The 112,427-nt window shown below is 40.4% G+C and overlaps 4 protein-coding genes across 16 annotated transcripts; 3 read left to right on the forward strand and 1 right to left on the reverse strand.

Annotated features, from left to right (window-relative positions):
* The first annotated feature begins 13,341 nt into the window (after positions 1–13,341).
* Positions 13,342–47,526, forward strand: SUPT20H (SPT20 homolog, SAGA complex component). 13 transcript variants are annotated; one of them, XR_012833351.1, is made up of 24 exons: positions 13,342–13,440; positions 15,006–15,103; positions 17,187–17,222; positions 18,367–18,425; positions 18,510–18,576; positions 22,903–23,032; positions 23,701–23,804; positions 24,344–24,460; positions 24,592–24,645; positions 25,325–25,464; positions 26,846–27,002; positions 27,087–27,143; positions 28,177–28,248; positions 29,205–29,362; positions 30,754–30,786; positions 33,863–33,980; positions 35,631–35,739; positions 35,970–36,131; positions 37,881–38,193; positions 39,251–39,405; positions 40,302–40,450; positions 41,786–41,841; positions 45,420–45,507; positions 46,005–46,968. XR_012833351.1 is itself a non-coding variant. In XM_075741993.1 (24 exons), exons 2-24 carry the CDS (start codon positions 15,101–15,103, stop codon positions 47,077–47,079), a joined length of 2,403 nt encoding a protein of 800 aa, XP_075598108.1. In that variant the 5' UTR covers positions 13,391–13,440; positions 15,006–15,100; the 3' UTR covers positions 47,080–47,526. The 13 variants fall into 13 exon arrangements, 12 of the variants coding, with proteins under 12 accessions (XP_075598097.1, XP_075598102.1, XP_075598103.1 ...); XM_075741993.1 differs by lacking the exons at positions 40,302–40,450; positions 46,005–46,968 and adding exons at positions 43,128–43,244; positions 46,979–47,526 and having other exon boundaries at positions 13,391–13,440; positions 22,906–23,032; XM_075741982.1 differs by lacking the exon at positions 40,302–40,450 and having other exon boundaries at positions 13,347–13,440; positions 46,005–47,526.
* LOC142599902 (small ribosomal subunit protein uS8-like) lies at positions 30,809–32,985 on the forward strand. The gene is given in 2 exon segments (XM_075741997.1): positions 30,809–32,761; positions 32,763–32,985. Coding segments are annotated over 2 exon segments (390 nt in total). The 5' UTR covers positions 30,809–32,549; the 3' UTR covers positions 32,941–32,985.
* EXOSC8 (exosome component 8) lies at positions 47,444–59,326 on the reverse strand. The gene is made up of 11 exons (XM_075741995.1): positions 59,174–59,326; positions 57,134–57,170; positions 56,010–56,073; positions 54,320–54,393; positions 53,719–53,764; positions 52,567–52,672; positions 52,433–52,478; positions 52,083–52,179; positions 50,907–51,027; positions 48,143–48,249; positions 47,444–47,657 (listed from the first exon to the last, which is right to left on the reverse strand). The coding sequence occupies exons 1-11, from the start codon at positions 59,188–59,190 to the stop codon at positions 47,542–47,544; spliced, it is 831 nt and encodes a 276-aa protein (XP_075598110.1). The 5' UTR covers positions 59,191–59,326; the 3' UTR covers positions 47,444–47,541.
* An 89-nt stretch (positions 59,327–59,415) lies between these two features.
* Positions 59,416–84,173, forward strand: ALG5 (ALG5 dolichyl-phosphate beta-glucosyltransferase). Its single transcript, XM_075741994.1, has 10 exons — positions 59,416–59,537; positions 60,492–60,663; positions 61,601–61,647; positions 62,320–62,388; positions 63,704–63,796; positions 65,312–65,425; positions 66,747–66,806; positions 70,003–70,154; positions 81,613–81,698; positions 82,902–84,173. The coding sequence occupies exons 1-10, from the start codon at positions 59,466–59,468 to the stop codon at positions 83,012–83,014; spliced, it is 978 nt and encodes a 325-aa protein (XP_075598109.1). The 5' UTR covers positions 59,416–59,465; the 3' UTR covers positions 83,015–84,173.
* The last annotated feature ends 28,254 nt before the right edge of the window (positions 84,174–112,427 follow it).

Below are 112,427 nucleotides of genomic sequence, written 5' to 3' on the forward strand. Positions count from 1 at the left end.
GAGATTTCTAAAGGAATAATTATGCCAAATATCATGGAAATAATCTTAGTTCTTTTGGATAAATACACAATTGCATATGTGAAATTTTAAATTATTGACTTTTTCAAAAACTTAGGGAACGAGGGAGGTTTCACCCTATGAAAAATGTTAAATACTAGCAGACCTGTCAAACCTCTTACACTCAGTTTAACACTCTGGCTCTGCCGTGATCCCTTCAGTTTGTGTTTTTGCAGCTTCACTACTCCAGAGCCCCACATGTCAGATGTCATATGTCACCCTGATCTGGGATTTGTTGACAACTGATCAGGCAAAATGGCTACTGGGCTGGTAGAACGTCAGCAAAGCCAAGAGCATGATCCCACTGCATGGCCCAGCAAAACCAGGAGCATGATCCTACTCCATGGCCCTCTAGAGCAGCCAGTCTGCACTGTCAGCCCTTCTCTGCAGTACCCCCAGCACACATACCATAGAGTGCCCCTACTCGAAATGCAGGTGTGCATCCCTCCTGTGATGCTACACACACAGCAAGGAGCTGGTGCTGCGGTCGCTTACCCCCACTTGCAGGCACACATCCATCATACAAGCAGACATCAATCTGACAAATGAATCCTGTGTGTCTGAAGTCTGGTCACTTGAGAGACATGTTTTAGATATTTTAGACATTGATTTCATGGCAAACAATGCCAAAGGAATGAGTGTCACTACTAGTCCCAGGATGAATACAAATTTCTCGTCTGTTCAGGTTTCATTTTCTTGTCACAAGGTGGAGCTATCTTAGGCTTGTAGTCAATATAGCAGGAAAAAGAATGACTCCTTTCTTACACCAGAAGCAGTACCAAGCTCTCCTGTGTGCCTTCCTTGGTCTTGATGTGTACTGATGCTCCCTCACAGTTATGTAGTCAGAGTAATTAACCGTTTGTATAGATTTGCCATGAGCCTTATGGCTCCCTTTTACTTTAGCATGTATGAATTTTACAGAAAGGACACTATTAAATAGCAGAATAAAATAATGTTCACAAAATACTGATCTTGTGGTATGATTTATTTATTCATAACAAGATGAAATAAGTTCTTATAATCATCAAGTAAAGAGCAAAAGTCCTTGGACTGGGTGTCAAGCTATGAAATGTTATGTCAAAGACTTTGCCCATCCTTTGGATTACAAACCATTACTATCATAACCCATTCCTTCAAAACAAAATTGAGAAGGTTTACATGACTGGAATTAACCCTTGTTCTACAGATGTCAGAAATGTCCCTTACACCTGTCCCTGATCTTCTTTAAGTAGACACTTAAATAACCACTGTATAAAATGCAATCACAAAGCTGGAAACAAAGCTTCAACAGCAATTAAATACTATTTTAGAGATACATTGATTAAAAAAAAAAAATATTTTTTTTTGTCATTGCTAAATCAGGCTATATAGTTCTATAACAACCATGGATCTGCCAAATGGGCCTACTTCACCAGTATTAAATAGAATAGATTATTTAATATTAACTGAATTATATCTATAACATCCTTTAAATCTCTAAAATTTAGAAGCCTCTGACAAATTTTCTCTTCTGGCAACATCTGAAGAGATTTCTTCCTAGCTGATTTTTAACCATCTACCTCACCAGTACAGCCCTGACCTCTAGTGGGTTGAGTGAAACAGTCGTTGCAAGCAGGATAACATGCTAATTTGGTTTCAAATATAATTTCATTTAAAGCTGGAAAATGCAGAAGTTCCAGCAAAGCCATACCATCAGCCAAGGACTAGCTATTTTATTAAACAAATGAAAAATAATTACAGGCCAACAGCAGTACTGCGTTCATCTTTTGCCAACATCTATCTGATTGATGAGGTGTTTATGATACTCAGCAGATGAATGGCCAGTCCCATTGGAAGCTCTGTATTAAGTAAACCCCATTATTAGTATCTTAGCTATCTGCATAGTTTGGTTGACTTATCTTTTTTTGTTCAGGAGATATCTACCATTGGATTCAGAAAAACAAATAAGTCAGGTTAGGGATAAGTACATTGCAATTTTTTTACAATCTAAGAATACCTGATTGTTGCGGAGACTTATGAACCTCTATTACATTCCGTGAAAACACTTCCATGATACACTCCAGATTGCAAAGATTAAGGACCTTGGGTTTCTTGTTATTTTTGTCCCACAGTGAAAATTAAACCCAGAACTCTGAAAAGATTGCTGCAAAGATTTTCCAATGAAATATGGGAGGCTTCCATATGAAAACTGCAGAAAATATGCAAGACACAACATTAAATTTAGCTGTCTTCATTCAGAAGGCCAAAGAAAGACGCAAAATGATGGGAATGAGGGCTGCCTCTTTCAATTCCTGACACAGGGTAAATGGTGCATGGACAGTCTTAACAGGATAGCCATAGTTACTCAGCTATGCTTCTCCCTATACATCCTACAGTCTCCAGCACAGAAGTGCTAATGAAAGCACACATACAGTTGATAGTCTTAGACACATTATTTACCTACATTAATGTAAATAATGTTGTTCTGATTTACCATGAATTAAGCAAAAGGGAATAAGACTAAACTAGATGGATAGACAGAACATAACAAGGGCTTCATTATCAGAATAAAAAATAATTAAAAAATTAAACAAAGATACCTCTTCCAGAGAGTCACAGGAGTGCCGCACTTTCACATCATCTGTATATGTTCAAAATGCAAACATGCAGATATATTTTCCAGAGTCCGAGTACTGGAAGAGAAGACCAACAAATCTGTTGCTGGAAAATTCAGTCAAAGCAGCTCATCCAAAAAATTAGTTATGTAGAAATGGTACATTTCTTTGCTTATTTATTACAGAAGCAGCTCAATAAAAGATGCAAGTTTTAATCTTTGAAGGAGAAGAAAACATCCTTTTTATCACTATTATAGATTAATTAACTAACTCAATATCCACATTACCTTGTTCATAATATATGTACTTATGTATATTTTTCCAAATGAAGAACAATTTGACAAAAAGTTCTAGGGAGTCCTGAGGCTATCCTTAATTTTGTTATATTCAGATTCTTGCATGCAGACATCATTGCCTTAATTAGAGGGCCCCATTTTATTGTTTCAGTATGGTTAACCGTGGCAACCTCACTGTTTAGTAAAGCCAAGTTGACTGCTGTAATCTGTCATGTTGTACCAACTGGTACTGAACAAATTCTCTCCCCTGAAATACTCAAAATGCAAGAGATGGTTTAAAGACAATCTTCCCTTTATATGCTAGCATGCTACACTCCATTACATAAATTTGGCATCATGGACTCATACTTACATTTTTTTCCTGTATCTGTATTGCCCTAAATTCTCCTCCAAGTGCCCTCAGTGCCAAGCTCCTCCAACCACAGGTTCCCTGGATTTTGGAAAGAGAATGACAGCTATCCCAACTCCAAACACAAGCAAGGGATTGACCTAGCATTGTGCCAGAATCCTGTGATAATTATTAAAAGCATGCTTTGGCATTCTTGTAGTGATTTCTATGTAAGCACAGGGCAGGAAAAAGACCAGCCAGAGTGGCCTTTCTATATAAAAATATAACCTGGACTGCATAGCCTCCTCTGGCCCTAGCTAACCCTGACTGCCTGCCTTCAGATCATCAGGGAGCTGATCTACTCTCACCATTGTCCATCTCCCCAGTTCTCACTTCCTTCTCCTTCCCTTTCTCAAGGAAACAGAAAAACTGCATCAAAAAATCACTCCTAGTAACCTCAGCCTCTGGTTTACTCGCTGTGGCCCATGACACTACAGATTTACCATTGGTCTGCTATTAAATCTTCTTGCTTTATTTGCTGTCGTGAGGAGGATGTCAGCTCTTAAATTCAGCCTCAAACCTCCACATTTCTGTGTACAGAAATCCCAGCAAATCTTTATCCACTTCATCTCCTATTGACCAGTTTGTTCTGTGCCCAGTATGAGCTGTCAAATTCAAGCAAGGAGGAAGCAATGAAGAAGGGATGGTAATTAAACATTCTGGGCCAGGCTGCCCATCCTGCTCCTCTTTTGTGTCTGTGAGATGCTTGTAGGAGTGAGACAGTCTTTTATGTAGGACTGGGAAGTAAAGTGTTAGAGGTGCAAATAAATTCAGGGTAAAGCAACATGGAGATGTTGAAAAAGTTGAAAAGGTCTGTGGAATAGAGGTTGTCTTCAGGTGTCCCATACATCTGTGGTGGGAATGCCCTGTTCATCTTCCTAAGGCTTCATAATGTCCTGCAATGTAGACAAGATAGTCCAGCTTTAGATAGCCTCATTAATACAACTGCCATCAGAAGAAAAAATTCAAAATAACACATGTGGTTGGAACTAAGTAGCTTCAACTGTTATATTTTTCTGATAGAAATCATAAATGATTTGCAATGATAAACCAATTTCTTTAGCCGTCAAACCAGAAACCCAGCAAAGATGCCTAAATCACTGACTGCAAGTCAGAACATTCTGAAAATAAAGGCTGTTTTAAGGTATCTCTGGCTGAGCATCCCAAAACTGAGGCACAAGAGCTCTTGCAGAAAGACTCAGTTTGAGATGGACACCTAATTCTAGGTGTTTACCATGCTCCCATGGTTAGAGCTAATCACTACAGCCAAGAAGTCCAAAAGAGTTACTCTGTTGACCAGCCACAGGCTGACTAAACACAGAGGTGTAGTACCATTTTAGACTCCGTTAGGTAACTTCTCCAGCTGAAGAATATAGATTTCCCTCAAGTTCTGTGTCATATTTGCCAGTCCTGAAAAAGTGTCTAAGATACCCTATGGGCATCACAAAAGGAACTAGATACTTATCTTCAAGCAACTGAAGCTTACCTGAGATACCTGCTTTAGAGTGGTCTGAATTGATTTCTAGGCTTTACTGAGCATAACGAAGACCTGTACTACTAGCTCACTTACAGTTACTTTATGTGTCTTAATTATGTACTGAATCCTACTCCAAGTCACTTCAAAACACTTACTCCACAGTATTTCATATTTTCTTGGCCTCTACTGCCTGAAAATAAATGAAGGGGCTTCTCCGTAACTTTGTGTGCTTTCACAAAGGAAAAACAAATGTTCAGAAAACGAATTGAACATAAATTGAAGAAAGTTGTTCATCTCTATTCGCCAACTGTAAAATTCTATTTAAACAGTCAAATTAGAAATATTTGTCAACAAAAGAATGGATGATTGTACTTAACAAGGTGTATCCGACCTTAAAAATAAATAGAAGCTGCGAGTCTTCAGCATGTCTGCAAATCATTTAAGTCCTAAATATGGATATACATACCCAGGGTGGGAAATGTTAGCCACAGGGATTTATAGCTACCCACACAGAAAGTCAATTACATAACTGAGTTAGAATTCAGGAGTTCTTGGCTCTTTGCCCTAAGTTTCATTCACATGCCCACAATCTGTCTGACTTGAACAAAGAGGTTTCCTCTCATAGCATGCTGTCATTTCTTTTTTCATCTGTACTCAAATGAGAGGGACCATACTTGAATTACTGTCTCAGCCTGAGCATATAAATCTGACTCAGATTCATATGCCTGCATGCCATTTAATTTTGAAACAGCACAGGAAAAGAAAAAATAGCTTTGCAATTTTGTATTGTGACAAATGTATCACTATGTCTACAGAACTCCAGCACTCTGTTCCCATGAATGCATCAAACACGTTCATCATGCAAATCTGTTTGTAGACAGATATTATGAATGAAGGTTTGTTATTGTTAAAGAATAATTCAATTTAGAGAGATTAACAATGAGACTGACTTCTCACCTACACAGAAATTTTTAAAGCCGAAAAACCCACAGTGCCATCACAACACTTGGATCTGAAAATTCTTGCACTGTTCTTTCTGGCTTGTATTTTTACTGTTCAACACAATCAGCAAAGTGAAACATATATATAGTAAAAGTTGGTTTCTGTCTAAATAATTTAAAAAAAAATCTAATAATAGATATCACAGATTCAGAGTCAGTCTTTGACTGATGTTATTATAGACAACTGAGGTCACTGTTATTTGTAACCTATGTGGTTTATAAACCAGGGCATCAAGAGGCATAGCAGGTTTCACAGCAGCTGCTGTTATGTAAAAGCCATTGGCTCATCGGATAATTCAGGACCTGAAGAGTCCAGCTTCCTGTTCATAGCAAGATCAGCTGTGCAGACAGACCAGGTTGTTCAGGATTTTGTCCCGTTGGGAACAGGTAGCTAAGAAAGGCAAGGTAAGAAACTGAGAGAGTTTTGGCCCTCTTCCCAAGAAGGTACCTGAGGTTACATGAGCAGGAAAGTACCTTTCTGAGTGCATGGATTAATTTTCCTTCAGTCTCAGAAGGGAACAAAAGAGGCATTGCAAATACTTCTATTGTAGTTCATCCTCCAATAGAGCCTCACAGCAGCACAGCTATTCCCTGTTCCTCTGTGGGGCTATGAGTGTAGGATCAGTTGATTTCAAAGCTTAATTCAGTGAAGAAACAATGCTGAGAGAATTCAGAAGCATTGTCAAGTATTCTTCTGTCAGTATTACAGAACAAAAACAACTTTGCAGACCCAAGGCAGAAGAGCCACACCACACTACAAATGAAATGGATGAGGAAGGGATGGATCTTAAGGCAAAGTTTGTCTAAATATAAGAACTCAAATGCAGTTATCAACAAACCTGGATTATCCTTCTAGATTCAGCTAAAGTCAAGTGCATATCCATCTAAGTGATGGATTTCCACCACAGAGCCCTTTATGTAGTAAAGCAGATTGGCCAGTAGAAGCATGGGGTATACAGAGCCTAATCTGTTCATCTCATCTGTTACGCCAGATAAGGTTCTTGACTCAAACAGAAGAAAATCATGTTTCTTACTGAGGACTAAAAGGGGGATGCTGCTATCAGGAAAAACAGTTTGGGAGACTAAGTTATGGATGGACAACACCACTTGTTAAGTTGGATGACAGAATTCAGGTTGCTGTGATGACTGGAGCCTACAAGCAACTGACAAGATTGTAGAAGTTGCATTTGCTAGGACTCATCTGCAGAGGACTTCAGAGAACTCAAGCCCAGATTTAGAGACTGACATAACATGGACTTTTGAGAACAAATAAGAATCAAAATGAAGGAATAAATAGCCTATTTCCATAGGGAACCAGTAAGGCTCCACAGGAACCTGTGATAGACCTGTGCTGTTCAACACATTCAGAAACCATCTGGGTAAGTGGATAAACAACAAGGTGGCAAAATTCTGTAATACCAAATTCTTCAGAGTAGTAAAGATCAACTCGCGTCTGAAAGTGACTAAGCAGTAAAATGGTAGGTGAAATTCAACATAAATATAAACATAACCAGTTGTCCTGGTTTCAGCAGGGATGGAGTTAACTTTCTTCCTAGCAGCTGGCATAGTGCTGTGTTTTGGATTTAGGATGAGAATAATATTGATAACACACTGATGTTTTAGTTGTTGCCAAGCAGTCAAGGACTTTTCAGCTTCTCATACTGGCCTGCCAACAAGTAGGTGGGGGGCACCCAAAAAACTAGGAGGGGACACAGCCAGGACAGCTGACCCAAACTGGCCAAAGGGGTATTCCATACTATATGATGTTATGCTCAGTATATAACTGGGGGTCAGCCAGGAGTTGGGGCAACTCAGAAATCAGCTCAGCATCAGCTTCAAGTGGTGAGAAATTGTGCTGTTCATCACTAGTTTTGTATATTCTTTTTTTATTATTTGTTATTATTGTTGCTGCTGTTATCTTCCTTTTCTGTCCTATTAAACTGTCTTTATCTCAACCCACAGCGTGGGGGTTTTTGGTTCTTTTTTTTTCCCTTTTCAGTTCATAGATGGACTACCAGCCATGAGAACTGATTTTCCACTTTTTTCACTGGAAAAGTCAGTAAGTTCCCAGATCAGTTCCATACTTCCAGCTTTGTTGGAATACCTGAGTTCAAAATCTTCAGGCTTTTCCACATGGATGTAGAGAGCACAGAGAGAACACAAAGACAACTGGATTAAGCAAACTGAAATCAAGAAAATATGACTTGCCATAGGAAAGTCTAAGATTTCCAAAAGTATGAGTAATTGGGGAGGGCAGGCTTCATCATGAAACCCACTGGGGTCATTCAAGTGGGAAAAAAATATACAGGAGTTCTATTTCAAATTATCTCAGCCTGATGCTCAGAATTCCTCAGAATGGAAAACAGTGCTGAGGATGTTCACCTAACACAATGAATGGCTAAATGACCACGAAAGCATGTCCAGCACTCCAAAGTTAATCACTGAACTCAGAAAAAAAAAAATCTCTAAATTTAAAGCCTCCTATTCTGAGCATGTATAACAAAAACCAGAAATGTGTTGCAGGATTTGTAGCTCCATCACTATTTTTTCCTATCCCAAAACCATCATCAGAAATCATACAATCTTTCCAGGGGGATAAGAACATGGATAGAATCTCCCAAGGGATTCTTGCTCCATATTTTTAATAGAATTATGAATAAATTAATAGTTTTTATTTACACAGATGCTCTATAAATCTAGCTTTAACGATCTTAGATGTATTATTGTCCTACATGTGATTTTTAGCTAGTTAGCTCCAGTGACAAATTATCTGCAGTGAAAAGACTAATTTTCAGTAAAAGACATATTACTAATATATGTCAAGTCAAGCAGAAGAACGTAGAATGACCGTAATAGACTTAGAAAAGACAACAGCAAGCATTTAAAACACCATAATTACAATATTTTATATCATTGTGTAAAAGTTGGCCATATGTTCATCATTTATTCCATCTGCATACAATAAGGAATGCATATTAATTTGTTTCTGGTAAGGGGACAAGGAGGGCATATGAGACAATATGTTTAGAGAATACGAAAAACCATCTGTGATTCTAAGACATCTAGTTCCTCTTTTGAGAAGAAAGCCGATTTCCAAATCCAACACTAAGATGCCTATGTAAACAAAGGTTCACACTGAAGTAACAGCAATATGCTGTTTCTCACCCACCACAGTGTTATTAGGCAAGCCAAAACCGACTCACAAATAATAGGTAGATTGTGGCAAGATTCTCCACCCTGGACATAACCTGACTTGGAGGCAGCTCTGGAGGAAGGTTGTAGGCCCTCCAGAAGGCTGAGCCTAGATTACTGCCTAGGTCTGAGAAGACATTTCTGCCTCGGATATAAGGTATTTTGGGGAATCTTCAGGCATGAAGACTATGCATTATGCCAGTCTTGAGAGGTTAGATCTCCTCATTCCAGCCTGAACTGAAATTGGGAAAAAAGGTAGTCAAAATGCGAGCCCTGGTGGTACAGCTAAGAATATAGCTCAAGTGTTAATGTTTCATTTTCTATAGCCAGTGAATAGTTGAGAGTAAAAAAAGTGTCTTTTTCACATAATCTTTTTACAAGAATAGACAGGAAAACGTGACATTGGCTATAATAACTAAGCCTTTGGATAGGAGGTCTTATGAAATGTGCTCTCCTGCAGGTACTCGGGTCACCATTTCTCTGCATTTCTCTGAATCCCTGTGGGACTTTATAGCATTTGGCACACTGGCGCAGAGCTGCTTTCAAAGGTAGCACCACAGAAGCCAACTGAAGGCCTGCTCAGATAGGCACCGAGCAGTGACAGATGTGCAGTCACCGAAAGGTTGGCACTGTGGTCACCAAGCTAGACTGTGGCAACAAGAACATGTTACTGTGTAGGTCTCTCAAAAGGGGTGATAACGTTGCTGGGCAGAAAGGTTGCCTGCTTATCCCAAGTGAAATGTAAAAGAGTTCAGAAACACAAGAACTTTCTGCAGATTGCCACTCTGGTGGTGAGCCAACGCTCCACAATGCTGCTCTAGGCATCCGATTAAGCTGAGATGAAATGAGATTTCAACTCTGACTAATCATATTTAAATACAGCAAGTTACAGACTTAAGCAGAAATTAAAAAAATATAATTAATCCTTTCAAAACAAAGCTTAGCTAATAATTTAGCACTCTCACATTCCCAGCGTTCTTCAGTTCACAGAAAAAAAGTGACCAAAAATGGCTTTCATAATGCCAATTATGTTCTTATAACTTTTACAGTTACTGGGTAATGTGAAGCAGATTGCATACAGCACAGAACTCTAGAAAAATGTAGGTTGAAAGGTAGGCCAACTGCCTGCTCAAAGGTGGACTGTCTTCAAAGTGGGAGCAAATGCAGCTGCAGAACTGCTGTACTATATACATCTGTTAGATGCCTGGAGGAATCCAGGAAGAACTGCCATCTGCTCCTAGACCAGGATGAGATCCTGTTAGTCTCTTCTCTGGTGTTCAGGAACATGGTCTCCTAACAAACCATTAAAGTAGCCTTCCGCATGCTGAAATTAGGAGCCCATCTTGTTTATCCCCACATCTGAAGAATACTGATCCCATCAGAGGTTTTTATTGTATGTACTAAGAACCTCTGAGAGAATCATGGCATCATCAGCAATTATAATTTCCAACATTTTGGCTATGCCCTGAGTATCAGACTAAGGGCTAAAAAGAATCCAGTGCTGAAACTGAAACAGTGTCAGCACCAACAAGATAGAGAACCTGGGTGGTCCTACAGGAAGCACTCCAGCATCACTCCCTGGAGCTCCCCATATCTAAATTTTCTTCAGTTTTCAAGTGACCCCCTGTCAGGACATGTCAGCGCTGCAAGGTTAACAAAGGCACTGAAGGGTAGTGCTAGATGTGATCTTTCATATAGGACTGGTGGCTGAATCACAGGGTAGCACACTTGCTGAGTGCTATGAACAAATAAATTGTGACTCAGCCAGAAGTGCTAGAAAGGCCTGGGAAGAGCAGGCAACATGTGTTGTGCCCGAGGGCAGTATGTGCAATGTATAGCGTAGATATGCCTGGGAGAGCTTGGAAATACTTACAGACTCAGAGTACGGATACTGGCATCCCAACCAGGAGCACTCCTGCCAGGGTGCTCATCAAAGTGACATTACACGGCACCGTAGGCATCTCATGCGAACCTGGCAGTAGTTTATTTTAGCCACATCCTTTGACTCTCCTGTCCATGATGAATTTAACACTTTTTTTCCCCCAATTCTTATGATTTTAGGAATACAAATCCTTTAAACTGTTTTCCTAACATGATGTTTCAGTCCTTTATCACAAAGATATTTTATCAAGTAATCCTGGTATTGTTAATCAGTAACAACTTATTATTTAACCTTGCTTGCAGGTAGATCTGATCATTGTTAGACAAGTATCTGCCAAAACCAATACAGGCATTATTTAACCTCTCTGGAGGGAGAGGTGACAGTAAATTTATTCTCAAGCTGTCTCCAATCCCTTTGTTGTTGACTATGTAATTAAAAGAAATTTCCAGTATGTACATGAAGATAGCAAATCTGCTGTGGAGTTCCGCTTTATCTATTTGTGGTGGATTGACCCTGGCTGGGGACCAGGTGCCCACCAGAGCCACTCTATCACTTCCCCCTCCTTAACTAGACAGGGGAGAAAAAGTGTAACGAAAGGCTCGTGGGTCAAGATAAGGACAGGGAGAGATCATTCTCTAATTATCATCACGAGCAAAACAGACCGAACTTAGAGAGGGAATTCATCTAATTTATTACTAAGCAAAACAGAGTAGAGGAATGAGAAATAAAAACAAATCTTAAAACACCTCCCCCCACCCCTCCCATCTTCCCAGGCTCAACTTCACTCCCGGATTCAACCTCCTCCCCCCTCAGTGGCACAGGGAGACGAGGAATGGGGGTTACGGTCAGTTCATCACACGGTGTTTCTGCTACTTCTTCATCCTCAGCGGAAGGACTCCTCTCATCGTTCCCCTGCTCCAGCATGGAGTCCCTCTCACGGGAGACAGTCCTTCACAAACTTCTCCAATGTGAGTCTCTCCCACGGGGTGCAGACCTTCAGGAGCAGACTGCTCCAGCGTGGGTCCCCCACGGGGTCACAAGTCCTGCCAGCAAACCTGCTCCAGCCTGGGCTCCTCTCTCCACAGGTCCACAGGTCCTGCCAGGAGCCTGCTCCAGCCTGGGCTTCCCACAGGGCCACAGCCTCCTTCAGGTGCCTCCACCAGCTCTGGTGTGCGATCCTCCACGGGCTGCAGGTGGAATCTCTACACCCCCTCATCCTTCCTCCATGGGCTGCAGGGGGACAGCCTGCTTCACCATGGTCTTCACCATGGGCTGCAGGGGGATCTCTGCTCTGGCGCCTGGAGCACCTCCTGCCCCTCCTTCTGCACTGACCTTGGTGTCTGGAGAGTTTCTTACATCTTCTCACTCCTCTCTCCGGCTGCAAAAAGCTCTCCCTGTTTTTTGGGGGTTTTATTCCTTCTTAAATATGTTATCACAGAGGCGCTGATTGGCTTGGCCTTGGCCAGCAGTGGGTCCACCTTGGAGCCGGCTGGCATTGGCTCTATCAGACACAGGGGAAGCTTCTAGCAGCTTCTCACAGAAGCCACCCCTGTACCCCCCCTGCTACCAAAACCTTGCCATGCAAACACAACACACTATTTAATCTGATTTGACAGAAACTCGAACATTCCAGAAAAACAAACAAACTCCCCAAAACAAGCACTCACTCCTTCACTGTACAAACAGGCTTTTAATGCAATTTTAAAAATCACTTTTATCACTTCAAACAAATGGTTGTTTGCATAATGATCCGATGAATCACCTAGCAGCTCTAGCAAGTTACCCAGAAGCAGCTGCTAAAACACTCAAAACATCCTACTACAGAGAAAAGAGGCTTAAATGTTCCCGGTATAGTTCTTTAGAACAATTCCTGTACGCCTCAAATGGGAATTATAAGAATACAGAGCATTAGGATTGAGTAAAATTTACGTTCAGGCACTGAGCTTATCCTAAGCAAAGCTTCCCCAGCCACGTGTCCACCATACCTTTCCCAAGCAATCCTTCTCTATCCTTGAATTGCTGTCACACCACCCACCACCCAACCATTCCTCTGTGTCCTCAGAGAAACCAGTTTCTACAACACGCTGCTGCCCGGGAGTCACACACCAAAAAATCTTCAAATATCTTTTACAGACACAGGGAAACCTCTTTAGAACTTCACAACGGCATTAAACCTTTGGCCTGCAGCGGTATCCCAGCACTTTACCACCCCTAAACCCTACGAACTCCTTGGCCTCGGATCCCGTTGATGCCGTTCCTCCCGTCCCGCCCCTCAGCGCCCAACGGCTACTCCCGGCGCGAGCGGGGCCCTCGGGCCGCCTACGAAGGCTTAGCAGCCCCGCCCTCACGTCTCTGTGGCGACACCGCGAGTCGCTTCCCGCCCTCAACCTGACCCACCTCGTCGCCATAGCGACGGCCCCGCCCCTTCCGGGAGCGACTCGGAAGCGGCGGGGCGGAAGTGGCCGGGGGCGCGGCGGTGGGCTGAGGCGGGGGCGGATGAGCGGGCGGCGGGGGCTGCTGTGCGGGGGGCAGGGCCCCGCGGGAGGTCGGCAGGTAACGGCGCTCGGCGTCATGGGTCTTCCCCGCCCGCACCGGGGAGGGGGCGGTTGGTCGGGTGGCGGCGGCGGCCCCCTGCGCCCTGGCGGGCCGGTCTGGGCCGGGCCGGGCGGGCCGTGGGAGATGGAGGCCTGGCCTGCACCCTTCGGCCCGGCCGCAGCGCGGCCTTGCGGCTTGGGCCGGCCCGGCCCTTTCTGGCTGGCCGCTGCGGTCGGTGGCTCCCTCTGGTCGCTCTCCGCCCTCGCAGGTAGGCCCGTGTCCGCGGAGGCGGTGACAGCCCCGGCGGGCGCAGAGGTGCAGTTGGCCCGGCTGTCCGCCTGGCGGTGCTCGGCGGGGCCTGGGCGGATCGGGCTCCCCGTCCCTCGCAGGGCTTCCACCTGCGCCTCGCTCGCAGTGGTGCTGGGTGTTCTCGGTCTCCCTCTCCTAGAACCTGGCTTCAGCGTGAGCCGGGGCGGGGGCGGAGAAGCTTCTCGGAAAGCAGCTGGTCTATAGGATGGCACGGATGGACGCCCCCCTGGGCCATGCTGTGCAGGCTCCTGTTTGCCCATCTTCTTGCCATCTACCAGAAGCCAGCAGGTTTCAGCCTTGTGGGGAGCTCTGGGTCATTCTGTGTGTTGGGTTTTTGTGTTCTTTTTTGCTTTTTTTCCGTTGAAATTGGTTTCAGGCTGAAACTGCTGAGTAAGGTATAGGGAGGTGTGAGGTAGCAGACATATGTCATCTGAAATCTAGGAAGGTGTCTGCGAAAACCAAGGCTCATGTGGAATGCAGCTGCAACAGAAGTATTTCCACAAATTAAAATTGTGTGTGGTGGTATTTCTGAAGTGAATGTTTCAAGTATAGTGCAGCACCATAATGTTCAAACATGAAAGTAAAATTAACTTGGGTTTTCACATCTCTTCATTGGGAATGATATAAAGAACAGGATTTAAAGATTGGGTTTTTTTGAGCTAGTGTTATCTTTATACAACTGTCTAGCTGAATTTAAAAATGAAATGGCATAGGAACATAGCATCCGAGGGCAAAGACATCTAAGGAAGGTGCTAGTGCTGTGCAGTTTAGTCAGTTCATAATTGACAGCCTACTGTGAGTCAGTATTAAACTAACATTTCAAAATAGTGCTAGAAGGCAGCGCTGGTGGAGATGTTGTCTGTAGACTAATACCTTCATCAAAGCAAACCAAAAAAACCTAACAGGATATGCTAAATATTCTGGCTACTTGTCATTAAATGTTCTAGCCTTCTGTGCATCTGTGGATGTGATATTTGGCGTGTCTATGTAAACTGCTAAAATAGAGAGGAGTACTTGGCTATAGAATTTCAATTATATGCTTATTGTTGCTTTGCTATTTAATATAACTAACGTAAAATGATTGTGCAAAGTAGTACTAGTCACTAGAATAGGAACCTCTGTGCTCACGCTGAATGGAACTTGTATTTCTACGTTTGGAGGAAAGGATACAATGCAAATGAGATTTAAGTACAATTAACCATTGAAAATGTTGTATTTAAATAAAATGGTTATTTAGTTTCTTAGTGATATTTTTTCTCCTTGATTTTTTTCAGTACTCCAAGTGTAATCATAAAATATGATTCTTTGACTGCTGCACCAAACTTCTGAAGTACTTCTTTTGCCATTTGGTCACCTGGCTTCAACTACAATGGTAAGTTATGATTCAGATAATATATTTTCAGATCCTTTTGCTCTATTCTGCTAGCTGTCTGGCTGATAAGCATACCATTAATGTTTCTCATTTTCTAAAAAATAAAAATAAAAAAATCATTTTTTCAGGGGCATCTTCCTTCATGGCTTAGGAGTACTTCTAAACACTTAGTCAGTGTCCAGTGCATCAGAGGAGAGTTAGTGGTGTGTTTTCGGACATGACTGGTGTTAGGCGGTTCAGTACATACAAATCCTGCCTCCACACACTATTTTTGTATTCACAGGTGATAATATTGCCATGGATTTTTACCTAACGTCAAGTGAATTGAATGTCTGAAATCATGCCGTTACACGCTAGACTTATATAGAAAGCATGAGTATTTGAAATTTTCATATAAATGCCTAGACACTTGAAAATTTAAATGTTCTGCAGTGGCAGGTTCTAATGACTAATAGCACGTTGTTAAGTGGGGTTGTTTTTTTTCCAAGAACAGGTAAGAAATTTTGTGTTGGAGACACTGCAGGTGAATGGTAACAGGCCTGAGTTTTTCTGCTATATATTTCTTTATTGTTACTGTAGTATGGTTTTCTCCCCTGAATTCTATTCTAATGTATGAAAAAACTGGTACTGCTGTGAAGGCTCATATGCCTTCTCATCCTGGAGACACAAGTAAAGGTATTTGCTTTCACGAACAGGTAATAAGGATGGGCTAAACATAGGAAACAATGCAAATATATATGTGGGAAGAAGTACCTATTACAAATGTTTCTAAGCTTTACTGAGGAGTGGAGGATTCTCCAAAACACTTCTCTATGGTTTGGGTTTTTTTAATAGTGTAGCCTATTTACAAGGTTCTGACTGTGGGGATTATGTGTAAGTTGTTTTTTAAGTAACAGGGGGTTTTTACTGTTATTGGAGCTTGTCACCAATACATTCTTAAGGACTTTATCCACCTGCCACTGAAGTGCGTGCATTGCTGCTCTTGACTTACCTGGAGTTGAATCAAGCCCTTAGCGTTCTCCTACAAGACTTTGGTTCTTAGTATTGTCCTCTCTCTCTCTCTCTCCTCTCTGCCCCAAATCAGTTTCATTGTCTGGTTCGTTTAGCAGCTGCACATTATTCCCGTACAAAGTAGGTGTCAGAGCTAAAGTAAGTACCAGAGAAGGAGAGTTAGGGGCCAAGGGAGGCTTCATCTTTTTTTTTTTATACTGGTGTTTATTTTGTTTGAAATACTTGTCAGATTTTAGTCCAAGACCTCATTATTCTTATCTATGAAGCTGTTTGCTGCTCTTGAAATACATTTATATCAACTGCAGGTATACTGAAGTGAAAGACATTGCAAAGGAGCGAAAGACGTTAAAGTAAATGCTATTAAGTATACTATGCTATGGGATATAGAGTGTTAACTTTTGTAGATTTTGATGTCTTGTCCTAGGGTTGGGCATACTTCTTAGCCTGCCTTGGAGGAAATCTGGAGTGGAGGCTCTATTTGTTTCTTAGCCACCTAACAGTATGTCTTAAGAAACCGTTCTCAAATTGTATTGTACGCAGAAGTAACATTCTGAGCACAAGATCTCCATTTCCGTTTTGTAGAAAAATAACTGTACTGATACTTAGGCACCAGTGTCTAAAAGTTAAATGTTTTATTCCTGGACAACCGTTCAGGCATACTTCAGCCTAGTCTTTCTGTTGAATTAGTAGCCAGCTTAAGAAAGAAGAACAGATTTTATACTTGTCATCTCTAATTGTTTTGGTTAATATTTGTTACTACATTTATTAGGTGTAATTTCTATTCCTACTTTTAATTCTAATTGCCTTTCTTTGTTCTAAGACTTCATAATTTAGCCAAAACCTTGCAAGCATAAACACTTCGTAGCAGAATTAATTACTATTGATGCAGTTACATGAGGTTTCAGCTGCTAAGTTTAGTATGTGCTGAAGCTTGTGTGGTTTAGTATGTTTGAGCCCATCTTCTAACTATAAATTCATATCAGTAGTAATACAGTTTTTGTGGTGTTTTTTATGTATGAGGATATTTAAACAGTTAATGTAATTTCTAAAAAACCCTTTGTAATTCTTGCAGCAACAAGCTTTAGAACTGGCATTGGATCGTGCAGAGGTAAGGATTAGCTAAATTATTTGTACATAATATATTGGTCTCACAGTTAAAAAATAGCTATTATATTTTTATATTTCTGCTGAAAAGCAGTGGAGGAGCATGTTATATATATGTGTATATAAATAATCACCTATACACGTAACGCTAGTTTTGCGAAATTCTCACTAAAATTGCTATGTCATATATTTGTCTCTTACCTGTTGTACTGAGAACATCATCAGGTTGCAATGATGATGGACTATGCAGGATTTCAGTTTTCCCCTTTTAAACCAGCCAATCTGTGTGGTGCGAAATAAGCAGAGCTGTACAGTGGGGATTCAGAGACAGCTGGCAGAAATATATGGCAAAATCCTGTTTGTGTTTTTAAGGGTAGCCCAGTTAGAATGAAAAGGTAAGTGCCTTCACATTCATGTTCTTTCATGCTGACATCAGATATAATTACCTTGAACCGTCTTATGGGAAATACATGTTTCTGTGGGAGAACCTCTCTTCACTGAAATTCTGAACTAAGCTGTTAATCAACATGCTTAAGACAAACAACAGAGATTTGAAAAAACCTTGTTAGAATGTAAGCTACATTTAATATAGGATGATATCTATCTTCTTTTTTAATTGAAATATTTAATGTACATGAATTGTATTTATAATACACAGCTCTATAGAGAGAACTAGCGTAAGTGCACAAGACGGGGAAAATTAAAGTTCCTGAAGTTGGTTTTACTGAGGAGTAATTGATTCGTAGATGTTATCGAGCCAGTACACATGAGTTTGATTGTATCTTAGCATGTTAACTTTAGTATGTTACCATGTTAACTTCAGTAGCGTTAACTAAGTACGGTAGTGTTACTACTATAGTTGTGTTATTTACTACTATAACTAAAAACATGACTGTAAAATCAAGGCTTTGCGTGCAACTCGTGCCACAGCCAGAAATGCTGTGTTTCACAGCTAAATCGAGCTGTATCCTTGTTAATGACTGTAATGTACACAAGATCGTGTTTAGTACACTTTTGAAACAGTCATGTACCATAACCCTTAATTTTTTTCTGTATACATAGAATGCTATCTAGTAATGATCTAAAGTTGCATGGCAGTGAGAATTAAATTTCTTTGTAATATATGTTATTTTTGTTTACCTTTCTAGTATATCATTGAAAGTGCCCGTCAGAGACCTCCCAAAAGAAAATATTTATCCAGTGGAAGGTAATAAGAGTTTCAGTATTTACCTTTTAAATAGCATTTCTTTGATTTAATTTTGGTTACATTTTAAGCTTTTTTTAATTTCAGAAAATCTGTATTTCAAAAACTCTATGATTTATATATAGAAGAATGTGAAAAAGAGCCTGAGATAAAGGTAAGAGGAAATTGCTAAGAAGCTTTTCATTGCTGTCTAAACAGGCACCTGCAGAAAATATTTTTTTTAATTTCACTTAATTCCTTTGTTAAAAAAAGAGAATAAACTATGGTTACTGTAGTAGTTACCTAAGGCTAAGACTACAGGAGACACAATTATTATGACATTTGTGGACTCAACTCTGTAATTTAATAGCATCCTAGTCAGTTTGAAATAAAAACAAGGTGATGGGAGGGCCAATGACTACCTGGTAACCCTAAGTCAAAGTAGAATGCTGGCAGACGGTTGTAATGATTGTGCTCTTGAGATGCTTTTCTATATATGAAAAGAGAGAATTTCAAAAGAATGGTCTGGTGAATGGAGAGGTGTATCTAACAAGTTCATTAGATACCAGTGCTATTAAAATAACTGAGTGATGTAATATGAATAGTAAGGCATAGACTGGAGGAGGATCTGCTCCATGATCTTGTGATCACAGAGGTGAGACTGACTGGTCTATAGTTCCCCGGGTCTTCCTTTTTTCCCTTTTTAAAAATGGGGGTTATGTTTCCCCTTTTCCAGTCAGCTGGAGCTTCACTGGCCTGCCACGACTTCTCAAATATGATGGAGAGTGGCCTGGCCACTTCATACACCAGTTCCCTCAGGACGTGCGGATACATCTCATCAGGTCCCATGGACTTGTGCACCTTCAGGTTCCTTAAATATTCTCAAACCTGATCTTCTCCTACCGTGGGTGGTTCTTCATTCTTCTAGTTCCTGCCTTTGCCTTCTGTGACCTGGGCGGTGTGGCTAGAGCCCTTGCTGGTGAAGACTGAGACAAAAAGTAATTGGGTACCTCGGCCTTCTCCATATCCTGGGTAACGAGGTCTTGTGTTTCCTTCCAGAGAGGGCCCACATTTTCCCTAGTCTTCCTTTTATAACTGATGTACCTATAGAAGCTTTTTGTGTTGCCCTTGACGTCCCTGGCCAGATTTAATTCTATCAGGGCTTTAGCTTTCCTAACCTGATCCCTGGCTGCTCAGACAATTTCTTTGTATTCCTCCCAGGCTACCTGCCCTTGCTTCCACCCTCTGTAGGCTTTCTGCTTGTGTCTGAGTTTGTCCAGGAGCTCCTTGTTCATCCATGCAGGCCTCCTGGCATTTTTGCCTGATGTCCTCTTTGTTGGGATGCGTTGCTCCTGAGCTTGGAGGAGGTGACCCTTGAATACTAACCAGCTTTCTTGGGCCCCTCTTACCTCCAGGGCTTCGTCCCATGATATTCTACCAAGCAGATCCCTGAAGAGGCCAAAGTCTGCTCTCCTGAAGTCCAGGGTAGTGACCTTGCTGTGCACCCACCTCACTGCCCTGGGGGTCTTGAACTCTACCATTTCATGGTCACATGCATGGCTGCCATTGAGCTTCACATTCCCCACCAGCCCCTCTTTGTTGGTGAGAACAAGGTCCAGCATGGCACCTGTCCTCATTGGCTCCTGTGTCACTAGGAGGAGGAAGTTATCCACACATTCCAGGAACCTCCTGGATTGCTTATGCCCTGCTGTGTTGTCCCTGCAACAGATACCAGGGTGGCTGAAGTCCCCGTGAGGACCGGGGCTTGTGAATGTGAGGCTGTTACTATCTGTCTAGAGGGCCTCATCCACTCCATCTCCCTGGTTGGGTGGCCTGTAGCAGACCCTCCCACTGTAATGTCCCCTGTCCCTGCCCTCCCTTTAATCCTGACCCATAGGCTCTCGGTCGGCTCCTCACCCATCCCCAGGTGGAGCTCCATGCACTCCAGCTGGTCACTGACATAGAGGGTGAGACCCCGTCCTCATCTCCCCTGCCCGTCCTTCCTACAGAGCCTGTATCCTTCCATCCCAACACTCCAGTCACAGGAGCCATCCCACCACATCTCCATGATGCCAGTGAGATTACAGCCCTGCAGGTGTGTGCACATCTCTTGACTCCTCTCGTATATTCCCCGTGCTACGTGCATTTGTGTAGAGGCATTTCACTTGGGCCCCAATGAAGCTGACTGGCTGGAGTGGCTGGAGTTCCTCTGTGTTCCCCTTCAGGTGCTCTCCTGCTGACCTGTGATCCTTCTCCCAGCTCTGGGCTTCTGTTTCTGGCACTGGCATCAAACTGGTAGGAGTGAGGTGGGTTGAAGTCCCCCTCCTGTGACAAGTTTAGTTTAAAGCCCTCTTGCCCAGCTTGACAAGCCTATGACCGAAAATGCTCTTCCCCTTCTCTGATAGATGGACTTCATCAGCCCCCAGTAGACCAGGTTTCTCAAAGCGAGTCGTATTGTCTAAGTAGTCAAAGCCCTGGCTGTGGCACCAGTCCCGTAACCGTTTGTTGACTTGCCATGGCGATTCACTGGCCCTTTCAAACCTCTTCCCTTTGACCAGGAGGACTGATGAAAAAATACTTGGGCTCCAGAGTCCCTTACTGCTGCTCCCAGGGCTCTGTAATCTTTCTTGGTGTTCCTCAGACTGCTCCTGGCTGTATGACTGGTGCCCATGGGAAACAGCAGCAGCAGATAATAGTCAGTGGACTGTATGAGGCTTAGTAATGTTGGTGACATCCCTCATCCGAGCCCCTGGTAAGCAGCACACCTCTCATGGGAGTGCGTCAGGTCAGCACATGGGTGCCTCTGTACCTCTCAGAAGATTCATCTACTACTGTCACCCATTGCCTTTTCTTAGTTGTGCTGGTTCTTATACGGGCAGCAGACCAGGCTGACTTAGCTCCAGCGTCTCTCCTGATGTGGTGGGTCTTTCCTCTTCAGCCTGCAGAGCAGTGAAGCAGTTCTGCAGGGGCACCTCAGGCTTCGGGGGAAAGTCTCTTCCTCTGGCTAGTCCCTGCTGTTCCAAGAACATTTCCATCAAAAGATGACAGTATCTGAATATTTAAAAGAAAAACATCAGAGTAGTTGTGTTGACTTTGCTCTCAAATGGCATTTACTGTACCCCAGGCTACTTTGTACTGTGTGTAAGTGAAAGCCCCATAGCTATATCCCCTACTCAGCGATGTGTCTGAAAATTGAAGCAGTGCACATGCAGTCTTCTGTTTTGGTGTAGGTGTTTGTGTGGGTTAATAGGAGTTTTAACTGAAGAAGGTTTTGTGTAACAGGCTGCATCTTCAGAGTCCTATATGAGGAACTGGCTTTCCTGAGCAGTTTCAGTCTTTAGTGTTGCCATGATATGTTTTCCCCCACTCTCCCCTGCTCCTCCCGTTCTTTCCCCATTAGTTTTCCGGGATTTATGTACTACTTTGTCCTTTTCTTTGTGTTAGTTTCCACGATTTCTAAACTGTAAAAGCCAATAGGACATAGTCATCATCATTCATGATGCCTGAGGAAGAGTTAACTTTGGGCAATGGTTCCAAAACAACATTGCAGGAGATAAAAAAAAGATTTTCCTCCTTTTCTTTACAAACCTGTTAGAATGGTCTGTTGGATTACATTGCTGTGCGATTTGGGGTTTTGTTTTCGATCCTTTTCTTTTAGTTCATTCCCCTATAAGTAATGATTCTGCTTTCTATCTTCTCAATATCTCTGGAGAGATAAATTTATTCAAAAAGAGATAGCCCGCTACTACTTATTTGGGTATTTGTGAAATGAGTAGTTGGGTGGGCTTAGTAGTGTGCTAGGGTTAACTTCCAATGAATGGCTCCACGCAGAAGGTATAAAATTATCTGAAGATTTAGAATTAATTGTTTTAATTTCTAAGGCAGCTTTTAAAATTTTAAAATCTATAGGATATATGTGGGGTCTTTGAAACATACTAATTCTTTTCAAAAATCTGTTATACATGGAAAAGATCATTCTTAAAATTAAATAGAGGAATAGTATCTACAGCTGCTGGATCAGATTTCAGCAAATGCAGACAAGACAATGCAATTAAACTTCCAAATGCTATAATTCAGTATTTTAATCCTGGAAAGGAATATCTGCTTCTGTTAGGAATATTTGAAAGCACTAAATATTTTGTTGTTCTTATCAAACAATGTAGAGTATATAAATGATGCTGATAGAAATAATACAAATAATAGTGCATTGTAGATTTACAACATTGTAGCATAGGGTCATTCTTGTTAACTGTGTTGTCTGTGGACTTAAAGGGATTTTTCATTTTAATGAGTGATTTTGAAAAAATAATTGTGTGTATAAGTATGGATAATAATATGTAATTAATATACCCTGCTGAATACAGTCAAATTAAATTTAACTGGGCTTGTTTAGATATATACTTCAACATTAATCTAAATAGTACGCATGTTCTAGCAATTGTTTTTATTGCTACTAATTCCTTGATAGTATTATGCTCATGAGCAATGTTTACTTTTAAAGCAGAAGCTGAGGCGAAATGTGAATTTACTTGAGAAGCTGGTTATGCAGGAGACGTTGTCATGTCTGGTAGTGAACCTCTATCCGGGAAATGAGGGTTACTCACTTATGCTCAGGGGAAAAAATGGTTCAGGTAATATTTTTGCTATTTAATTTTAGAAAATACTCAGAATGCTCTCTAAATAGTTAGAAAGTGTTGTTCCTTATGTTTAACTGTTTTTCTTGTGACATAATCCCAAAAAACTGTACATGAACTAAAAATTTGCATAAAGCTGTGAGGTGCTTATAAACAGTCTCTAACGATGCGGTGTAAATCGGTAGGTGTGAGTCTTTTTGGTAGCCTTCCATTCTCTTATTTTTCCCTTAGCTTCCTGTCTGTTCCCTTTTTTGCCCTGAGTTGCTTATCTGAGTTTCTCTCACTTCAGGTTCCTTCTGTCAAATTGTTTCTTTCACTGCTTCCTAAATTTAGGTCTGACTAAATGCATCTGTGTTCCAGTTTACTTGCATATTCATGCCGTTGGTACTGTGACGTGCAATAAGAGCATACAGTATGTCAGCTGGAAGCAAAAATTTGATTCTGTTGAGCTATAAAGGCGTGTTGCCTTTTGGCATAAGAAGAACAAAATCCAGCTCTGGGAACAGAAGTGAATGTAAAAATTAATACTGTGCAAAAAAACAGCCTGTGTGGATAGGTTTCCACTGGCCCTGCTTTTTCCTGTGGCAAGCTTGTTTTAGATTTCACACTGTTAAAGTCTGAACTTGAAAAACAAAAGAAAAACAGTTTGTTCTGTTTATATTCAGATTCTGAGACCATTCGTCTGCCTTATGAGGAAGGAGAGCTGCTTGAATATTTGGATGCAGAGGAGCTACCACCTATTTTGGTTGATCTTTTAGAAAAATCTCAGGTTTGACAGTTTGTTTTCAAAAATAACTTATGTTTTGTACCCAGATAGATCTTGATTTTTTTAAAATTTTTTTTTTTCACGTAGGTGATTCCAACCACAAGGCATAAAACACTTGCGCATTTGGAACTGTAATACTTAATGCTGCAAATAAATATTTTTATTGATATATGGAAAAAAAAAATAAATTTTGGGGAGAAAGGGATAGAAGAGATATTGCTATAGTTAAGGCTGCTGAACAACTTTGACTCTGCTCAAGCAAAATATCCTTTGTTCTTTGTCATTATGAAATATTTGACATGGTAATTTCTTAAAACTATGTTGCTGGCATATGGAAACACTAGATTCAAAGCTTGTATTTTTGGTCTGTCTAGGTATGTAGTAAAGACCACCGGTCTCGACAAAATTAGTGATTAGTTTTATTCATAGCATCACAGAATATTGTATGGTATATAACAAACTTCTTTTTGGGAGACAGGGACTGAGGCAGACTGGTAAATATTTGTTTATTTACAAATTGGTTTTTTGTTTGTTTCAACTAGGTTAATATTTTTCATTGTGGATGTGTCATAGCAGAAATACGTGACTATAGGCAGTCTGGTAACATGAAATCTCCAACGTACCAAAGCAAGCACATTCTTTTGCGTCCTACAATGCAGGTAGGAAGTCTTTTAAGTCATTCCTCGCTGTCACAGTAGTTCCTAGACTGGATATGAACTTACAATGAACATACATTAAGAAATCGTATTATTTAGTTGATGGCTAATTACCATTACGTCTTTTTCCTCAGACTTTAATTTGTGATGTGCATTCTATAACAAGTGACAACCACAAATGGACACAGGTGAGTCGGCAGTAATTGTAAAACTTTACAGTGATGTGGTAAATACACTTAGTTTAATAAAATCTAATAAAACTGATGATATTTTTGATTAATTCAAACTGTCAGTGATGTGCATAGTGTTGCATGGTACATACTCCAGACAGCTGCCAAATTAACTTATTAATAGCATCTTCCCACAAGATGCCACAGAAAACACAGGATTTGCTGAAAGTTTTATAGAATCAGACCTTAATTTTTGGTAATGCAGAATGAGAGTATTGGACAATCATGCTCAAATCCATTTCAAATTGTAATCTAAAGTTCCAGATAGATCATCTTTATGGCACTGATTGCCAGTCCATCAATATAAATCATTGACAGAAAATGGATTTCATTGCCACTGCTACTCTATTTAAAACAAACAACAAACCTCCCCCCCAAATAAAAAAACCCCACTCCTTCTACTTTTCCTAATAGAAAGAAGGATTTCTTTTCCTATTAGAAACCCCACCTAAAGCCCTGTAACACATAATAATGGTTAGTGATACTTAACTGTTGAATTTTTTCTTTATTGACTATCCACACACAATTTTTTCACTTTTCTTTGAGATAATATGCGTATATGTGTAGGTATATATCAACTTCATTAGTGTAAAGGTCTTCATATTTTTATATTTATTAATAGCTGTCTGTATTACAGGAGGACAAACTCCTACTTGAGAGCCAACTTATTTTGGCTACAGCAGAGCCTTTGTGTCTTGATCCTTCAATAGCAGTGACCTGTACTACAAACAGACTCCTGTACAACAAGCAGAAGATGAATACTCGCCCCATGAAACGGTAGTTTTCAGTGTAAAGCGTGTTGAGACTTTCTTTGAAATGTTATTAGGTATTTCGAAGAAAAGTATAAGCAATGCTTTATATGAAAATTTTGCTTCTTGTATGCAGTGCTCAAAGTATTATCTACTTAAATACTAGGAATATGAGGAACAGTCAAGAAATTACATCTTTAAGCGCTCAATTTTGTACTATATTTCAATTAGTAGTAGATACTATAATATGTTTATTTTTGTGTATCGGAAGAATGCATATATATATTATTTTCTTAACATAATATGTTACATTGCAGTTTTGATTTTGTCCTTTTTTGCATAATTCAGATGTAAGCTGAGTCAGATGGCAGCTCAATAATGTAAAATATATAAATGGCTATGTTGCATATTGGTCTCTGATTCTTTAAAAGCTATATACAAGTTTAACCCTAAATGAGGAAATCAAGGGAATTAGTTACATGCTTGGCATCTAGGTTAAACAGAAGTGTAGACCTATTAGAATCTTAGGAAACTTAGAAGTGATGCATTTTGTATATGCATTATATACAAAACATTGAAATTATTTCACTTCTGTGCATGGTTGTTCACTTTTTTCCACAAAAGCTTGAAATTGTTCACATTTGTTTTAGTAAAAGTTACATTCACTCTGTAGAATGAAAAAGTACTAATGGTCTGTTAGAGTTACTGAAATATTTAAAACTATATTTGCATTGAAGTACTATGCTAATAGTATATAATGGTCATATATAATAGTATAATAATGGTTGGACTTGATGATGTTAAAGGTCTTTTCCAACCAAAATGATTCTATGATTCTATTCTATAATACAAAACCAGTGGTAATACCTAAATAAGTAAAAATAGTGAAGTTGATCAAGCTGCTCTTAAAATTAGAGCTTGGTGGTCAACAAACATTCTGTTAGAAAAATACGCAAAGGTGTTAAATTAATGACCAGGACAGCATTAATGTACCAATGGGTTTGGCATGAGACAATGAATGGAGGATACTGTGCTTATAACGTTACATAAGCAGTACACAGCTGTTTTGACAGAACTGAATCGATGCTAATATGCAAGTATTGTGAGCTCCATAACTTTCATTTAGTTACTCATTTTGACAATGTACTGCAATTATGCATTTAAAAAATAACCCCATTCTTAGTGCTGAAACACATGAACAGAATACTAGTATTTTTTAAAAAAATACAGAATCAAGAGTTCGAGTTGTACAGTGTAATCCAGAATAGCAATTTTAAATTAATATTTTGAAAACCTGTCTTCTAGTCTGAATGTAAGTAGCATTCCCTGCATTTTTTTTGTGTTTGTATACAGGCAGTGGGGAATTTCAGTTTGCTGGGTTTAGAAGCTTATCTGTCATTTTACCGTAGGTGTTTCAAAAGGTACTCAAGGTCGTCTCTGAACAGACAGCAGGAAGTAGCTCACTATTCAACTCCACCTCAGCTCAGACTACTTGACTACTTACAGAAAAGAAAGGAGAGGAAAGGAGCCCAGCAGTATGACCTCAAAATTTCCAAAGTTGGAAATGTAAGTGTTCTGAGACATAGGTGGGTATACTTCTAACTATTTATTTAAAATTTAATACATTAATACTGCTTTTTCATCTTCCAGTGTGTAGATATGTGGAAACAGAACCCTTGCTACTTGACTGCACCTTCTGAAGTGGATGTAAGTCCATTTGTTTCCGTTAGCAGTTACTAGCTTTTGTATTAAACATTATATTTTATGAAGAAGTGACTAAAGAGTATCCAGTATCAAAGAATGACCTTTAAAAAGTGGGAGTGACTTCAACATTTGAAAAAAATTTTCTGTACTGTAAGGTATAAACACAAGCAGAACCACATTGGAATACATTGCAGTTTAACAAGGTAATTTGGATGAGATAAACAGTGCAAACAGACCTTTAGTGTTGTTCATCTGTGGGTTGAATGAGCACATGTCTATTTGAAGTTGTCTGATAATACAAAAAATAGAAAAAAAAATGAGGTATTGAAGTTATTTTTAAATGAGTCACTTGTCAGCTTGGTAGAAATTCCTTTTTTTTGACATAATACTATGGGACATAATATTTTCAATAGTTTAATTGTTTTTACAGAGAATTCTAGTTGGGAATTCTTCTGATCGCTCTGCGTGCATTCTTCTCTCTGGGACATTCACATTCTCGGTTTCTGACACTGCCAAAACACGTACTGCTAGCATACAGAAGGGACTCAGTAGACTAGACAAGATCATAGCTTTGGACTTAATAGGGCTGGCAAGAGTTACACACAAAATGATGCTCTAAGTTTGTACAAACCTTCTCTCCCTTTGCACTTCAACGTTGTTGTACCTGACCAAATCAGAGTCTTTAGAAGTTACGGGTATTGGGAAATTTCTTAACCATGCCCCATTGCAGGCAGTGATTTCACTCTGTGGTCTTAAGCCATGTTTCACACTTCTGTTAGGTTTAACATAGCAAATATGGTGTAACAGGGTAAATGTAAACTACTGAAGGTTCTCCAGTTTACTTTAGTTGAATGCGTAACACAAAGGGGTGGCGCCATACAAAGAATCAAGCCATGCTGATCTGTTTCTTGCACTCGCTTTTTAAGACTATCATGTTAGCCGCTCTTAAAAAAAAAAAAGCTGTGCTAGATTGACTTTCACTCTGGCCCAATATGACTGTTGTTCTTTCTTTTCTGTTATCTCCATTTTCTTTAAGGTGGAAAAATATGCCAAAGTGGAAAAGTCTATCAAGCCTGATGACTCACAACCAACTGTCTGGCCAGCGCATGTAAGTAGTTTAGACCTTTGGCCAAACTTCTATTTCAATGGAACCTAACTAATGTGGGAATAGTCTTCCCTCCTCGTATTTAATTAATCTTCCATGTGTTACATAGACACAGACTACCACAGATATTTGTAATTTCATACAGTGCATTGTGCATGTGATCAGTCTTGTAATTTCCTCAGGTTTTCCAGAAATACAAGGAAAAGCAGCTTTGATCTCCCAAATAACATGTGCTGTTACTGTATAGTAAAGAAAGCATAATAATTGACCGGAAGCAGTATTCTGCTCAACAAATTGCTTTCTTCGCTCAGTTACTCAAATAAAGGTTGTCGGGAAAGAGCTTCTGTTAAAATCCAAATGTTAAATTTGGGAAGAGATTAAGTAATATTAAATACCTCTTACAAAAAGCTCTTTTTGCAATGTTTAAGTTGAACCTTAAGATTTTTGGCATAAATTACATCATTTGATAAGAGGTAGTCATTTAATATAATTGGCCTTAAATCAGTTCATTGATACTTTGTCATTTTGGAGGCAAGATATTGTCTTTATCAACAGCCTCTGTCATGATGTCTTCATAGTTTCATATTAGCAAAAATACTTTCCCATAGAACTTAATCTTCATTTCCAGCGTTTTACTTGGAACATTTTTTTTGCATTGTCATAATTTATATAAAACTGTTTCTTATATGTTTACCCAGTCTGCCTTTCCACATCTAACATGATTGTTTAGGGTTTGCAATATTTTCATATTTTTAAGAGATGATAAACTTTCCTCTCATCCCTTTAGATAACGACTTCGCAAATCACTTTCATTTTAGATAATGCACTCCTCTTTATAGAGTATTACTTACCTTTCTTACAGTGATTTGTACTTTATTGTATAGAACCGGCATATTTTACTAGCTGTTTCTGTTATCGCTTGTTAAGACTTATTTGGTTATTTTCTTATGCCTTTTTAGGAAATAAAAGATGATTATGTGTTTGAATGTGAAGTTGGTAATCAGCTTCAAAAAACAAAACTGACCATTTTTCAGTCTCTTGGCAATCCCTTGTACTATGGTAAAATTCAGACACTCAAAGGTGATGAGGAAAATGACAACCTATTAACTCCATCACAGTAAGTTATATGTTCTTCTAAACTGTGCTGTGATCTGAAAGATGGAGGAAGACAAACATTACTTACCATTTTCAGTCATGAGAATACTCCAGAGCTAGAAGTCTGATTTAAGAGTTTTGTCTGAAAAATTCAGCTGATGTACCTGAACATTTTTAACAAAAAAAAAAAAAAAAGCCAGAACATGTTCAAGCAGCCATCATGTCTTAAATGTACTTTTATATTAAATTTGCATGGTTTTTTACATTAAGGATATATTGTTAAAAAAAAAAATCTCAAATTGCGGAGACACTGTTGTGTGTACCAGATTCTTTGTATGGAGGAACATGTGCAGCCAAGTAGATCCTATAAATTTCAGTAAGGCAAGGAGCAGCAAGCCTGAGAAAACTTTAGTTCCATTAATGAAAATTATTTTTATTGTCTAGTATGTAATTCCTATCTGTAACTTTTAAATAAAATCTTAAAATCTTCTTAATACGCAACATGTTTTATCCCTAGACTCTGAGCTATTTACTATTTGTTTCCATACTTACTACTAATCTTCCTAGAACAGCAGTGCTAGCTTACAGTTGTGTAATAAGGCTGGGAATTAGAAGGATTTAAACGTGTTAGATGCCTAGAGTTCTTTTGGAAGTCACTGCTCTAGTCCATCATTTTTAAGACTTCATCAGTTGAAGTTCATAAAAATTTGGGTGTTTCCTTAGAAAACTGTCATATGAAGTGAAAGGAGCAGAAGACACTTGTTATTCTGCTGTAAAATAAACCAGTGGCTTTTCTTGAGCCAGAGAAACAGAAAAGGTCTGTCATGTTTAAACAAAAAATAACAAACAAAAAAACCTTGTCACTGAAGTAATTAGTTTGCAAGCTGTAAGAATTAAGCAAAAGAGAACTGCTTACTTAGGAGTTCTGGAAAGTCATGAGGAATCAGAATTTGCATAAGTGAAATCAAACAATGGGAAGTAAATGTTTGTTAAAATACTACATATGCAAACATAAGTGTCCTGTGGGTTTCGGTGGGAGCATATTGATATGTTGATTTAAATTAACTTTGCCCTTGCTACTTTTCACAGTGGCAATTCTGTAGCAGTTACTTCCATTTTTTGAAAGTACAAAACACAAAACTTCCATATTCTGGCTTTTGCTTTGTGAATTTATGCCTAAAGGAGACCACATTAGGCCATATGTGTATATTGTATATATAGTTATGAAGCCAAGTTTCTATTTCAAGTACTAGATAATACCTAGTCCATTAAATGGATGTGATATCTCCCGTCTTTTCAGCAGGTCTGAAAAAAAGAGCAGCATTGACATTCTGTCCAAGTTTTGTGATTATAAAACCAAGTTCTTTTATTCCAAGTTATGACTGAAAATGTATTATACGTTTTACATTTCAGGTTCCTTATTGGTTCAAAGACTGATGCTGAAAGGTAAATTAATTTAGCATGTACAACCATTTGGCTTGATGACAAATAATAAATTTTGTTCCTTTTAGCCATTATGACTGCTATTATGTGGTTATGGAAACATGCAGAACAGATGAGGAAAATAAGAGGAATTAATCATCGTAACAAGTAGGATATAGTGTGCATTTTCTATATTTAACAAGCAAGAAGAAATAGAGGAAAGCAAATATGTGAATACAGCTTGTCCCACTACCTAAATTCCAAGCATGTTACAGTTATTTGCAGTTATTCTCAATTATGCAGGTAATGATAAAATTCTGAGAGTGCTTAGCAGGAATTTCATCTTGACATTTTTTTATGGTAAATTAATAATTATAGAAGTTGTTTGTGTAATCTAGGACTTGTATATACAACTTATTTTTGTGTGTTGTTTGTTATTTGATTCAGCTTTCTTAGAGAAGCAAGTGAGAAAACAGTTTTCTGGTATATTTTAGTTGTAGAATAATTAGGAATAGCAATTCTCGGATAACTGAGGCAGCAAAAAAAGAATTTCTTCAAATGTTTGTCAGTACACATCACATCAGATACCTGTGTTTCTTTGTTCATATGAGCACAGAACCTTTAAAAAGCAATCTGTCGAACCCAGTTGGCGTTTTTCTGCCTTTGTAGGAGACTTTGAGGTGATGTGCATGCCATAGCTCCTTCCCCTCTCCCTCCCCCATGTACCTGCCAGGGAGAAGAGTCCTGAATTTCATCAAAAATAAATAATAATGTTCTTTGGTTTTAATGGATAATTTTGATCAAGAAACTCTTTGCTTATTTTCTGTCCTGCCTCCTTTGTGCTGATAGAGACTTTTGCTGTTTGTGCTGTAAGCTGATTGAGGGATTGGTTGGCCGAAAAGTGAAACAATAATACAGGGATCTAGTTTTAACTGGGATTGATTTCCTGATCACATTTGCCACTGGGTTGCACAAATCCTTCTATCAGAATAAGCAGTTGGGTTTCAGGGACTAGGGCAAGAAGAAACCGTAGAGGAGGAGGGAGGGCAGGACTACCTTTTTGAGTACACAGCATTTTATTACTTCAATTCCACCATAATTTTAAGGCAGTCTAAAACCTAATTGCTGAAAAAGGTAACACTGCACCCTTTCCTCTGCCATGTATCTTGGGACCCTTGTTTATGTCTGAATTAATCATATAGCAGCATATTGAATCAGTGCTATACAAAAATAAAATGTAGTTCATTGCATCTAGGTGTAAGCTAATGGCAATATTCCAGCAGTTTTTCATTGAGGTTCAGTCTGCCAGAGTATAAGCAACAACGTGTCTTCAATTTGATTTTCAAGTCTGTAAGGTCACTTTGTATATTCTGCTCATGTTTGTGAAACAGTATTCCCTCAATTTAGTTCTCTCAGATTGGTAGAGTTGTATTTGATTTGGTAGAACAGTATTTTAAACTTGTTTGCCTGATGTTCTTGATGCTTTAAATTCCTGGATGTATCACTGCTTATTCATGGACTGGCTGTCCTGGTACTCAAAGAATAGTAGTCACTTTTGCTGTGGTAACTGGTTCTTGGATGTACATTCAGTACAGACCTCTTAGTTCATCCCCTGCTTTCAGAGTCCTTGTCTGACATAGACATCAAGTTAAAGGAGGGTTGACTGTTCCACAGGGAGCATAAGCAGAGGAGACAATCTTATAAAAAGTTCTGGACCCCTGTGAAGGGAGTGGGAGCCCCATTGACTGACAGCCCCAACTTTTCCGCTGTCTTGCTGTACCGGCACCATGGTGTGCATGAATGTTCTAGCCGATGCTCTCAAAAGTATCAACAATGCAGAGAAATGCAGGAAACGCCAAGTTCTCATTAGGCCGTGCTCCAAAGTAATCATCCAGTTTTTAACTGTGATGATGAAGCATGGTTACGTTGGTGAATTTGAGATAATTGATGACCACAGAGCCGGGAAGATTGTTGTCAATCTCACAAGCAGACTCCACAAGTGGGTAAATCAGTCCCAGATTTGATGTTCAGCTGAAGGATTTGGAAAAGTGGCAGAACAACCTGCTGCCTTCACGTCAGTTTGGGTACATTGTACTGACGACCTCAGCTGGCATCACGGACCATGAGGAGGCTAGGCAAAAACACACAGGAGGCAAAATCCTGGGATTCTTTTTCTAAAACTTGTAAAAAAAAGAGGTAATTTTTTTTAAATTTTTTTTACCCTACCTGGAGTACTGCGTCCAGCTCTGGGGTCCCCAGTACAGGAGAGACATGGAGCTGTTGGAGTGAGTCCACAAAGCTGATCAGAGGGCTGGAGCACCTCTCCTATGAGGACAGGCTGACAGAGTTGGGATTGTTCAGCCTAGAGAAGAGAAGGCTCCAGGGAGATCTAATTGTGGCTTTTCAGTACCTGAAGGGGCCTACAGGAGAGATGGTGAGGGACTGTTTATCAGGGAATATAGTGGCAGGACAAGGGGTAATGGGTTTAAACTAAAAGAGGGTCGATTTAGATTAGATGTTAGAGAAAAATTCTTTACTGTGAGAGTGGTGAGCTACTGGAAGAGGTTGCCCAGAGAGGTTGTGGAGGCCCCATCCCTGGAAGTGTTTCAGACCAGGCTGGATGAGGCTTTGGGCAACCTGGTCTAGTGGAGGGTGTCCCTGCCCATGGCAGGGGGGTTGGACCTAGATGATCTTTAAGGTCCCTTCTAACCCAAACCATTCTATGATTCTAACTGCAGTTGCTTTTGGCAAGGGAACTGTTCCATCTACTGTTTTGCATATTCCTCCAAAAGAGTGTTTCTTAAACTTGTTTCTTAAACTCTATTTTGTATTAGGAAAAAAAAAGACAGTGATTAAAAGAAAAGTTAAAAAGGAATAAATCTAAGAAAAGAGCCCAGGAACATAAAGCAGAAAGATATATAGAGATATAGATATGTTTGATATATGTGCATCTCTATGTAGATATATACTTACATAATATATACTTATGTATAAAATATATATTATATGACTATGTAACATAGACAATTATGTGTTTACATATACATATCTACTTTAGAAATTCAAAGTTGTTAATCTTTTTATATCCTCATTGTTTCAGAGTGGTGAACCAGTATCAGGAGTTAGTACAAAATGAAGCTAAATGTCCTGTGAAAATATTTCATAATTCAGGTGGATCAGTCAATCTTAGTCATCTTTCTCCAGGGAAAGAAATGGAAGTAAGTTTATAGAGCTGTACATTTCTTTTATTTGCACTTGATTATTGAATTATTATAATAATTTTTGCTATCCACATGTGAAAGAAAAATAACCTCAAAATCTCATTCTGAATGATTTTTTTAAATGCTTGCTTGTCATAATCATTCGATGTGAGTATATTGGAAAAGTTAGAGGAAAGCAGTTTTGTTTTCACTGTTCAAATGTCGTGTCTTTTAGCCATGTCTTTACTTTTTTTTAGCTGTGTATAGTATAGTTAGCTCCAAGGTTTTGTTGTAGCATTTTCCCCTGTTCAGATGAACCTTTCACAGAGCAGTGTAGTAAAGTACAGCTACGTGTTTTATTTTTACAGGTCAGTAAATATAGAAGCAGATGTAGTAGCTGAACTTCTTTTCTTTTACCTTTAGAAATTATTAAAAGTATTTTCTCTTTACTTTGAAGAGGAAAACTTTAAAAAAAACCAACAACCAAACTCAACACCAAAAATTTCAAAGTGCGTATGTTTGCATGCACACATCCAGTAGAAATTTCTGCATTCCCAAATACGCATGCCTGTTGGCATTACCTTGTGTTTTACTTGCTGCTTCTGGCTTTCTTGGTCAGATTCAGTACTCTAGTGGTGAGCTGTATTTAGGCTCCAACTAGTAAATGACTTCTGTATCCCCTGGGCTATTTCCTTTGCTATATCTTCCCCTAAATACCTACTTTTAAAGTGAAGCAACGTTGCTCAGAAAGAGATTGTTCTTGGTGTGAGGCAGAACAGCATGCAGAGGCCAGCAGTTGCACAAAGGAATATGAATGTTTCTGTGTGTGTGTATACACACACACACACATATGCATGCACGTGTGTAGGTATGTGTGTATGTATATTAAAATCATAACTTCAGGTGGGAGAGTACTTTTGGAAGTCATCTTGTCTGGCTGTCAGGTAGAAATATATAGACTGTAACTGTTTCATTGTGTTTCCTTTTTGAGTCTTTTGATGGTGTCAGCTATTGGAATGATGGATTTAGGGTCTGTTGTGAGTGGCTGAGAACTACAGATTTGATTTCCTGAAGTTAATTTATGTTCAAACAACCTCTTAAGTAGGCTATAAGAACAAACAAAAAGGGAGCACCTTTCCTCTAAAAAGACTAGTGAAGATCTGATCCCACTGAAGTCAATGGGATTTTCCTGAAGGTATTTAAATTCCTACTCCCAGAATCAGGAAATCTCATCCTGTTCTGTAAATCCATATTGGCTGGAAACGGCAGATATATACAGATGGTGAATGAATGGAATTATGTAATTTTTCATGTAAGACCAAATTGTCTTTTTATTTAAAGTGTATCTGTTACTCGTGCATTTGTGAAATTACTAAGAAGGATTTCAGAAGTGCGGAGCAAAGTGAAACTCCTTAATCTTTTTTTATTTTTGCTTGGCTTAAATTTTACCAGCACTTTCAAGCTGCTGCTTGATGGTAAGCATTTTATCTAAAGAGAGTTGGTCATAGGTTATGTTTTTAAAACAAATAAATAAACGTCTGAAATGTTTAAGGGAGTTTTGTCATGGGTTTTAGAAGTATAATACAAATAAATTGAATTGTCTTTTCTGTCAAATATGTGGAAGCTGACATTATTGCTGTGGTAGTGTTAATTTCTCTTTCCTCCTAGCAGCCAGAAAGTATATCAGGCTCTGTTCAGTCTTCAGTATTGGGGAAAGGTGTAAAACACCGACCTCCTCCCATCAAATTACCTTCAAGTTCAGGAAGTAGCTCTTCAGGTAATTATTTGTTGACTCGGGCGTTTCCTTTTTATGTGTTGTTCTTATTGTAAAATGACACAATATCTCTTTAGTAAAGATTTAATTGAAAAAAAATCAGTATCTTATCTGTGAAAAGAGCATCCTTTTTTTGATTTCTGATTATATTGTTCACAAAACTGTGTCCTAACAAATATTCAAGTCAACATGTACCCACAGAACAATAATATATTTTAATGGTGCTTTTTCAGGTAATATTTTTAGTCCACAACAGTCAAGTGGTCATCTAAAATCCCCAACTCCTCCTCCTCCTTCTTCTAAGCCTCCTGGTCTTTCTCGGAAACAATCTATGGATCTTAATCAAGTTAGCATGCTCTCTCCAGCTGCCATGTCTCCTGCGAGTTCTTCACAAAGTGAGTCACGACCTAAATTCTCCATTAAATCTTAGGCTTTTGCATAAATGCTTCCTGAGATAAACTTCTTAACCTGTGGAATGATGAAACTTAAATGTACAGTGTACCCTAAATTGTATAAATTGTGCAGCTTTAGGCAGGTCTATTGTTCACTGTATGTACTTTATGTTTATTGTAACTGTGTTCGTTTTTTCTGTATATATGTATGCACCCTCTGTGTATACGTTTTAATACATTTTATGCAATTAGTATGCTCTCCTCATTTATGAAAGGCTGGTAGATGATGTGATGAGATAAAATTCCAAAGTGTAGATTTTTTTTTTCCCTCCAGTGTAAAAACAGTATGTTAGATCAGTTCGCCTTTACATAATTTAAGCATCTGTTTTTTAAATGTTATAGGAGCTGGTGCAGTTGTATCTCTATGTATGTATATAATCTGATCAGTTCCAAGGTGGTGATACAATAAACGATAAGATGATTTTTTAAAACACTCCTACACTGTTTTACAAATCATTGCTGATTGCAAGTGTGGTGGTGATGATGATGATGATAGCACCGTATTCTCAGGTGTTAAAATGTAAATTTCAATAAGTTATATCCTAGTTTAAGTATTTTCATTAACACTGACAGGAGGATCATTGTAATCGTGGCTATAAACATTTTTTAAACTATGTATGCGTCTTGAGACATTTCATGGACAGATCTGTACAAAGAGAAATCATAGCTGCAGTTTTTCATTTTTAATGAATAATTGTATACTGCACATTCCAGTATCCTGCACAGTATTCTAATATGCTTTTTGCATTAAATAATTTAAAATCTGGATAGCTCAAAAGGTGTAACTTTTCTGCCTTCTTGTTTTGCACAAAATTAAAAAAGAAAACTTATAAAAGTTTTCTTCTAACATTTATTCTGTTTTTGTGTTAGGGCTACGAATTGTGTAAATCTGCTGCACACAGTTGTTACTTTAAGGCTCTGATCACGACAACTGGACATCCACACTTACTTCCTTTCTGTCTGCAGGACATGGAAGCTAAAAAAAACCAAAAAAACACCTCAAACTTTTGGGGGTTTTTGGTTTGTTTTTCTATTGATAAACTGTGCTTACTGCATCCACAACAAATATAGCTATACATGCTACATTTAAGCAGAAGGGATTACACAGTAACTTTTAAAGATGCAGTATTATCCTCTGGTTCTTAAATATTAAAAAAATATTTTTATTTGATCAAAATTTGGCAAATGGGAGTTTAGCTATCTGATGAAATTTGGATTAACACCACGATTATTAAAATAGTGTATGTTCTTTGTTGAATCTGTTGTTTTCCATGATGTTTTTAACATGATGCTATTGTGTAGGCAGTGCATATAGATTATATGTTTAACATTTTAGGACAAAAATATTAATTAGGTTAAAAATGGTCACTAAGAAATTCTTTTATTTTGATTTAAGTAATTCTGAATGGGGTTATGACTTAACGTACGATAAATTATGGAAGGGCTTAATGGAGGATACAAACCGGTGTATGGCTTAAGGAATTAAGCATGGAGAATGGGTTTTCTGTGCGATTACACTGCATCCTTAACAATGAGTGCGTGCTGCAACACTCGTGCCACGTAGAAATTAACACTTGCAGTCTAAAAAATGGCAAAATTGTCAGTGCTAAATAAGATTCCATTAACCTTATTATACAAAAAGGACTGGCCTTTTATAACAAACTAGCACTTTTTATTTTTCTCAATGAGCAGGGTCTGGAACTCCTAAACCATCTACTCCTACTCCAACCAACACCCCTTCATCGACCCCACACCCTCCTGATGCTCAGAGCTCAACTCCTATTACCCCTTCTGCCACCCCTACTCCCCAAGATTCAGGCTTCACCCCTCAGCCCACTTTGTTAACCCCATTTGCTCAGCAGCAAATGTCTCTGAGCCAGGCACTGCCTGTAATGACCATTCCTCTTTCCACCATGGTAACATCCATTACTACAGGAACAACCTCCACCCAGGTCATGGCAAACCCTGCAGGACTTAACTTCATCAATGTAGTGGGCTCTGTGTGGTAAGTTGTTTGTTACAATGGTTTCTTAATTTGCCCTGGGTGGGTTGGTTGGTGGGGTGGGGAGGGTGGGAGAGGTACAGGACTGCCCAGCATCTATTAGGGTAGGTATTCGTCAGGATCTGCAATACAAAAAGATTGCTTACTTTATAATTATAAAGTGAAGAGCCACTAGAAACTACTTGTATTTCTCAAATACAAGGCACCTACTATCAGAATATTGAAAAGGTCTATTAAGAAAATTGTGCTTTCAGCTTTTTGGGTGCATATAGCTGAATTTCATAAGGCTTAACCTCAACTTTCAGTGGTTTCTTTAAGTTTGAAAACTCTGTTAATCAGAGAAGAGGTGGAATATCATATGCAGACCGTTCTAAATGAAAAATGGAAAGAGATTTGATATTAAAGTGCCTACGAATGAAAGGTTGTATGTAAAATACAAGAAAACAACTCTGTTTTCTAACAATTTCAACATTGAGGTTAAACGTTCTTTGATCCTTAAAACTCATTTTGTGGTTTAAAAAAGCTAATAAATGCTACTGTAAAGAACAGATGGTATGGTAAAACGTGAACTGCTTTTTAGACTAAATGAAATTCTGTAATGAATATAAGATGGTGAGTGTAAGACGCATACTTGCACTGAAGCACATTATCAGACCCTTGAATTCCTCATCCAAGGTTTTCAGCAGTTGATCACTGATTAATTAGAGCTTTTTTATAGTGCAAAAAGAAAACACGAACCTATTCATTAACTTTTTGTTATAATTCAACCCTTTTGAAGACCTTTGATCTTTCAGTATTTCTAGAATAGAAGAACCACTTGTGGTTTATTTTCCATAGATTGTACCAAAGAAAAAAAAAAATTGTATATGCAGAGACTATGGATTTATGTATTTGTTATACCCTAGGCATAATGATTTTTTTAAGCTGCCTTGATGCTTCATCCATAATCCCATTTACAGCAAACAATTGATTTAGTTATCATGGATGGAGGGCAAACATTTAGTTACTCAGATTTGCTTGTACCACTTGGGTTTGATGTGTTGTCTTTCCTCTTCTACAGTGGAGCACAGACACTGATGAGTGGTTCAAACCCCATGTTGGGGTGCAACACTGGTGCCATAGCCCCTGCAGGTATAAATCTGAGTGGCATTTTACCACCAGGAGGTCTGGTACCAAGTGCGCTGCCCGCTGCAATGCAGTCTGCCTCTCAAGCAGGTTAGTGTGAATAAGTTGAAAAGCCACCCTTCAGATAAGGACAGTGTGAAGACATAGTGTGAGAATAATGGATGAAAGTGGTCGTTGTGTGAATAGATTGTGTATTTGATGGCTGGAGCTCAGCAACAACATATCAAAGCGTAGGCTATGGTTGTGATTGTTTGATTTTGAGGAGCTATTCTGGGGAAATGTACTCTAAACCTGGATTATTTGGTATGCTTAGTAGGAAGTTTGAGATAATCTCCAAATTCTAATGCAGTGATGATAATGATGACTGCCAGAAAAAAGGCATGACTAAATATAGAAAGAAGCATCACTTTTTAAACGTGTGGGGCATTTTATTCTATCATCGGTACTGCTTTATTCTAGTAGGACAACTAATTAGTTCCTTATTGCCTTCAAATATGACTCTCTAAATCTGTATGCCTCTATTCATTGAAACAGCATTTACATTTAGTTTATATTTTCTGAAAAAAATAATGAAGACCAAACACCCCCACCCTCCCCAATGTATAATAATGGAATCAGAAGTATGGAAGAGACTTCAGGCAATGCATCCCTTACACTGAGGCAGAGTCAAATCTGTCTAAACCATACTGAACCAATGCTTATCTAAACTGGCTTTAAATACCTTCTCTAAAGAAGATTCCAGTCTCCCTTGGTAGCTGTTTGGAGTGGTTCATTATCCATACAAAATGTTTCCTTCTAATTGCAGTGCATCTCCTTAATTGTGAATTAATTTTTTTTTCTCCTATTGCTTGCAGACATAAAAATAGTTGTTCACCCTTTCTCTTTACCTTCTAAGTATCAAACATGCTGTCATGTCCCACATTTGTCTTCTCTTTCTGATAGATCGTATTTTTCAAACCTTTCATAATCCTGTCACTCTCTTCTAGACTGTCCAATTTGCTTACATCCTTCTTAAAATGTGATAACCAAAACTGGACACAAGCCTGAGCTTGGCTGATTTACCACTGTGGAGCACAGCAGAATAAATGCATCTCATCTCTTTCACAACATTCCTGTTAACATTTCCCCAAATGAGGTCTGCCTATTTTTTATTTGTATTTTTCACAACAGCATTATATTAACATAAGAATGACTTTATTGGTTTAGGCCAAAAATCCGTCCAGTTTATATTCTGTCTCTGACAGTTGCTGTTAGAGACTACTTAGGAGAGAGTTTAAGATGAGGCAAAAGTGTGAAGTCAAACATCCCTTATATACAGCTGTACCGCTTCTGGTAATCTGCAGCTTCGAGACTTGCTCAGCTGAAGACTATCCATGTGGATCTTTGTGCTTAATATCCCATGGTACACTTCTAGTCTGTGGATTTATCTAATTGGGTTTTGAACCTATTTATATTTTTGGCATCTACAGCATCTTGTGACAGTGAGTTTTATAAATGTAAACTGTGTGAAGAGGTTCTCTTCTTTTGTGTGTTCTATAGTTTGTGATATGGATGATTTGGATATGTTTGTGACTTGCTGTAACTTCACGTGTCCTTTCTTGCTGTATAGACACAAAACTAGTTACAATTTTGTACTTGTTCATTTGTCTTTTTTTAATTGAATGTTACTGGTTTTTGGACCCTTTCTTCAAATGACTTAGGATCACTTTTAATTCTGATTCTGTCCTTTCAAGCACTATCAGCCTTTATCAGTATGGTGTCACAGATTTTTATCTGCTGTGCTGTCACCCACATAATGGTGGGAGTAGTGAGCTGAGCTAGGTCTGTGGCAGACCTCTGGGGGGTTCTGTTTGACAGCCACTCTGACTGGAGCATTTGTATCCGTTTTATACCCAACTCATAGCTTACTACATGTACATCTTCTATTAGCATAGCTTTGGAGATTACTATGTGGAATAATGCCAAAAGCTCTACAAGTCAGATACATCTTGCCAGAAGCCCTTGGGGGGAGGGCAGTTACTAAGACTTTGGGTGGGATTGTTTTCTGTTAATGATTGAGAAACTGAGAGCCTCTTACTTCACTGAGCCCTTGGACGTTTCTGGATTTACTGTACAAACAGTAAAACACTTTAAAGTCAGACGAAGAATCACCAAAGAATAAATGCTATGATATTCTCCATGTTCACCTTTTGTGTAAATGCATTAACAGGTTATAGGGTTTGGGGTACAATGTTTAGTAGCGATACAGTTTTCTTTCCCTTTAGTCAGCTCTCTTTGACTTTGAATCTGGATAACTATGAACTTATCAACATTATGGAAAACACAGCACTGTATTAAGTATAAAATTTAAACTTGCCAGTTTTCCAACTTCCAAATGTTTAGAAATTATCCCAGAGGAAAGGTGTATTAATTGCAATACACATATATAATTGAAGACTTCCTACTAATAAAAAGATGTTTTCTTTAACAGGCAGCCCCTTTGGTTTGAAAAATGCATCAAATCTTCGGCCCTTAAATCTTCTACAGGTAATTTATATACTTGGACACAATAATAATAATGATAATTTATTATATTTCTTTAGAGGTATGTTTAGTGTTGCTTACTGCATTGCCCCCCACAGATCTTTGAAGCCAGTTGATCAGACAAACCATTTACTGCAAATTTTAATTGCTTATTTTAAACACTTAGAACAAGAGAAAAAGCTACTTTCTTCCATAAAGATACCAGGTGGAAATTATATTCTTAGCTCACAACAAAGCACCTCATTCTCAGTAACAATCTAAAAATGCTGACATTTGAATTCAAGAGAGTAATCCTAAAATACAGTCTTCTATTTTCAGGATTTTCCTAAGCTTTTATTGCAAATCATTCTTTAAACTGAAGTTACGATTACTCTAAAAGTACAAAACAGTACAGTAAAATCACTTGTTACACATATAAGGCCTAAAAGCTGAGCTGAACGTGCACAGGTGGGTGCAGTAATAACTTTAAAGAGCTGCTGGTAATGGAGATAGGGAGTTTAGAAGGTCTGTAAATGTTTTCTTTCCACTGAGCATATACAAATGCAAATTAGCAAAAGTTGCTTATGTCAGAGCTCCATGGGAGTGTTTGTGGAACTGGGTGGAGTTCCTGGATCTTGAAGTCAGCTGCAAGTTACAGGTGCAGAATTGCAGCTTCAGTGTTTGACCACCATTGCACCATGCTTCAGAAACTTAACACCAGCAAAGCTACAGCTGATCTTTTATTCCTTCTTCCTCCCACTCCTGTACACACTCCAGAAACACGGAAAAGGGCAGGCACAGGAGGCAGTAATCCCAGCGTAGAGTTCTATAAAACTCAGTTCTTGTATTTGTGTGACTCCACATCGAAGTACATTCTTTCAGGCTATGCTGACACTCATACAAGCCAAGAATAATTTGGCTGAAATCAGTGCAGTTAAAGCTGGGGTAAGGGAGAGGAATGAAGACTGTTTAACTTCTTTTTGCATCAGACCTTGCAGCTTGTTGATTGGAAGCATCTATTGAAATTCAGTGGAATATTCTGAAAATGAAAAAATATACAGTGCTTTTGAAGACATTTCCAGTATCCATACAATCTCTACTATTTTAATATCTCACTATAATTTAATGCAGGTTTATTTTCTGAGGCTTTTTCACAAACAGCAATTGTAAACTGATTAAAAGATTTAAAAAAAACAAAACCAAAACCAAACCTCCATGTGTACATCATTATCAATGTCATGTTCATCCTAGGACAGTGGGAAACTCAGCAGTTTGATTGAATTATGCCTTTCGTTTTTAATCTTCAACAGCTTCCAGGTGATTCACTTATTTTTAACCCACTCCAGCAGCAGCAGCTGTCACAGTTTTTTCCACAGCAACAATCTCAGCAGCCTACAACCTGTAGCCCTCAGCAACAGGGAGGACAGGTGTGTGCTAACAGCCCTCAGTCTGGGGTGCATGGATGCAACAGTTTCTCCTATTCTCCCCATCTCCACAAGTAAATCATGAGCCTTTACACAACTGACCTGAAGCCGAGGGGGAGTAAAGTCTTCCTCTAAAGCCACCTCAAACTGCAAAGACTGCAGTGGCTTTGTTGCCATGGCTGGAGCTGGGTTATATTCCTTTATTGATAGCCTGTAGAGAGAGCTATAACAAAATAACTGGCTAAGCATTGTCTTACTCTAGCATGGAGAGAGCCAGCCCACTATGTAAGTGGTGTAAAGTCAGCTTAGTCTTGGCCTGTTTATCATCACTGGCAGGTATGTCAGATGAACAGAGGAGAAACACAGTCATTATTACCAGAGTAACTAAAACTTTCCCTGTGTGAGTTGGCTTACGATCCTCACTGCTGTAGATCAACAGAATTGTTCTCTTTGCACCAGAGTTGGTTTTAAAACTGGACTCTTAAGACACTTGCTCTACTGCTGCCTGTAATTAGTGTTAACAGCTTTAATCACTGAAGAAGTCTGAAGTCTTGATAAAGACCCATCTGTTCTCAAAATAACAAATTTTGAGTGGTTGGTTCTACCTGTGCCTAAAAATCTTACCAGCACCAGTGCAGCAATTTAGGAAAACGAGCTGCTCTGCTTTTGTGTTCTTTATCTTTTGTCTTCCTAGGTGTGCAAGACTTCTGTTCACCAAGTAGTCTTTGCTGGATACTCAGTTTGTCATAATAATTTTGCTTGTGCTGCTGTAGACTGTTCATAAATAAGATGCCTCTTTCAAATGTTTTCTGGTGTGTAGTCTCCTGTGTCACAGGCCTTGTTCTGGAATGTGGGACAGTTTAATGGGAGACTTTAAGATTTATTCTCAGAATCCAAATGTCAGTTACTAGTTGAATTACTAAAAAAACCCCAAACCTCACACAAGCTCGTACTTTTTTAGTTTTAGAATAAAACTCTAGGTTTTATTCTAGATGCTGAACTTTAAGGGCATTTACAAAAAGGCTGATGTAAGCCTAGTCCCTCTTGTGGCAGAAGGTTCTTCTGGAGGAAATCAATCTCTGCATTGGCTAATTTGCCCTGAGAAACTTCTCCCTTACCTCATGTTATAGAGGAAGACTAGGGTCATTAGCTAAAATGAGCTATTATGAGTACTAGAGTCCTTAGCTTTCACTAAGGACAAGAGTGTATGTGTTCACAATCCAAGTGCTTCATGGAAAAAAACCTCAGCCCAAAAATAACAACTGTGCTGCCAACAGAATATCTACATTCTCATCTCATACTTGGGGTTTTTCCTCAAGTGTTGGTTTTATGACATTGTAAGTCTTTCTTAGTCATCTTCATCTGGATGATGATGTCATCTTAACGTGCAGTCTTTTGGTCAAGTTTACCAAGATCTTAGTGGCATTATTTCATGTGGTTATTCTAAAGAAGCATTGCAGCTCCTGGAAATGCACCAGCTCAAAGCTTTTTTTTTTTTTTTTTTTTCCCCTCCTGACTGATAAGCCATGCAGTTTGCATGAATTGCATATATAATACTTTATTTCCCCACTTTATGAATCAATGCATAACTCAAGTTCTAGAAAAGGTCATAATTCAGTACCCTTTGACTTCAGGAGATACTAGATCAGACTTCACTAATATCATTTGAGTGGTTACTGTGAGAACTACTCTGTTCTGAAAATAAAATTTTAAAAGCTGGGTTTGTATTTTTTATGAAATGAAGGAGCGTGTGGCACAACTTGAACACGTGAATGTAAGTTTCAGACTTTTTGTATTTTGATTAAGACCTTTGCCTGTGGATGGTTTCAGGTGCCACCTGAAGACTTTGGGGTTGGGAGTGGGACAGGACACATCCTAAGATTACAACCATAACCTGTAATCTCTGCTGACTGCAGGGAGGTTGACAGCTACATGGGACTTTTGCTGGGTAACAGGCATAACACTGTTTCTGCCAAAACAGATGTTTGGGGACATTCAACATCTGTTCATTCCACTTTAATAGTGACTATGTTATAGCCTGTATCTATATGCACTGGAAAATGTAGAATTAAATGTTTTTAAATGGCACTTCAAAAGTTTGCCTTTACACTGGCTTTATTGACTTATTCTTTGATACCAAAGTTTGGTAATAAGTATCAAGCTTTTCATTTTTGCTAGGGGTCTGACCAAGGTCCATCCAATCAAGATCAGGCTGCTGTAATTAACCTGACTGGAGTAGGGAATTTTATGCAACCTCAAGCCACAGGTATGTCCTTGCCGACCCTCCTTTTGTAGTTAAGTGTGTATCTTGGTAAATTCACACTGAAATGAAGTTTGGTCTTACACTAGATCAGAACAATCTACTCTTTATTGTCAGCACATGGATTATACAAGAAATAGTGAACTTTCAAAGATGCACTTCTCTGCTTTGTTTGGCAGTTAAGTGTAACAAATGGATGATATCACATAAGTCATGCTTGGTACAAAAAGGAAATTCCATGCCAGACTTCATTGAGGAATGTTTCTTTAACTCTCAGTACGAAACTCTTTGTGTCTCCACAAGCACTTCATGATCTAATTATGTTCTAACAGAGTATGTATATCATGTATACTTTATTCTGCACCATTTCCAATTTGACTCTAAAACTAATTCTGTTGATCCCCCTTTTCTGTTATGCTCTCTCCCTATGTCTTCCTTCCCCAAACCTGACAAACTCAACCTGACCTCTTTGACCTGCCTGCTTTCCCCTTCTCCTTCCTTAGTGTGGTCTCAGCTTGGCTCTGCCGTGAACAGACCTGGGCAAAGCCTTCCTCAGCAGAGACTCCAGCTCTCTTCTGCCTTACAACAGCAACAACAAGCCTTGCAGCAGCAGCAGCAACAGATACAAGTAATCCAGCAACTTCACCCTGACTGTGTTTAAAAAAAAAATAAAAAATTAAAATACAATTCTCAGCTCCAAAACCAAAAATCTTGTCCCTTTTGACTTTTTTTTTTTTTTTAAACTAATGTCTGTATGGTCTCGCAAGTGAAAAAAACCATGAATTTTGGCAAACTGTATCATGAAAGATTAGAAATCTGTGGTTCTCTCAGCTTGGAGCACTGAATTTATTTTTATTCATTTAAGCCATCCACCTTCCTGATTTGCTAACATTCAAGGAGTGCTTGTGGCACATACATATCTAAATAAGCTCTGCAGGTGCTAAGAGATTTCAAAATAGCATGAACATAAGTACCTGCAAGTTCAAATGTAGCACTGCTAGTCAGTACATGGAAGCTCTGGCAAAGCATTCCTTTAGCATTCTGTCGTTCAGATGCTTTATGAAAGTATTTTAGTATTTTTTTTAAGCAGTCTCCCTTTTGTGATACATACAGAAACTATGTACAATGCATACACTGAAAGGGTGTTCTGTTAAAAATGTACGATGAAACCTAAACATTCACTGAAGTTGCTGAGTTACTGCAGTTACTGCAACAGAGAGAGGGCAAAGCAACAAAGCTGTCTGAGTGCAGGTGTAAAATGTCAGATACGCCCTCAGCAGGCTTCTGTGCCACTGGTGCTGCTTGACTGTCCTCACTGCCCGAGTCCATGGTGTAGTCCTGTTGTCAGCCTGGTGCTTCCTCATTTTTTTTTTTCCTTTTTATTTCCACACCCCCTTCCTCTCATTCTTCCTGATGTGAAGCATTGCTTTATAGTCAAGGCTAACAAGCTTTTTCTCCCCCTTCTCCTCTACGGCAGCAGTTGCGATTCTTGCAGCATCAAATGGCTATGGCGGCAGCAGCAGTGCAAGCAGCTCACCTGCATCATCAACAGCATTCAGGCAGCCACTCAAAAAGTAAAAGGAAAAGAGGCACGCCAGCCCCTCCACAATCCTGAGACTTGCTTCCTTCCCTCCCTTAAATAAACTGATTCAGAGGGGTTTTTTTTTTTTTCAGATTAAAAAGGAGAAAGCTTAAAAACAAATTGGTGTTTTATATTACTGATGGGAAAATGAACTTTTGATGTTACACTGAAATAAATGAACTGGTTTTGGAAGCCAATTCTACAGAACTTGGAGATTTTATCTATAAAGCAGCTAGGGTCTGGTTTCCTTAAGTCACTTAATTTTTTAACAGAATGTTTTATCTCGTATTTTTTACCACTCAGCAGCACTGTACATAGTATAAGGGTGAAAAACATTTTAGAAAAAATGAACTTTGTAAATGTAGTATTGGTATTTGTTTATTTAGTATAAAAGGTTTGTGAACACTGTAACAAATACAATTTTTACAAATCCATTTTGAAAAGATCTCCCGTTTTGTTCACTTGGGTTTTATACTTTTTATTACTTTGTCTATCAGCTTCTTTATTTCTTTGTGTCTTGTAATTGCTCTGGTGATGCAGTCCTGAAGTTTGGCTCCTGTGAGAGGACTTCCACCTAAAAATTAAAGGGAACAATTTGATTTTGTACTTACACTTCAGTTAAGCATCTGTATTTGTGTTTCCAAATGAGAGTATTAAGTAATGCAGTAATTCTCATAACCAACAACTTTCACATGGGGAGCATACAGCTTCCCCAGCTCCAGTCTCAGGCAAAGAAAACAGGAACAAACTGGAGGTCTAACAGGAGACGTGTTCAAAATCTGTCCTTTGCTGTACGTAGGTCAAGCTGTGGCTTCTTTTTGAACTTAGAATAGACTATTTCAGCTGGAAGGGACCTACAACCATCATGGGGACCTTCAACTTCAGTCATGCCACCTTTTTCAAAATGAATTTCAAGAGTAAGTCACTCAGTAAGTACTCAAGCAGACAGTCTGTTACCATAAAGCACTCACATTTTACACAGAAAAGCAGGTATATAACATCTAGGTCAAGAAAGGATTATTGCCGCCATGGGTTCCTGCATAATAAACTTAAAAGTACCTGGTTTATGGACAGAACATAGTCTGTCTTCATCATCAGTTACGATAGTTACTGTTCCAGTTGCTAAGTCTTCTTCTTCAGCAGTTGGGTCAACAATGAGTAATGTGCTTGTGAAAGAAAAACATAGGCAGACACTTTAGTAGATGTTGCTCCATTAATATTACTGCAAAGTACACAGAACATTAATTTTTTACTGTAATCCTACAAAATACTTGTAGGTGGATGTAGTGGTCAGGCTTAGCTGTTTTCTTACTAAAATGTACCTATTTAAAAAGAAAAAAATAAGTGGGAGATTCCAGATATTCAAGGGTATATGCCTGTTAAAATAGTAGCTGTTAAAAATACAATTATGCCTCAGTTTCATAGATTTGTGACACCCAGGTATTGCAAGAAAATGCCATTAAACTGCCACTTGCAATACACAGTCACTTTCAACAAGTTACACAAAGAAAATGGTGTTGGTTTTAGGTGTAGGGTGCATTAATCTCTACGAGACCTTAAGGCAAAACTCATTTCCAATGGCAAAGTCAGCAGAGTAGTTCTAAGACAGCTCTAACTTCACTCAGACTGGTGGGAATAGTTAAAAACCTGGGAATAGGTAAAAAATGGATTTACTGCGTTCCTTAAGGCAGCCAAAATAAGCTGTTGTATATCACCTGTTGCAGATCATTAAAAGAGATATTAAATATTTTTGGGTTTGAACCATCTATTAAGTTAAAAATAGAGCAAACTAGTGGAAAAAGAAAAAAAGAGCAGCTTTGCCCAACTAGAAAAACTTGAACTTAAAAAAAAGTTGAACAACCACCATTCAGCCTTAGTTTCTTTAAAAAATAATAAAAATTCACTACAAGTAATTGTAAACATTTGGCTGAAGTGCAGATATCACGACAGGAAAGAGTTCAGCTGAAATTTTCCTGAAGCCTCAGTTTACACTGTTAAAGTAAAATTTAGTATTGATGTCTCACTGTAGCAGCTGGAGCACACCTATGCTAAGTGATGTTTACGACAAGTTTTGGGGGAAGTCAGTAGCGAGGCTACAGTAGCTGATCACACAAAATAGATGGAAGGCTAACAGAATTTTTCAATTTGTACTCCTATGCCATGCATAATTAAAAAAAGATCTTCTGGGTAATTTAAACCTTCATGAATAGTTTCAGATTGCCAGTTCAGAGCAATAGCGTATTGAAAACATCAGTCCCTAGCTACACTACTCAACAATACAGTTTTATTAATTCTACCCACACGCACTATGCAGCATCGGCCCTTTGCGTGACACGGGAATCAGCAAACCGGGAGAGTTCAGTGCGTCAGCCTTACTTGATACACAGGTTGACTCCACAGGAGCCAGCTGCGGAGCTGCGCAGCGCTCTGCACCAGCTTTCCTCGCCCAGGGCCACACTAACCAGCAACCCAGAAGTTTTATTTATTCAAGGAGGGCTTTTGCACAGAAGAAAACTGTCTCTGGAAGCCAGAGTATGTAAAGCATATTATTTAGAGGGCTGTGTCAACAGCTGTAGAAAAACTAATAAACCACAATGAAAAAAAAAAAAACAAAAAAAACACACAACACAGGCACACACAGGCACACACCCCCCTCGACACAGTTTTTGGAGGCAAAGGGAGACTTAAGTAACTTGTTTGATGCAACAGTTGGTTTCAGTGAAGGGAAATAAGCCCAACAGACTGTCACTGAAAGCTTCCCTTTCCAAAGGGACCTTTTCTGTGTATTGGCAAGGATGTGTGACTTGCATGCAAATCCTACTGACAACTGTCTGTCCAAACTCTCAAGTCTACATCAAACTTCAGACCCACAAGAACTGGCATTAAAGCAATTAACAGAAGCACTCTCGAGTACTGATAACTTTCTGCTTTGACTCATTTTGGTAATCACTTGGTCAACATTTGAGTTTAGCACTCCCCCTACTCCATCTCGTATTTTAATGAGAGGGTCTATTAGTCATTTTCTGTGAACACAGATGAACGTGCCATAAAGCCCTGACCTCTCCAAATATACCTAAATCTCAAATAAGATCTGTAGTACAGTGAGTGTCGTCTTATTTGTCATTTTCTACTTTCAAATGGATACCACCATAAATAACTGCATTTCTTACAAACAGCAGCAGAACACGCACTGAACATACTTGGACTAATGAAGAGCTAATAAACAATTTCACATGAGGAGTCAAGTTATCAGATGCAATTATTTTGAACTCTCATAATCAGACTCTTTACCTACACTAACAATGACTTAAGAGTGCTGTTCATACTTCATCTTGGGTAATTATGTTTTCAGTTATCCACAGGTTTGGTTGTTCTAACTGGACCTTTACTTCTTACTTCCTTTATTGACTAAATCCTTGGTAGAAGCTGTTAAAAAACTACCATCTTTTTTATCAGTCATTTACTAAGCTTCTGAAAGATTAATTGGTGACATTCTTTCATCTCAAAGATACTGCAAAAACATAGAATAATACCTATTCCCCTAATTTAAGTATATCTTTTAGGTTGGAACCAGTTCTGCTTTAAGTCACAGGAAGAAGTTGGACAGAGTTCCTTTTGTTGTGCATGCTCGTTCGTGTCACAGAACTACGGATCAGTCCAACAAGAGAGGCCTCGGATTTTAGAGCAAGTGAAACAGCACTGCCTCAGACTGCACACTCTTCACTGGCAGAAGTGCAGAAACGTCACTGGTAGCATCCTGTTTTTCACCATTTCTTTCAAACATACAGTTGTTTTCTTAAGTACAAAACAGTTACGAACTTACTCATCAAATATAGCAAACGATGTGGCAACTGGATGCTTTCTGATAATCAAAGGATTCTTCTGTTTTAAATTAACTTCTGATAAACCAGTTTCTTCATTGATAATAACTGATGGCAATTGTACTGAAGAGATGAAAAAATGACAATGGTATGATATTAAACATTGCTGGGTTTAGTAGGCCTAGATATGTCCAAGACTACTGAAATATTTAAGCTGTTCTTTTACCACATTGGTACGCCACTGAAAACAGATCAGAATAGAGTTTTGGCTACATTACTGGTGTTCTGCATACAAAAAACCCCTTGAATTTGAAATATTTAGCTTAGAACTACCCGGTCAAGGAAGTATTTGATTTTTCTCCTCAAGGAAACATTCTTTCTTACACAGAAGCATTTTCTGCTTCCAAAATCCCATACAACTACAATATCTTTAGAGTAATATTTAACAAAATGTATTTTTTCCCCAAAAAAGCCTACTGGACATATGAAAAACAGGAATATAGTCTCATCTCATGAATTGTACATATCCATAGAAACAGTGCAATCTGATCATCAGGTAGCTCTTGCTCTGACAACCCATACCATGTTGGAGACAGGGAAATCATGAGCAAAGTAGCTACGCGAATTCAAAGAATGACAATCAGAAAAGGAGGCCTGGCTGTAAGCTGCTCTTTATACTGCCTCACACTTGCATTTATAACCCACATACTTGGGAATAATCAATCCACACATACAGTGTTTTCCAACTCTAATGCATAAGCTAGGAATATTCTGTTGTGACAAGTAAGCAAAGCCCCCAACCCAACCATTTAATCTGCCTACACAGAATACATTAACATGGGAAGAGCCTGATTTAGACATTAAAGTTGTTTATGACCACTGCTAAAAGATTCAGATCTGACGCAGAAGAACGCATGGCAGAACACCATTAGTCTTACAAGAGAGCAGTAATACCTATACAAAAAGATCCTACTGCGCAAGTGTTAACGCATCTATGGCATCCATGCCATCATTTCCACTTTATATTTGTGTTTTAGTAATTTAGCATACAAATGACAGGGGAAAAAAGCAGTCTTAAGGAATTGTGAACTAGTTACCTATTCATCAGGATTCCAAACTAACGTATTTCTCCAAGCAATGCTAATCAGAGTGTGTCTCTTGCTCTAGAGAAGACTTACCATTTTTTAATGCTGCTAACAAAGCAAAGGCACTGGCATCCAAAATGTTTCCGTCATAGTCCAGACATATGATATCACAGTACAACACCCACGCAAGCTATCAAAAAAGGTTTGCGCATGTGAGATATTACAGCAGCTAAGCAAATGGTGCAATATCTAAGAAAATGCTGAGCACATGAACAAAGATACTTATTTCTATCATACGATTAGATGATAAACTTCAGATGTAAACCAAACTATGAAGACTAAAAAGCAAAAAACAACAACAAAACAACCTATAACCCCAAATTTAACGTCTCAACACTGTCACCTTGTTAGTATGTCCATCTTCATTTTGAGATACAACTTACCTTGCCATTTGCAATACACAGGTCTTCTTTCGCTATCATCTGTGAACTAAAATAAAACAAGAGAGTAAACTAGGAAACAAGAAAATTGTCTTGCAGAGTTGTTTGTGTTTTAAATGCATTAAGATGATTCTTACTTTTCAATCATATCTGCAATGAATTGGCTTGCTGCTTGAGCCTCTTCACCAGGTGGTCCAGAGCGAAACCTCATTGAACAGAGGGATGGCAGTTCCACATTTGGAACTAGGTAGCAAGAATCATTCTTTAGTCATAAACTAATGAAAGCAGGCAATGGGATATCAAAACCAGAAATAAGCCAAAACCCACTCTTAAGACCATTTTATGTACTTCAAATGAAAAGCAAGACCAAGAATTTTTCAATCAAGCCTTCCTATTTCTCCCCTCAAAAATAAAGTTATGAATGAGTTTGTATTTAAGAACTTGTAGTACTCTGTACTCAGAAATGCTGTATTCCATGGAGAAGCACGTACTCCTAACTACCATTTTCTGTTTGTAATCCTGCTATGAATATCATGACCCCACACAAACTCTTCTTTAAGTGTTAAGCGTTCTTAAGTACATCAAGAAACAACAGCATTTTCATCCCACTGCCTGACTTTACCAGTATGCTATCTGTTTTTCATCAACATTAAAACCTGATGCTTTAGACTTGAAGCAAAAACATTTGTGGGGAAAAAAAAAAAAAGCATAATCAAGTTCACTAAAAACATACTTTGGAGATGCCTTATAAAAAAGAGGATTTAGTCTAAGCTCTCAGTTCCACGGAATTATTTTATTTCAAAAGAAACTCCATAGTTTCACAGCAGTAAGGATGTATCCTTGGGACTTCTACAGTTGTCCGAAAAATAACAGGGTTTATTTCACTGTTTTTAGGAGTTACATTTTTTGCCTACTGGGATTTCAAGACAAAAGTTAATGTGCCTTTGCACCACCTTGCATGCCACAATCTTTTGTAGGCAAACTACCTTCCCCCTCTTACCATACATACTTCCTCCTTCTCCAGGTTTGTTTTCAGCCTGACCTGGAATCAGCAATAAGAAGGTAGCTTTGCATGGAAAACTCATAAGCAGAGCAGGGGGAATTCTGAAATTTCTCAAGTACCATTGCCTATATGTCAATTGGGAAACTGATTTTAAGGAAAGTAATACAATTTTACCCAAATTCCTTCTTTTAAGAAGTCTTCACAACATACTAAATCTGTCCCATCATTACAGCCTTTTAGCTGAAGCAATAAAAGATCTGAGTAAGACCCATACTGAAAAGCTTACCAATATATCCCTTATTAGCAGAATCTACTGCGGGCGCAGCAAGTTCCTGGAGAAAAAAAATACAAAAATTAAGAGCTGAATTTTGTACAAAAAAATTTTCCAGCTGTTCTATATAAGAATGGTCATTTTCTTCCCAGTTATCATTACAGTGACATCTACAAAAGCCATCCTGAATCAGTCTCTGTCTGTATTTTTCCTGTGGGAAAACTCAATACAGGAATGTGAAGTGATTTGTCTCATAGTTCATGGCAGGCCAGCAGTAAAGTTGAGGCTCCAATGCACTTACTAGTCCAGTCAACTAATTACCAATGCACTTACTGATCAATAGTCAGTAACTCTTCAATTACATAGCTTTTATCCAGAAATAACAAAGACTTTATTTTTTTATATATCTTTCCCAATACACACCACAAAAATACATGTTCTCAGATTATACAGGTAGGATTAGACAAATTATATATTAACTTCCATGTCTGAAAGTAACTAAGGTGAAAGACTCTGTGTCTGACTGGCATATTACTGTAACTCTGCAGGAGATTAATTCCAAACACAAATGCACAAGTTCAGCTAACGGCTAAGTTAAAACAAAAACCAACCATACCGCTTTAATTCCACAAATCACCGTAGTATTTCCCAACTTCACCAGGGCAGAACCATCTGCGGTTGTAATTGAACCTGAAGAGAGAAAGTGCTGTTCAATAAAATCTACTTTTCCACTCAAAGGGTTTACTTTCCATCGTTTTACACTAAATACAGGCTAAGCAAAGTCTCGATGAATCCAGGGTGGGAACAATCAGACAGAATCACACAGAATGGTCGAGGCTGGAAGGGACCGCTGGAGGTTAAGTCATCTGGTCCAACCCTCCTGCTCAAGCAAGGCCACCTAGAGCTAGTTTCCCAGGATATATCCAGATGGCTTTTGAATACCTCCAAGGATGGAGACGCCACAATGTCTCTGGGCAACGTGTTTCAGTGCTCGGTCACCCTCACAGTAAAGAAAGCGTTTCGTCATGTTCAGAGGCAGCCTCCTGTGTTTCAATTTGTGCCCATTGCCTCATGTCCTGCCACCAGGCACCACTGAGAAGAGTCTGGGTATGTCTTGTTGAGATATTTATATACATTGATAAGATCCCCCCGAGCCTCCTCTTCTCCAGGCTGAACAGTCCCAGCTCTCTCAGCCTTTCCTCACAGGAGAGATGCTCCACTCCCTTCATCATCTTTGTGGTCCTTCATTGAACTCGCTTCAGTATGTCCATGTCTCTCTTATACTGGGGAGCCCAGAACTGGACACAGTGCTCCAGGTGTGGCCTCACCAGTGTCAAATAGAAGGGAAGAATCACCTCCCTCAGCCTGCTGGCAATACTTTGTCTAACGCAGCTGAGTATAACATTGACCTTCTTTGCAGCAGGGGCACATTGCTGGTTCATGTTCAACTTGGTGTCCACCAGGACTCCCAGGTCCTTTTCTATCTAGCTGCTTTCCAGCTGGGTGGCCCCCAGCATATACTGGTGTCTGGTGGTGTTCCTCCCCTGGTGCAAGACTTTGTGCTTCTCCTTGTGGAATTTCATGAGGCTCCTGTCAGCCCATGTTGAGGCCCCTCTGGATGGCAGCACAACCCACTAGCATATCAGCCCCTCCTCCCAGTTTGGTGTCATCTGCAAACTTGCTGAGGGTACACCTTGCCCCACCATTCAGATCATTAATGAAAATGTTGAGCACGACTGGACCCAATATTGATCCCTGACGTAATTTTTAAACCAGAAATCATAGCCCATCCTCCGGCTGCCTTACAGCAAGACCTAATGGAAGGCAGTGTTGTACAGCAGAAGAGACCTGCAGTGTCAAGTTTGAGCAATAATCAGCCACTATTCCACACTGGTGTTTTACTTTTAGAAATTACAAGGTGTAAGAAAGGCAGGTAAGGTGCTGCTGCTCGCTGCATAAGAGGTATTTTGCCTCTGCTTGAGACAGTTGCTCATCAAGCTTAGAACAAAGCAGAAGCCAGGAGTCACTGACTCTTTCAAGATGCTATGGCATCAATTTTGCACTGGTCGGTATGTGTCTAGACACTGCCTTCAGCAGACTGCCAGGAGCAGAACCATATAATAATGCTCAAATATATTACTGTACCATGAATTTTCTTTAATGCTTATTGAAACTATAAATAGAAATCCTTCCTCTTTCTTGTTTCAAAATGGAATCACCAAGAAAACTGATTAGCAAGTAATTAGTCACTAATCTGAGATTAATAATACCTCCCCCCATTATTATTATTCCAAATAAGTACTTGCCTATGTTGACAGTAGTTGCCCGGAATTCACCTAACTCCCTTCCATCAGGTCGACAGTTCTCTTTCTAAACAGAAATTAGAAAGTTCAAGTTAGAAACATATTTTAGTAAATAACACACCAATATTTATGCTATATGAGATCATAGTTTTCTCTTCGTTTTAGTGGAAATATGCAGTTACAAAAATGCTATGGAAAACTCTATCACATTCTGACCAGCTGAATAAACAGTTTGTGATTGTAAGTGCACAATTATTTATTATAATTTATTTAGAAAATAAGTGTAATAGATTGATTATCTCAAGAGAAAGTACTACAGGCTAGATTCAGAGTATCACCCAAGGATGAATACTCACTGATACCTTAAAATGAGAGTTTCTACCTGTCTGCATTGTTTAGATTTTGTAGGCAAAAACCCCACCCCCACCTAGTGGAGCTCTTAAAATTAATGTCAGAGTGAACTAAAGGGGAAAAAAAACCCAAAATCCCCACAAAAAAACCCCAACATTCAAATATTGTCAGTCAGAAGCTGTACCATACGTGAACCTTAAGTTAGAAATTGCACCAATTGATCATCATGTTAGATCTGAATTATTATGCATCACAATTTCAAGCTTCTCAAAAGCAAAGACCTTTGGCTCAATTATGAGAACCAAAACTGACTGCAAAAATACTGGACCCATTTCTAAGACAATACTACCTTAGTAATGGATAGACTAATTCAATATACCAAAAAGTCACACCTTCACAGTTACGGTAAGCATAGTTAGCAGCGATATTCTCTATTATTTAATTTTAGTAGCATCTAAAAGCCTGGTCTGACATAATTTTGTACTAGACACAAACCTGCATCTCCACTTTGGTCAAAGGTGGAAGCACCTTGGTTCCAAGGCCAACAGAAGCGTTTACCCATCACATTGAACAGGGACATAACCTGCTGCAGCCAATGCTACAGACAGATGGAAAAACACGTTCTGAAGTGTATGACCATTTTTCCCCTGCTCAGGGAGTTTTTTTGTTTTTCCCTTATAGTTTCAGGTTTCCATACAGACAAATTAGAAAAGCAGAAGCAAGCAAGAAAATATTGATTACAAGCAATTTATACATGCATATCATGTTTTACTCACCAAAAATCTTCTGTAATATTCCAAGGGTTCCACCGTTCTAAAACAAATAGAAAGAGAAGTTCACATGCAAGCTCCCAAGTACGTAAGAGATAGAAAAAAAAGATAAGCAAGCATGAACCTGCAACAACAAATCATTTGACAATCAAGATGATCGGTAAAGCTAAGAAAAAGATGTTTTCCTACATTCACTTCCAAAATGCTTCTTCCTTACAAGGAACCTGCCTGCACATACATCTAATAAAAAACTATTAGCTTTCACCTCAATAACCTTGACTATTAGTTTTAATTCAAAAGGAGCGTTTATTGAGACAAGGCTGTAGAATGTTTCTGAAGAAATGCAGAAAGGGTAATTTTATTACAGTGTCTGAATTATTTGTTAGTTCAAGGACTGCGTTCAGATGTACAAAATGATTTAAAACAATTTTACAGTCTTGAAATGTTACAAGTTTTCTTAGATTCTTTAAGAAAATGTAAAATTAAGAAATATGATTCATGCAGTGCTTCAGTTGAGAAATAATTAATGCTTATTATTAATTATATACTACTAACAGAATTTGTGTATTAGTCTTTTAAGCACAGAACATAAATTAAAAAAATACTCATAAAAGCATCATTAATATTTGAACAAAGCCTTCTCAGTTTTGTTAAAATAAGCATTTCTGGGGAAAAAAAGGATAAATGGAAAAGGCAAGTTTTCCAAATGCAAACTAACATGTAGATGTATCACAACTCACGAATGGCAAATATGAACCCTGTTGGTTCCCCATATGTTGGTCCTGTACTACTGGTTTTTGACCCCAACAAATGGCCTGTTCTCTTTTAAATCACGTAAAAGAGCTTGCTAAACCTTGTTTCACATGTTTACGCTGTAAATCTGGAAGAAGCAAGGACATTGGAACAGGTTTCCCAGAGAAGCTGTGGATGCCCCATCAGTGGAAGTGTTCAAAGTCAGGCTGGATGGCGCTTTGAGCACCCTGATCGAGCAAAAGGTGTCCCTGCCCACGGCAGGAGGGCTGGAACTAAGTGATCTTTGAAGGTCCCTTCCAACCCAAACCATCCTACGATTCTAAAAGAGGCAGAAATTCCCGACTGTTCTAAGCTCCATGTAATGCTTCACTAAACTAGTTCACCCTGTACCTCTTCCCTCGACAGAGAAGGCTGCCTCCTCCACTTCTAATGCCCAGGAACCACGGGACAGTTCAGGCTGGCAAGGCCTCTGGAGGGTGCTGGGTCCAACCCCTCACCCAAACCAGGTCCACACAGAGCAGATATATTGCTCAGGGCCTTGTCCAACTGCACTGTCTCCTCGGACGGAGATGCAACAGCCTCCCTGCTTGACCACCTTCCCTATAACCTTCCCCCCTCCCCCCCCCCATTCAGAATCATGTTTCAACCTGTATCCAAGGTCCACCTCTTCTGTCTTTTCCACACCTCACTCTATTAGGTGGCTCAAAGCCCTAGAGACCTCTGCACTTAGCCATGCCTTTTTAAGGCTGAACAAACCCAGCACCCTGGCAGCTCCCCGCTGGACGTGCCTTCGCCTGCCCACAGCTTTCCTGCGCCGGCACCCTCGGTGCCCAGCGCCATGGCCGTGAGGTGCCCTGCGCTGGGTGTCCAGCGGGCAGCTCCACGGGGAGTTCCCGACACCCACACGCGATCCAGCGCCGCCGGGGCTCTCTTGCGCCGGTAACGCGGGGTTACCGCAGCCAGCGCCGGCGCCTACCGCAAACCAGGCGCTGGAATGGGCGGCTGCCGGCTCTGCCGTGCAGATTACACAGCAGCGGGAAACAGCATCGTAAAGAAAATGGTAACAGTTAAAGAGAATCAACCGGGCCCTCTCCCCTGCAGGCGCACGCTGCTGGGGGCGGCGCAGGGCCACGGCGGTAACGGGGTAAAGGCCCCAACGGGCCCCGCGGAGGCGCTGCCTCGGCCCTCAAGAGCGGGCAGAGGGGCGTCCGCCCACCACCGCGAACGAGGAACGGGCGGGACACCCCAGCGCCGCGCAAACGGGGCGCAACGGCCACCAGACCCATCACTTACTTGAAAGCCGTCGCCATGGCGGCGCCGCTGCCCTCCCGGATGTGCTGCCGCCTTGTGACCCGGCCGGCCGGAAGCCTTTGCTGACAGCCTGGCGGCGGTGGCTACAGCGGCGGCAATAGAGGCGGCGGCGCTGGCGGGTCCCTGCCGCCGGGGGGCGCGGGCGGCTTCCAACGCCACTCGCCGGGGGAGCGGCCCCTCTTGGCGGCGGGCGGTGACAGTCGCTTCCGCGTCGCTGTCGCTGCGCGATAGGGCGCCGCCCGCCGCCACGGCTGCCCTTCGCCGGCCGCGGGCTATGGCGCTGCCGCTGCCCCTGGCCGAAGCTGCGGCGGTGCTGGCGGCCCTGGCCGCCCTCCTCCTTTTCCTGGTGAGAGCCGCGCCGCGGTCACCGCCGGTCCGGGGGGGCCTCCGGGGCGGGGGCGGTACGTGGGGCCGCCCTGTCCCCGTCCCCGCTGTGTGGGGCAGGGGCGCTGCCCGGCCCCGGGCCTGCCGAGGGGGCTTGGCGGCCTACAGCGGGCCCTGGGACCCGGCCGCGCCCGCGGAGGCGGCAGGGCGGGCCCAGGCTGGCCGGCAGCGCGGGTCGCACCTGGCCCCGTCTCTGCAGCGGGTGGCGGGGCAGCGCTTGTGCGTGGCCTTATGCAGGGAATGTGTTTTCGCAAGGTGCGGGCTGAAACGCCTTGCAAGCGAGATAAAAATGGAGCGTTCCGTCTTTATAATACGTCTTGTAAAATAGCCTGGTAATGCGCTTTTATGGTAACCGCTTGGGAGTCCTGTATGTTTCTGAGTGACTGAAATACTGCCCAAATTTGAGAGGTTCGACAGCTGGGAAGTGAAATTCTGCAGCCCATGTACCACATATATGGTGCTCCCAAGTAAAAGTACTCCAAAACCAAAGTTCAATAGATTTATTGTAGCCATGCACAGAAATGATCAGAGCCTCAGTTTTGCAAGCCCATATGGCTGACTGGTCATGAGTAGTGCCATCGATGACAGTGGCTCTGTGCAGGACCAGAGGCAGCACCAGCTTGTGCGGTAGAGATTACTTGGGGAAGTGGCCGCAGGGCTTGGGCCACAACTTCAGAGGCATCTGTATGCTTTGCAGTTGAAAACAGCAATGAGCCAATGATGCTGACAGCGGTCAGAATAGGTGAAATGGAGTAATCGAATGGCATGAGAAGATTTTGGTCAGTGGATGAAGTACTGCACCGTTGACCCACCTCATTACTGAAATATAGTTGGTTGCTCCTTGTAGCACATTTAACAGCTAGGTACACCTTTAATAGAATGCTTAATAATTTTTCTCATTTCTTTTTCATCACAGATTTGTACGATTGCTCATGTAACTGCCAGAAAAATGCCAGCCATTCACCGACACGAAGAGGAGAAATACTTCATAAATGTTGAAGGCAGGAAAGAATCTGTACCAAGTATACATGACCCCCCTACAAGGGAACTCTCTGTTGTTGTGCCTTCATACAATGAGGAAGACCGGTGTAAGATTTTTCTTGTTTTGAGAAAAAGAAGAAAATCTATCTATTGTTACTCTAATAATGCAGAGGTCAGTTTATGTTAGCAGTAGATTCTGGCAGGCCACATTATGTGTCTGAGTGTGGACACTGTTTCCAGAAAACAGTCCAAGTACATTGAATTTCAAAATTAAGACACTGTGTAACTTGATTTCTGCTGCTAAAAATAGCATGGGGCACTTGTAAAAATCCTCTTTATTTTAGTGAAATCCAGCAAAATGGCTGCTCATTGCCTCTGTAAATGCTGTAAGGCAAAAAGTACAAAAAGACTTTTAAAATTTATTTGAGTGCTTCCCACTTAGTAAACAACAGCAGCAGCTTCAGACAAACAGTAAAAAGGATGACCTCATGGGTTTCTGTTTGACTTGGCCATATATATGAGTACCTGATACTAAAAAGTAAAGGCTTTCAGATGCAATAGAAATAATCAAGCTGTCATTCCTTTTCTTGGTGAGTGAAAATACTGAGCGGTTTGGGATTCCATTAAGAAAGATGTTGACAAATAAAGTGTATCTGGACACAAGGTAGACCTTGCTTAAATAGATAATGTCATTGCTGGTTTGCAGGGTCAGTCATCGAGAAGGATTTTTTTTTTTCCTTTAATGTTATGTAGAGACTTACATATTTCAAAATGGAAAGTTGGTTCTTACCTTCAGAAGAAATGTTTTTATCCTGTCTTAGATGTGTGATTTTTCTTCAGTGTTCTTTTTGCAATCAGAAAGGACAGGACTTAGAGTTGCAGGTGCTAAAGCTTGTTTAATGGAGGTGGTGGTGTATGAAAGAAGCAATTTGCTCAGCTTTACTTTGTGTTTGTTTTCAGCTTGCTTGTGCAGGTGCTTTTTGGTGCTTTTGGTGCTTTGCCTGTTATAATCTACTAACGTGACCTCCTCCACCTTTTCTCTAGTACCTCTTATGATGGATGAAGCTTTGGATTATCTAGAAAAAAGACAGGTATTTTCATTGTGCATTCAAAATTTCTTATTTTACTATGTATTAGTGATCTATTCACTTTGTTATTTTGGTATATGTTAAAACAGTATTACTTAGCCACTTAGAAGTCACACCTCTGTCTCTTATCAGTTATTTTTAGACTGAATGCCGGAAGGTATTTTTAAATTAAGTAAAAATTTAATATACTACTATATGATGAAAAATCTTTGTATGCATGATATCTCTCCAATACAGAGATTAAGGATTAACCATACGTTTAGCTTTCTAAACTAAACCCTGGTTTGTTCCAACAAGTTTCTTAAGCATCTGTTCTTTATTAGGATTTGTTCTTTGGGTAAGAAGCCAATTGTGAAAGTTTGTGGGTTTTGTTTTGTTTGGGTTTTCTTAACAGTGATGTTGTTGTGAGCTTGCATCTTTTACAGCTAAATTAACTTCTAGATTCTAGATGGTAGCTGAAGAAAACTGACAAGCCAGTGTAATGGAACACACATCAAATATGGCAAAATTCTTTAATTATACCATCTTAACAAATTTACTACATCATATTGGTGTCTATGGGCAACCATGAATGAGTTAAAAACTGCTAGGGAGAAAAGAATGCTGATGTTTGAAAGATCTACTACATACTTAAGAAATGGGATGAAATGCATTATTTCTGGTTTTATTTTCAAGAAACGAGATCCTTCATTCACGTATGAAGTAATAGTGGTTGATGATGGTAGTAAAGATCACACTACACAGGTAAGAAAAAGAAGTATCTTACCAAGTAATCAGAGGTATGGATTTTTGTACTGCATTTGTGGGCTATAACAATGTTTTGCATTTATATTTTGGTACTTGAAGGAGTTGACAATTAAAATTCATGTTTCTGAATACTTTCTGTAATTGTCCTGTATGCGTTGTGGATGTCATATACACACATACATACGCATATAATTCTTTTGCAAATACTAGTATTCTTGATCAGTGGCTGTGCAGCCATTTTCCTGTAGCTGAGATTCTAAAAATTCTAATCTTGAAGTTAATTTCAAGAAATTTCTTACAAAATATTCTACATGTGCATAGTGATATGAATATGAACTTGAGGAAGCTAAAAAGCCTTTTAAAATAGCTGATTTGTACTGTGATTGACAGAACAGCTGACATGGTGCATAGCTCTTTCCCGCACCCTTCATGGCATTGTTAATTTAAAAATCCCTGTGCCAGTAGTATTTTCAGAATTGTTCTGCATTCTTCTGCTTTGACTGTGATGTGTGTCACTGGAAAGGAAGGCTGGCCAACTTCAAGGTTTTTTTACTACTACTTGGAAGATGTTTGAGTTAGCTACTAAAATGAATGCTACTTTTTCATTTACTTCCGTTAAGCTTGTCCATTAAGGATTGCTCATATATATATTTTTTGGCTGCTTTGCATTCCTTCTAGCATCATTTCTAACTGAGGCCATGGGCCTCCAGACTTACAAGGACTTGAGACAACCTTTAGAAAAACTTAGAGGAGAAAACTCATGCTTTCTCTTCCCCACAACATGAAACAAAATGTACACATCCCTGCAGTATGAATGGGATTTTAAATCACTGTTAATTTTTGTTTAAAAACCACAGATAGCAGCAAGACAAGTGAGAAATAGGTAGCAGTAGTAGAAAATTATTTTTCTTCGATTAACTATTGGTGTTGGTATAAAAGGTCTGCAATAGTATGGCAGGGAGGTTGGAACTACGTGATCTTTAAGTTCCCTTCCAACCCCAACCATTCTATGATTCTGTGATATAAATTACATTGGCGTTGAGTTTTTTGGACTTGGCTAATGGGGTTTAGAATTGGTTGGGGGAGTATCCTGTTCTTACTGAACATGACTAGCTTTTTCAGTCTTGTGTTGACTGTGAACTGGTTTTTATTTTCCCAGATAGACTCCAGCAAACACTGGCAATATATTTGTGGCGACTGAAGTGGTTACAGCTCTGTGCTATTAATTTTTTTTTTAAAAAGGGTGAGCAAATGTAAACTTCTACCTTGATTCCTGTTTTAATTTTATGCTGTTTTTTTGTGTGTCTATCAGGTTGCAATGAAGTACTGCAAGAAATACGGAATCGACAAAGTGCGAGTGCTTTCTTTGAAAAAAAATCGAGGGAAAGGAGGAGCAGTCAGGATGGTAATTGATACTTTCATCTCCTTTTCTGTCCGAACTACTGGTGCCCAAATAATGCAGAAGATAAATCTGTGCTGATGGACATTTTTAATTCAATATGTTAAGAAAATGATTACCAGAAAACTGAGTACAGGTTCTATAAAATAAGGCAAAAGCTCTTTTCAAAATAAGTTTATTTTAGATCTTGGAAACAGTGTTTTCTTGCCAAGAAGATTAAAAACAAAGATTTTTTTTTTTTAATAAGAATTCTAAAGAAGAAAAGTTAGACCTGAATTCCATGTTCCTGTTAGTTCCACTTAGAAATATGTTTTTGTTTAAAAAATCCAAGCAAACAAAAAAACTGTTTACAGATTAAAGTAAAGCTTTTGCAGAGAAAATACAGCTCAATTTGCAAACATTGCTTTCCAGGTCATAGTTGAGGTTTTAAAAATGGCTAATGAACAAACACTCTCATCCAGCAAAGTTAGTGTTTACTGAAGTCCACTGCTATCACCCACACTCAGTAGTAGAACCAGCACAATTTACACTTTCACATACTCATTTTCACATAGATATTATCACAAAATCATCATGTTCTAAAAATAAAATAGCTGTTATGCATTTAGAAGGAACGTTTTTTCCTAAGATGAATGACACCTTACTTCTATGAAAAAGTGGTGTCATTTACAGGTTATCAGTGACTGTCTTTATCTGTATTTTAAGCTCTATCTTTAATACGTCAGTTTAATTCTTTTTAAGAAACATGCGTAACTATAGCAAATGGAGACAACATTAAATTAGAAAGTATGGAGCTTTTGTAAGGGATGTATTTTTGAAGTTATTCCAAGAGAAGGAGAACAACTCTCTGTGATATATTTTTGCAGTGTAGAGTGGATGTATGCACTACTACTTCCTTGACAGGTTTTTCCAAAGTCACACATGCTCAGTTCCATCAGTACTTTTGGCAGACCTTCTGCTAATTGTTTTCCTGTCTGGACCCCTTCAAAAATTGTCAAAGATGTCTGACCAAGAATATGGCAACACAGGCTGTGAGACCTGTGCATCGCAAGTGTTTTGCAGTGATACTGTGACTTAAGACTTATTTCTCAAAATTATTTTATCTCTTGAATTCTCCTGAAACAGTGTTAGGAAAAAATCCTAACACTGCATCCTCCTTTCCATAGCTCATATGCTACTAATCACTGCTTCTTTGTGCTCCCCTGTATAGCTGTAGCAACTTGTTGTCTCTCAAAGCTTTTAGTTTGCAAGCTTCTCTGGAGAGGGATTGATAACCTTTGGTGTTCGTGCGTTGTCTGTCACTGTGGGACACTACTCAGTTTGTGAAGTCTCTAGATGTAATTACCATATAAATTGATAAATTGTTGTTAGTAGCAGAATATTAAGACTCACCTGTTGTGTTCAATCTTTGAGATACCACTGTTATAGTTATTACATTAGGTTTTTAGAGTGTCTTGCAGCTAGCTTAAGACGAATACTGATTTCAAAGGTGTTGATTTTTATTGACTGTTTTGATTGCAGGGTGTCTTTAGTTCTCGGGGGAAAAAAATTCTTATGGCTGATGCAGATGGAGCTACAAAATTTGCAGATATTGAAAAAGTAGAAGAAGGTCTAAAAACTCTTCAGCCATGGCCTGTGAGTATAAATTCTTGTGAGTTTAGTTGAATACACATGCCTACAGATTGATTTTTATAATTCTCTTCAACTTGAGTTTTTTGAGGTCTGGTTGAAGATCTAAGTTTAAGTCTGCAGACCTTGGTATAAGCTTAGAAGGTGCAAGAATGGGCTGTGAGAAGGTAGCTTCCACAGAGTTCTTACCCCCTTTGCATTCACTGTGCCTATTTCAATGCAGTATAATGTTCTATTTACCATTCTTCCTTTGAAGTTGTGCTACTCTGTATAAATACCATGTGTTGCCTACTCAGTTAAAAACCCTTTTTTTCTTTGTTAACTGTTTTGTATTTTTCTTTTATCTGATGTCATACTTATACCTTTAAGGATGCATCTTAATTTCACCCTGTTTTATAGAGGTACTCTTTTCTCAGAGTTCTTAGTTTAATGACAGTATTAGGAAGAACTTTAAAAAAATTCAAAAACCTGTGGAACAAGAGCTCCTCCCTGCATAGTCATTCTCTTTTGGGTCCTAGACTTGAAAAAACTGAGGTTTATTTTCTGCTTAAATGCAGGTGGTTGAGGTACTTGAATCTAGCTTCCCAAAGTGCCAGAAGTGACGTGCAGCCTTCCAGCGGGATCTGTGAGGGATGCATCTCTGCGAAGGGCCGCAGTCTGGGAGTGCAGGACCATGAATGCAGGAGCCACGGAGCGGCAGTGTTTCCCTCATGCTCTCCGCAGCTGCTGGTTCTCCAGCATCAGTCCTGCACTCTCAGATGTAGTAGATTTACTCTCAAATGTAGTAGATTTGAGAGATTCCGTGTGAGAAGTAGTAGCGTGAGAATAATTCTAAACCTTTTGTTTTGATCATGTCTTTTGATTTAATTTGAGATTATATTTTTGGCTGATACCGTGGCATTTTATTTGTTTGAATGTAAATCGGTGCAACAAATACTTTATTCTGTTATCCCTTCCACAGTGCAATATTTAGGGAAAACATACATTATAACATTAAGTACCTGGGAATGCTGAATGCTTATCTGTGCTGTTTAACACATTTACCGCATGCATGCCTCAGAGGAACAATGTGAGCTAAACCAGACCTGAATAAATTACAGCAATTTGTATGCACCATGTGCAAAATGTAATAAACATTAGAAGATCTGTTACTTGTAGAAAAAACTGATTTTAGCCTCAGAATCTAGCAGTAGAAAAAGTGCAGCTACAGGAAGCAGAGAAGTATACTGCTTTGAAGTTTTTTATTATACTGTTCTCAACGCAAGTTTCCACTGATTCAGAAAATGTTAGTTTAAGTAATAACTCTTTAATTTGTGTTCCTGTGCAGAACCAGATGGCTATTTCTTGTGGTTCTAGGGCTCATCTGGAGAAGGACTCAATAGCAAAGGTTTGTTTCCATTTCCTGCTGTGTACTAATACTCAAATACTGACATTATTTGATTCCACTCTGCAGATTTTACAAGTAAATAATCCATATTTGTAAAAGAATGGAAGCTAAAAAATAGGAAACGCTTGTCATAAATGTAGCACATGCTCCATCATATACAAAGGATGTGTTCTAGATTTCAGGCACTTTGAACTGCTTTCAGTTAGTGTTCCAATTTATAGATTTCACTTTCCTAGTTGACAACATCTTACAAGCAGAGCTTCTCATCCCTGACAGAATTGGTAGCTAGTAGCCGTTACTGGGGCTGGAGTGGAAGGCAACTGATGAGTTCATTTTTATTGATTCCCTTCCAGTGCAAGAGCTTGGTCTGCAGATCTTGAAACCTGTTTAAAATGAGTTAGGGATAATTAGCAGCAAACTGTTTGAAGAGTATCTCAATTCATGGGAAAGTACTGTAATTTTTCTGTATTACTCATAGTAAAATTTTGAGTACACGACAGTACTGTTCTATGTGTTGCTCTCGTGGAATAAACAGTGATGCATAGGCGCACACTCTTGTCTTGCATCTGGTTTTCTGCTGTCTTGGCAGACAGTAGTTGACAAAGCACAGGCATGGAACTTGTATTGCAACAGACACATTGCTGGACTAATTTTTTTATCATCATTGGATGTGCTCATCATGTTGAATGTTCTCAAGAGTAAGCTTTGTTTATACTGATGTTTAATATTTGAAATGATTCTAAAATACATACACAACTACTAAAATAGTTACAGAAGTTCAAAAGAAGTTACACTGGTAGTGCTGAGCCTCGGTAGATCTTTAATTTTTTCTTGTAGTTTATCAGGTAGTATTGGAGTGGTTCACTGGAAAGAGTTCTTGTAAATACTGCTGCGTGTATTTTAGCATCCTCACCAAAAAAAACCCAACCAACCAAACGAAAAAACCCAACCCACCACAAATCCAAAATCTTCAGCATTATCAGAAACTAGGATAAATCTTTGACATGGTACTTGCACGCTTGTAGCACAGAATGTACCATTTGCAGTTATTTGTTACCTGTGCAGCCAGTGAATCCTGGAAATGTTGTTACTACAGGGAGACCGTGCAGCTGATAAATTTGAGCCCAGAAAAAATGCTTCATTGTGTGGTCAGGTACTGAATATAGATAAACTTTCTTCAGTGCGTTCATATTTCTTTTCATCTTTGAAGGTCTTGCTATATGAGGGAGAGGAATTGGAACAGGACTTTTAATACAAAAGTACAATTTTTAGGATGTGTCCATCCTTTGCTTCCTGTTTCTCCCCATATTTCTGACTTTTTGATACAGGAATCACCAACTGGTTAGGTAGTACCTCTCTGAAATATGTAGCCCATTTCATCACCCAGCTGTCCCTAGACTGGAGAGGAAAGACTGCCTTTACTGCATTGGGGTGAGACTGTTGTGTAGTGAATAGGTATAAAAAAATTGCAGAATAATCTTTGAGAAGTTGGGATTTCTCTCTGGGCTTAGTAGCGTCTATAACCGTAGAATGAAGATGTGATAAGCAGCCATATGGGATTTATTAAGACCAGAATTTCAGCCTTAAATTTAGTCTCAAGACATCAAGAATTCCATTCTGCCTCCAGAATTGTTAATGTACTTTAATGAATCCATAGTGTGACATGTATAAACAGTCTTGGGAGGGATGAACATAACCCAGGAACTCCTCTTTGTGAAGTGCATGGTTTCACTGGCTGACAGTCATGCAGCCTCTTAGAGCTTCCCTTTTGTGTTCTTGGTCACAGTGGTTCACCTTCACCAAAAGAGAAAGAATCCACACCAGATCCACCATTAACCTAGGGCCAGAGCACTTTTCTGAGAGGGCACAAGCTATGAATTTGAATTTCCTTAAGCCAAAGGCTATTACATAATAAGCTGAGCATCTTCTAATTTTTCAAGTGAGGTTTGAAATTACTGGCTTTAAAGAGATGTCTTATCACCCGGAGATGCTTACCAGTTAAATTGTTGTTTCCTAAATATTTTGCATGGTATTTGGCTTTCAATCTTAGATGCAATCATTTAAATTGAGCTTAAGACCAGCAGTAAGTTCAGAAGCAATTTGGGGATCAGAGTTCTAGTTGTTTAGGAGCTGCCTTGAATAAAAGACCCAGAGTCCAGCCTCTGGATTCCATGGACAAACTTATCTGTGTGATTATTATGTCAAGAACAAAAATGTAACTGAAGAGTAGGCTGGGAGAACATGTACCAGGAACATAAAATATATTTGTGAAAGCAAAAGAACAAAAGAAGTGACTATGTAACATTGCTGGAAATACAAAATGAAATATTATCTTGCCAAGCAGCTGTTACTTTAGTCCTATTTTTACTCAGTCCATCATATACTGCAAAAAAGTGCATTCTCTAATTGCATTCCCTTAAGTGCTTTAACCTGGTGTGTGCAAGCTCTGGAGATCATTCAGTCTTGAATGAAAGAAGTGGGTGGCAAACAGTAAAAGATGCTCCCATTTGTGGGTTTTTTTTTTTTACAATGTAAAACTTTTTTTTATAATGTTTTGTGTCAGAGTAGCAGCTGGAACCTGTTTAGTTTTTAGTGTGTATTCTTAGGAGTAGAAGTCTTTATGCAGTCCTGCTGGCTTATTCTCCACTGTTTGTCCTGGTAACTGTTGGATTTATTGGATGTGTTCAACCAATTTTTAGGAAAACAAGAGGACTAGACAGAAGGAAAAAATAGCTTGTAAGTGTCCAGTGGAATAGAGCATGTGGCATACCATCCCCCTCCTCCTCCACTCTTCTCTTCCTGGGAGAATTCCCAGGGAATCATGCAGAAGATACTATGGCTGTCCCACTCATTAATTGAAATCCAGGTGCAGGTTCCTGCTTCACTTAATAAGGCATTATCCAGAACAAGAAGCTGCTCTGAATTAGGGAAAGCAGAAAAAAGAACTTGGACTTCTCATATCCTAGGCCAGTATACTAACCATGTGCTTGACTGGCAAGTCTTTCCTTTTCAGCTGTAATTTTCTTTCGCTGTAGGAACTGAAAAGTTACGGTTTCATTCCAGTGCAAAACAAAAACAGTTTACAAACTTTAAAAGCTATCATGAAACAGGATTATTGCCCTGTAAGCCAGCTCAGTTCAAACACTTCACTCATCACTTAAATGAAACCATCTAACTTCTTGCCTTTTGTCCACAGCGCTCTTACTTTCGAACTCTTCTCATGTATGGGTTCCACTTCCTTGTGTGGTTTCTCTGTGTCAAAGAGATCAGGGACACGCAGTGCGGATTTAAACTTTTAACCAGAGAAGCTGCCGCGCGGACTTTCTCAACTCTTCATATAGAACGCTGGTAAATTCTTTCTCTTTTGTTGTTTTTTTCCTAATTGAACGTGATTTTGAAAAAGTAATTTCGGTATTGCAGCTACTATGAAGCATGTGATGTCTGTGTGTAAATCCTAGCTGCTCAGTTTAACCAATTATAGTACTATTTGCATGGCAATTTAGATTTTTTGTTATGCTAAAATATCCGGGTAATTGCAAGGAATTCTGTTTTATTATTAAGATGTACATTAAGAAACAGTTAAGTATTTAATTTTATTCTTTCTTCCTGTGATGATAGGGAGAAGGGGAACAGATGGGCTTACTGAGTCCTGATTTTAAAATAGCATCCAACATAAACTGCAGGAAGGATTTTAGGACTACATTGCTGAGGCCTTGGATGGCAACAATTGACTGCTTACAAATTCATTTTACTTTGCCATGTGGTATAGAAAGAGTTATGTAATACTAGGTAGGACAGTTTGGTTTTGCCTTGTCAGAGCAACTGGTAATTGATTAGGAGAGGGGAGCAAAAAAAAAAAAGGAAAATTCAGTAACTCTTTTCACCTCTGAAAGAAATTCCAAACAAACAATTTTTGATTGTGTTGTAATCCACTCTCTATTTGTAGAGAGTTCTCTCTCCTTTTACAGATAGGAGCCATGCAAGCAGAGTAAGAAATGGAGAGCAGCTCTTGTTATGATAAGGCAAATTAGGAGTTATTATTATTAGTGTGGTGGGTTGACCCTGGCTGGAGGCCAGGTGCCCACCAGAGCCACTCTATCACTTCCCCCTCCTTAACTAGACAGGGGAGAAAAAGTGTAACGAAAGGCTTGTGGGTCAAGATAAGGACAGGGAGAGATCACTCACCAATTATCATCATGAGCAAAATAGACTGAACTTAGAGAGAAAATTCATCTAATTTATTACCAAGCAAAACAGAGTAGAGGAATGAGAAATAAAATCAAATCTTAAAACACCTCCCCCCACCCCTCCCATCTTCCCGGGCTCAACTTCACTCCCGGCTTCAACCTCCTCCCCCCTCAGTGGCACAGGGGGACGGGGAGTGGGGGTTACGGTCAGTTCATCACACGTTGTCTCTGCCGCTCCTTCCTCCTCGAGGGAGGACTCCTCTCATCATTCCCCTGCTCCAGCATGGAGTCCCTCTCATGGGAGACAGTCCTTCACGAACTGCTCCAGCGTGGGTCTCTCCCATGGGGTCACAAGTCCTGCCAGCAAACCTGCTCAGGCATGGGGTCCTCTCTCCACAGGTCCTGCCAGGAGCCTGCTCCAGTGCGGGCTTCCCACGAGGTCGCAGCCTCCTTCAGGTGCCTCCACCTGCTCCAGCGTGGGATCCTCCACAGGCTGCAGGTGGAAGCTCTACACCCCCTTATCCTTCCTCCATGGGCTGCAGGGGGACAGCCTTCTTCACCACAGGCTGCAGGGGGATCTCTGCTCCGGCACCTGGAGCACCTCCTCCCCCTCCTTCTGCACTGACCTTGGTGTCTGCAGTTTCTTACATCTTTTCACTCCTCTCTCTGGCTGCAAATGCTCTCTCTAACTGTATGTTATCACAGAGGCGCTGATTGGCTTGGCCTTGGCCAGCAGCGGGTCCGTCTTGGAGCCGGCTGGCATTGGCTCTATCAGACACAGGGGAAGCTTCTAGCAGCTTCTCACAGAAGCCACTCCTGTAGACCCCCCCACCCCCGCTACCAAAACCTTGCCACACAAACCCAATACAATTAGTTATTATTCAAAACTTTTATCAGTCTTATGTTTATGCATTACAACCTCAAAATTCAGTGCTGTTTAACCAAAACATTTTGCCTAAAATCCGTATCTGATAAGATGTTTGTAATTGCTGAAGGCACAAAGTGAAAGGAAATGCCTGCTCTTTGCTTATTTTCTTGCTAGAATATTTCATGAGAGGACTACTGATAGATGTCATTAATTTAAGGCAAGAAAATGATGCATAGTCTTTGAATTACTTTAGAGCTCTCTTTCATTGTAATTCAGCTAGAACAGTTCCCTTATGAGAGTGATACAGCCATGACTACTGTTATGGGACTGAAACACCGTTTCCACACAAATACCATAATTTCTGTAAATTTTCTACACTACAACTGTTGCTAAAAAGGATGGCTTAATTAAGTACAATCAAATCTTTTCAAACTATTGTCTTCATCCAAGAAAATTTCTCATGGGCCACTGCTTGCTGACAGGGAACAGAATTACCAAACAATGTTCCTATACAAAAATCTGTGTAATCATACAGTCCTAGTCAATTCCAATGCATCTAGTTTTAGGTTGAGCTTTGGCAGTGATAGTTGAACTGTATTGCTCCTCCAGCATGGGCTTGCAAAGGTAGTTTTTGGGTGCACAAATCTGGTGTGGCACGTAGAGCTGTGGAATTGAATCTGGAATTTTGAGCAGCAGTATTCAGAAAAAATCACTTCCCTAGCTGAGTGGTTTGCTTATTGCCCTAAAGAAAACTATAGCTGAGCCAGAAGTATGATTTGTGCTGCTACCTCCAAACCCAAACTCGATCTGTAAAGTTCTGTACATTTCATATACAGGAATTTTCTAAATACATGGTTAAACACACATGCGAGGCCCAGAAATGCGCATCTCAAAATTACCCTATTTAACTTAACTTTATAAATTAAGTGTTTCCAGAAGAAATACTGAAAGAAATTAATGAGGTAATCAGGTTAATGTGTAAAAATGCAATCTTCAATCTGTTTTAAACTGAAGATTTTTTTTTAATATAATTGCACTTATTGGTCAGACATATTATTTAAAGTGTTCAGGTTTTTTATTTAAAAAAAATTAACAAGCTTTCTTCTGCTACTCAGATTCTCTAGCAACAAAGGAATAAAAGAGTAAAAATAATTGTGCTGTACTCCATTATCCAGGAATAGAGGCAATAAAATAAGTTAGCAATATCCCTTTTTCATAGTGATTATATTGCTGGTGCAGAACACACCAGGTCTTCACATCTTGGTGTGTTAATTCATTGTGCTTATATGTGCCCCTATAAAATTAGCCTTCTATTATTGCTCTTTTATTTACAGTATTCCATAAACTAATCCCCTGAGTATTTTCTTATTTATCTGAAATGTACTGGTTAGTGATGAAGAAGGTTTTGTTTGTCAGGAAAAGAATAATTCAAATTCTTCCAATAAACAGCTCTTCAGATACTTCGAAGTCACAAATTTGCCACAAAACAACAATAGAGGGGGTTTTATTTGGTTTAATTTTCTGCCAAAACAGGCAATATATTGTCTGCTTTTATCCTCATCTGTCCTTCAGCAGTCTTTGTGCTTCCCTGCCCTCATTTTCATACTTACTGGCTAATTTAAACCAAATCTGACAGAACAGTAGAGATATCAAGATTGAAAGCTTCGGCAAGTTTTGTGGAAACTGAAACCCCCATAGAGGAGAGAAACTCAGATTATTGCTACTGCTGAAGAAAAAACTACAATAAGGACTCAAAAGTTACTTATCAGCTTCACAGCTAGCTGTTTAGCATGTGTAACCAGAAGATAACATTTCAGTGCACAAAACAGAGTACTGTCGCTTTCCCAGTTAATATTTATAAGATCTGGAAATAAACTGGGAGATGGGGAGGTATAACTACGTGGGGAAAGTGGGTATATTAAAAGAAATAGTAGTCGTAAGTGAACTGTCTGTTGTGCAGACAGTTGGGATAACTGCAGTTGGGAATTATATAGGGATATCAAACATTCATCCCATAGAACCATACATTTAATTCCTTTGTATGTAATTAGGTTGCCCACAGAGGTTGTAGATGCCCTGTCCCTGGAAGTGTTCAAGGCCAGGTTGGATGGGGCTTTGGGCAACCTGGTCTAGTGGAGGGTGTCCCTGCCCATGGCAGGGGAGTTGGAACTTCATGATCTTTGAGGTCCCTTCCAACCCAAACCATTCTATGATTCTTTTAACCCACTGCTTTGAGGATTTACGGAATAGTTTATCCTTTTGATGCAGTTCAGGCACCAGCAACCTGACGTGTTTTTTCCTACCTACTACTGCGCTATGAGTTGAATTTGTCCTGCTTAACTTCAGTCATCTACAGTAGAGATAGCTCCTTCTGTACAAAATGTCCAGAGTCCCTTTATAGTGGAGGGCAGAAAACAGTCTGCACTTCATCTGATGTTTTTTAGAGGTGTATGTGAGGATGAAATGAATTATACCCTAAAATTGTCCCTTCTTCTATTGTCTAAGAAGGGAAGCTAGATGGCAAGTAGATGCACTCTAGATGCGATGAAATAAATCCTGTCCACTGTGTGTGCATATTTACATTCTAACTGAGCAGTAAGCTTAACAGCTCAGGGCAGGAATTATGAGATAGCCATTTTATATTGAGAATACAAGTAAATATGTTACATATTAATGTTTAGTCTAAATATTTATTATGTCCTTACATAAGAATTCACTTAACCCTGTAGTACCTCAAAAAATCTAAGCCTGATGAAACTTGAGCAGGCAGGACAGATGAGGCTTCTGCCAAAAACAAATTGTGTCCCCTTCCAGGGAGAGGGCATCCACAACTTCTCTGGGCAACCTGTTCCAATGTCTCACCGCCCTCACAGTGAAGAATTTCTTTCTAACATCTAATCTAAATCGACCCTCTTTTAGTTTAAACCCATTACCCCTTGTCCTGTCACTACACTCCCTGATAAACAGTCCCTCACCATCTTTCCTGTAGGCCCCTTCAGGTACTGGTAAGCCACAATTAGATCTCCCCGGAGCCACCTTTTCTCCAGGCTGAACAATCCCAACTCTCTCAGCCTGTCCTCATAGGAGAGGTGCTCCAGCCCTCTGATCATCTTCGTGGCCCTCCTCTGGACTCGCTCCAACAGCTCCATGTCTCTCCTGTACTGGGGCCCCCAGAGCAGCTGGACACAGTACTCCAGGTAGGGTCTCACCAGAGCAGAATAGAGAGGCAGAATCCCCTCCCTCGACCTGCTGGTCACACCTCTTTTGATGCAGCCCAGGACATGGTTGGCTTTCTGGGCTGCAAGCACGCATTGCCTGCTCATGTTGAGCTTCTCATCAATCAACACCCCCAAGTCCTTCTCAGGGCTGCCCTCGAATCCATTCTGCACCCAGCCTGTATTGGTGTTTGAGATTGTGCTGAGCCATACGCAGGACCTTGCACTTGGCTTTGTTGAACTTCATGCAGTTTGCAAGAAAAACTACTGAAGCAATTTTCTATCAAAGGTAGCTGGCTTTCTGGGCTATATAGGCAGTGCCCATTGTTTCTGTAGACAGAAAGCCCCGAGAATTCTTCCCTTTGGATAAAGGAATCCAGTAGTGATTTTGCATACAAGAGAGCACCAGTGCTAAATTAGCACTGGGCGGTGGGAAACTGCCTTGAAGTGTTGGATGTTGTCAATACTGCTCCAAAAGGCAGAGCAATACTTAGTCAAAAAATAATACTGATTTTATTTTTACGTCTCTCAGCATGCTGGTAACATACCTCACTCAAAGAGCAAGTGTTAGGAGCACAGTCTTCTTCTAGAAGCTGAACATCTTACACTCTGATAATAGATATGTCAATGTAAATAACACAGCTATCCTGCTGCTAGGTTGGACAGGCTGAAAAATTTCTAAGTTTCCATACTTAGATAGCTATCAGAGACACCAAAAATAAATGCATATGGTGTTTTCAGTGTTTCACCAGCACCACCAATAAAATGGAGTCTTGTGTTTCTGTATTCACCTTTCGTATGAAAAGGAAGGGGAGAACTGCATTTATACGATCTTATGTGCATCTTTGACAGTTTTGGTATTAGTTTAATCTTGAGGAAATAACCCAATATCAGCTGCATTAAGGATGAAAACCTAATTGCTTTGACCTTCAATTTTTTCTGCTTTCTTCATGCTCTTTCTATTCCAGTTGACATTGAATTGAATATCATCTCTTTAATGTTAAAAATACTAGAAAACTGAGACCACAGTTTTCTTCTTGCTGTGCTGAATTTGTTTTATAGGTGCTTATATTTAGGAAATCTTAAAAGCAAACTGAAATATATAGGGAAAAATACTGTTACCATTATGATAATAAGGATCATGTAACACTTTTTAAAGAAAGACCAAGATATTTTCTAGAATATTTTGTTAATCTAATGCTAAAGTTTAGAAAGCATTTGAAAATTATTAGATACTGGAAACTGCTTATATATTTTATACTTAGAAATCATGCTTACATCCTAAACTAGCTTTTTTTGGTGACTGTTCTTGTTGACTTTTTTGTTTAACTGTCCTTTGGAGAGCTGGCTCTGTATATACGAATACAAACCAAACGTTCTTGAAATTTACTTTCTAAATAGCAAAGTTTTGACATTAGTTTGAAATGAGAGCAACCTTTTGAACAGAGAGCATATGCTTTGTGTTTTAGGTTCTGAATCTGATTACACCACTAATCTATTTTTCAGAAAAGGATGGAGCACATTTTTTAAATTAAAACTTCAAAGAAAATTAAAAGGGATATTTTAAAAACATAATAGAGACAGTTGGAATTACTCACTTTCAGACTCCAAAAAAAGCTCCAGTTCTGCATCTACAGGCTTGATGTGAGAAATGTAACTGTTTATGTTAAATTTTAATGCACAGGAGGAAAACTGGAAAATTAAATGGTCTCACTGACAGAATTTTCTTATCCTAAATTTGATCGTTGATTTCTTCTGACTACCAAAAAAAAAAAAAATCATAAATTTTCTTCCAGCCAGCCAATGTCTTTCCTTACCTAGAAGAACTAGATATACTATCCTACCTGGAATATCAATAAAATGAGGGGAAATTCAAAACCTAATTCTAGTCCTGGTTTGAGTGACATGCTTTTGTAAAGTGGCAATTTATAATGATATTATGCAACTCAGCAGATCACTGATTAGATCAAATTGTTGCTATTACTTTTGTCTATAAAAATTGCCGTGTGCACTGAGCAAGCCATGCTGTTTCACATTTAAAACACGAAAGCTCAATATAAAAAATTTTTGTTTGTTTCTCCAGTTTGTCAGTAATCTCTAAATGCGAGTCTCTTTATACAATTTTCAGAAAAATAAGCATTCATGTTGCTACAGGGATTTTTTTTCCACTCCTTTGGCATTGTAGACCAACACAAGCAGTGGAATGAATTGTTTTTCCCTGGTATTGTGCACAACAAGTAGAATTGTTTATGAACATCTAATCAACGCGAAAATATTTTGCTGTTATAACTATGCCTGTTTTGTCTTGTAAAAAATCCGGCTCCTGGCAGACACATGCAGACTTTCAAAAGCCCCAGTACAGCTAAAGCAGTACTGGCAGTCTAACCCACTTGACATTGTATTTCATTCCTGGACCTCTTTGGCCACTGAAAGTTTTCTCTGCCAATTAAGAGTTTGCTGGAAAAACATACTTTGGGTGTCGAAAAGTCCTAAATTCCAGTTAAAACAGTATAACCAAAGGCCTGATTTTGATATTTGAAACAATATTGGACCAGGCAAAAAAGAGTCCTCGTGCAATTTTAAAATACAGAATAATTTTGCAGGATAGATATTTTATAAGCTGAAGCATTTTAAGGGTTCAATTTAAAAGGGTTGAATTCAATTAAATACCTTCCGACTTGGTGTTCAACTGAATTTTAGTCAGCAGCATCTTAAATTGTAACTTAAACAAAAGTACTCCTTAGCGTAAACACAGCCACGTGGAGAAGTTTTTCTCTTTCTGTATTTTACACTTTAGGTTCATGTTAATTAACACACAATGGAGCCGCTCTTAGAAATAGATGGGGAAATTGTTTGCACCATATATTTTTGGGCATCTAACTTTGGGTACTTTGATTGGAGCCTGAATTCATTCAGGCTGGAGCCAAACTTAGGTGTTCTGAGCTGCGTCCTCCCTCCCCAGAGGTGCCTACTTTCAGTCTCCGCAGCAGGATCCAGTGAAGTACATGGTGTGAATAATTCCCTGCTATTTCTAAGAGCGGTTCTGTCACATGTTAACTAGTCACGAATGGCTTCATGTCAAAACACATGTATTGCACTCACCAACTCATCCACTGGTGTTGCTTTGATCTCCTCTAGGTTAGGCTCCAGCTAACATACCCACGCTTAAATCCTGACTATGGAAACTTCTGTATGGTTCTTCTGTACCATCTGGATCTGGTGATCTGCAGTATGGGTGTAATACTAGCAGTATATTGAATACACTGAGATTTATATTCCTCGATTAGCTATTCTGGTACCTGTATGAGGTGTACTGAAAAGTGATGGGGAACAGGGGAAGAAAAAAGGTGTATACTAGCAATATACCCAGCGATATACCACAGAAATCATTCTCCTTTCAGCTTTGAATAGTTTGAGGGGGTTTTTTTAATTTCTGGATATGTTCACTGTTACACAATTGACAACCACATGTAACAATATTAGTGTTCAACCTGATTAATTCCTCTGCTTTTAATCTTTTACTTTAAGCGCTGTAGTTCACCAAACTATTTAATGTTGTTGTACTGTGATGTATATGCTGACATTCCAGTAATTGGTTGTCCATAGGAATTGTTGCAAATAACTATTAGTTCACTAGGCTAATACTTTATGTAGTAATATTTTTAGAGCAGCTCATATAGTGTAATTCATCAGACAATTATTCTGTCTCTTAAGATTTTTAGTCATTTAAGTAGTAAGTATTACAAAATTAGATTTAGTCTTAATATACATGACTCATAAACATTCAAAGGTGAATACATGGGGTTTTTGAATTAGAAATGTAAAATGTCAGCCAAAAATTAAATAATACAGCTTCAGTAGAAGAGACCATGGTATAATTAATAAAATAATATTCAACCCTCATTTAAAGAAAACAGCGAAATGGCAAGGCTGCTAGGAGCAGATTCAGTTCACTGAGGTTAAAAAAAAATAAATTATTCCTGTAACTTTTTTTGTGACAATTAAAAGGCCTGTGTCCTAATCAAAATCAGATTTACAAAGTGGTTCCAAATTCTCTATACACAATAACTGTAGTCTCTGTAGATAATCTCTGTTTATGCTGCCTTTGCATGTTTTAGTGCTGTCCAGAGTGGTATTGGTAGTTCTCCTGTAACATACGCGTGCAGCGTGAGTTCAGGTTGATGCATGTTTGGTAATGTTTTCACCAGCAAGCCAGTGTGCACCGAAGTGCGTATGCTGATGTGGACTTCTGGTTTTGTGTTCATTAATAGTTTTGCAGAAATGCACTTCACTGCTTAAAAGGAGAGGGTAGCTTGAAGTGGAAGGAAATAATATCTGAACTTGGCTAGCAACCTACTAAAGCATGTCTTTTTGCCTGCTCTTGATCACCTATCTGTCGCTTTCTACCCTTTCTGTACTGTTAAATGGGATTACTAGTGACTTGAATTCAAGCAACCCTTGAAGCATGAACAAATAATGTTATATTTATTGTATACATTTTCTCCAGTGGCAAAATATTTTTTTTTTTCATTTCAAAAGAAAATTGTCTTGGACTTAGGAATGAGAATTTAAGGAGATTCTAAACTTATGAAGTTATTGAGAGAAAATGTGGAGTAGTTTTGCCTCACAGCCGCATTTTCAAGACCTACAGAAACTGGTTTGGAACATCTGTTTCATTGACTTCAAACTGGAAACCTTACCAACAGCTTGGCTGAAGTGTTTCCAATTCCTTAATGTTCACGGTTTAGTTCCCTGGGGAAAAAACCTCTATGTTTGAATATGTATTGAGTCTAGTAGAAATCAGATGTGGATGACCATTGACAGTTTTTCTAATACAGACTAGTATTTTAAAAAGCTTTTTACTGGGGGGAGAGGGGCTCTTTAGCTTAAATTCCAATTTCTAGAACTCATTTAAGGAAGAAGAACACCCCTACTGGCATTTGAAGACTACAAAGAGGGGGTGAAAAAAGACCTAGCAATCAGTAAATCTAAGAAATTTAACCAAAATCACCAGAATCTTCATAACAATGATTTGCATTCACCCTTGTCAGTAGTAGTACTGGTAGTTTCATATGCTGATTTCTACATAAGCATTACAAGCTGTAGCCTCGGTACCTCAGATCCAGAAGACCTGCTTGAGCATGCAGTTGCAAGAATGAAACACACAATTCTCTGTGCAGAGAACTGAGAGGATTAAAGCATATTTTGGACAAATTGGGCAGGGGGAGCAGGTGACTTAGAGTAGGATCACATACCCAGTTCATTTTGTCACACGACCTGTGAACAATTGTGCCAGCAAAAAAGACAGGTCTCTCAAGAAGGTTTTGGTGTTGTACATTAAATGATCAGCGGGTAAAGTACAACTGTTGTTCAGGTTCTGTTGTGCACAGTAACATAAATCACTTCTCAAATCACTTCTGGGCTGCTGCCTTTATTCTTGACTTAGAAAGTACAAGGAGAAAGCATCAGATCTGTATAAAGCCACAGCAGGTAGTCATCCCCTTTGATGAAACTACTAGACATGTAGATTGACACTGCATGTTTGACTGCGTGGTCTTTAAAAATGTCTAAATCATGATTGTGACAGGATGAAAAGTGAGCAGTAGTCTGAGCACAGCATGACATATACTTTCAAAAGCAGGATGTGGTGAAGTATTGTTGGGTCACAACAACCCCATGCAACACTATAGGCTTGGGGAAGGGTGGCTGGAAAGCTGCCCAGCGGAAAAGGACCTGGGGGTGTTGTTAGACAGACGGCTGAATATGAGCCGGCAGTGTGCCCAGGTGGCCAAGAAGGCCAACAGCATCCTGGCTTGTATCAGAGAGAGTGTGGCCAGCAGGACTAGGGAAGTGATTATCCCAGTCTACTGAGCACTGATGAGGCCACACCTCGAGTGCTGTGTTCAGTTTTGGGCCCCTCGCTACAAGAAAGACATTGAGGTTCTGAAGCGTGTCCAGAGAAGAGCAATGAAACTGTTGAAGGGTCTAGAGCACAAGTCTTATGAGGAGTGGCTGAGGGAACTGGGGTTGTTTAGCCTGGAGAAAAGGAGGCTGAGGGGAGACCTTATTGCTCTCTACAACTCCCTGAAAGGAGGTTGTGGTGAGGTGGGTGTTGGTCTCTTCTCCCAAGTACCAAGTGGCAGGACAAGACGAAATGGCCTCAAGTTGCATCAGGGGAGGTTTAGATTAGATACTAGGAAAAATTTCTTCACCTTAAGTGTAGATGTGGTGCTTAGGGACACAGTTTAGTGGTGGACTTGGTAGTGTTAGGTTAACTGTTGGACTTGATGATCGTAAGGGTCTTTTGCAACCTAAATGATTCTATGATTATGATCTATATATTGGCTATGTTCTGACCTGTTCAATCAGGGAAATTAATTTCGCTTTCCTGCTCATCTGACCTGTAGAGCATTGGTATCAACTTCATAACTGAACACCAACCTCCTTAAATCAGGCTAGGGATTTAATTGACAGTGCCACCATCTTTGTTCTAGAAATAAGTGTGACTGTATTTGCTATTTCCTGTTCTACTTCAGGGCGTTTGATGTGGAACTTCTTTATATAGCTCAGCGCTTGAGAATACCTATAGCAGAAGTTGCTGTCAACTGGACTGAAATTGAAGGTATGGAAATTGTTTATATTCTTGTAAGATTCCTTACATGTCAATCCAGAATAAAATATCTGAAAGTCTTCCCATATTTTACACAGTTTTGATAACACACAGCCTTCTTTCTGTACAAATTTTGAATTTCATGTCCTTGCCAGCCTTCTGACATGGCATGGTACAGGAAGAGCAGGTGAAGAGGTAGCAAGGCAGAGAAACTCTGCACTCCCACTGGAGACAAAAGTAGGTAGTTATACTGCTAGGACAGAGCACTACTTTGGCACATCCTCTTGCTGTAACATGTTAATAAAAATATTGTAATTGTAAAACACTGTACAGGATGTCTGACCATCATTGTTTATTGATTCAGTTCCATTTCACTGTGTCTTGCCTTCCAAAATTCTCAGCCCATCTATTAAGGCCTCCTCTAGGGCACCCTCTCTTCTTAAGATGCGATGTTCTTTCAGACCTGTAGGGAGGTCTTTGTTACTGGGTTACTGGAAAATATAGCTCCACACATATTTCTTCACAGCAAAGCCAGCTTAAGAGGTACTGCTGACTTCCGGCCTCCCAACAAATGCAGTTCCTTCTTTTTTACCTTTTCATGTTTTTTTCTTTATTTAATCTGTCTCTCTTGTCAACACAACCCCTGAACAACAGAAGTATAATGAACTGCAGTGGTGATGAAGGGTGCAAGTAAAGAACATCCTAAGCCAACTTTAGTAGAAAAGCAATGTTTTCTTTCAGTGCAGTTCCACATGTATATTGCAGCTAACACAAATCTTAGCAAAGATGGAGGAGGGCTTGGATTCATAGTGTGGGTTCCTTACCTCTCCTGAAGACTGGCACATTCTTATTATTGCTGTAAGACAGCAGCAGGTGGTGGTCCTCTTCTCCGGTCGCTAAGAAATCATTTGCTTAATTATTGCTGTTCAGGTTCCTATTTACTTGAACAAAGCCTTGTCGCAAAGAAGACTATGGATCTTGTAACATACATGGAATTACCGTGCTGCTTGCAAACTAGAATCTCCCACTTATGGTATAATGTAATTACTATAAAGCAATAACTTTCGCAATATAAAGTTTTATTAATGTTAAGGTCTAGGTTGTGGAGCTGAATGTGCTGAGAATGCAGAGGTTCATGATTACTTAAATGCGCGTCTTGCCAATGCTCATTTTTTCTAACAACGTCCTTCTGATTTTCTTCTTCATTAATCACAGGTTCTAAGTTAGTTCCCTTTTGGAGCTGGCTGCAGATGGGCAGGGATCTTCTTTTTATACGACTGCGATATATGACTGGTGCCTGGCAGCTTGAAACAAGAAAATGTAATTAGGTTATTTACATTTTCCAAATATATTATTATACTTAATGGCACATGAGAACAGTTTCAATCAAGTGAAGTGGTGATGAAAGCTGAGGTAATTCTTCATTGCTCTTGTGTGTTTCATTTTTGTAGCATGTTTGTGTTTTATAACATTGTCAGCAGGGAATTTGTACAATGTTTTGAAAAGAGAAAGCATTTCCAAAAAGATTTTCTTGTAATCAGGTTTTTATTTTATTAAATAGTAGCTTTAACATGTCTTATAAATTCACTCAAATAAATATATCTGCTTTTGTCTCATCATACATATGGAATTTCCGTATACATATTAAGAAGAGCCACTCTGTTCTACAAGGTGCAGTATTGTGTTGTAAATGACCACAACCATTCGTTTCTGTAGTATCTGGAAATTTATGGCCATATTGCAACTTGTAATGATCAATCATGGTTTGTGCTGATGCATGTTTAGATTCAATGTTATGGGAAACATTAATGGGTTTTACTGAGTTGTAATGGTGGTGTTCATAAGGTTGTTCTAAGAACTTGCAGTAGTCTCTTGACATTCCAAATGTTTTTGTCTGAAGATGAAATAGTTTGTCTGAGATCAAACTGCAGGTCATCTCCAGACTATAGAAGGTCCAAGAGAAAGCACATTGCGTTTTAAAATGTTGTCTTTTATAAATATGTTTTGTTCATATGTACTAATTAATACTGCGTGCTCAAGGCCAAGGAGTCCTTGGCATCTCCAAATCTGTAGTGAAAAGGTTATGGAAAGCTAATTCAGAGCATACAAAAATGAAACCAAATGTACATTGGGGGCCTGTGCATTAGCAATGCCAGTTTGAAGTTCTTATGCTTCAAATGAGATCAGAGAGGGAGGGAGGAGTCTTGTGTCTTTCTTCAGTAACGTCATACTCTGTTACAGTACCGAGTTTCAGTAGTGCCTTCAAAGCAGTTGTGGATTGCCAACAAACTAAGCCAATCTTTCTTTCAGAAACATGTACAAGTTTGAACAGATTTAAAGAGTGAACGGTGTATGGGTGTACTTTCACATGTGATTTCACTGGTGATTTTTCTTATTCCTTCTGCAATATTGAGTTCAGTCTCACTCCTGTTAGGATTACCTCAGTTTTCTATAAATGGAAGTGTTGGAATAAATTCTCAAAAAGTATCTTCAGTTTGATTTCACAGGCTTTATTCTTGTGCCTACTCCACATACATCTCTATCACTTTTGCAGAATCAGTCACATGACTCCTCATTGCCATTGCTAGAATAAAATACCAGCTTCACAGTTTTGGTAAAGTGTATTGCCCTGATAGCTCTGCCTATAATTAAAGTTGCCGACCAGTTCTCAAAAGCAGATTCGTAAAATTTTCTTCATGTCTTACCTGAAAATTGAGCTTATTTGAAATTTTAACCAAAATAGTTCACCTTTTTCAAGTGATGAGGCTTAGGGCATGCATTTTTTTTCTGCATGATAAGTAAACAACTGGTACATCTTTAAAAAAAATCAGATTTTGAATTGGATGCCAAAGCTTGGAAGGGGGTTACTAAATTTACGATTTTTTTTTTAATTAATGTGTGCATTTTCCACAAAGTTTTTTCAAAACTTTCCACATGAACTCTCCAGTAACTCTCTCCTTATTGAGCACTCTCCTTTAACAATTGTGCATGTGTCATTCCAACAAAAGACTTCATATATGCCACTTCAGGGATACAGAGGTAACGCTAGATTTACTGTGGTGGGTTGACCCTGGCTGGAGGCCAGGTGCCCCCCAAAGCCGCTCTGTCACTGCCCTCCTCAGCTGGGCAGGGGAGAGAAAATATAACGAAAGGCTCGTGGGTCGAGGTAAGGACAGGGAGAGATCACTCACCAATTACCATCACAGGCAAAACAGACTCAACTTAGAAAAAATTCACCTAATTCATTACCAAACAAACCAGAGTTGAGTCATGAGAAATAAAACCAAATTTTAAAACACCTCCCCCCACCCCTCCCTTCTTCCCGGGCTCAACTTCACTCCCCATTTCTCTCCCTCCTCCCCCCCAGCAGCACAAGGGGATGGGGAATGGGGGTTGTGGTCAGTTCATCACACGTTGTCTCTGCCGCTCCTTCCTCCTCAGGGGGAGGACTCCTCACACTCTGCCCCTGCTCCAGCCTGGGGTCCCTCCCACAGGAGACAGTCCTCCACCAACTTCTCCAATGTGAGAGAGTTGGCTGCAGTTCTTCACCAACTGCTCCAGCGTGGGTCCCTCCCACGGGGTGCAGACCTTCAGGAGCAGACTGCTCCAATGTGGGTCCCCCATGGGGTCACAAGTCCTGCCAGCAAACCTGCTCCAGCCTGGGCTCCTCTCTCCACGGGGCCACAGGTCCTGCCAGGAGCCTGCTCCAGCCTGGGCTTCCCATGGGGTCACAGAATCCTTTGGGTGCCTCCACCTGCTCTGGTGTGGGGTCCTCCAGGGGCTGCAGGTGGATATCTGCTCCCCCATCATCCTCCATGGGCTGCAGGGGGATAGCCTGCCTTGCCACGGTTTTCTCCATGGGCTGCAGGGGAATCTCTGGTCCGGTGCCTGGAGCACCTCCTCCCCCTCCATCTGCACTGACCTGGGTGTCTGCAGAGTTGTTCCTATCACCTCTTCTCACTCCTCCCTCTGGCTGCAAAAGCTACTGCTCTTTTTTTTTTCCTTCTTAACTCTGTTATCCCAGAGGCACTCCCACCGTCACTGATGGGCTCAGCCTTGGCCCGCAGTGGGTCCATCTTGGAGCTGGCTGGCATTGGCTGTATTGGACATGGGGTTCTAGCAGCTTCTCACAGAAGCCACCCCTGTAGCCCACCTCACGCTACCAAAACCTTGCCACGCAAACCCAAAATATTTACCATCTTTGAGATCTGTGGGGTTGGATGCTAGAACTTCTTGGCAGGGAATTCTCTTATGCTTTCAGTGGATTTGAGCCATGGATGAAGGTCACCACATGTCTTCATAGTCCAGAGTCTGCTCTCTGGCTCTGGGGTTGATAGACATGGCACTGGTCACATCTGTATGCCTGTGTCTCCCTTCTCAGCTGCCTTTCAAAGCAGACTTGCTACATCTAAACTATCTGCTGGAGATAGTCCTTGACCCGCAGTGACTGCTACATGGTGCCCAAAAATATTTTGAGAGCAGGGAAAGGCAGCTGTGGGACTGCTGGAACAGTGTAGTTTACTTGTACAGGTGAAGCCGGACACATTCTGTTGCAGTGGGGATAAAAGCGGAACTGGGGTGAAAAAACCAAAAGGAGTAAAGTGGGACAGAAGGAGAATGGGGAGAAACAGAAAAGCAGACTGATCTGGGGCTGAGCCTGAAAGCCAGCGAGTGAAATGGAAGATGGGAAGTACTGAGACTGCACGAGGAATGGGGATGGAACAGCAATGGACTTGGCAAAGAGACTGGAACAAGGGAGTGGGGAAGGAGACAGCAGTTAAGTGTGGAAAAGAGGAAACGTTGCTAATGAGGGAAGGGGAAGCTGAAGGGGCTCGCTAAGCCAAGTCCTCCACAAGAATAGGGTTAGGACAGAAATCCTAAAAGTTGGTACTAAGGATATAGTGATATTCAGAGTCTGGGCTGGAACCTAGGACCTCTTTTTCAGTGTTTCTCAATCGTTACTTAACCTCTACAAAATCCTTTGGCAAATCATATCTCATCTTCTTTCTGTGCCAGTCCATAAAGAGTATAACTGGCTACCAGTATCAGTTATTCTTCCAGCCCTGGCCACTGAAATCTGTAGTAGATCTACAGGCTCCAGTTCTGAACCGCGTGAAGGAGCAATGGAATCTTTCACAAAGATGTGGGAGATGATACAAACCAAGTTTCAATGGAAGCTCACTTTTCAGCATTAGAAAGCCAGGTATGAAGAACAAGGGAAACAAAAGTAGCCTTTCTGACTTGTTCTCAGGTGGCATACATGTGCTATGAGAGGAGATACTTCTTTATGTAAGGACTACTTTTCCTAAAAGACATATTTTTAGTGCATGGGACTGATTCAGGAAACAGTGAGTTGTATGGCAAAGGCAACTTGATTCATTGCCCTTCTGTTTAGGAGATGGAAGTTTGGATAGAGTATAAATGAGACAAAGGATTAAAGAGAGGCAGTATATTTTCCTTTATCAGATAAAGTTAAAATGAGACAGGCATATGGTTCTTTTCCTTCTTGCCCAAATGTTCAACACATTCAAAGAGGGTGTTAGAGGTACAGATTCAGTTCCGCAATTGTTTAAGCCCACATCCAAGCCCACATCTTAAGAAGTGGTGAAAGAATTCCCAAACCCTTCTGCAAATCACTTCAAAAGGATATTTGGACAGTTCAGTGATGCAGATATGGCACTATCCCTTTTTTTCAGCAGATCAGAATTTTAAAAAATTGAGTTCCAAGTCTGCCCTGGTGTGTTCTGAGGTTAAAGCATTATCGGTTGCTTTTCTGAGAACTGTTTTTCTTTGTGTGCAATTACCTCAGGTCTGGAACCGTTACCTGCATTTGTTGAACTAGCTGCTTCACGCTTTCTCTGAAGCAGAGGCAGCAAAGGAGACTTACTTTAGCTGAGAAGAATTGTTGGCTTTGCCATCTGTCACTCATGTAGTGATCTGAAGTCCTCTGGGTAGCATACTCAACTCCTTGTATATGCAGATGATGAAATACAAGACACAGAGGCTATCACAGGAGACCAGGTATCCACCAGGCACATGCTCCAACAGAAGGTTAGATTCCTGCTTGGGTTTAGGTTTTTGCTCGCAGTCAGTTGTCAGCATTCCTCTAGCTGTGTGTTGGGCAGCTACATATAAACATCGCAGTCTTAAAGCAAAGGTGCACCTGCTTTGTGGATCCCAACAAGGAGCAAATAAAAGATTAGAAATAGTGGTTTTTCACTGTCAAAACTAAAGGGCATAAGAGCCTGTCCCTAGTGAAATTTAGTACATGTGAGGAACTTCAAAAGATTTTAAAGTCCATGGCTTTTACATGTCTTCAGGTCAGGCCACAGCAGAGTGAAGATTTTGAACACTGACAAATTTCAGTTTTGGGTCAGAGGTCTTAAGTCCACTTGTGTCTTGAGCCCTATATCAATATGTAGGTCAACATCAACTTAATCCAAATATTTACTAAATGCAGAGAAAAGGAAGCACAATGACAAGTACGCACTGAAAAGTAGTAAGCAAATGTGAAGGATAATCAGATATTTTGAAAAGCAGCTATGCAGTGGCTATGAATTATTTAAATAAGAGATGATCACATGTCAGAGACCCCAAATTACAGTATTAATTACACAATCAGCAGTCTCTGACACCAAAACATTTTACACTAACCTAAGAGTTTTATAGAAATGTTACAGGCAGAGTGATGGGAAACGTAACTCATTTAGAATTGCCAGAAGTCAGATCCTTTAAAAGTTAAGAACACATCTAATAGAAATCTGTAGCTGTCAGAGATCAGAGATGCCCTGCCTTTGTATGAAATATATATCCTAACATTCACCTCCTGATTTTCCCCAAGTTTTTCCTTTAAAAGGAAAAGTTAGCTGTTCTTGTTAAATACATGCGTGTGTAGAAACTTACTAGTTACTCAGTTTAGTTTATTTCCAAGTTTATTTAATTTATTATTACCATTATTTTTCTGTGTAGCTATCTGAACCAATGGGAAATTTGGAATCATGTATCTTGATTTTCCCATGAAGATCACATCAGGTGACAGAGGTTTTGGACCAGACCCAATATGTGACTTCAGATGTTGAGCATCAGGTTCCCGGGTGGGTTACTGAAATCCAGAATCCTGAATAAGGCACCTTTATTTCACCGTGCGTGAAACACTACACGTCCCAGGCCAGCCTGCTGGCTTTAGTGAGAGTTGTCTAACGTCAGCCTGTTCAGCATGCGAGGAGATCTCTGTCTTCTCATTGCACAGCCCAGAACCGTTTTCTCAGGGTGGGAAGGAGTAGAAGCCTTTCAGAAAAACAGGTGTGAGCTTTCCCTGAGGAGAGCAGGAGGCTGCTTACTAGTCTACCCATTCAAATCTGTATCTAGGAAATGGGAGACCAAGAGTAGATTCCCACACCGGAGGGAGATCAAACCCGTACATCCCATGGGGTGTTCTCTAACTGCTGTCCGTTTAAGCTGTTCCACTGTGCACTGATGTGCATAAAGCCCAACAGTGAAACATAACTTTGCCTCATCTATCATGGCACTTACCTGAGGGTGAGGAAGACCTGAGTTCCAGCCCTTCTCTTTGGGATATTAACTATCTGTTTACTATGTATTTACTATACTTAGGATATCAGGTGATAGATTTCTTGAGAGCACTACTCTCCTCAGTGTTCTTTCAGCCCAACATATCTCAACTATTGCATGGCAATCCCCAAAGCACTGGAAGATGCTCCTAGTCACCATGTCAGAAGCAGCTGTGCTGGTTTCATTGCACAAAGTCATAAAGCGGAGCACTCCTGCTCCCTCTACACCTGTTCTGGGGCTGCTTGGGGTCTCCCTCAAGCCAGTTCAGCTCACAAGAATGGCAGGATGCCATCTTCCACTTTTCTGGTGGTTTTTTCCTTTCTTTTCTTCTAAGATAGTTTTCTGCCATTTCAGTAATTTAAAATGACTCACTGAGTGGTCCAGCAGGCACAGGGTGAAGCAGCAGAAGGATGACTTCTCCTTTTGACAGCTGTGAACTCACCACAAGCTTAAAGAATGATTTGCCACCTGGAGGCTAGGACACTTTTCTAAGGTAGGAAATGTGAATTTAAATTTCTCCTTTTTTAAGCCTAGACAAGACCTGAGGTCTTGTTGGCCTCTCAAAATGAGACTAATTATGGAGCACCAGCAAGAAAGTCCTGGTTCCATCTCTTGATGTATTCCAGAGCGCCCACATGACTTTATGGAGTGCCACAACATGGCACGGGAAGCTCGGATGGAACATCTCCTGGTCATTCCGACGAGGAGAAAGGCTGATTCACATTTGATGCAGTCCTACTTGGTTAAAGAGACTGTGTAGAGAACCAAGTTCCTCTGAGCATAAGATGACAGCTTCCCTGATCACAAAGCCTGTCATTCAGACCAGTGCTCTGCCTGACCTGTCCTCACTCTTCTCTTTATAGACTTGCAGAGATACAAAAGGTCTCCTCAGTTGTATTTCAATGGAATCTTAACCTTTACTTTTTCCTCCTACCCTTGCATTTGCAGGGGTGGCCCATGCAGATGCAAAAGTCTTCTAGATTACTCACTGTTCTGCATGGCCCAGCCCTCCAAAGACATATCAAAACAAAGTAATTTCACAATTTTATTTCCTTTGAAAAGGAAATAAAAACAAGTACAGAAAATCTACATGGTAATTCTGCAACATTCTTACCAACATCAATGCCTTCATAGTTAATGCTTTCATAAATTTAGATTTCAACCTTTAAAAAAAATATTTTGATACTTCTACCTAAAACCCTTACTTTTCTGCACCACTTTATTAACACTTCATAACAGATTTTTTCAATAGGCTACTTAATGTCAGAGTTCTCTTTGAAAAACAGATGCAAAAAAAAAAGTTACTGAAAAAAATTCACTAGTTTACACAAATTTTCATCACTGTTACCATTTTTAATCACAACCCAAAGCAACAGCAATGCAAAACCCCAATACACACTTAGCTTTTATCCTTACAAGCCATTTTCAACTCCTGTTTCAAATATGGATTGGAAAAAAACAGTAAAATTTCTCTCTTTTTACACTCAGACGTGTCCTGCTGATGCGCAGTTTCTGTTTTCTGTGACAACTCTACCAGTTAACTCAATATCCCTAACTGGTTTCATTGACACTGCAGCATTGTCACAAAGCAAGGTAACAGTAACGCAGAGGAGACCAGGTTAGTTTTTCACTATGGAAAATGAAATTGTATTAATATATATAAGCACAGCAACATCTCCAAGCAATTGAATAGTCGCAGCCAGTATTTAACTTGAATCCTCTGCTAATGTTTAAAGCTCTGGAGACCTGTCCCTAATTATTTATGTACCTATTGTCCAAGTGTTCCTGGGGTTCACAGTCATAATGCTGACTGCAAACTAAAAATAGTCCAAATGAAGAGACAGGCAAAGACAGAAGGCTGCAATGAAGTTTCTGTATCGCAGTGTTTATCACTTAAAATAACATCTAACCTTATTTATGATCCGTGTATGTTTCTTAGGGATGCAGTGGCATGTCTGTTATAGCTCAAGGGGCATGAATTAAAGTAGTTTCCAGCATTGGTGAAGGCTGCACCCTGCCAGCTGAACCATAAGTCATCTACCTCCTTGGGATAGGGATTCAGAGGTTAAGAATTGGATGCTACTATGTCGTGCCTATTGCGTTAGCCAACAGCACATAAGGGAGTCTCGAGCACACTAGCTCAAGGGGTCGTCTAGGCTCAGGGGAGAAGCTACAGACAAACCTTTGTTTCTTACTGAGAAAAGAGATGGTATTTTTATATGACCAAGCTTAAGTAATAGTTGTGAGATCATAGCTGAGAGGGGTGTGCTGGAATATGATTTCATTTAATAGATCTGTCAGAAAGGAAAGAGCTAACTAACCTCCATTTGCCTGGATATTTGTAAATCCATTTTTTTTTCTACTGCCCATAGATCTGTTCAACTGCCCTAACTGCATAACTGCATAATTCCCTGGTGTAAAAAAACTAACAAATTTTTCCAGTCCCGCCTGCTTGGCGCAGTCTTCCAAGTACCAGTACACTTTTGCAGGTAACAGTGAATCCATTTGTAAGTTGTCCATCCATCTGCCAGATTCTTATACTACACACATACACACACAGCACCTTAGTACGTACACATTAGTGCAAATGGTACTTTTTTTTGTTGCAGTGTGCTCCATGTCTCCTTTTCTGTAGAAGGAGATGAACTCCCGCTGGTTGTGGAATCCACTGGTAATAGCACGCTATGCCTGATGAATGTAGGGCACTCATTTTAAAATAAAGAAGTTAAACCATCTAGCCCATTTCAGACCAGCAACCTGCTCAGCAGTAGCTCTTCAATGCACTGTAAGCACATGACTGCAGTTATTAGAAATAATCTGACTTACTTGAGACAAACGGCTGCAAGCAAGCTGCAGCAGCACAGGGTGTGGGTCAGCTGGGCGTGTTGGCCAACAGCAGAGTAAGCATTATTACTTAGAGCATTTCAGCCGGGCCAGGGGAAATGCTTCCGACTTCTCTTGAGGAAAGCCACGCTAGCAGGGAGTACTCCTCTTCACACTTCCTGCAGCTCGCAGGTATTGCATTGAGGCCTCTTAATTCTCATACTTTTTCTAAGGGCAGTCTACTGTCAGTGAGCAGTATTCAGGGTCAGGCTGTGGGCATGTCATGGTTTAGCCCCATCCGACAGCTCAGCCCCACGCAGCCGCTCATTCACTCCCCCTGGGTGGGATGGGGGAGAGAATCAGGAGAGTAAAAGTGAGAAAACTCATGGGTTGAGATAAAGACAGTTTAATAGGTAAAGCAAAAGCTGTGCATGCAAGCAAAGCAAAACAAGGAATTCATTCCCCACTTCCCGTGGGCAGGCAGGTGTTCAGCCATCTCCAGGAAAGCAGGGCTCTGTCATGTGTAACAGTTACTTGGGAAGACAAATGCCATAACTCAGAACGACAATGCCCTCCCCCATTCTTCTTCTTCCCAAAACCCCTTATAAGCTGAGCATGGCATCATACGGTGTGGAATATCCCTTTGGTCAGTTGGGTCAGCTGTCCCGGCTGTGTCTCCTCCCAGCTTCTTGGGCACCCCCAGCCTCCTTGCTGGTGGGGTGGGGTGAGAAGCAGAAAAGGCCTTGGCTCTGTGTAAGCACTGCTCAGCAATAACAAAAACATCGCTATATAATAAAAACATCTCTATATTACCAACACTGTTTTCAGCACAAATCCAAAACATAGCCCCATACTGGCTACTATGAAGAAAATGAACTCTGTCCCAGCTGAAACCAGGACAGGGTGGTTATCCTTTGTCTACATTCACTCAGCCACACTTCCCAGCACTCCCATGCAAGCAGCAAATTTGTATAAATAACATACTCACAGTCTCTTTCTACATGTACACTTAGTATTCAAGGAAAAGCTGCAGACAAAGATCCTCCCAAAATGGCTTAGCCACAGGTGATCCCTCTTACCTACATGACCTTAACTCCCTTTGCATCAGGCAGGCTCTGCCTTCCTTGGGTCTTCGTGTTCTGCTGTCAGGATCACTCTCCTTTGAACTTTCAGCAATTTGTTGCTTTAGCAGACTGAACTTCAATATCTAGACTGAATCCAAGCCTTTGTCGCTGGCATGTTCTATAGAATAGTCTTTAAGAATGAGGTGACATTAACTCTGGAATTCCCATCTGTTTTTTGCCATGTTCTAATGTTTCATCTGGGGTTATTCTGAAGCTGTATAAAGATCCTGTTACAAAACAAAGGGAAATATTGAGTGTCAGCTTTTGGACTGGAGATCAGAAGAGCTGTTTCAACCACAGGATGATGAAGAATCATTGAGTTCTGCAAACAGTTTTGGCAAATTCACTTTGTATGGTCTCTGGAAGGCAGCCTTCCACATGTGGGACAAATCTTTATCTTCTTATCTTTGTAGAGTAGAGAAAGGTTTAGCTAATTATGTCAAGGACAGGCTTCATCCTGTAGCCACATTACAACCTCAGTTGCACAGGCTGTCATAAACTACCCCGCCACATACTCTCAATCATTTGCTGTCAAACTAGGAACTAGGTCAAAACCACAAGGAATTTCTAACTCTTTTTGGCTGACTAGGTCTTATGCCATTTAAGGTCTCAACAACAGAACTGCTGATAACTTTCATATCTTGTTGCCAAAAAACAAAAAACCAAAACCATATCCATGGCCATCTTCCAGTCTTTAAGCCAAGTCATAAGTTTTGGAAATGATAATCAACTGTGTCAGCTCTTCCTCTGGTAGTTTTACAAGTTCTGCCTGCTAGAAGGTTTTGTGATAATGAGACCTTAAGCACAGATGAGGTTAGAACAACCTTTACTGTTTTTTAATCAAACAATAAAATTCTGGTCTCACAAAAATGTTTTCTGATGTTATGTCTAATTTTACTCTTATTGACAATTTATTTTCACAATAAAATGCTTCATAAGAATGAGAACAGAAGAAAAATAATCAGTTTTCTGTGGGAGTACTGCAGTGGGACTACAAAAAGTACCAATTATTCTCATAAAGGAGACAGCAAGCAATTTAATTCCAGTATTTGCTAGAAAGCTAGAAAAAAAGGAATGGTTGTCTGCACAAGAATATATTAGATTTAAGCAACTTCTATGTGCACTATTCATGTTTTTATGCATTGCCTCAACTTCCATGATACCTCTGAAATTCTTACACCCACATCCATATCTGCATATAGTGCAAGTGATCTCATGGCAAAAAAAAAAAAAATGTGGACCTTTTCAGTTCATTTATCAAATGAATTAATTCTTGGGAAAGACTGTTTACCAAAACGAATAAATACAGCTAGACAACTTACCAGAACCATTCATCTTTAACTGGTAAACAAGGAATAAGGAATGCTGTGATTTGTCAAACCCTACATAAATACTGCAGAGTGGAGGTGTTACTCACCATTTTATCTCCATGTGTGCTGTTTGTCTTTCACATACTTGCCAGTGCCTTCCTAAGCCTCATGCTAACCAAGGAAGAGCTAATTTCATATCCTGGACGTTGCCTTCTCCAGACAACAGAAGAGGATGATGATAAAATCCCAAATACAGGGTCACTGCTCAGGTAAGTGAATTACACCTGCAGAAGTGAATTACATTAATTCAGAAGTGAATTACACCTGCACAGTCACTCAAAGGAGAGAGAATGGGGTCGCATGTTTTACATTGAGAAAACTGAAGGAAGGAAGGAAAATGCAGTGCAAGGCCCACTCTATTCCCTTAAACCATGGGAAAGCTCTGCCTTCCATGCTGAAACAGTTCCGGAGAAAGTAGCGAGGGAAGGTTGATCTTGCTGTGTGCACCCTCCCCCATCACAAAGGAATTTCAGGAGTGGCTTGAACAGACCTGCATGTTTAAGGGAATCTAATTTTACATGTACTGATTTCTCTGGGTTGTAAAATAATGAAGCATTCTTTCTATTCCTGGCTACTTCTGATTTACTCAAGATTATACACTACATCAGTCTAGCCCTAATCTGGAAGATGGGCATGATAATTTATTTATCCTCAAAAAACCCCTACTGATTTTTCCAGTGGTAGGGCAAAGATTTTAATATGTTAGAATAGAAGCTCCTCGCTGTGAACAGCAAACATTCACAGGGGGGTATGGAGTCATTTTATTGATTATCTGGGACCCCAATTACCCTGCCTGCAAGCTGCTCTATAATCCTTCTCCATTAATGTAAGCATTATGCATACAGCTCTGTAGGTGTACAGTCAACACCAAGCAATTACATTCCCCGCTTTAAAGAAGTTTTATTATGCACAGTGATTACTTTGGGGAGAATACCATCTTTACTACTAAGTGCAAATCTAATGCACAATAGAGTTGCACAAGTTTGAGCAACATGCAAGGGCTTTTATTTTTCCATCAAGCAAGATGTTTGGGGAAAACATTTGCAGAGTGGTCATTCCTAAAGCCACTGCTGCACTCAGTCAGATATTTAATTAGGAAAAGTCAGCAAGCATGTAGACTGCTATTCTTAGCTCTGCCTAGATCATAATTTACAAGGACCCTGAAAGTTTCTTGGGAAACTCACATTCCTAGCTCTGCAAAAGGTTCATTCCGTGTTTCTTCTGCAGACTTGTCAACATTTTGCCCCTAATTTAATCTGCATTCGTACTCCGTCACATTTGAATCCCATACAGTCCTTCTAGATAGGACTGTGTCCCGTACAGATTAATTCTTCATTCACAAAGAAGAGGACAGATCCAAGTGAGCAATGCACCTAAGATGGCAGTTGCCTTTGTGGACAGTAAGACACTAAAGAACTTCAAAATAAATTGGCTCACATTTCCCAGGGCTTTGCTTAACACAGCAAAAAAAAAAAAGCTTATAGGAAACATTCACTGCATGTAAAGTCAGTGGCAAACATTATCTGTCATATCAAACAGATAATGTAATTTAAAAAAAATGAAGATGCAAACCTGACATCAAAATGTTATGTGGCAACACACCATTTGTGTTTGGTAAGCACCACTAAGTCAGCAGGAACAGACCTTCATGCAGAAGAAGGGTTTTTTACAGCATGGAAGTTTCACACAAGAAACTCAGCAAATGCCGGACCAGAGCCACAACATGGTAGTGCTACCAGTATTTTGGTTTCTATTGTGAGGCATTATACATGCACACAGTGTTTCAAATATAGATGTCATTTAGGAAATTGATTGCATTAGTGCAAGGCTTCTCAAGTTTTATGATGCCATGGCTTTCTCAACAGCAGGGAACAGTCACTCTTACAGATCTACTACATTTTTGCCAGAAAATAACAGGCTAATGACTTGGAATACAAATGCCACAGTAAGGCACATGATTAATAGCCACTGAGTAATAAAATCATTGCTGACAAAATATGTCCAATGAAAAGTTTAAATCTTTTCCAATGAAAAGTTTAAATATCCCCTTGGGAAAGGAGTCCTCAGTCTTGTTTCCAGTCTGCGGAGGCATTTTATTCAATGGCTTGTCAGGCAAGCGTTGTGAAGCAGTTCCCAGCACATGGACAAGAACCAAGACTTCCCATTCTCAGACACATTCCTCTGTAAAAAAGGAGGCTGTATACCTCTCCACTTAGTCCATGTCCTCAAGAGTCCTGCACTCTTTGCTGAATGGCAGCCCAATTTCAGTAAGAGCTCACTGACCCCATGCTAGACCTTTCCATAGCTCAGTGGCTATTTCACAGAAAGGAAGTACTATGGATTAAATTCCTCTAAGCTAAGGAGGACCCAGAACCCCTCTGCTCCATTTTGCTATAACCATTATGTTGCTGTGGTAACATAGTCCCTACCTCACACCTTCCTCAGAAGATGGTCTGGTGCTCTTTCTCCTACAAAGAGGTGCAAGTCCCTTGTAAAGCCCCAAGTCAAGTGCCTCTTGAAGTACACATTTCAAACATGTCATGTCTTTTCTAGCAGCCCACTCCAAAGGGCTTTACTCCCACACGTGTAGAAAACAAACCAGAAATTGCCATACAGAGGCATATGGAGCCCTCATACCATCAAGAGACAGCCACGTCACTAAGCCTACATGAGGTTCCCCTAAGGCTGTAAGGTGTGGTCTTGATCTTCTTGTCATCCTCATCTCTTCCTTCATGTCACTACTGCACAACCATAATATGTCAACATGTTGTCCAGCTGAATACTAACACATCTGAAGTGTGCTTCATCTCAAGCTGGACCTGTTACCCATCAAACACCCCACATGGAGGCCCAATTATAAATGCCTGTACAAGGGAAGGAAGATGAAGGCACAGCCAGGGAAGGTGGGACAGTCCCTACTGATAGCAGCCCTGCCTTGACCAGCTGAAGACCATCCTGGAGCTGCACACACACTGCACTGACCCCCCAAGTCTTGCCCATTATGAAGAGCCCAGCCACCTGCCTTACACTATGAGAATCACCCTGCTGTGACCAAGCACCTACTCTCACGCTCAACTTTCAGCTGAAGGGCTATGGCAGGCAGGAAGAACTGTTACAACTGCCACCAGAATGTTACCAGAAGGGGATTATACAACCATGTTGTGGAAATGAGATCCATTCCCAAACTCTTCATTAAGGCATAATGAATTGGGAAACCATTGTTTTGTAGCACAAGACTAAAAAGCAACAGAATGATCAGTTACTTCTGCTAGAGAAAACTAGATTGGGAGTATCAAGGGAAAAGAAAACAAGCTGAGCAAGGAAATTTTTCCAAATTAGGCTCACTCCAGGGTCTCATTTTTTCATCCCCTGAAGAACCACTGTGTGGTAGTTGTTTATAGCAGTCAGTCATAAGTCTTGTCTTCGCAAGATACACAGTATAATACCCCAGTAAATGTCACCAGCCCACTGGAAGTACCAAGTAACATGAAAGAAACCTGAAAGGAGAAGTTGCTTCAGTAAAGGGGAATGTGGGCCAGGTGACAGATTCCAGCTCATGGAGTGGCTGCCTGTGGTGGGTTGACCCTGGCTGTAGGCCAGGTGCCCCCCAAAGCTGCTCTGTCACCGCCCTCCTCAGCTGGGCAGGGGAGAGAAAATATAACAAAAGGCTCGTGGGTCGAGATAAGGACAGGGAGAGATCACTCACCAATTACCATCACAGGCAAAACAGACTCAACTTAGAAAAAATTCACCTAATTCATTACCAAACAAACCAGAGTCGAGTCATGAGAAATAAAACCAAATTTTAAAACACCTCCCCCCACCCCTCCCTTCTTCCCGGGCTCAACTTCACTCCCCATTTCTCTACCTCCTTCCCCCCAGCGGCACAGGGGGATGGGGAATGGGGGTTGTGGTCAGTTCATCACACATTGCCTCTGCCGCTCCTTCCTCCTCAGGGGGAGGACTCCTCACACTCTGCCCCTGCTCCAGCCTGGGGTCCCTCCCACAGGAGACAGTCCTCCACCAACTTCTCCAATGTGAGAGAGTTGGCTGCAGTTCTTCACCAACTGCTCCAGCGTGGGTCCCTCCCACGGGGTGCAGACCTTCAGGAGCAGACTGCTCCAGTGTGGTTCCCCCATGGGGTCACAAGTCCTGCCAGCAAACCTGCTCCAGCCTGGGCTCCTCTCTCCACGGGGCCACAGGTCCTGCCAGGAGCCTGCTCCAGCCTGGGCTTCCCATGGGGTCACAGCCTCCTTCAGGTGCCTCCACCTGCTCTGGCACAGGGTCCTCCATGGGCTGCAGGTGGATATCTGCTCCACCATCATCCTCCATGGGCTGCAGGGGGATAGCCTGCCTTGCCACGGTTTTCTCCATGGGCTGCAGGGGAATCTCTGGTCCGGTGCCTGGAGCACCTCCTCCCCCTCCATCTGCACTGACCTGGGTGTCTGCAGAGTTGTTCCTATCACCTCTTCTCACTCCTCCCTCTGGCTGCAAAAGCTACTGCTCTTTTTTTTTTCCTTCTTAACTCTGTTATCCCAGAGGCACTCCCACCGTCACTGATGGGCTCAGCCTTGGCCCGCAGTGGGTCCATCCTGGAGCTGGCTGGCATTGGCTGTATCGGACATGAGGGAACGTTCTAGCAGCTTCTCACAGAAGCCACCCCTGTAGCCCACCTCCTGCTACCAAAACCTTGCCACACAAACCCAATATACCGTCCCCATAAGAAGACTCCTGACACTGTCCATCACATAGTCAGCCAGAACACAGGCCCTAAGCCAAGGCAAAGATCTGACCCGCTGTCTAGAGATGGAGGGTATATCACCACCATATCCTGGCCCCTACTCTCACTCTTTTCATGTTATTAGCATCCCTGACCTGGTGCCACCCCTGTCTAGGCCCAGCTAAGTGGGCTATAAAGGGGAAAGTAGCCTCCAACTTTTCTTCTGAGGTTTTTGATCATTGTCCTTGCTCACATCACTTGGCCTCCTGGACATGATACAAGAGGGTACAACAAGCACTAAGTGCCTGCCCCTCATCTTCCCTATCCACCTCTCTTCCCAGCAAAGCCCAACAAGGCTGCAGCCACTCCACTACCTGTGAGTCGTAGTGCAAGCAGCTCAGACAAGAACTACAGCTGGTTCCTCACTGATTTCAGTGGACCTCTGCAATTACTGTAACTCTCATTACTGGACCAAAACCCACAGCTGCTGCTGCTGTTCTTCCCACATCAGGATCTCTGAGTCCTTGTTTCCCTAAACTGCTGCCTCTCAACCTGCATTGTCCACCACCTGGAGGAGGTGAGACAGAAATACCTCATACATGCTGGTGAAGAAAGTCTTCATCAGTTTTATCTAACCCTGCAGAAGAGGGTAGCCCCATCTGAATACCAACAGTGGCACAACAGGCCCTTGCCCCATTCACATCAGAAGTGCCACCCTTCTAGGCAGCCCTCCATTTCCCAGGACTTCCCCACACAACCTTTAAAACCCAAATAAACCAAAAATCACTCACCCCCAGGAAGCCTTTACAACCTGCCAGGTAGGATATACATTTCTGTACCGGTTCTTTAACACCTGCAACCTAGTTTTCCTACACAGGTGGGCTGCCAGTGGCCTTGATCATTAAAGAACCTAGATGCCCTATTGCAGGCACATGTTGATCCAGGCTAACATACAAACCCAGTTAGACATACGGCCCTTAGCACAGCAAAGGGTAACTGAGTTGTGACACCACTGCAGTATATGTTAAATATAAGTCATCTTTGCCTGGGACCTGGTATTTTACACAGCGTTGGGATTTGTTATCCATACCAAGGCAAAGATGCCCAGGCCACATCATATATTCTCTCTGGCTTCCCTAAATGTAAATGGAGAGTTTGAGGAAACACAAGCCTTTGATGTGTGTGGGGAGATGTAACGCATTTAGGCAGAATATTTTAATTATGTGAATTACAACAGGGCAGCCTGCTATTTTTTCTTTTTTTTTTTTTTTTTTTTGCATGCTTAGTCATTTCCAGTTGGACTCTGCAAATGTGGACCCATGCACTGACTGTATAAGCATTTGGAATAAACTATTAATGCTGTGCTCAAGCTTTGGCAAGCTTTAAGCAGAAAAAAAGAAATCACTCCTTTTCTTCTTTATTTCCCTGAACTTGTTAGTGCCTCCTTTGGAAGAGACTGGAGCTAGTAGAACGTCCCAGTTTGTGATGCACAGTGCCAAGGGCCAGTATGCTGAAACTATCTCACCCAGTTCCCAGGGACTGACTTCTGAAATGTCTCTGAGGCTTTCAGTTGCCATCCAGTCTCATTTGTGTACAAAATATGGGGAGATGAGTCAGAGTAATTTCTTGCCCTTTATGAAGAAAACCTGATACCTTGTGCATAGTTGTGGTATTTGTATACACAGTTTACATACTTGCCACCAACCTAGTTTTATTTTTGATTTTTTTTATACAGTAATTGTTCTGCTGAAGTCTGTAGCTAAATGAGGTGTTTATTCAGCATCTGTGCCTTCTAAATATTTACTAATGAAGATCTTTTTAAAAACTTTTTCCCTCAGCCTGTTCACTAGGCAGTGTCAATTTTTCCATTTCTTTGATCCTGAAGCCCCCTTTATTTTTAATTATTCTTTCCTTGGCAGTGGAAGGAAAATGTGGCAATATATACCAAGCCCTTCCCCACCCCTCCAGTTAACAAAGATACCAGTTGTACATCAAAGAATCCATCAGAACAAACTGCTTCCTATGCAATAAGCCCTCTGTCTCTGGAATAAGCAAGTTTATCTTCATTGTGCATTCCGATAAGATGTTATTATAGTAGTGACTTTAATTACATTTCTCATTATTACATTAGTGTGCAGTGACATAGGGTTTCACTGAATCTAAATGTGTTAGTTTGGAGAGTATGGTGCCTTTAAGTCTTGTGACGGGGGAAGTAAAATGTCGGAAGCCACAAAACAACAACAAAAAAGGTTCATTTTACACTCAGTTGGGCAGATGTCCCTGTGGAAGTAATAAGGAAATTTTATTGGAATATGGACTGCACGGTGGAAAAAGATGAAGACATCATAAAAAGGCAACAGCATATGCACCCCTGTACATCCCTGTAATGCCAATGTGGTAAGATTCTAGAAACTAAGTAGCTGCTTTATGGCTTAAGGAATAAATATTTTTTCGACTGAAGTGATATACCTAGTGGACCGTCTTTAAATGTTGATCTATTTTCCTCCACAGGAAAACAGCTTCCTCTCCCCCTATTTCTTTTTTTTCTTTTTTTTTAATGTAAGACTAGAAGCTGTAAAACTAATGCAGCTACCTCAAAATAATTAGTCTTAGACATTGAGCGGGTTAAAAAATGTTTGTAGGTATATAAATACTCTTCAAGATTTGTACATTTTGGATGTCTAACAAATAGTCACTGAACTGATACTGAGTAAAAGAGATTTTCATGTTTCTCAGCTTCTCTGATAACTTGATTAAATGTGAGGCCTGGTATTTGGTGCCAGGTGATTCCCAGGGGAGTGAATTTATCACATGCTTAGTCTTGCAATCCTTACTCAATAACTGTGCGATCTGTAACTTATTGAAAATGGTAGTAGTTCCCATGAACCGCAGTCAACTTTAAATCAGGGCATAAATTACCAAATGCACCTTCCTTTGAAAGGCACAGGCCTCCAAACAGACCATTGGTACTGGTCCTACGGAGTAGTAATAACTCCATGATCTCCAAGACAACTGCTATTAACATATTTGCAAGGAGTGGATTGGAGCACAACGGTTTTCTTCTTGGAACCCCTAGGCAAAAGATTCAGTCGGTCCCCAACTTGTTTTAAAGCAAACACATGGTAAAATGATGCATTGCTTGACCCCTATTGCTTGAAGCAACTATAAGTTTATGAGGCTCTTTTTACTGCTGCCAGATAGTGAAAATACAGATAAATCTGATCCATATAAATCAAGTTTTTAATTAAAATACAGTGAGTTTTCTAATACAAATGGCATTTTCCCTTCTACTCACTGCATCCTGCTTTAATGCCAACGCTGAACAAATAAGCTGTCCTTATCAGTACAATGTTCTTGTCTGTCAGATATCACTGAGGTGGTTTTTTTCCCCTCACATTATATTTTGAGTTTTAAATAGTCTAGTTTATAAAGAAGTCTTTCCCCTCCCTCCCCGGAAGGCATATATACTGTCTTTGTTTAAACCATGGGAGTGTTTTAAAATAAAACACTATTAAGGAGATGTTTGCCATCAACATTAATTGTGAACATCTTTTCAAGGCTGAGGACACCATTTAGTGAAGAGAGTTTCAAATGACATTCCAAGATGATAGGCTTTCTGAGAAACATCTTCACAGTCTCTATTTTGAGACATTTGTTAATGAGCTCATAAGTCCATGAAAAAAGAGGGGGGAAAAAAAGTTAAGTTACTGGCCTGTTGTTGTGACCATTATTTTCCCTTTCTACAGCAAGAATATGAAGAAACCACATAAGCATGTGAGGATCCAAATAAACATACCTTATATATAAACACAACACGCAGGGGATTTTCAGGCATTGCTGCTGCACTATGGCTGGTTTATGAAGATAAAACATGGTGAGAACTATTAAGAAGTTCACAGGCAACTAACGTAACGCTTCCGTCTGCCCATCCCTTAACATTATAAAGACAAAAGGATTTTGTTTCTATTTTGCACCAAACTTTTGTAGGTGGAACCATTTAAGCTAAGTTTTAAATGGAAGAAGACCCACAAGAACTGAAATTAGCAGGTTAAGATGACCCCACTCTTAATATTTCCAAAACATGCTGATCTTCTTCATTTCTCTTCTTTGCTGATAACACGGTGAAGTACATAAACTTTCTATGGACTCATTTCTAAAGGTACTTTCAGGAAGGGTCAGGAAGGATATCCTATCAGGACAATAATTTCTTGTGAAAAGTTCTGCTCATTAAGGATGGCTTCTGTAGCCCCCAAAATTAAGCACCTAACATAAGAGGAATATGTGTTAGACTCAGTCTTGACTGGTAGAGAAATCTACCACTAAATTAAAGAGATTGTTTAACTGCAAGGTATTGTGACTTGATTGTATTTGTGATGTGTGACCAGCTCAGACAGCTATGCACGTTCTTGGTAATTTAAAAAAAAAAAAAAGACAACAATTCAGTCTCACAAAGCTGAAAACAGTTAAAAGCTAAATCAGCTGAAAAGAAAGAAAATAAATTGAAAAGGGAATAATAATTAAGAACTGCTTAAAACATTCCAGGAGATGCTTTCAAAACCGCAATCCAGCTGAGAATGGAGGCTATTCTGGTTAACAGAGAACAGACGGAGTCGGAAGGGGTATGAATGTAAATATATTCTATAAAACACGGGAGACCAAAAAGAAATAGAGATTTTAGGGAAAAAAATAATAATGGAAACAAAGGGAGGAGAAATCCATGGCTAGCAGAATTAACAGTAAGAAAGGAGTTAAGCATCTCAGAAATCAAAGTAAATCAAACAATTATTTTTTGTCAGTACTAGGTGGAAATGATAGAACTGTGAATAATAAAGCAAAGACTTCAAAAAGTATTTGGGGAAAAAAAGTTAAATGATACATTACATCTACTGCAAGGTAATATCATATTTTGCATTTTAACGATAACTGAAGATGATGTTAAAAAGCAAGACATTTTGAAATCGTCAGGTCCTGACACCTTGCTCTCGAGAATTTTAAGTGTGAGTGCTGAAGAGCTCTCTGACTGATGTGCACTGCTTCAACAGATTTTGGAAGGCTAGGTACATTAAAGTGCAAGACAGCTAATATTGTGCCAGCATTTTTAAAGATATGTGGAATAGGTGGTGTAATTGGAGGTCTTTCAGAGCTAAAACCAATTCTAGGTAAAACAGTGGAACAGTTTACACAGGTCATAGTTGCTGAAGAATTAAGGGAGGACAATGTAAGTACCACCAGTCAACAAAAATATCTGGTGAAATTAAAACCGAATTAAAAGGTTAGCTGATAAAGGAAATGGGTTTGATATTACAGACTTTTCAGAGGTATTCAGCTTCACGCTACCTGACATTTTAATTAGGAAATTAATGTAAGCTGTATTGACTTTGTATTATTCTAAATTGATTAAAAACTGACTAGTTCCTAGGTCTGAAAATGTCACCATAAATGGGGAAAATTTTATCAACTTGATGGGTTTTTAATGAGAGCTCAAAGAGATCATTTCTTGACCTTACAGTATTTACCTATGTTTTTAACAATGACGCTGAACAAACTATGAACTTGTTACTGAGAACTTTGCCACTGACACAAATTATGGCATTGTTGAAAAGTGAAGAGAAAAAAATCAAGGGGATGATGTAGTTAGATTGTCAATAGGGCAGGTGAGGACCTCGAGGTCACTCCATCCCTCCCCATTTCCAAGGAAGGACCAGCTGTTCTGACAGATTTTTGCCTAATCTGCTCTTCAGGGGGAGAGATTCCTCCCATCCATCAGGAAGTTATTCCAATACTTGCTTGTCAGCCTGGTGCAAGAAAACAGCACATGTTTCTGCACACAAAGTAAGGTGACTTGCAGGAGTGAAGAATGTTTGCAGGCAGAGGTATGAGAAGATGGGGAGTCTAACCTGGAATCTAAAGAGATCTTGGGCATCATATCAGCAAAAGCCAAAATTATTAAAATGCTAATGTGGTCTCTAGAGGTTGAAATACAGACATAATAAACAAGGCTTACAAAGCTGGCTGAGCTCTGTGTATGTCCCCTGATGTCTGGTAGAGCTGGAGAACCCTGTGTTCTTGATGTCCATAATTCAAAAAGATTTTGAGAATTTGGAAAGGGCTCAAAGGAGAGCCCAGCAACTCTTAAGATAATTTGATCATATGATACTTAGGGGCCATTCTCAAGCATATGAAGGAAAAGGTAGCATAAGCACAGGCTGCAAAGGAACAGATATGTAGTAATAATGAGCTTCTAGACTCGTGTGTAAAGATACAAGATCAAATTGCTAGAAGCTGAAGCTAGAAAAATTCAGAGCAGAGAAAGCCATTTTTCTTTACAGCAAGCGTAAGCCTAACCACAGAACAACTTAGCAAGGTTTGTAATGGATTTTCCATCACTAAAGATTTTAAAATCTATGTTTTTCCAGAAGATTTGCTCTAGCTCAACCATAGCTATTGGCTTTGATGCCAAAGTTCAGGGAAATCCTGGGACCTCTGGGTATGTGTGAAGTCAGAGGACAGTGGTTCATTCTTACTGTTTATGGATCTTTGCATACTGTTTCTTTTCCATACTGTTTCTTTTCATTTTGGCAAATCCTCAACAACAAGAAAACTGTTCGGGTTAATAAGATAAAAAGTGGACTCAGATAAAATGGCTGACAGTGCATTTGATTCTTCCCAATGTTAGGTGTGAAGTTCAGAAAGTGAAGAGAAGGCAGGGGATTACAGTGGTTCTTGAACCAATGCCGGCGAAGACTGAGGCACATAAATATTTCAGCCAGGTCAAGCAAACAGCAGGGAAGTGATTTCTTATTATACATTTCAGCCAGTGCTGGCTAAAAAGAATGGAAACAGAATCCTTCTAGAGTTTACCTTCTAAGGTTTACTAAGTCATCAACATCGTTATGCAAAAGGAACAACAAGTGCAAAAGTAGGTTGTCTCTGTCCTCTTCCCCTGCATGGTCTCATAGTTTTGAGGAGGAAGCAACGGACTGTCAATGGGAAGATCTTGTACTTCAAACTCATCTCGGCTAGTCTGGGGTCAATCCACATCTCTTGGAATAAAGACATCCCAACAGTCGTATTGCTCTGAGCATCTCGGAGTCTTATTCTCTGCAGCAGAGAACAAACTCAGCACAAATAACAAGACAGGTAGCTAGATCTCAATGCATTAAAAACTTTGGTGGATTAAAGTCAACTCTTTGTATGCGGATCAAAGAAAAGGAAAAAGCCAACGGAGTCTATGGAGTTTTGGTATAAGAAGATGACAAATTTCACTGGAATTATCATAGAATCGAAGAATCATAGAATGGTTTGGGTTGGAAGAGACCTTAAAGATCATCTAGTTCCAACCCCCCTGCTGCGGGCAGGGACACCCTCCACTAGACCACATTGCCCAAAGCCTCATACAACCTGGTCTTAAACACTTCCAGGGATGGGGCCTCCACAACCTCTCTGGGCAACCTGTTCCAATACCCCACCACTCTAACAGTAAACAATTTCTTTCTAACAAACATCTAATCTAAATTGACCCTCCTTCAGCTTAAAGCCATTACCCCTTGTCCTGTCACTACACTCCCTGACCACTGTTCTCCACTTGGACATTGAGCTGTTGACCAGAACTCTTTGAGTGTGACCATCCAGCCAATTCCTTATCCACCACGTGGTCCATCCATTGAATCCATGTCTCTCCAATTTAGAGACAAGGATGTCGTGTGGGACAGTGTCAAATGCCTTGCATAAGTCCAGGCAGATGACATGAGTTGCCCTTCCCTTGTCCACCAACACTGTAACCCCATCATAGAAGGCCATCAAGTTTGTCAGGCACAATTTGCCCCTAGTGAAGCCGTGTTGGCTGTCACCAATCACCTCCTTGTTTTCCATGTGCCTCAGCATCGTCTCCAGGAGGGTCTGCTCCATCATCTTGCCAGGCACGGAGGTGAGACTGACTGGCCTGTAGTTCCCTGGGTCTTCCTTTTTACCCTTCTTAAAAATGGGGGTTATGTCCCCCCTCTTCCAGTCGGTGGGAACTTCACCAGACTGCCAGGACTTCTCAAATGTGATGGAGAGTGGCCTGACCACTTCATCCGCCAGTTCCCTCAAGACCCGCAGGGGCATCTCATCAGGTCCCATGGACTTGTGCACCTTCAGGTTCCTTAGATCTTCTTGAACCTGATCTTCTCCTACAGTGGGCGGTTCTGCATTCTCCCAGTCCCCGCCTTCTGTGACCTGGGCAGTGTGGAATTACTTAAAATTTATGTTCTTGTAGCTCAGAGCAGAATTTGGCCCCTAAAATCTTTAATCACAAATAATATGACTTCATTCTTGTGCAGCTGCTTCAGCAGGTACTTACATACACACAGTAACAAAAATCTTTAGCTCAATTACCGTGCTAGGTAGAAAATTATCCTTTCCGATTCTAAAAGCTGTAGTAACCTGGCCAGTTTAAATGTTTTCCTGAGTCTTTTTTGCTGAGTAATTGAAAGTTACCTAGAATGTTTCAAGTTCATTTGTCCGTATCACTGTGTGCTCATTCACTTCTTGACATCTCTTTCAACTCTGAATGAAACGTGCCATGAAGCTAAATGATGAATTTTAGATCTTACTGGTCGTCTGACCCAAAAGGGGCAGAATCCACATTCTGATGCCAGTAAATGAAGCCACGCAGCCTGCTCACCTCTGTGTCTCCCAGTATTCTGGTTTCCGCTGAGATAATTTTCTTCATAGTAGCAGGTATGGGGCTATGTTTTGGATTTGTGCTGAAAACAGTGTTGGTAATATAGAGATGTTTTTTTATATAGCGATGTTTTTGTTATTGCTGAGCAGTGCTTACACAGAGCCAAGGCCTTTTCTGCTTCTCACCCCACCCCACCAGCAAGGAGGCTGGGGGTGCCCAAGAAGCTGGGAGGAGACACAGCCGGGACAGCTGACCCAACTGACCAAAGGGATATTCCACACTGTATGATGCCATGCTCAGCATATAGGGGGCTGGGAGAAGAGGAAGGAAGGGGAAGGTGTTCTGAGTGATAGCATTTCTCTTCCCAAGTAACCGTTACGCGTGATGGAGCATTGCTTTCCTGGAACGGCTGATCATCTGCCTGCCGATGGGAAGTGGGGAATGAATTCCTCGTTTTGCTTTGCTTGCATGCACAGCTTTTGCTTTACCTATTAAACTGTCTTTATCTCAACCCATGAGTTTTCTCACTTTTACTCTCCTGATTCTCTCCCCCATCCCGACGGGGGGGAGTGAGGGAGTGGTTGCATGGGGCTTAGTTGTCAGCTGTGGTTAAACCACAACACCCAGTATTTCTGAACTATTGCTTTACAGTCTTCTCAGGTGCTCCTTGTTATGTGTCCACTCTACTGCTCGCTCCCTTTTTTCCTTCTCTCCCTTTAGGCATGCATCTCCAAACCTGCCTGCCTACCTCCTTCTTCTGCCTCTCTGAATTTATAGCTTCACTTTTAGAGTCTGAAGCAAAGAGAATGAGATGAGCAATTCTAATGCCTTTGCTGTGAGGGAACAGAGAACCCAGCCGCCCAGCAGAGTCTCTGCAATGCCGCATTCACCCACATGTTGCACAAGATTGCAGCTGCTTTTTCCACCTGTTTTACTTCTAAGAACTAGCATCTTAAGCTACAAACATGCAGAAAACTGCTGTGAATAGCATTAAACATGTTTGTACGGAGCAAATGTTTTATCCTGCTTGTGCTGGAAAAGATGTGTGACACAAGACTCCCTGATGGTTCAAGTGTTTACTGTTAAACCTGACACAGATGTGTCCAAACTGCTCAGACCTTAGTTAGGATACCAAGATACCCACACTGCCTGTGAATAAGAAGCAGGCTAAACTGAGCAATCTCCCAGCTTCTAGACAGTGCAGGCAATGTCAAACTTAGCCAAACCCGAGAGTGAGGGGTTGGGGCTGGCCCAGTCCTACCTTGGAAAGGGGAGCAAAAGGTGTGGGGCTAGGCATGCTGCCAGTGTTTGGACTTGTTGTTCATGCACCCACTGAGGGAGTGAGATGGGGATTGGTGCTGCTTGAATAGTCAGCTTCTCCTTCTCAGCAACGCTGCCCTGCATGTCTGACTCCACCCTGCGACACAGGAACAGCCCTTGCTTTTCAGGGCTCTGGCAAAGGCAAAGCGGGCAGCGGAACCACAGCTATGTGGCTGTTCCCAAGAATCTGCTGCCAGAGGCAAGTGCCTGCTGTGTCTTCGCCTAGAGAAAGCCCATGAGGAAAATGTAACTCATGCAGTAAATCCATGATACTGTGGCTAGAAGCCATCTAACGCCTGTGCCAGCACACTTGGAGCCATCTGAGGTATCTCCATCGCACAGCACAGGACGCTGCTGTTGTAACAGCTATTTCTTGTTCAGTGGTGGACAGTGCCAGTACTTCGCTGGAGCCCTGGAGCAGTACATACAGAGTCGATATATTTACAGCTCTTAGGAACTTGCCGTTCCCTCACAGTGGAAAATTCATGTTATTCTATGTGTTTTACACAGTTTCAGTGCTAAAAGAAATTAGAAGCCTTCCTTCCCTTTTACAGCTACATCCAGTCTTTGCTATTTTCTACATATCCTTTTACTGATGATTTTCTTTACAGAGCTATTCAGCATAAAAAGGCAAAATACAGACCAAAAAAAGGAGAATCCTCTCAGATCAGGTTTTGCTTTACGAGTAAAGATGGTTGGTCTGTTTCTTACGGGATGGGATTTGAGAAGGAAAGTTACACCATGTGCAGGCTAAGGGAGGGCGTTTGCACTCACATGGGGCAGGATGGAAAATGGGGCGCTCGAGAGGGATAATGGCAGATGAGAAATGGAATTAGCAGAGCCCAGGTGGTGCAGGGGAGTGACAGGTGATGAGTCATGCCGGCATGAGGGGAGAGCGGAGCCTCACAACAAGGACACAAGCTTTGAAACCCACGCGGACAAGGATTTGGACTTGGGGATGGGTCTGAAAGACTGTGGAGAGAGGGGAAAGGAGAGATGGGATATATGAGCCCTGCTCCTGGGACGATATGTAGTTCAATAGCAGATCATGCTAGCAGGTAATGCCAGCACGTATTCAGCCATTGTAATAAAACAGCTATGTGCACATGCCACATGATCTGAAATACAACTGCATGCAAAAAAAAGTGTTCCCTGCTGTATAATCTGTAGTACATCAAACTCTACACCCATGTGATCTCTTTTAGCTAGACTTTTTTCAAAATGGTACAGTTAAAATTGGTGCCACACGAATATGAATGCAGTTTGGTCATTTCACAAATAGTTTATGCCTATTTAATTTGAAGATACTATCAAAAATTTAGGAAATGTCTGGTAAATCTAGGCAGTGGCTCTGCCGCTTATCCCCACCCGCTTATCTGGTTGGGATCGCTCCAGTAGCAGAATTGGCATTTTAATTCACCCTGCCAACAAAGATGGGCTGGAGATAGCACAGCAGGCTGTGCACCAGAAAGGCAAGAGTACAGACTTACCTTGCTCCACCACCTCTTTGCTGGCAGCAGCAGAGCATGAGAAACCAGAGGCCTCAACACCTGAAAGAGATGCAGTGAGAGCCAGCAGAACTTGGGTACCAGAGCCCACAGATTCATGATCAAAAGCCACACTCAGTAAGTTACACACCACACCTCAGCCAAGACACCCTAACTGTCCCCGTGTATATTGCATTTGCAGTGTGAGGTCTTAAGTGCATAAGTTAAAAATAAACAGCATTATGGATAAAAAATCTCAAGTCATGCTGAGTTAGGATGTGTGACTGGCACTTTATAAATGTTTACAGTGATTTATAAATAACAGCATTTCTTCTGCCACTCATCTGTCAAGAAGTCTTCTGTAGGAGAAGTGAGACAGCAGTGGGAAAGCTGCTGGTATTTTAAGACATTTCATGCCAAAGTGGAAAACAGAGGTATTTGGGGTGTTACATTATATCTCCCTGTTCCCCCACAACCCTCTCACACACACGCCTCGATAAATTTGTGCTGTGGAGCTGTAATTGCATTGTGGCTTTTTGATGTCTACTCAAACAACATTAGCTTTTCTGTCATTTTTTACAATGTAAAAAATTTTGGCGAAAATGCCAGCAGGATGGTATCTTTAATCATATTTATTGATCGACCTCAAAAGGCTCAGTGCAATTTAACTGGAACCCCTCAATGCGACCAGGGTCAGGTTCAGCTGGTACCTATTCCTAGCACTGCCCAGAGCCCCAGTTCCACGAGCACCTTTTATTTCTAGTGTCCTTGAAGCCATTTGACTTCCCTGATATTTCTCTTTCAGCCTCCCCTTATTACAGCTAATACAATGTGCTACGTAGCTAGTAATGGTTACTCATAAGTAATATGAGTGTTAAACAGGTAATACCTAGAGTAGAAAATAGATCTGCTCACAGTAACAGCTGCAGTTCGCTGCTCTCTGACCAGTCCCATGAACTGATGGGACCATTCAAAAATCCTGTGCAGGTATTACTAATCCTATTTACAAACGAGTGGGGGTTCTTTGCATTGCAGTTAAAAGCTAAATGGAGGTCCTACGAGTCCTGCTCACAAAATCGCCAGGAAGATCTTCAGGACAGCAAATTCAAGGTGCTGACTCCGCAGTCAGTGGGAGCCCAGCAGCTGGCTGCCATGGCCCCCAATGCTGGTGTGAACACCAGACAAAGAGGATTTCTGTAGGACACCCCATGTGGGGACAGCCCCGGTGTGGGGTCCAGGTGGAAGAGCTGAGGGCACACCTGGGGAGAGTCAGTGGGCTCTGCACAGCCCAATGGCCCCCAAATCCCTCTGCTTTGTCCAGCCGCCCAAGAGGGGCAACTTCCCAGTCTCTCCCCACAGCCGGAGTTTGTCCCCCGTGTCCAAAAACTGGGTCAGCATCACCCGGGGTGGTGCAGGATGGAGGGGAAGTCACCCTGCGTGCCACTTGACCGCTGCGGCCATGCTCGGGTGCTCGAAGACTTGTGTGAGGGGCCGCAGGCGATGGGCTGCCTGTGGAGGCACCGGGCTCAGACTCTGCCCCGAGGTGGCCCGGCGGTCACATACAAAAGCCTTATCGACCCCGCACAACCCCAGTCCCGGCCTCTGTCGCCAGCCCTGCACCGGGCTCTGGGCCGCGCCGAGCAGGGCAGGGATGGGGGCG

This window comes from Balearica regulorum, chromosome 1 (assembly GCF_011004875.1).
Source record: "Balearica regulorum gibbericeps isolate bBalReg1 chromosome 1, bBalReg1.pri, whole genome shotgun sequence".
In the NCBI taxonomy this organism is placed as follows: domain Eukaryota; kingdom Metazoa; phylum Chordata; class Aves; order Gruiformes; family Gruidae; genus Balearica; species Balearica regulorum.

Bases quoted from the DNA above. Each gene is read 5' to 3' on its own strand.
- SUPT20H (XM_075741993.1), top strand. The intron at 17,223-18,366 runs GTAAGGATTAGC...TTACCTTTCTAG, and splicing joins TGGCATTGGATCGTGCAGAG to TATATCATTGAAAGTGCCCG. The intron at 27,144-28,176 runs GTAAGTCCATTT...ATTTTCTTTAAG, and splicing joins CTGCACCTTCTGAAGTGGAT to GTGGAAAAATATGCCAAAGT.
- ALG5 (XM_075741994.1), top strand. From the start codon at position 59,466: ATGGCGCTGCCGCTGCCCCTGGCCGAAGCTGCGGCGGTGCTGGCGGCC. The intron at 60,664-61,600 runs GTAAGATTTTTC...CCTTTTCTCTAG, and splicing joins ATACAATGAGGAAGACCGGT to TACCTCTTATGATGGATGAA. The intron at 62,389-63,703 runs GTAAGAAAAAGA...TGTGTCTATCAG, and splicing joins GTAAAGATCACACTACACAG to GTTGCAATGAAGTACTGCAA.
- EXOSC8 (XM_075741995.1), bottom strand. The intron at 56,074-57,133 runs GTGAGTAAAACA...ATTTCTGTTTAG, and splicing joins AATATTACAGAAGATTTTTG to AAAGAGAACTGTCGACCTGA. The intron at 53,765-54,319 runs GTATGGTTGGTT...TTTTTTCTCCAG, and splicing joins TGATTTGTGGAATTAAAGCG to GAACTTGCTGCGCCCGCAGT.